This window comes from Sabethes cyaneus, chromosome 1, assembly GCF_943734655.1.
Source record: "Sabethes cyaneus chromosome 1, idSabCyanKW18_F2, whole genome shotgun sequence".
In the NCBI taxonomy this organism is placed as follows: Eukaryota; Metazoa; Arthropoda; class Insecta; order Diptera; family Culicidae; genus Sabethes; species Sabethes cyaneus.
This window is the reverse complement of record NC_071353.1, coordinates 49908102-50052280: the sequence shown is the minus strand read 5'-3', so window position 1 is coordinate 50052280 and position 144179 is coordinate 49908102. Positions and strand designations below refer to the sequence as shown.

The window sequence follows — 144179 nt, the reverse complement described above, 5'->3', positions numbered from 1 at the left end:
TCCTGGAGCTTTCTGTTCTGCTTACAAAGATATTTAGCTTGCGGCTCGTCATAAAGCAAAGTTATAAATGTATATAAAATGTATTTCAATGAGAAAGCGTGGTGCACATGAATGGAGTAAAAAAAACTAATAGCTGCTGTCTTGATTATTCAACAACCTCTTTGCAACTCCCCGAAAGGGTCATTAAACTTTTCTCGCCTGTATAGTTAGTTCGCTAATTGTGGTACAAGTTTCGCTTTTGTGTCAAATGCTACTGCTGCTTAAGATTTAGGCTCAATCTTATTTTCTACTTTAGCAACAACAGCTGCATAGATGGGAATCCTCGCTCTGAATGTCAACTTCCAACTTTCTCATATAATGGTTGATAATTTTGTGCTCGTATGAAGTATACGAAGAAGCATTTGTTGATGGAACTGGTAGAGCCATTTTTCGCCCTTTTACTGTTTTATTTGCCCACATTTTTGTGTAGTTAATACTAGTTCCGCTATTTAAAAAAATTTTCAAGGCACACGTCCATATGGGATGCACGAAATGTTGACGTAATATACATAATATATAGCTTTAGAGTAGTTTTCAGACTATTTTATCACTATATTAGAATTATTGATTCTACAATTATTGTTTGATTTAACACACCACGTGGGGTCATTTCTCCCCTTTCTAACTTTGTGTCATAGTTCATTAAGAATACTTTAGACTGTATGAATTATCTGAATTAGGGTGGCGCCAATCTTTTATGTTTTTAAAATGCGTAGCTTTTGAACTACTAAACCAATTTTAATGATTTTGATACCATGTTAAAGGTTATTTGTTATATTCATTATTTGTTAAGCGATAGGAATGCACTAACAAGTGTAAAGTGTCGTTAATAAAAAACAACAACAACAAATTATTCGTTCAGAATCTGTCAGTAGACGCGATTTGACTTTAACAATCAGCGTTGGATTATATTGCAAAAAGCTGTCAATTTCTATTTCAAGCAGCAAGTAAGAAAGGTATAAGCAAAGGTTTCTTTCACCACTAGGTGGATTAAAACGGGGTTTTAATCCAAAAACTGCAGACGAACATTCGAAACATCGCAACGGCCGGTGGAGCGAAATATAATATTAGTTTATCGGTTGGCTTTAGTGTTGTCTAACTAGCAATTTGCTAACTTAATTAATTTTTCTTCGCAATCGCTAATCAGCTTAACCGGTCGCACTCTCGTTTTGTGCTCGGCAATATAAAGGCCAGCCCAACAGAGCAATTATAGTTGCACTGCACCTATTATGCGTCAAACGTCAAAACATTAACTGTACCGGTTCTGCCACGGGGGACTCGTGGCAAGAAAGATCTTGATGTGTGTTATTTTCTTAGCGTAGGATGGCGTTGTGCCTGTAACGAAAGAATGGTATCTAGCATCAAAGTGTGAATTGATATCGGATACCTACAGCACATTAACTAATTACTAAGATAGTCTCCTCCAGGCACAAGCTTAGCACCTTTGACAGTCTGAAGGTGTGGCAGTTTACAGCTCACTGGCACGGTAATTACACGGTTTTTGACTTGCTATGATTTTAATAAAAGAATCATTAATATTAATCATAACGCAAAATGAATCTGCTGAGATGAAAGGGGGGTTTTGTTCTGACCGAGTGCTTTGTTCAGTGTTGTGAGTTTTAGTGCCATTTCCTCGGGACCTTTACGGGGATGAAAGCGCTTTATGACCGATGTAATGAATGGGTCTCTTAATGGCATTTTTTATTCACCGAAATCGGTATGATGGGAAAACATAATGACTTAGATGAATGGTAAATCCGGCGTAGCAATGTGTACTACGACGAGTAAGCGTTCGTCATGGTCTAAATATCCCTGCAAGCGGAACCGACTAGCCCTTGTGTATCTTCATCTTTCACACCTCGGAGATTGAATTCAAGTGTTGTTGGAAAATTTGATACCGTCATAGCAATGTAGGTAGAATGGAATAATATTGATACTGACAACTTCATAAATAAACAAAATTATTATTTGGATTGTCAACAAACAAATATTTATGAAAGTTTTATAGTTTTATACTTTATACTTTAAATATTTTACCAAATATTTTAGTCGAATTATAATACCCACTGAGGAAAAATGGATCTCTACACGCAGCAAACGGATACACAGTAGGGTGCCAATGAAAATGGTCATCTCGAATATTCAATTGGAACTTTCAGCAAAATGTTGATTTCTACGAAAAAATACTCTGTGCAAAATTTCAGCTTAATTGGATATAATTTGCCGCAAAGCCACAAAAGTTTGAGTTCCTGAAAATGGAAATACATATCATCAAAGGGGGGTTACGTGAAATCGGGGTTTTCGAAAACTTTTTTATGTCAAATGGCTAAAAATACGTAAAAAAGATCTGAAAAAGTAAACTTTTTCTACAATCAATTTCAACTAATAATTTTATTCACGACAGATACGTATTTCACCTACGACAGGTTGCAGGTTTCATTAGTGTCTGTGTCGTGTGTTCGAAAAGTTTTCTTTCATTTAAGTGATTGTGTTGCTGAACTCATGCATTGCTATAAGCCTAAACTTTATATCTTTGGAGCTGTCGTAAAAATACCACATTCCTAGCACGAACGTCATTCTCGTACATTTTTCTTGAAGCCGTTTGAGCCAAGCATGCTGGTTCGATTTTATGTCAAATTTGACAGCAGCCTCAAGAATTACGCAAATTTGTTGTATGTGGGATGTAGGGGACGGGAGGGTATTTTCAGCAGGTTTCTAAATTCAGCCATTTGCCTTTTCTTCGCCAATAAAAATACTTTGCCGATATACAATTTTAATATGCTATAACTATTTTCTCAAGAGTGTAACTAATCTACTATTTTTTATTCAAAGAACATCAAAATCACCTGTTGTTCCACTAGAACTAGGCTATAGGCCGAAGAAATAGATGCCATCGCTTGATGGGCTGAAAATACCCTCCCGTGCCCTACCAGCATAGTGAAATATTTTTGTTGTTTTTTCTGTTCTTATCGGCAACGGAAGATAGGAAAAATTTTGACTTTTGATACTCTTATTTTTTACGATAAACGAAAGAGGGGAAACGCACTACATTTGTCATACTGCGCAGCATCAAATGCTTTGTTTTAAAACTTGTTGTCAACCTCTATTACCGCCGCTATCGGAGGCGGCTTCAGTTGACAGCTGTCGTGAGAGAGATCTGAAAGTACATAGCAAAGGGATGAATAATACACTGCATATTTGTCTAATCTTTGCACACAATCCTGTACAACAAAGGATTCTGCTTTCAGTTCAGTCAGCCAATGTATATGACAAAACAAAACAGCAACATTGCAGCTGTTACACTTTCTCTTTCTCACTCACAGCATTCGCATTGTTGCAGTTTTTGTGCCAGTCGCTCTTTTAGACTGCGGTGTTCAGTAAGGTGCAAAATGCGGGATATGATAAAACTGATTTACCAATTTCAAGCTCTAGTACTGTTCTACAATTCGTTCTTCGACGTGAAACGTCTATGTCTTCTACTTTCGTTGCAATTTCATTTTAAGCGTATGGTTTTGGGTGTAGAATTAGTATCTGAAAACTGCACGAACTCATACATCACGCATAGCACACTAGATCAACGCGTGCGACGGACACGGTTAGACGCATATGGAAAACAGTTTTGGAACTGACTTCTCAGGTCTCTTTGGAACGTTTCTGAAAACAATTGCAGTATTCAAATGTATTCTCCGGAAGCAATCGCGAACATTCATTTTTGTTATGGCATCGCCAATTATGTAGCAACGACAGCCCAACAGGAGGATTTTATTTTCGTCGGCTACCTAATGCAAGTAAGTGAACACTAGGGCTGTCGGTATTGGGCCCTTTTGGTGAAAACCGGTATTTCGGTATTAGCGTAGGAAATACCGGTAGTACCGGTAAAATACCGGTATTGGCAGATTATTCGGAATCAATAGAAATGTTGATGTTTTTCAGTAAATATCTTTGTTTTTAAGCTTTTACTTCAGTATTGTTGCTTTGCAAAGTAGTATTAAGGCAGAAATAATACGCTTAGCGATTTGTTTTCTTTGGTAGAACGAATTTTATTGCCAACGCTTCTAACAATTGAAAAAACTTCCGCTTTCATCGAAGTCTGACGAACGGCTTTAAGCGCATCAGGAATTTTCCTTTCACTTTTCAAATTTACTGTAGCGAATCCCGCTTTTAACTATTTTTTAAAAAATCCAGTATTGCAGCTTCTAGCATAATGCATGCACTGGTCTCTTACAGTCTCTTCGCGAATTTTTCCTCTATCCCTAAACCGGACCCCTTGCATAGCATCCTTCTCTTCATCATCATGCACAGATATCTTCTCTGCTTTAATCCCACTGTTCATAGATAGTGGTTTGGAGATTTCATCTGCTTGTTTAATCTATACATCACACGAAAGACTTGAAAAATATTCCAAATTCTTTCCTGGTAAATCTTTTGATGCCAAGAATACTCAAAAAGCGCGAAGTTCCCCATATTCAAATCACGGCCCGGCATCGTCGAAACAAATAAATGAAGCTGACTTTCTCGTACCTTCGCTTCATACATGAAGTCACTTGTTTCATTTGTTGAACAGAACGTGTCAAGCAAACTTCAGCTGAAGTTAGTGACTGTATCAAATGACGACAACTGGCAATCAGGCACGATTTATCGATGTTTTTTTTTATTTTTTTAATGTGATTTTAACCAATTGGTCATTCACCACGCTTATCGATGTTGAGTAGGTTAATTATAATATGCGTTAAATTGTAAGAAATATTAGGGGATTGTTTCCTGTTGTGAAACGGCCCCGGTTGTGAAACATTCGTAGTTTTTAACGTTTTTATTATCCTAGTGCTGTCAAGTTACTACCAACGTCTAGTTTCGTAGTAACATAACTTTTAAGCAAACAACGGTCAAACTTCAACATTTACAATGCTTTGTAGGAAACTTCTTTGAAAAAACACCCAAAAAAACATACATATAGAAACATACAGAGACACCCAAAAAAGTTTTTTCGCATGTATTAAACCCAAATGGAATAAAAAAGGTCATAATTTTTTTGCAATATGGCCCCCGCCCCGATTATGAAACAGTCGAGTTCCCCAGTTGTGAAACATCTAGAAAATTATTTATTTTATACTTCACTGATCATATATTACTTTAATTGGGGCATTATTAGTCTTTATGGCAGTAGGATACATTAAGGTTTAGCCAAAACTCAATTCCTTATAACACATGTAACAGGCCAGTGCATTTTCAATGCGCCAATATGACTGCTTGCTTTTTTACATGCATTTTTGCGATTCAGATTTAAACGATTAAACGAAGAAATTGATCAATGGGTTTGAATTTTTATTACCTATTTTCCATGAATAAATGAATCTAATTTTTGATTTTCCTTCGATATTTCTATATTTTCTTTTGTGTTTTACACAAAACCCATATACTTTTTTTGGCAAAAAGATAGGTATATGTTCAAACTTTCCAATCCAATGATCAAACGCTACAATCAAAAAATAAAACCTGTTTCATAACCGGGGACATTCCCCTACTCAAATTCAATTCAATTGCATTCAAAGTTGTTGGCCTTCTAGTGAATATTTGATAGAAGAATACAAATGAAACTTTAAAACTGATCATCATGGTGAAGTGAAAATCGTTTCATGGTGCGTGATTGAAGCCACTTTTGAAACGAATCGGCGTTGCTGCAGTTGAAACTAAAGTTTCATTACTTCATTGTTGAGTGACTATTGTATTTACTACTGTAAGCGACGTTGCCGGGCCCTGATCTTGTTTCCTAAATTCATCATTTGAAAGCTTCAAATAATTTGGTGGCTTCTAAATATCAAGTTGTTCAAAAATAAATTGAAACGTGACGTCTGGCTTATACAATGAAACATGTGCATGAAACATACAGCAAAGATGCTGTACTGTGCCTTAAACGGGTTTAAGAGCTATAATTATTTGACCCACAGTTTCATCCTCTTCATTTCTAGTAGTCGAAGAATCTGGTCAGCATTAACACGAAGTTGTTTTTCTATGAGTTTTACAATTTTCTATCCAACTTCGTTCTTCTTTGAATAAGGCAACTAAAAAAAAGGATATTAGAAAATACCGGAAATACCGGTTTTTTGCCTTTCCAAAACCGGTATTTCGGTATCCAAAAATTGGCCGGTATTACCGGTTTCGGTACTACCGGTACTACCGGTTAGACAGCCCTAGTGAACACTAATCCAGAAGTGTTAGTTGTTGTTGCACAATGATTTTAATTCAGAAATGTCTATGACAACGCACCGTCGCTTCCGAGAAGGAACGTTGTTTTCAACGAGGCTTCGAGGAAAGTCTCAGCCTCATCAATAAGTGGCTTCAGCGATTAACCATAAAATTTTGCGAATCGTGGAAAATGATTTCAGGACAAGCACAAGGCAAATTGCGGCACAGTCCCTTGTCACCATGGGGGTGTGGAACGTGCTAAACCGGGTAAAAATGCATCCTTTCCGCACTACAGGTTCAAGAGTTGCTGCCAGCGAATAAACCTAAGCGACTTGAATTTTGCAAGGAAATGTCAAAGCGAACTCTCAACTTATGAAAAACATTGTTGTTGTTTTTCATACGTGTCAGACTGTGTTCATCGCACGTGGTAATCTAGTGTGCTATGCCTAATGTATGAATTGTAGAAGTTTTCAGATACTAATTCAACACCTAATACGATACGTTTAAAATGAAATTGCATCGAAACTAAAAATGATAGACCTTTTACGTCAATGAATGAATTGGAGAACGGTACCAGAGCTTTACATTGGTAAATAACAGCAACCAGTTTTATCACACATTTTTAGGAGAAATTCAATAAAACGCCTTGAGAAACACTTATTTCATAGCTTTTTACTTCTAAAAAGCTCAAATCTCATGAAGTAGAAGGTTTAGGACCAATTTCCGGTACAATATTTTCTCAGCTTTCGAATGAAAGTAACCGAATTCAGCTAGCTAGCATAGTTTTTGCACCAGAGCTAATTTAAGGTAAACAGAGCCCAAAACTAAAAACGTTTAATAACTCTGTAACAATTGAGATTTGATCATATGCGTAGAAGGATTTTTTTTCATCATATATGATCCTCTATCTCCCCCTGAAATATCTGCACTAAGCTACCTAACACCCTGTATATAGACCGGTGATCGAGTCCCATAACCTGCACACCGACACAAACGATAACGGCCATGCAACTTTGAAGCTTCCCGAGGCCTGGTGATCAAAAGCATTACCTTTACTCGCGAAGATATCCACAAAACCACCCGGAGATTACCGAATCAACGAACCATCAATCGACCGTATTCTCATCGAGGGACGGGGTTTTTCGAACATCACCAGCGTACGTTCCCTACAGACAGGGTGCTGATATCGACTCGGATCATTACCTAATTGCAGTACATGTGCGCTCAAAACTATCGACGGGTCATACCTCTTAACAAAGCCATCCTCCTCGGCAGAGGTGGCATAAACCGCAGCGCAAACCAAAAGACACACATTCTTAAACAACACAACACTCGCCATGCGGTGTGTGTTCGCCCACAAATTCCCTTCAGTGTCTCTTTTGCTAAACACGCTCTTTCGTGTTTTACGCGCACCAGGAAAAGGCAGTCGCAAACGCAGAGTGATAAATTTGCTGTGTGCTTTACCACACCAAGAGCCGCACTCTGCGCGGCTGGATTGTACACCCTGCGCTGGGTCAGTTGAAGTGGTGTGATTGAAAAAAACATTTTTTCTGTTGCGTCGCCTGATCCGTACGAACTTAGCATAGACCATATTAGTTGTTCAGTGCAGCGTGTATTTTCACTTTTAAAAGGGCAGAAAATTTGTAAATACAAAACAATTTTTTGCGTTAATTCCGCACGGAGTGTGGCAAAGGGCAGCACCAAGTGCTGTTTGGATGATCACTCACTGGGCGATTTTCACCGAGTGCTGTCGATCACTCCCACCCCGCTTTCGCTCGTACGCTGTGTGCATATTAGCTGTAGAGGTGTGTTGTCGAATCGCTCTGTGCGACAAGGCATAATATTGGAACATTGGGCGCATAGTGTGAGCGAATGACAGCCCTGCTCCTCGGTTAAATATTTGTCAATTAGACAATCCGCGAGTTGCCGAGAACTACGCGCACTTACTGGATGAAGCTTTTCCTTCCCCGTCGGCTATCAATGAGGCGGCAACCGCAGTGCTAGGTGAAGAAACCTTGAGCGCACGAAATGGTAGGTGGCCGTGGAGTTCCAACAAGCGATGGAAAGGAAGAAAAAGGATTGGAAAAATTAACTAAGCATTGTTACGAGGAAGAATTTAGTATCGACGACGACGAAAGGATGACGTAGGACTATATCAGATCATTAGATCAAAGACTAATGTAAACTGCATTTCTGGCATATGTATGTTTATAAGAATCTGTCAGTGCCATTGTTTAAGTGAATGTTTAAAAGAGAAGAGCGAAATATTCAGATTCAATTCTTCATTGAATGCAATGGTGGCTTTGAAAATACGTGGATGGGGGTTCATGAATACAACGCCTGCAACCATTGAGACATAGAGATTTCTTTTCAAATCACTTGTGTGCATCATATTGGTTGAAACAGTAATGAATGACCAGCCCACAAATTATTGTATTAAATATGATTATGCGTAGCTTGACATGTTTCAATAATCTTGCTTTAACTCGGCTGTGGCCTTTAAAAGGGCCATTGGTTACGAATAATATTAAAGCCAAAACACGTTCATTGCAAATATGACGTGCCATTCGAATGTCCTTTTCTTTTGACATGAAGGGCAACAGGTACGTAAGGTTGCGGCGTGGATTCACTTCTTTTGCTCCGAGCAGGTTTTACTAGTTTACTTTGACAGCTTACCGCTTGTTACATAGTAGAAAATACGGCACATACGCAAAAATTTCTGTTTCATTTGATGAGAGTCCTTATCTTCCTTCCACAGGGATGAGGGGTCTCAAACCATCATAAAATAAAATAATGCCTCTAAAAACAGCCACATACCAAAATTGGTTCCATTTGCTTAATTAGTTTTCGAGTTATGAAGAAAGCGTCAAGCGTAGTTACCAATATCCCCCCCCCCACCACTTTCCTTTCCGCTCTTCTTCTCCTTCACCAAAAAATTTTCATTTCTTTCCCCTACCGTCCCTTCATCAATTGTAGAACCATCGTTTCAAAAAATATTAAAAGGAGGAAAACCTGGCCACAAACAAGCGCAAAGTGGTTGACTGGTGGAATAAGTTCTTCGATGAGCATTTCAGAAGGAGACGCAACGGTTAATCAAGGAGTGCCTACAAACGGTAACATCGTACGGGCTCCCGATCTCGAAAAGATGCGACGAGAAATCGGGCAATTGTAGAATAATAGAGCCATTGGAAAGGACTAACTCCCTGCAGAACTCTACAAAAATGGCCAAGAACCGCTAGCAACGACACTCCACTTAATGATTTCAAAGATTTGCGAGTAGGATAAACTAACGGAGGAGGGGATGAAAGCTGTAGTTTGTCCCATCAGCAGAAAAGGGCGATCAACTAAATTGTTATAATTACGGCGGTATTACACTTGTCAACACCGCCTACAAGGTACTCTCCTAGATTTTATTACATCGTCTATCCCCAATAGCAAGAGAATTCATAGGGCAGTACCAGGCGAACTTTATGGGGGCCCGTGGTAAAGTTCGCCTGGTACACGGGCCCCCATAAAGTTCGCCTGGTACTGCCCTATGAATTCTCTTGCTATTGGGGATAGACGATGTAATCAAATCTAGGAGAGTACCTTGTAGGCGGTGTTGACAAGTATAATGCCACCGTAATTATAACAATTTAGTCGATCGCCCTTTTTTGCTGATGGGACAAACTACTGTGGATCAAATTTTTACACTCCGACAATTCCTCTAGAAACGTCGGGAGTACAACGTGCCCACGCACCACAGTTTCATGGGCTTCAGTTGCTATGGCAGTTAACGTACGAGTACGGTTATCCGGATAAACTGACGTGGCTGATCAAAGCTACCCTGGAGTTTCGGGTGCACTCTCGAGTCAATCGAATAGCGCAGGGGGTTGCGGCAAGTGGATGGACTATCCTGTATGTTATTCAACATTGCTATTAGAGGTGTGATCCAGCGAGCGGGCATCGAAACGAGTGGAACGATCTTCAGCAAAAGTAGCCAACTCCTAGCCTTCGCAGACGACCTCGACATCATTACTAGAAACCTTGGGACGGCGGAGGCAACCAACACCTACACTAAAAACGGACGTTATGCGTCGAAAACTGATTATATGGTAGGAAGAGGCTCCAGAGAAAACAATGTTCGCCTCCCACGGCCTGTGACTATTGACGGCGATGAACTGAAAGTGGGTGATGAGTTCGTATATTTGGGATCTCTGGTCATCGCCGGTAATATTACGAGTAAAGAGATTCAACTTCGTATTTAAGCTGGACGTCGAGTATACTTTTCCCTGCGCAAGACGCTTTGATCACAGAGCATACACTGCCGCACAAGGCTGACGATGTACAAAACGCTAATTAGACCGGTTTCCCGATCTGATGATTCTAACAAAAATATTACAGCTCAAGTTGATATTTCTATCAAACTTTATTATAAATGTGATAGAGAAACTTTTGACACACAAAATGTTCTACCAAGATTCTAGCACGTTCTGTTATTTATAACACGCTTTGTTATAATTTAGATATACAGCAGGACAGAATGCTGATTTTTGTAACTTATCTTGATATAAACTAGATCAAATTATATCATAATTTGATATAGGTATTTGTGATTTGCTTAGAGCAAATTTTGTTACAATTTTTGTTATTTTAACCAGGGTACGGGTGGGTATTTCCAGCCCATTACGCGGTAGCCTGAACAATATTCAGGAACTACGTTGAAACTATATTTATTCGAGACAAGATTTTTATACCGGTTGATAGAATAATATTTACTGAATATCGGCGTGTATTTTGGTCTTAATAAAACGCTACTGATTTTGAGTTATAGTCGCGAGAAATGATGCAGTCGCTGCGGTTAGATTGAGCCCATTTTCTATAGTGGTGTCTGTGTTTTTTAAATCCGACAGGCCGAAACAGCTAGCACAGCAATTAAATGCTTTTCAAAAACTGGTCAAAAGAGACAAGAAAAGAGAGACCGATGGATAACTTCTCGCTATTGCCTACATTCCGGGCTCATTGAAGATAATAAGTTTTGCAGTGACAACAGCTTGCTGCTGGCGCTAGTGTATCACTGAATCGTTCATATACACTAGCGCCAGCACATATTGGTGGTAGTGTAAATAACGCACCATACGCTGGAATTAAAAACAAAATGCTGCTAATGGCTAGTGAATGAAAATTGATTTATATTATATATAATATCAAAGGGGAATTTTTGTGTTCTTCCGTGATAAAAAGAAGTAGAATTGTTCTGTGATAGCATATTCACAGCTGTTTAGTTTCTAGAATAAGTAAACGTGATCATAATTGTGTGTTTTCCAAACCATCAAGAGCGGATACGCGTAAGCGATTGCTGTTAGATTTTTCAGCCTGGTTACGTGCTAGTGGAAAACAGTGGTTTTGATGTTTATTGAATAAAACTAAGCAAACTACTTACATTTTTATGAAAATAGTTATAAGACATTAAAGCCTATGAGTGCTACATTCGTTTCAGTATTGTTATACAGCGGCAAAGTTTTTATTTGGGAAAGTGCAGCCAAAAAAGGTAATGTATGCCGAAATTAGTAACGTGATGGGAAATACCCTCCCGTACCCTACTTACTAGACCAAGTTTATAACAAAACACAAACAAGATTTTGTTATAAAAACTTGTTATTTAGAACTCATCCGACTATAAATTCGATATTTTCATTTGATCGGGTAGTGAGATAGTGACATTGCTTACGGAAGACATACGTATTTGAACGAAAGGTGCTGCGGACTTTTTTGGCGGAGTACAATCAGGTAGCGGAGAGTGGCGTAGGCGTATGAACCACGAGTTGGTGGCACTACTTGAGGAGATTCCTATTGCAGACTTAGCGAAAGATGGGACACTATGGCCGGCCATGTCGCAAGGATGCTGGACGACTGTGTAGAAGAATCCGTTCGCTTCAAGAACTTCACCGGCATTAGGAATAAAGTGGCCCAACATACTAAAGAACTCGACCAGATAGAAACTGACTTGAACGTGTCAAGACGCTCAACGAATTGGCACTGAATTGTCCAGGACCGAGTGCAGTGGTGAGAAAAACATCTTAAAAACAAAACAGTGTACGTTTTTAAAATTTTGATATATTATGCAAAAAAATCTCAGCTTTCACGAAAAAATATTTCTACAAAACCACTTAAAACGATTATTTTTAATATTTTCTGTATCTCAGATATTCATTTCTTTAAATAATTGTATCTCAAAATCAAATTAGAATTTAATCAAATTACATTTCTAAATTTATGATATGTCATGCATTATTTTTTAGCTTTTTGAAAAGAGAAAAACTAAAACAAAAAAAACATGGTGTTCCCTTGGTCGATAACCTAAAACACACAAAAACAATTACTTTTTAAGTTTTCGCAATATTGAGATTCCTAACTTAGGAAAAAGCTCTAAGATAATAATTTTCTCTGAAAAGCTCATCAAAAATCAGAGGTTAGCAAAAGTGAGTTTTGAGGCCATCCTAATGCAGGAAGTAGCGCTTTAAGTCCCAAATGAAATAAAGTGATTCTAAAATTTTCCGAAAAAGAATAAGTACCTACGACGCCAAATTTAAACATAATCAGTAGGAGCACGTTTTAGTTTCGATAGAACTTTTTTCATGGAAATGCTGATAAAAATACATTGTTCCATATAATTTACTATGGATTCGAAAATGAGTCGTTTTATATAATACCATTGCGTTGGGAGATGTAGTTTTTTTTTGCAAAAAGAAAGCAGAAAGACAAGTAAGAAGCAGAATTTTTAATGTCAGAAGGTAAAGAAATCAAATCCTATACTCTCGTATATCTTCAAATTTAACATGTTTTCGACGTCCGTGCTGATAGGATGTGTTGTTACCGATTAAGTAAACACAGAACCTATTTATGGTTGCGCTGTAAATCCACTAAGTGAACATAAGTAAAGTTGTTACTGCAAAGTTCATCAGCCTGGAGCGAGTCGTTGTCGGTCCAACAGGTTTGCGTTAATCGTGCGCAATTGTCGGCAGACATTAAGGTATTAGTATTCCGTAGAAAGCACGGCTATCTAAAGCACGCCTGCGTTGCGATCATTTTATGCCACCCGGCTCGAAAAAAAAACGCAAGCGGAACTGTGCTCCAGGATGGTTGTACTCGTAGGACTGATGCTAGATGCGCCTCTCGACGATTATCCAGAACAGCGGTCAAGTGCGAGAAGATACCTATTATCCTGTCATTCAATTCAATAACCATCGCGATGGAAAGAGAAACATCCCGCAATGAGGCTCCATTCTGTATGTCTAGCTTCGTCAGCGAGTTGGAGAGCGCCGTGAAGAACAGATCCGCGACAGAACCTATTTTTTGATACCTTAATGTAGTTAGATATCGTTTTGAACCTATTATTCGACCACTCATATTTTGCGCATTTCTTTTAGCGTGTTCTGCTGGCAGTAATTGCACTAACTGTTAAAAGGGCTGAATGCTGAGTTCTACCGGTAAACGGAACCTATACGGTATACGATAAATGGTGTGTAGTGTTATGATATGTTGATCAGTGAAAAATATTTTCAACATATTCATCAGTCAACAATTGACGGAACGAAAGAAAAGAAACGTATACACGCGTGCCGTTGCTGATCATTTGAAAGAATGATATTTGAAATCCGTTTAGGAGACTCGAAATGGAACACCCAGTACGGCAAGAAAGTGTTTCCTTTGGCGCCATAATTACTAGTTCCAGTTTCTAATTTGATGTAATACCATCAAATTGGCAGAACCGCCGTCGTTTTATCTGCTCGATCTTATGGATGAGGAATTCAAAATACACTGCTGGAGAAACATTGATCCGCCCTAAATGCTATACAAAGTTCATCCGAGCCAAATGCTGCCGCATCGCATAAGATTTTTTATTAATTGAACAGCCGACAAAAACAAGGCACGAAGAATGAAATCAATTATGCAGCCTTTTAAGACCGGTTGCACGAAAATTTCTATTACTGGCTTGTGGCTAGCTGACTCCCAAAATGCCGTTGCACAAAATTGATTACCCTATGTTTTAAAATATTTAAAACCAATTCTGTTATTCCTATTGAAACTAATGAAGGAGATTCGAAAATGGGAGCAAGTGTTATACCCGCTGATAGCAAAAGATGAAACTCATCACAACGCGCATGCTGCACTGCGGCGTGCGGCCTCTCCTAATTGGTACTGACACAAAAGATTTAATCAACGTCTACACATTCGGAAAACACCACCCAACGAACATTTGTCAAAACTGTTATTCTTTTTCGAGTTCCTTCGTGCTGACTTGAATCCATAAAACAGTCTAACTTGATCGATTGTGCCGCGCTAGCAGTGACTTTTACGATGCGGTCATCAATCGCATGTCAATTCACTGAGCCGATGCGCGTCGATGGTATCGCGCTCGGCGTCAGAAATCATTCAACGATTGCATGGCGGGAGTTTAAATGGTCTAATGGCTTTCAGACGAGGCGCATGTCGAGCTTGATCCAGTGGGACGGTTATTTACTTTTGGTGCACATTTTTACCCCCTTTCGCTCGTCCCCACGCTCTTGCCGTCATGCTGGTGGCAATGAAAGTATGCAAAATTATTGACATTTTGCCGGATTCTATTGGTTTGGGTGGACGCTTACTTTCACAACTAGCTAATACTGACGAGTGATTGATTATTGGAATACTTTCGAATTTTGAAACAAAAAAAGTAATAGATTCAGCTCAACATATAATTGACTTTGACCATGACTATTCATGGATATCCCACAGCGGACTGGTGCCGGTTGGTTAGTTAATTCCCATGCTAACCAGCTAAAATTAGATATCGTCATGGGTGGTGAACTCTTGTCACATTTTGTCTATTTGATAATTTTTTTCCATCGAGCGGCTCGATTCGAGCCGTTACCGAGCAAATTTCATGCTACACTATGGAAAGCGGTCAAAAAAACTGGTTATTATTATTCTTTAATATTATATTGATCGTCTCATGATTCCTCCAATTAAGTTGTTGGTTGTAGTTCTACAATTCCTTAGACATCGTGTACTCGGCGCCAGATTTCGCTTCATCTGCCCTAACCATCCCGCTCGCTCGGTTCTTTGTTGTCTTACTCTTACCGGATGTGAAACAAACGCCATCTTTGAAGAGTAATTATTCGGCATTCTTGCAACATATCCTGCCTACCGTATCCATGCAGCTTTAGCCACCTTTTGAATACTGACTGAATTCACCGTAAAGGTGCCTTCCACTCTCATACTCAGCTCTCCTGTACGTCACGAAAATCGTTCTTAGCACTTTCAAAGACTCCGAGTACTCTCAAATGCTCCTTCGTGAGTATAACTTTTGTTTTATACCCGTAGAGGACAATCGATCTAATAAACATCTTGTAAAAGGTACACTTTATCTGTTCGACTGCGATTTCCGATTAAAATACGCCATTGAATCTCACAGCTGGTGCCATTGGCCGCCGTCACCAGTAAGCTAAGGTAGCGACATTCGTCAATCGTCACCTACCTCGAACTCATCGCAGTCAATCGTTACAGTACTGTCAAAGCAGTGCTGGTCGGCCTTTTCTGCTCCGCCGGACTTTACGTTTTATCTTTAACCAAATCTTCGCCGCTTTATTCTTTAGTCTGGTGATACTAGTCGGCCCCCAACACAGATGTTCGGACGGCAATGTCAGTTTGTACCCATGGCTTTGCTTTGGTTTGGTTTATGAACCTTGTTACTCTGATCGGCGACGCAAACCAGATCTCCCTAGGCTCTGTAGGCTCTTTTTGAAATACTGCAGTCTGCGGCCTTGCACACTTGCAGAGTGTGTTCCGAGGTTATATATCATCTTGTACGACACCGAGATTCCGAAGATAATATTTACTCGGACAATGTCCTGTTCCAAGACCGGTAAGCGTGCTGAGATCTCTCTTATTGCGACTCAGCAACTTTTGAGTAACCTTAACCCATTATGGCCTAGCGTATGATATTTCATACCCCGTCTTCAAAACCTGTTTACTGCTGAATTTTAACAGTTAGCATTGTTAATATAACACTACAAGAGAGATAAGACATCAATCTGATGTGTGTGTGTGTGTGTGTGTGTATATATGTGTGTGTGTGTGTGTGTGTGTGTGTGTGTGTGTGTGTGTGTGTGTGTGTGTGTGTGTGTGTGTGTGTGTATGTGTATGTGTATGTGTGTGTATGTGTGTGTGTATGTGTGTGTGTGCGTGTGTGCGTGTGTGTGTGTGTGTGTGTGTGTTAGAGAGAGAGAGAGATAATCTGTCAGTTTTTGTCATTTCATCTGTGTTTTCGACAGTGCAAAGTTATGATAAACGGTGGAAAAAAAATTGAAAAAATGGCCAAGAAAACTTTGTCTCCAAAACGCATGAAAAAGTCTACATTTTGTGACGAAACATTACTTGAAATGTAAAATGGTATTCATATGTAAAGTCTATCATAAAATTCGATAAGAAATATGTGAACAACTTTGTAATTTGTTTGTTTGAAACTGAGCGTATGAAATATAAAATTTGCCATATTTTGGCCTTGAAACCATTCCAAATGACGATTTTGAGTTTCCTGACACACTCGAGCCATAATATAATGGATTACACAGTGTCACTTCATTTGGTCCAAATTTAGGTATACCTGGGTCATAATGGGTTAATACTCGGCGTTATAATTTTTTTTTGATTGTTTGAGCGATTATACGGCCATCTGACTGTTGACTGAGACGGTCTCATGTCCCATGAGATCCAACTGTCATTTATACAAATTCTTATGCTTGAAGAGTGGATGTTGCAAAAACGTTATAATCGAAGAATCGAGGACTGCAGAATGTTGCAGAAGCTTCTGGACTTGTTCAGTGACTGGTGCGTAAGGAATCAATTGTTACTGAGTGTGGAGAAATGTTGCGTCATCAGTTTCCATCGCACTAGAAGCGCAATAGAGTTCGATTACGAAATTTCCGGATCAAAACTGAGTAGGGTAGAACAGGTGAAGGACCTTGGAGTATTACTTGACGAGAAACTCACCATGAACTCTCATATTTCTGCCATCGTTGACAAGTCCAATCGTAATCTTGGGTTCATATTTAAGATTGCTGGTGAATTCAATGACCCGATCTGCTTCAAAGGTCTCTATTGCTCTATTGTACGGTCAACGCTGGAATTTGCGAGCATCGTTTGGAACCCGCACGAGTCTGTCTGGTCCGCCAGACTGGAAAACGTACAGCGAAAATTTGTTCGATATGCACTTCGTCATCTTCCGTGGAGGGATCAGAAAAACTTAACACCGTACGAAGACCGTTGTCGTCTGTTGGGTTTAAGCGCGCTAAGTCGACGTAGACAGGTTTCGCAATCTGTGTTTGTCTGCAAGCTTTTAACTGGCGAATATGATGCACCGGACATCCTATCGCAAATCGGACTCTACTCACCTTCAAGAGTTTTACGACCCAGAATGATTCTACAGGAAGACTCCTATTCAACGCAATATGCTGCCAACTCTCCCATCGCTTCCATGACCAGACAATTCAACTGCTTTGCTGACCTTTTTAATTTTGACGAACCATCACGCATTTACCGCCAACGAATTCATGCACTTGACAATGTAAATACTAACAATTAAGTAACTTTTAAGTATTCATTTAGACCCAAATTGTCCGATGAATTATACGAATACATTATAAATTATAATTTTGCAGAACATTTCATGTTTACAGGACTTGAAATAAAAGAGTTATGTGAAAAAACCAACATTAAGGGGGTACCCGCAAGTTTTGCTCCAAAACTTTTTTTCCTTGAGAGATATTCGCCTTATTTTTACAGTGAAGTTGCTCAAAATAATACTATCTGCAAATTTTTCTTACCAATCGAAGATGTTAAGGTTGAAACTAAAGAGTTATTTTTTCTATCTATTGTGTTATCCCCTTAAACCCTAATTTTTCAATACTATCAGAAAGTTCTCATAAAGCGAAGAAACATCGCAGAAGGTTGATATCTTTAATAGTTTCGTCACAATTATCGATGTCCTTCTCTTTTGCGGCGCACAGTGGGACGGTTTCGAAAATAGCGAGACATAAGTCATAGCATCGAAACCTTAAAACATAGCATAATAGTTGCTTCAAAAAAGTTTCTTTATTCAAAAAGCACTTTCTTGTGGTGAAAAAATATTCGGACATTAGGGTGTCCCTACTCAGATACAAAAAATATTTTCTCTATTTTAACTCAAACTGATTGATACTCACAGAAAAGTTGTAGTTAAACTATTTTCGAGAAACTTTGTTGAATACTGAAGATTTCTATCTCTTACATGAAAGAAGTCATAGAGCCAAACTCTTAGGGACACCCGTAAAAACAGTTTTTTCGATCTAGCTCTTTAATAACGCTTCGTATGCTTTTCAAATGTTCTAAGAAATTATTAATCACATTAAATTGCTTATTTTCGGTGAAGACAGTAGACAGTCTTTTTCCCTTTAGAAGCTATCCCTGGTTTTTTAACTTGTACATGTCATCTGTAAGAAGGTGTATCTCGAGGGAGAGCAGCTATGAGCAGCTAATTTCACTTATTTTTTGTGAATCAATTTATGCTGTATCCCACAATGTACAACTTAGGGCGGAACACTGTGGAACATCTGGGAAAAGTTACCATGAGGGCAACCGTTTTTAAAGCTGAAAACTATGGAAACAGCGGCGTGTTGAGGATAGACAATGAACAGGACTGAACTTCTGTTCCAATTGCTTGGACACCGAGTACTCTCCACCAGATCTCGCTCCACCTGATCTAACCATCTTGCTCGCTACGCTCCTGGTCGTCTTGTCCCTACCGAATTCGAGGCGAACACCATCTTTGCAGGGTAGTTGTCTGGCATTCTTGCAACAGGCCCTACCCATCGTATCCGTCCAGCTTTAGCCACCCTTTGGATACTGGGTTCGCCCTAGAGCTGTGCGAGTTCAGGGTTCATCATCCGTCTCTATACTCCGTTCTCCTGTACGCCGCCGAAGATCGTCCTTGGTACTCGTCGTTCAAAAACTCCAAGCACTCTCGCAGGTCCTCTTCGAGCATTGCCTATGTTTCATGCCCGTAGAGGACAACCGGTTTAATAAGCGTTTTGTACAGGGTGCAGTTTATACGGGACCTTAGTCTGCTCGACCGCAATTGCTTGTGAAGCCCATATTTACGCTGATAATAGGCCTCCGAATCTCACGGCTGGTAACATTGTCCGATGTTACCATTGATCCAAGATAGACAAAATGTATTAATGCAGCAAGGACAAATTACTGTCGAGGGCGCCCTGGTATTTCACAGGCTCCGTTACGGCTGAGCATTTATAGAACCCCCTCCACAATTCATCCATCGACATGGGTCGCGTCACACCTTTATCCTTTCAGGTCTTTACGTATTAGCCATCCCAAGCAACAATGTGAGTTTTATTGTACTCTTATGACGGTTTTCAAGGCCAATTTTGGACTTGAATGCCATCATAAGAGTGTAATTAAACCCAAATTGTTACTTGGGATGGATAACAGCTATTAAAATTATTCTCCTTTCAGGGTCTTTGGACCCTCTGCTCTGGTTCTCAGTGTTAGCATCTTTGGCTCGGGCAGCACGTTCCTCACAATCAGGTGGAAGATTTGTGCCTCAAGGTTCTCAGTAGCTTCAGGTTCGTTTGAACACAGTTCCTCTACAGAGATCCGTCATTTGTAGGCAGAGTTGAAATCCGTATACAGCACCACGTACCATCCATCATGACATGGGAAAAGCTAGGAATAACCTTCCATTGGAAAACAAACTAAACAGTTCATCTTTCCAAATACTGCAGTAGCTAAAAAGAGGAATAGTCGAACCAAAAAGGCGAAAAATGGAACAGAAAAAAATGGAGGGAAATCAGGGCTGAAAATGGCAAAAAGTGGACAGGAAAAGAAGAGAAAGAAGAAACAGCAGATAGTGAAACGAGAGAGTAAAAAGCAGGGAAATCGAGATAAATAGAGGAAAGCTGGGACGGAAAAAGGAAAGAACGTGACAGAAAAGGTGGGAATTTGCGATAAAAGAGGAAAAACGAGACAAGAGCGAAACGGAAAACAGAACAAAAAAGAAAATGAAAAGGATAAAAAGAATAGAGAAAACCAGGAAAATGGGCCAAATGGGATATAAAAAGAAAAAGAAGGGATAAAATGGTAATGGTAAATGAGAATGGTATGGGGATATGGGACAGAAAAAAAACAGGAAAACGGACCAAAGAAAAGATTAAAACTATAGAGTGAAAGACGAAAGCAAGGGGATAAAAAAGAAAGCTGGAGAACAATGGGGAAAGTGAGCCAAAAACAGAATGAACGTTATAGAAAAAAAAACAAAAAACGAAGTGTCTCAAAGAGACACAGTGGTACAGACGAAAAACGAAAAACGAGAAGAAGGAGAATTAGAAAAAGATGAAAACGAAAAAAGGAAAGTAACCGACGGAACACGAAAAAGAAAATGCAAAAATAGAAGTGAAATAAGAGGAAAAAGTGGACTAAAAATAAAAAATGGGACAGGAATCGAAGAAAAATGGAACAATGAAACAATGAAACAGAAAACACCAGACAGAAAAAAGTAGAACGAGACAAAAGGGGTAAAACCGGAAGAAAAATAAGAACTAAAACCAATCAACATGGCACAGAAAAAAGATAAAGCAAAACAAAAATTTAAAAACCGGGCTAGTAAAGAGAAAAAAAAACGAACAGAAATGAGGTAAAACGTGTGAGATAAAACGAGATGTGTCAATTCTAATTTTAAGTATAATTTTGTCCATGTTGATGTCGAAATTCAAGTGTAAATCAATGTCCAGTGTCAAGGCCCAATTTACGTCCAGGTTTAATACTAATTTTAAATTCAATTTCGGGCATAATTTCAACTCCAATTTCAAGTCAAATTCAATTTCATTTTCAAGTTCATTTTCAAATAAAATCTTGAAATTGTCTTTGAAATCCGGTTTTATGTTTAACTTCAAGTAAAACTTCCTATCCAAATTTACGTCAAGCTCAAATTGATCCAAACTCAAATCTAATTAAATCCCCTATGCTAAGTCCGATTTCAAGTCCAATTTCAACTCTATTATCTAGTCCAATTTCAGTATTGATTTCAAGTCGAATTGCACCCAAATGTCCGGAATTTTCAAATTAATCGGCCTGTATTTTTGTGACAAGTAAAAGTATTTTTTTTTCCTACTGGCTTCGAAATACGACGCTGGTCTAACAAGCCAGTCGTCATATGTTCTAATCTCAGCTGGGAGAAGCTGTTAGAGTCGATAGGATCGTAAAACCTGAATGACCTAAAATGGTTAGAAGGTATAATATAAAGAAACAAACAAACAAACAATAGGATCGTAGCACTAGTCTCACAATAGGACACCGCTTCTAGTTTCTGATAATAAATAACAGAAGTTGGCGCAAGTGTTTCATCATGCGCCATGCGTGAGAGTATGCTTGAAACTATCAATGTTTCCCTGTTGAATACAACAGATATCGTTACTTCGTAACGCTTATTGTACATTTCGGAAACAGCTGAATTTTGCGCGACAATAAATTTACTGAACACAGCAACCTTACTCTCTCATGCATCTTAGTTTATTTTGTGTTTATCGCTTATCGCAATATAACGTTTGGCACCTGAACCAATAAATAGTTGGTAAACATTGTTTTATTTATCGCATTCATGTTGCGAAATTTAATTTTTTCGAATTGAAATGGCGCAAACATATTCAGCTTCTGGCTCTCGTACGGTATGAAATCACTTTTCAGGGCCCTCGGATGACTGGTAGTAAGATGCTATGGAAAGGTACAGGAAATGTTTGTTTTTTTATCAAAATTAGGCAGAAGTTATGAAAATTAAGTATAACAGAGTAACTGTACCACAAATAAAATATGATTAGTGATTGTTTTTCAGGTAGGTAAACATAAATAAGTGACAAATTTTGATTTTACTACCACAATAAAAGAGCCATCTCTTGAAAAGCAACGGTTCGAATGGTGTCCTATTAGGCCGTATGAATAAAACAGTTTGCTTTGCTTTTCCCGTTTAAATCGTATGGGAGCATTTGCTCTAACTGTTTTATTCATACGGCCTATTGTCATATGCTCTAACAGCTGGCTGCAAAGTCTGTCGATTAAAACAGAAAGTCAGGTTTCGAAAACGGCATGCACATTGGCGTAGCTAGGAAATTTCCCTGGAGGGGGCCTAGGGGGTGCCTTCCAAAAAAATTTTCATTCATCTTGTTACTCCGGCTGTCACCGATAGTACAACGTTTTGTTGGGAAATGCCAGGTGGGTTTCATGAGGGCCCGCGCAATTACGGACCAGATGTTTACCATCCCACAGATTTTGCAGAAATGTTGGGAGTACAACGTGTTCACGTATCACATCTTTATTGATTTTAAAGCAACATACGATACAGTCGATCGAGACCAGCTATGGCAGATAATGCACGAACACGATTTGCTACAATTGACCAGAGCTTTGGATCGAGTGATGTGTTTCGTGTGCATTTCGGCGATACTTTCGAGTTCCTTTGAGACACGGTGAAGGTTGAGACAATGTGACGGCATCCAACTAGAGAGGTGATCCTATGAAAGCGACGTCTAGGAGGAGTGGGTTAAACATAAATGCGGAGACGTATGAATCATGAGCTGCGAGCCCTGTTTGGAGAGATTGCCATTTTCAGGTGGTGAACGTCAGTAGGCTACAGTGCGACGAAAACAGTTCTCTTTAACAACTGCACCAGTATCAGGAACAGGGAGGCTCAAAGTGCAAGATGGGTCGACCAGGTCGAAAGTGATTTGCAACTTCTGAGACTGAGAAATTGGCGATGAGTGGTCCAAGATGGAGTTGAATGGAGACGACTGCTTGAAACAGCATGACCCGGGGTGGTTACTAGGCTAGGCTAGTGAAAAAGAAAATATCTACGCAGCGGGAACATGTACACTGAACTTTTTTCCGGTTTTAAAATTCCAATGGGAAAAATTTCTGGAGGGGGCCTACAGAATTCTGGAGGGGGCCTGGTACCCCAGGCACCCCCTCTAGCTACGCCAATGGGCATGCAGCTCCTAGGCTTTGCTTTGCTAATAATAAATTCACCATCCTGTAGAATTAGCCGATTTTCCAAGGCCAAAACATTCTTCTGAAAGGTCGGGTGCCCCACCTTTGGATTATGCTTGGGCTCACTAGTGTTGATAGGTCCCTATTATGTAGATCATGTCGAGTGTCACTTTGCTCGATTGGTCTACTTTTGTCGAGTAACTCGACTGATTGTAAGTCGACCGCTAGAATGCCAGTGCCTAAACTGTCAGCTAGACTGAGTCGGGTTGAGTTGGTCAACTTGGTAGTAGAAATAGCGCAGGCTGTTATATACTAATTTGTTACTTTTTGCCGACAAGCTTATTCCGCTACCGCTAATTAAACTGGCTTATAGCTCGAGCCCGTTAATAGCGGACACGAACTCAATGAACTCTAACAGAATAGAACTGACACAACGTAATCTAATCTAACCAACTTTCGTTTCACATCCAGCTTCCGTACTAGAAACGTGCATCTCAACATCGTGAATAAAAAAAAATCAGTCAAAAGTTATGAAAACTAAAAAAATGATAAGATCGCATTAGATTTGAAAATTGAATCATTTAAAGAGTTATGACCTATTTAAAATTGGTTAAAATGATAGATAGATAGATGATAGAAATAAAATTGTATTTATTATTCAACACTAAAATTTAATAAAGTAGCCGTCGAATTCATTCCCAATTCCTTCAGATAATTCCGAAATATAAAAAGTAGGCTAATTACTAGAGGGTCTGAGCACTCCAGTGAAAAATATTCCGTTAGCAGCAACGAAATTGATGACTCACCATCAATCGTCAACAGCAACCAGATCAAAACGTGAATGATTACAGTCACTTCTTTGATTCCACCAATAGACTGGAAACATTGTATTAGCTGCTTATCGTTCAATGCCGTGTAGGTTCAGCGCGAGATTAGCGCCAACATGTGGGTTTCGAGGAAATGCATCTTGCTGGCACGCGCCCAATGTGGGCACCTAGCTGTATGCCCTACGTGCGAATTGATTGAAATGAAGCAGGTGATAGCAGCACTTTTTGAAGAATCCTGCGGATGGCGCAGCTGACGCTCGGCGTCAATCAGCGGTCATTAGACATTGACGTACGAAGTGATACATTTCTTCATAGCGGTGCTGTCATCGGAATCAGTGATCGAAACAAATCACTGCTAGAGCTAAAGGTTCATCGCTTACGTAGTGCAACGTCTTGAAAGGGTTAAAACAAATGCAAAAGACACTCGGTTGTAATGATACAGGTTTGAGTCCGTTTGAAATGGAGCGATGACCAGAAGCGACACGCATCACGCATCTCAAGTAGTTATACAGTATGCGAAAGTCATTGTTGGCTATCAATCATTGCTTGGCTTGTGCACTAATGATGGATTATTGCATGCCGCCGGCGACATGCAAAGCTGAAACTAATGAGGGACGGTCGCTGATCGCCGATTCCCGCCCAGTTAGTCGAACAAGTTGCAGACTTGGCACGTGGGGACACCTGTTGAAAAAGAAAGAATCGCTTTATGATACGATAGCAGTACTTTTAGCAGTGAAACTTTCTTTTAGGACGTACTTATGATTAGTTAACAATTTGGATTAGAACAAGGAGTTAGAAAAGCAAATTAGATCCTTTAACTTAAATCTGATTTAGAGCATAGTAATGAACGATTTTATGCACATTTAATTTTATATAGTTTTTCACAACAGAATCAGGATATATATAGAATGCCAATGTCGCTGTAGTTTGTGGAGCAAACATCGACGAATATAAAAATTGCTAAAAAGAGAGCATATTTGCAAATAAGTCTGCAGATCTGGCATGCCATGTGATAACTGCAACGACTACTGCCGACAACTAAGGGTAAATCTGACAGTTTAGTTCCCGCAGCCAAGACATGAACCATCAACATGTTTACTGCAGTATCAAATCTTACGTGGAACACTAGAGAGGCTGGCATTATATTTCTATATGATTCTACTTTTTGCACCCATGACTGATTAGAACGGCCAGGTTTCTTTGAATATCATGTTTACATTAACGGCACGCAACGAGAAAATTCTGAATTATTATCTTCCAATTAAAAAACCTTGACCTACGAATAACCATATTCAAACCACAAAGAATTTGCATAATTAAATTCTTACATCTAAGTCGATCTATGGAGACTAGTTTTCCGTCTAGCGGGCTCCCAGTATTTGCCAGATCTTGCTCCATCTGATCTAGACCCCTCGTTCGTTACACCATTCATCGTCTTGTTCCAACCGGATTCGTGAAAAAGTAAAGGCCTGGGTATAACCGTCAGACAACAGACTTCACAACCGGTTATTAGAGTACAGAACAATTACCGGGTTAGTGCAACGATCCTACTGACTCTAGCAGCATCACCCAGCCTAGTTTCGAACATACGATGAATGTCTTGTTAGACTAGCACTATGTCTCAAAGCTAACTGTGCGGTCTCGGACACCGTTTTTGCTGGATAGTTGTCCGACATTCTACGAATATGTCTTGCCTAGTGTACTCGTCCAGCTTTGGCCACTTTCTAAAATTAAATTCGCGTAAAGCTGCACGAGTTCATAATTTTACCCTTTATCTCCATACTTCGCCCCACTGCACACTGTCAATGATGGTCCGCCGGAGCATCCGCCGTTCGTGAACTCCAAGTGCTCACTATCCTCGTCGAGCACATCTCATGCTCATAAAGGACAATCTGTCTAATTAGCGTATTTTCAACTTTGTGCGGAGGCTCGGATGATCCACTCCCCTCCCTCCCCTTTGACACCTTCGGATCTCACGGCTGGTTTCATTGCCTTCGGTTGCCATTGCCAGTAAACCAAGGTATATGCACACGTCGACTACGTCAAACTTATCCTCGTCGATTATCACAGTGCTGCCTAAGTACTGTTGTGCCAAAGGGCGGAAATGTTAGGATTAGAAAGACAATATTTTCATATTTTCAAAGGAAACGATCCAAGGAATTCGAAACTTTCGAATCAAAAGAGATGTTATTTTTGAGCACCACTGCTGCCAAATATTTTTTAACTCGATTAGAAAATTAATTTCACATTTTTCTCTCAATGACTACCATTAGATCTTAAAAACTACAACCCCATTGTGTACGCCAGATTTTCGATCGTAATCATAAATCGTAAATCGTAAATCGATCGTAAATTGAATGAAAGAAGCAAGAGCAACACAGAGACAGAATAATTATATTTAGTGCAACGTGAGCCACAGTTGCCAGTTACCAGCTTAATTTTTGTTATTTTCTTATTATATTTTGTTATAAAATAGAGATACTGTGTCGTTCCCGAGATACAGTGTTTTGAAGTAAGAAATCCCCTTTTTTTGCAAAACCAAGAGCAATATTACTTTTTCTTGAAGCAGTAATTCTCTATGCAATGGTAAAATAATTTGCCATGTCGAGGAATATAAAGGTTTCATGCGGTATATAATGAAGTTTATCTTGACAGTGTTGCCAACTTCGCAGTTTTTTGTTTGATATTTATTGAAAGAAAATATACCGTCATCCGGGGCGAGATTGTGCCAAAAAAGCATATGTTTTCTGTTTTTCTTTAGCTCAGTATACACACAATTTAGGAACTACGTTGATTTAAAACCTATCATTATATACTAAATTGTTCAATTAACTACTACTGTAGAGATGGTTTGATTACAATGAAACCTAATTTTAATGGAAGTGCATGAGCTTCTAGGTGGTGATATTGTGCCAAAAACATAAAGTTAAGGTGAATACCTAAACAGTGAACATTAGCATGTTTATAAACAATACACATAAATGTCAGTATAAAGTAGTTCATATGGGGCCGTCCATTAACTAATTGACTATTAGGGGCAGGGGGTAGGACAAAAACAACGCATCATACAAAAAGTATGAACGAAAATAACCCGGGGAGGTCTGAAAGAACTAAAAATGAGTGCGTAGTCAATGGACAGCCTTTATATAGCCAATAGCGTTTCTAGGGTTATCAAGGAGGAGATATAGGGAGGGCGACTACTACCAAAAAACTGATTGTTAATTCTACAAAAATTGTACCATTCTTTTGTGTTAATAGATAGACACATGGTTTCTTCGGCAAAGTTATAGAAAATATAAAGGCAAACAACTTTGCTAAAACAATTACATTTCTATCTCTGTCGAGTGCAGAGCGATAGCGTATTTTCATTAGAAATTCTTTAAAACCTAGTTTTTCATGTAATAGACTAATCTCAAGTTTTTTAGTCTTGACCTTGGAATGAGGTCATACATATATTAATATTTTTGAAACGATGGTTCTACAATTGATGAAGGGACGGTAGGGGAAAGAAATGGAAAATTTTTTTGGTGAAGGAGGAGGGGGAAGAGCGGAAAGGAAGGGGGGGGGGGGTATTGGTAGCTATGCTTGACAAGTAGTCATTTTGTCCAGCATTGGACAAAAGGTAGGAGTACAATTTCTTTCCCCTACCGTCCCTTCATCAATTGTAGAACCATCGTTTCAAAAAATACTAGTTTTTCATACATAGCTTATGTTGGTTGTATTTTACAAGAGTATACGGTTGTAGGCGATTATTAAAGGATTCAAAACACATGCTTTTGCAGAAGGTAGCAAATCTCTAGGACCTTTCCTTTCAGTAGCATTTAGTATTAACCGTTTTGTCAGGTTCAAACCCTTATGATCCAAAGCATTGTCTTTCGTTCCGAGCGATTTAGCCGTGTTACCCATGTTGATGGTTTACTTGGACTTACCGAAGATATTGACGCTTAGGATGCGCAAAACAAATAACTTCTTTTTGGACCTGACGGGTAGCATTTTACATGCGATTTTTCAGTTTTCATGCCGTTTTTCGTTTAGCGTATGAGAAACCCATTTTTCTATCTTCTGGATCTTTCCCATGGTCTTTAAATGTTGGAGTTGGGTTCTTGGGTCACAATCAATTACTTTCATTTTCGTCCAAAAGAACTTGCCGTTTGTTGTCCTCGATTTTTTTCGAAGATTTTCCACGCACTGCACATCGTCTGTCACGTCGAAATAAGTATTTTTAAATTTTTTTAACCTTTCAACCTGGTCACTTTAATATAGAGTTACCCAGTAAAGTTAATAAAGTGCGTCAAAAAGTCAATGTAACAATTGTATTAGGTACTTGGCAGTGTAGGACGGTGATTTTTTGTCCAAGCAGCTGATAAATGGCCTCCACAGTATTATTAATGTCCTTTCCATCGTTTTAGGTTCAATGTCTCTGTCATGAATCTTTCACATTAAACTAGATTTAAATGTCTTAATAAATAAGGCTATCGTGCTTCCTTCGTGTATACATACGAATACAATGTAGTCGCAATTGATTGCAGCTCTTTGCGATTTACGACTTCTGCTGTTGACGTTTTGACTAATACCAAGGCTTGTTTAATTTAATTACTACATCACCGTGTTAACGACTGATGGATCGAGCCCAAGACACCTTTTCTTGTAACTTTCATTTCAAGTCTTTATCGTGTAGTTAGTGTTTTATTTCTTTTCATTATAATAATACCCGTATGAACACAGTCAGCGCTAGCTCGCTTATACGAGCTTTGGTCGAAGGGAAGACATTCCGCCGCGGACATAATTTGCTTGGCTTTTGTTGAGAAAATAATAAAATTCTAGGGTGAATAGGTGTGATTAATACCTGCGCTTACCTTCGTTGTGGTGATGATTTATATTTTGATTTACGTGTAGAAGTTTCAAGACGTGTGCTGTTTACCACGGGTCTCATTACCACGGGTATATACGTGCGACCATTTCACAACTGACCTGCTCCTTAATTTAATCTCGTGTCCTGCCTGGATGGCATCATTTGATGGGTTTATTAAAACACATTTGAACAACCAGCTCGGTTCGGTCGGATATCTCCAGACGTTCCACGTCCGCGATAATCAGCGCTGGCAGTAAAAAGTGTGAATAAATGTTATTGGATAAATTGCACCATTTATTATGGTTGGTGGACAACAACGAACTGATTATAAGCAACGAGAGGTAATAAATGTAATAATAGAAAGATAACTAGATGCTCGAGTTCTTTCCGACTGAATATAGATATTATCTACATTCCTACAGCCGCTCAAATAAATTGAACAATTGGTTGGAGGAGACCAAACTCGAACACAAAGTTTGTGCATGTTTTTAAAATTCGTGTATGATGGATCGAATTCGTTTTCCAGTAGCAAAGAATAGCGGGTTATAATGGTCTGTGAATAGATTTTTTCAATAAAAGTAGTCACTACCTACGAGTGTGTGGAGGGGATTTTTTTTATATTACAGATACTGAAGAACTCTTAAATGCCTTGGACACTTACTGAAGAAGCATTTATTAAAAAAGAAGAAAAACTTACCGAAAATCTAACAAATACATATTATATTGAATGCTTCTTGACATGAAAAAGAATATCAGCGTTTTCCTGCTGAGTTTGAATATTCGAACATAAGGTTTAATATGAATTTAATTATATTGAGAACTATTCTACTGATGTCTACAAGCACCGTTGTTCGGGAAGTTAAGTTACATGATGACAGCACAGAATGGAACAGTATTGATATTGTTACGATACCGCATATATGGCAACACTGCAAACATATCGCGATTAATGTTAACGTTTTGGTTAAGTGTTTACACGTTGTTTACAGAAGAGAGTTAGTAGATTGTAGATAAACAATGAAAACGCTATTGTATAAAGTGTTTTAATAGCATTGCTGAAAGGATTTTTTCAAAAACTAGCGCTAATAATCGAAATTATTTGCTTCTTTAACGTGCGAAATTACACCAGGTTTGCGCAATACTCCCTGATAAGTGGTAGAAGATAGTTTTTCCCAGGGGGGATCTATCGGTAAGGAATTGTGAAACTCACATGTGAAGGGGTAGGCAGGTAACCATAATTTTCAATGCCGCTCTTGCTACTTTTTTCTTACCGATTTGCTGCTCTTGCCTGTCAATGTAGCTTCAGAAAAGTTTGTTAGTTTGTTTTATTTACGCTAAACAGCAGATAAAAGCAATATTCGGATCAAAACAATACAAACGACAATTGCGTTGCGTGTTTGGGTTTGAGTTTCTGTCAACTGCAGCAGACAAAAATAGAGTTGCGTGTCCCCTGGCTCGAAATCTATACCTATAAAGAAGGATTTCTGTCTGTCTGTCTGTCTGTCTGTCTGTCTGTCCTGTGTTCCTTATAGAATCAAAAACTACTGAACCAATCGGCGTGAAAATTTGCATGTAGAGGTTTTTGGGGCCAGGAAAGGTTTTAGTGATGGTTAGAGACCCCTCCCCCCACTAAGAGGGGGGGATCCCATACAAATGAAACACAAATTTCTGCATAACTCGAGAGCTAATCCAGCAAATAGAACCAAATTTGGCATGTAGGTGTTTTTGGAGGCAAGAATTTTTTCTATGATGAATAAGAACCTCTCCCCACTTTAGGAGGGGGGGGGGGCTCCTATACAAATGAAATACAAATTTCCTCATAACTCGAGAACTAATCAAGCAAATAGAACCAAATTTGACATGTGGGTGTTTTCGGCGACAAGAATTTATTCTATGGTAAATTGAGACCCCTCCCTCTTTATAAGGGGAATTGTAACTCCTCTCCCCTTTAAGAGAGGGGGCTTCCATACAAATTTCCTCATAACTCGAGAACTAATCAAGCAAATGGAACCAAATTTGGCATGTGAAGGTTTTCGAGGGCAGGAAAATTTTCTACGGTGAATTAGGACCCCTCCCCACTCTAAGAGGGGGGGCTCCTGTACAAATGAAATACAAATTTCCTCCTAACTCGAGAACTAATCAAGCAATTAGAACAAGATTTGGCATGTGGGTGTTTTTTTTGGTGACAAGAATTTATTCTATGGTGAATTGAGACCCCTCCCCTCTTTATAAGAGGAATTATAACTCCTCTCCCCTTTAAGAGGGGGGGCTTCCATACAAATTTCCTCATAACTCGAGAACTAATCAAGCAAATGCAACCAAATTTGGCATGTGAAGGTTTTCGAGAGCAAGAAAATTTTCTATGGTGAATTAGGACCCCTCCCCACTTTAAGAGGAGGGGCTCCTGTACAAATGAAATACAAATTTCCTCATAACTCGAGAACTAATCAAGCGAATTGAACCAAATTTGGCATATGTGTGTTTTTGGAGACAATTTTTTTTGCAATGATGAATTGGGACCCCTCCCCACTTTAGGAGGGGGGGGGGGTCCTATACAAGCGAAATACAAATTTCCTCATAACTCGAGAACTAATCCAGCAAATGGAACCAAATTTGGCGTGTAGGTGTTTTTGGAGGCAAGAATTTTTTCTGTGATGAATTAGGACCTCTTCCCACATTAGGAGGGGGGCTCCAATACAAATGAAATACAAATTTCCCCATAACTCGAGAACTAATCAAGCAAATAGAACCAAATTCGGCATGTGGAGGTTTTTGGAGGCAAAAATATTTTCTACGGTGAATTAGGATCCTTCCACACTTCAAGAGGGGGGGCTTCTACACAAATGAAATACAAATTTCCTCATAATTCGAGAACTAATCAAGCAAATGGAACCATATTTGGCATGTGGGTGTTTTTGGAGGCAACCATTTTTCCCATTATGAATTAGGACTTCTTACCTTTTTAGGAGGGGGGGGGGCTCCCATTCAAACGAAATACAAATTTGCTCATAACTTCAGAACTAATCAAGCAAATGGAACCAAATTTGGCATGTGAGAGTTTTAGATGGCAGAATTTTTTTTCTGTGGTGTATTACGACCCCTTTCCCTTTTAAGAGGGTGGGCTCCCATACAAATGAAATACAAATTTCCTTATAATTTGAGTACTAATCAAGCAAATGGAACCAAATTTAGCATGTAGGAGATTTTTGAGTCTTGAATTTATTTTATGATAGTTAGAGACCTCTCACCCCTGTGGTAGGGGGATATGGACTCTCATACAAATAAAACAGAAATTTTTGCGAAACTCAAAAACTAATCCAACTCGAGAAATTCGAGACTCTTCCATAAAACATTAATCAATAACAAGACCACAAAAAATATCTATAGAAACACTAGATCATTCAGGACGAGCCGGTCGCGAGTGTTGCCGGTGACCCGCCGTCGGAAGCGCCGCCCACTGGGGGGCTTGCAAAACTCGAGATAGTGACAAAGATCATCCGAGATTCATGATTTATGTACAACACAGGTTAATTTGTGGCAATACGAAGTTTGTCGGGTCAGCTAGTCAATCATAAAAGCCGTTTGGTCCATGACAGTACAAACGTCATGGACCAAACACCATCTGCGGTAACGCACACATGTAAGAAATTTGACAGCAATAAATCCCCCCTGGTTTTTCCCAATGGTGAGCTAGCAGATACTCAGTGAAAGTAATGTAAACAATAGCTGTTTATACTCCCAATTGGCTTCGAGGTATGACGCTGGCCTACACTCTTAAATGATTCTACCTGTAAATAGGTCGGATTTAGTTAAAGCTAGGTTGAAACTACTCAAAATACCCTTAAAGCGTACAAACTCAAACTTTGGGTAAAAATTTCAACCAATTTTGGCTACTTGCTACCAATAATTGAATTATTCTCTATGACAAATAACGCAATTTTAAGTTCCTACTACCAATTTTTTGGTTGAAAAACTACTCAAAATCTGAGTTTGTACACTTTAAGGGCATTTTGAGTAGTTTCAACCTAACTTTAACTAAATCCGACCAATTTACAGGTAGAATCATTTAAGAGTGTAATAAACCAGTCGTCGTATGTTCGAATCTCGGCTGGGAGGGGCTGTTAGACTCAATAGGATCGTAGCAACTGGCCCTGCAATTGTCCTGCACTCTAACAGCTGGCTGCGAAGTCTGTCGTGTAAAAACAGAAGGTCAAGTTTCGATAACGGAATGTAGCACCTAGGCTTTGCTTTGCTTAGCTGTTTATACTTACCTGCAGATACAGTAACCGTTGAAATCCACCAGCAAACTGGAATATAAACCAACCATAAGACCAACCAATAGCCCGAAACCAATCGAAAATATGTGAAATGATATGCTTAAGGGCCAAACAGTTCCGTCAGCGTCAATTTGACAGTAAACCCATTGGAAAACTGTCAGAATAACGTTGACGCAGCATTCTGTTTGGCCCTTTACTGGTTTGAATCGTTTGAAAACATTTGCAACCGCGGCAGTTACAAGCAGGGTAGCTCACCCCAAGTTGTCCTTAAACAAAACAGTATCTCAGTACTAACAGTAAGTTGAAATCAAATTTTAGATGGAACAATAAATAAAGAATATACAAACTTTAAATGTATCGATAGGTAAATTAAAACAACCGTAGGATAGAAAGAAGGTGTAAACCAAAACAGTGCAACCACCAATAATGCTATAGTTTGAGCATTACCGACAAAACATTGGTTCATATCCAAACAGGTATAAACAGCGTGGTCTTGTTGACTATAAATATGCAGTGTTCCAAGAAACATAGTGGCTCTACAACTACAGCACTTTATGCAAATATTTGGTTTTTCTGCATGCCATTTCTGAAGGGTGGTGATATATAGACCAAGATTATTTCGGCTGCTAGAAATGTCATCTCGGGGTAATTCATCCAAATTTATTACACCAGCTCACTTGCGTTGCTTACCCTATCAGATCAAAATCTTGAGAAAGACAACGGTTCTATGGACGGCTAGTTACTTACTTGTATGGTTAAAAAAATATACCGTGACTGTGACATATCTCCTGAGAAACAACACTTATTTCACTCCACCGAAAGCAGAGCGACGATCGGTTGTCGAGATAGGAAAGAAAGGAAAGCATGAACGGTCGGTATTTTCAAGTGTGTGGGACTATTTAGTCCATCACGGCAATTAGTTCTGAACTGAGTTACCATTTCTCCTGCCGTTCCGGGAGCTCTGCTTAACCCAGAAACATACATCGCTCTGTGCGGTTGTGCGTTCGATGGTTGGCTGGCTGGAAAGCAGAACTCCCGGGTAAAAACGAAAGGATTTTTTTCCGCACCAATCTCCCGGCTAATTTGCACCTTTTTGATACTTACAATGTTCGTGTTATTGAGTGGCTCTCGTTAGCCAGTCTGCCGACCAGTCCATCCCAGACCGGACGGTGTCTAAACGGTGGTCAGAACCTAAATAGAAAGCGTACGGTATTAACTTGAGTAATAACTTAATTCAAAGATGTAGGTGAATGAAAAGCGAGCATAATTTAAATTGTATATAACACAGATATACAGAAGCAATTAAAACGGTTTCCGTAAATTCTTTGCACTCGTCAAATTCGTTTTAAGAGGGATGATGCGAGTGGTTCTCTCGATCGAGTGCCGGGGGAAATCGAGCTGCACGAGAGCAACCCGGCGCAGAGGCAAGGAAAAATAACTTCCTCACGTGGGTTATGCATTGGTAGGTCTTTAGGGTTTCTTCGCAGGAAATTGGTACCTTTCAGCGTATGTTTGATCATCTGTTTCTAGGTAGATGCGTTGAAGTGCCATTAGTGAGTTGGTGAAAAACGAAATTGGGTTTGACACATTTATTATTATCACTGCATGGAAGCATGGACAATATGAAGACAAATTCATTTATTTTTATTGCGATGAGCTCAAAATTTGATATTTGTTTAACCATTCAAAGCGTTTTACGCGAATCAACTAGACAACTCGACCCTCGTTGATTTCTCTAATTATTTTTATGTTTATATGATTCTGATGAAAACTGTTAATTTTTCGAAAAGGGGCGCAATGGTTTAAAAGCATTTGCGAAATGCGACACGAATGCACTTTTAAGCAATCCTAGGAAAAATGAACCACCCCCCTACCACAGACAAACAGACGTAACTCTTGGAAGAAAAATCAACAAAAATTATCGTACCTTACATTTAGTCTGAACACTAGCACCATCTATGATCGACATTCCCAAATAACAAATAGCAACATGGGTATCCTTGGAAGTAGCAAGTATTTTTTATGGGGAATTCCCTTTCTCTCGTCAAAAAGCGCCACTTTGACCAAAACGGAGACATTCTCAATTAAGCCAAATTTGAAATGACGGTTTAATCGATACGAAGAATGAAAAACGAGTGTTATGTCTGTTTGTCTGAGCCCGTACTTTAGAAATAATAACTCAATTAGGCTATTACAAATATCTTATAAAGTTTTTTTTTCTTCTAGTTGTTGTAGTCGTTCTTGTTAATTACAAAAAAATCATGCGTTTTCTGCATTTCTATTTAAAGTTTAGTCATGAAACCCAAATCTGTTCTTACTTTTCACATATAACGGGTGGCAACTAAAATTTTGGATTTTTTTCGAGTGCCCTATGCCCAACAACAAACGAGCTCAGAGCAAAATGAGAATGCGTATGTGTTAGGTCTTTCTCTACACTTTTTGCCAGTATTTTTTGTTTTGTTTATGCTTGCCAAGTTTAGCTCAAAATGGCGTCAAAACAAGAACCATTTCGCGAGCGCGTTGTACGTTTCTACGAATTGCACACAGATCTCGGCAAAAAGTATGTGGTACAACATTTTAAAAGCGAAAATGTTGCGGTTTCGACTATTTACCATATCTCAAGATCCCCATCAATTACTTGCAAGCAAGGTTGTGGTAGACCCGTCAAAATTAAGGCACGAGAAAGAGCCTTTAACAGCAAGAATTACATGAGCCAATTGGATGCCGCAAAAAAGTTCAACTGGTCCCACCAGTGCATCTGCAAAACATTGAAAAGAGTCGGAATAAAGAGCCGAAAGAAGACAAAAGCCTCGGAATACACTGAGGGACAGATCTCGGCGCTAAATTACAATGGCGGCAGTTGATAAGAAAATATTCCGGAATTTGCTTTGTTTTGGACGACGATAGTTACTTCCCTCTTTCGAAGCCGCACATTCCCGGTAATGATCGACACTATTCCATGGGTAGTTCTGCTACATCTCCGAACATAAAATACAAGTTTAAACACAAGTTTGAACAGAAACTGATGCTGTACATTGCCATTTCCGAGAGAGGTATTTCTAAGCCATGATTCAAACCCTCTATTTGGCTACCAATCAATATGTGTACCAGGACGAATGTTTGAAGAAATTTCTGATCCCGTTTCTACAAAAACATCATGCAGATGGTCAATACTTGTTTTGGGCGGATAAAGTATCGTCACTGTACGCCAAAAACACAATCGTTCCTGAATACCCATTTGCACCCAAAAACCAAAACCCGAAAAATCTGCCTCAGTGTCGCCCAATCGAAGATTTCTTCGTGATTTTGAGTTCCTGGGTGTATAAAAATAACTGGAGAACCACGAAATGCAAAATGATTGATAGAATCAAGAAATGCATTCGCACAGTTGACATGACGACCGTACAACGCTTCTGTTCCAACATCAAACGGAAGGTTCGTCGAAGAGCCGATTACGGACCGTTTTCAAATGCTCACTAATTTTTTTTACAACAATGGAAAATATGTGATTAATTTCAATAAATAAGATCTTCTTCAAATAGCTTAGCTTATTCAGCCGAGAGCCGGGGTGGCTCTTGCCGTATCAAGAATTCCACTCCATTGTACTCGGTGCTGGGTTACACGCAAGTCGGCTTCAACCTGGTCGAGCCATCGTGCACGTTGGGCCCCTCTATTCCTGGTGCCGGTGGGGTTCTTGAAGATAACGGATTTCGCTGCACAGTCGTCCGGCATCCTTGCGGCGTGACCGGCCCACCGTAGTCTCTCAACTTTCGCCAGGTGTACGATAGGAATCTCTCCAAGTAGTGCCTGTAGCTCGTGATTCATACGATTCCACCACTCTCCGTTTTCGGCTTTCCGCAACACCTTTCGTTCAAATACGGCTAGTGCAGGTATATCTTCCGTAAGCAAAGTTACTGTGTCACGTCCGTAGAGGACTAACGGTTTGATTAGCGTTTTGTACGTCGTCAGCTTGGGGCGGTGGCGTATGCTCCTTGATCGAAGCGTCTTGCGGAGGGAAAAGTGAGCTCGATTTCCAGCTTTAATGCATTGTTGGATCTCCTTACTCGTATTATTGTCGGCGGTGACCAGAGATCCCGAATATACGAACTCATCAACCACTTCCACACTTCCAGTTTATCGCCGTCAATTGTCACTGACCGTGGAAGGCAAGCGCTGTTTTCTCTGGAGCCTCCTCGTACCATATATTTGGTTTCTGACGCATTTTGACGTTATTGTCTTCAAAATATGGATACGCCAGTTTATGCGGAAAAACAGACTGTTTATTCTCATAGCTTGGCGTAAAGCCCGTGAAAAGCAGCTTGCTATGCTAGACGATTATGCGGAGAGTTACATCAACTATGCAAAGTAGCTCTATTTATCCAAATTTCTCAAACATTTTCGAACAAACAAACGTTGTTTGAGCATTCGGCATGTATATTACATAGTTAAGAATCCGTAGGACCGAAAAATTACATTTTGGTCATTTTGGCTTTTACGTCAACTATGAATCCATGGGCAGTAACTGCTCTACAAATTCTCCTGCTATTGGGGATAGACGAAGCAACAAAATCTGGGAGAGCAGCTTGTAGGCGGCGTTGACCAACGTGATGCCACGGTAATTACAGCAATCTAACCGGTCGCCCTTTTTGTAGATGGGACTGACTACACCTCCCATTCACCCCTCCGGTAGTTTCTCCTCCTCCCAAATCCTAGAAATTATCCAGTAAAATACCATTGTCAGCGGTTCTTGGCCAGTTTTGTAGAGCTCTGCCGGGAGTCGGTCCTTTCCGGCGGCTCTATTATCCTTCAGCTGACGAATTTCTTGCCAGATCTCTTCGAGATCTGGAGCCGGCACGTTGTTGTCGTTTGTAGGCACTCCGAGGTTAACTTCCGTTGCGTCCCCTTCTGCTATACCGCCGTTTAGGTGCTCATCGAAATACTGGTTCCACCGGTCGACCACCTGGTATTCATTTGTGAGTAGATCCTCTGCCTCGTCCCTACACATGTCAGGTTTTGGTTCACCTTCTCATGTTCTCAGGTTTTGGTTCACCAGGAGTTTGGTTCACCTTCTCGTAAAACTTGCACGTGTTATTAGTCCGGAATAGTTGTTCCAGCTTCTCACGATCTCTGTCCTCTTTCTAACGAATCCAGATTCTGATTTCTAAAGACCGAAAAGCCGGACTAAAAGTGAAAATTAGCATCAGAAAGGCACCAATCGATAGAATACAATTTAATGCTAGTTAAATGACAAATGACTACTATCCACTTTTTTAAATCGATTTCTTTGTTTTAACCGTGTTGTTTTGAATCTAGTTTTATGCACTCTCCACTCTCCAAGACTACACAGGGTGGTGCTAGTGTTGGTGCGAGATTTATAATAATCATTTGAACGACGTTTTGCTAGAAAAAATGTTCGAAAAGTGACGTCTGGTAGTCTGTGACAATACTATATTGCTGTGCCGGGTTTCCACTAAGAACCAACAAAAACGAAATAAATAAATAAATAAATAAATAAATAAATAAATAAAATGAAAATAGAAGGTTGCAGAACAAAACCACAGACTGACATACGTAACACTTTGAACAATTTTTTTTAACAAAACGTCGTTCAAATGATTATTCTTAATCTCGCAAAAACACTAGTATCATCTGGTGCAGTCTTCGCGCCACGCAAAACGGCTTACTGTATTTTTAGCTACGCTATAACTTTACTCGTATTTTATCTGATAGCAGCGCCAGCGCAAGGTAACGACGTTTTCGCGCTGCGAATGTTGTTTGAGTCCTGGCTCCTAGTTTAAAACTACTCAAAATGCCCTTAAAGTGTACAAACTCAGATTTGGAGCAATTTTCCAACCAAAAAATTGGTAGTAGAAACTTAAAAGTGGGTTATTTGCCGTAGAGAATAATTCAATTATCGGTAGCAAGTAGCCAAAATTGGTTGATATTTTTACCCAAAGTTTGTGTTTGTACACTTTAAGGGTATTTTGAGTAGTTTCGACCCAGCTTTAACTAAATCCGACCTATTTGCAGGTAGAATCATTTAAGAATGTAGAGTGGAAATTCGAAATGATCGTTTTCATTGGCAAAGGAACTATACTCCAGTGTTACGTCTGTCAGTCTGTGCTACACCTCTGCTCCTGTATGCACACGCAAAATAATCCACATGTCCTATCCACGTGCAAAATCATTTAAATTTCTCTACAGGGAGTTACGTGACTTTCAGTTGAACATTATTGGAAAAAGCAAAAACATCTATCTGTTTTACACGTAAATGCAAGCATACTAATGCAAACTACGTTGAATTCACGTAAATAGCACAGGACAAGTTGGATAGAAAATATTCACATAACTTTTCCCGTAATTTCGACGTGAAAATTATTTTTAGTGTATGGGACTTCTTGAGAAATCTACCCTAGATTTTGCATTCAACGAGCTGAAATAGGTTATGTTAATTACAGTTGAATGGCACGTACGTAGGTACGTACTGGATCCTAAAATGATTACTGTACGCTTCTGCAGATCCTATTTTGCAATAATTTTTTTAGGTCTGTTTTGTTTATTAACACTAAACACCGGTTGTAGTTGACACTTATTCGGCAATTGAAATAATGAAACATTTGCGCTTTTTTCGAAGCATAATTTTTAAGCGTTTTTTCCACAATTCACGGCACGAACGGTATTTTAACGCGGTTGAACATAATTTTCGTGCAAAAAAAAAACTTTAATGCATAATTATTTAAATACACATAGCTAACAGTTTTACGGCCTCTTACAGACATGTTTATTACACTCGACATTCACTCACTAATTGGAATATGTTTACATTCTGATTGACGAAAGCCATTCGCTAATTGCTATCGTTTGACAGCTGTTAAAACCTCTCGAGGGAATTTAAAGACAAACGTTTATGTTCAAACACCACCTCACTCTCTGAAAAGCTTAATTGATAAATTACATTGCTCGTTTATTTTTCATGGGCTATGTTCTGTTATCTGACACAGACGATGCAATTAGCAAACTTTCAATTACAAGGTGTTGCATCTTAAGACGCAGTATCTTTTACACAACTTTCCGTTGTAAGGCTAGAAGGCTAAAATGTATTTCAAGAAACAAAACGCATTGAAATTAGTTAGGAAAATTTACTCAGAATATTTTCTCAAATAAGTTATTTATAAAATAGACATTAGTTCATATTAGGAAAAATGGAAAAAAATTTTTTTTTATTCCAAATGAAACAAACGTTAAATTGCCACCATCAATTGGAGCAAAGAAATATTCTGAGCAGTTACAGCTTTCGAGATCTGCATAGAGACGTAACGGAAAAGATGTTGGCGAGTTTAGGTGCGATCATGAGGTTTGTACCGGAATCACTGATTTTCTGCTGACCATCGGCATCGGCATGAGCCACACGAGCGTAAATTCCTGGTACCGGCCATCGGTGGTGGATTAGGTTGCTGTTCAGCCAACCGTTTGACACTGAAAGCGCATAGCGCTAGACCCCCAGTAGGTAGTGAAGCAGTCAACGAACGTAAAAAAAAAGAAAAAGAATGCTCGCTTTGCGGGAAAAGAGGGAAATGCTTGAGCTTAATTTATGATCTTCAGCATGAAAAACCGTCACAGTGACAGTTAGGTCCGCCCAACAGAAACATTAGTTAACAGTGAAAATGGTTAATTTGTTTAATTGCACTGTTTATGTTATAATCAACTTTTAACTCTTAATAAACATTAATTGACTATTACTTTTTCTAGCGATTCCATTCCGTAGCGCAGCGTGTTTCATTATAATTGTTCCACTTTTTGTGCTAAATCGTTTTAAATTCATTTTGCACGGTAGCTAAGCGCAAAAAAAAAGAAATCATTCGCACAAGAACTATTGCATCACTGCGGCTAATATTAATCCGCAGTTCGGCAGAATGAAAATCCTAGTTTTATATCTCCGGGCGGTGAAAAGAAACGATTAATTTTATGATCGTTCAATACAATAATGCAAGCAGCGCAATCTGGGAACGAATCAATTTTTATAACTGCCTCCTTATTTCCAACCAGGCGAAATCTATTTGCTTTGCCAGAAGTTTTGTAATTTGATAATAGTGCTAATCGAATGCTTTGTTGATTCAATTAGCCGATTTGTAATCCGGTACGGTTATATGATTTATTACCGTAATTATGTATGGCTAATTCTTTCGGCTGTGATTGCTCCGCTGTTCAAGCACGTGGGATGCCTGACGTGGAGTTCACCTGGGAATAGGTTTGCTGCGCAGTAAGTTAGCCTTGCGCAAGCTGGATTCTCGATATCCGTACCGATGACCTATTTCTGGCATATCGAGAGGTTGAGCAGTGCAAAACAAACGCACCAATTTTCGCAAAACCAGCGGAGATATAAGCACCATCTCGATTGGTGCGTAAGGTACAGTGCGAAATCAGCAACCAGCATCCATTTGAATTTCGTTAGGCAAAAAACGCAGAATCAGCTGCAATTTGAGTTAATAACATGAACGTGAAGTAACATTTGAGTATCACTTCACTGGAGATTAGCATCAGTGGACTGAAGTGAGTTTGTGTGTCATGCTCGAGTAGATAATTACAAACCTAAGTGGATTCTAAGCTGTCTGCAGTTGGCGACGTCTAAAAATTTGGCAAATCGCTACACTCAAACATGGCTAGTTGACTGTTTTGTAAATCTTTATCAGAGTATTGTTGAGCAGTGCTAGATTTTATCGTTATTTTCTCAAGTTTATGTAGACTTGGATGACTTTAAACCTTATAAGCATAAGCATAAGCATGGGATGCCGCCCGTGTGCTGCTATTTCGTTATTGCCCAGGACCGATGAAAATTGCGAAATAATGGCAGGAAAAACCATACGTGAGACAGCACGTTATTCCTTATTGTGCAACCTTACCAAATCCCTGCATGCTGATCAATACCGTCCGAATGCGGATCCTGGTGGGATGGGAAGGAACGTTTGTCCAATACTTGTTGCTACTGAAGATCAGGGAATCTACTGCATCTTCACAAGCATTTCAGGAACGGAATTGTTGTTAGTAGAAGGTGGAATAGATCAGGATTCATCTTTATGGGTGATGTGATTTATCGACGAAGGCTACGCGTGGATCCGGTGTGATTTCATTGAAACACGCAATGTTTTTTAACGATTACTTTAACAGAACGAAAAAATGAATCTCATATTCGACTTAAACTGAATTGCATATGGGTCATCCCACGCGAAGTGTCCGAGACCCGTGTAATCGACTTTCACGGATTTGAACCAAATTTTGCCAGATTGTTTGTTTTTGGTCAGAAAGCTAAAATCCGAAATTTGGTGCCGATCGGATATTTCCTCGATTAATGGAAGCACCTCCATTTTTACTGAAAATACCCGTTTTTGGTAAAACCTCTTACAATTTGTAACCAATGGCCCTCTTAAAGGCCACAAGCGAGTTAATATAAGATTATTGAAACATGCCAAGCTACGCATAATCATATTCAATACCTTTATGATGCACACATGTGATTTCTCTATGTCTCAATGGTTGCAGGCGTTATACTTATGAAACCCCGTTCACGTATTTTCAAAGCCACCATTGCATTTAATGAACAAGTGAATCTGAAGATTTCGCTCTTCTCTTTTCAACATTCACCTAAACAATGGCACTCACGGATTCTTATAAACATACATATGCCAGGAATGCAGTTTACATTAGTCTTTGATCTAATGATCTGATATAGTCCTACGTTACCATTTCGTACAACCCTTTGGGCTGTATACCTTGTAGTTTTTCTCTTAATGAAGACAATTTGAGCTCAAAAATTCCAACTTCATTGTGTTTCGCAGATTTTTTTACATAAGAATCACTTATCGCCCTGGGGTATTCTTTGTCGATCCCGAGATATAGTGTGGGGGGCTCCGTAGCCGTAAGGTTATCGAGTCTGCTTTGACAAGCGAATGGTCGTGAGTTCGAATCTTAGTAGAATCAAGCCATTCGATGTCAAGTGACTTTAGCATGGGTTTATTCTCAGGCCCCCCTCGCTTACCCTTTCTTCATGCTGAATTCTATATTTACCCTCTGAAGCCTCTTGACAGTGCAAATGTCCCTCCTATAGTTTAAGTAAGTGTACTGGTCAGAGGTACGAATGAGTCCTCGCCAGGGACGGCTATAATATGGGATAGTACTGGCAGCGAGGAATAAGTGGGTAAAGTAGATCAAGCTTTGAAGGAAGGGTAAACCCAATACACACAAGCACGCATAAAATTTAATAAGCATATCGCTCATTCAATAGCGATTATAGCAAAAAGAAATGCAGTGCAGGTCATACAGCAAACACTCGGGCGATATCACAATAGATCAACTATACTGGTCGCAGTGATGAGTCCACACATGAAAAAAAAAGTGTTTTAAAACAAGCAATCCCCCATTTTTATGTAAAACTAAGCGCAAAATAACTTTTTTTTGAAGCAGTGATTCTCTACGCAATGTAAAAATAATTTGGCATATCGGGAAAGCATTTGTACAGTATATAACAACGTTTTTCTTAGCAGTGTTGCCAGCTTTTTAGTTTTTCGTTTGAGTTATAGTGCTAGATGAGGCAATATTACTCCAAAAAGTCGTGAAATATACGTTAGTTTTTTGATCATAGCCTTGTAAACTGTTTTTCATCTCACTCTTACCTTCCTAGTTTATTGCGTTTATTGTTGCTAGGAGACTAATATTCCCTACATTAATGTATCTAATCATGCGGGTGTCTTTCTAAACCTAATATTTCCCGAGATATAAGCAAAAGAAAATAAAAGGTTTTGTCAAAAATGAGTATTATTAATCGAGGGAATGTCCGACCGGCACCAAATTTAGGATTTTTACTTTCTGACCGAAAACGAACAATCTGGCAAAATTTGGTTCAAATCCGAGAAGGTCGATTACACGTTTGAACTTTTTCTCTGTCACTTGATATAGGATAAATTAACTATTAGTGGACCATTTAGTGCTCGACTGGCTTTCTTCCATGAAATATTTTGAACTGGCAACGCCAAATACGCAACAGATGGCACTTACAATACGAGTAACTTTCGATTAAAATATCAATTTATGTTGAAAATCTCTATATTTTACACATTTTTTAAACAAATTAGAATGTCCGTTTTCCTTTTATGAACCTTTTGGTTTACAATAGGATAGCGACCGGGTCCATTATAGGAATTCTAGTGCATTTTGCATGAAGAGGGTCCACTAATAGCGCCATATTTTGCATTGTTAACCGTATAATGGACCCTCACTTGTTGAAAATGTCGATTTTAAGGTATTAATCATCAAATGCGGCTAAAATTAGTACATACTTCCGTTTCATTTCATATATCCTCGGAAATAAGAAGTATAAACTAATAAACCCCGAAACTGTACCTGAGGTCCACTATAGGTAAATGGTCCACTATAGGTTAACTTACCCTACAATCAGGGTTGCCCCATGTACAGATTATTCTGTGTTTAACAGATATTTGAAAAAAATCGCCTGTACAGAATCTGTATGCATAGAATACAGATTTTCACCAAATTACACAGATTAAACAGATTTTTGAGCTTTTACATGAGAGTGAAAGAGACGGAAATAGTCAGCAAAATGACTCTCTATATCTTTCACTTTCATTGTTTTGCATTGGACAGATTTTTGCACAGATATATTTCCACGGCGTACAGATTGTCAGATTTTTCCACCAAAAACCACAGAATTATATGTGGCATCCTTGCCTAGAATCCCATATAAAATAATTAACACGTATCAAAACTCACATAAATTTTTATCTTAAATAAAACGTAGATAGCGTAAAGCATTTTAGAAAATATATTTTTATACCAAGCCAAATGTAATAAATTAGCCTACAAGTATGCAATTTTTATGATTTTGTAACGGTAAATCGGAATATTGAAGCGAAACTCGTGACCCTTTAGTAGAGTTTGCTCAAACTGCAAATCATTAATTTTATTAATAACTAGCTAACCCGACAAACTTCGTATTGCCACAAATTAAACTGTGTTGTACATAAATCGTGAATCTCGGATGACCTTTATTGAGTTTTGTAAGTTTCTGAGGAGTTCATGGTAAACCACCCATACACAAATTTTCCTCACAGTAAAGTAGAAAACAACTTCCCCCATTGCTTAGTCTATTTTATTAGACTGAAGCGGCTAGCATTAAAAAATTCTTCATGATTATAAAACATTTCGCCGAATACCATTTTGCGGAACATCACTTCTCGGTTGACCAAAACGCGGAATATAGAGTTTCGGACCCAACTGAAGAAAAGTAATAGAGATCAGTAGACCAGGAAAATAAATAAACCTAGATAGAGATGATCTCTGCGGGGAGCTGCCTCCCCCCGCGCAGACCAGCGCCTCCGACGGCAGGTCGCCGGCAACACTCGCGGAGTTTTTGGTGGTCTTGTTATTGACTAATGTTTTATGGAAGAGTATAAAGTTTTTCGAGTTCGATTAGTTTTTGAGTTACGCAAATACTTCTATTTTATTTGTATGAGAGTCCTTATCCCTCTACCACAGGGGGAAGGGGTCTGAAACCATCATAAAAAAATCCTGCCTCCAAAACCTCCCAGTTGCCAAATTTGGTTTCATTTGCTTGATTAGTTCTCGAGTTATGAGAAAAGTTGTATTTCATTTGTATGTGAGCGTCCCCTCTTAGTGGGGGAGGGGTCTCTAACCATCATAAGAACCTTCCCCGGCCCCAAAAACCCCTACATGCAAATTTTCACGCCGATCGGTTCAGTAGTTTTCGATTCTATAAGGAATATACGGACAGACTGACAGACCGAAATCCATTTTTATAGATTCTGGCAGTTGAATCAATATATATAGAATGCCAGTGTCGCTGCAGTGCTCGTGGTAAACATCACACATTTGAAAATTACGTATTTACACTGTATGCGCATATGTGTGAGTGATCGATTCGAAACGGGAATCTGATTGTCAAACTAAAAAGGCAACCCAATAAAAAATCCTTCTGCTTTTCCGTAAATCACGTAGGATAAATCACCCGATTTGGTCGTTTTGGGGTATTTCGTCGGGAGGAAAATTTTCTACTGGGCAATTTGACAATGTAGTTCCCGTATCCAAGACACGAACCAGCAACACCAAAATATCCATGAAACACCAGCGACACTGGCATTCTATATATATTGATTATACTATTCTGGCTAATTTAAATTGTTCACTTACATTTCTAGTTCGTTTTAGTTCTTTAGCGTAACAAATTTATTTTGATGAAACCAATTCAAAGTTATAGAAAAAGAAATTTATAGTGTGAAAATGTTGGTCTATTACTGCGTTGTTTCCGCAATGGCAGCGTTGGGTAAAGTACCGGATCCAGTGATGACAATATCAGCTGTCAATCCAGCGTTACGCCTGGGGCGGCGATGTACATTCACAAATGATGAACTACTCGTAGGTTAGGATATGGAATAGATTTGCAATGTTCCATTTATGTGCATGTGAAAAGACGTAAATTTACAGGTGTTAGTGTATTGGATATTAGACTATTTTTACTCATAGGTACTACTGATATCACTACAATCTTTTATCGAAGCTACTGATATTGTGAACTATTTTGTCTATTAATTATTTACAATAGTTGTCTTTTACAATGGACGGAACGACGGTAGCCAGACTCTTCCAGAAACCATGTATATTGAGACCATTGAATGAATGCTACTACGCATTATCAACTTTGAAAATTATGTAATTACACTAAATTACGCACGCAGCCGTAATATCCGTAATAAGAAAAACGTTGTTGGTTAATTCTGTAAGGTGCTATCCTACTCCCTTACTATATCTTACGAAGTACCCTTACGAAGTAACCGAACATTCAGCCATTATGAGACAAACAGACTACATACTAGATGAAGCTCTAGCTTCTTCTGTAGATTTAGGTGTTTCGATCCGCGAAGACGGATGGAGTAGCAAATGCTCGGTCGTCAATGAGGCCGCAACCGCGGTGTTAGGTGAGGTAACCACGAGCGCGCGAAATGATTTAACAGGGAATGCCAATAAGCGATGGCGAGGAAAAAAGGAGCTTGAAAAATCTATCTAAGCATTGCCACGTGGGAGAATTTGGTCAAGTTTCAACGAGCGCAGAATGAGCTGATCATGATCCTGAAGAGGAAAGCAACGGCACTTTACTGGCATTGGGAGAAAGAGAAACCACCGGAGGAGTCTATGGAAGGTGTGATTTGGCCCATCTATAGAAATGGCAATTGGCTGTATTGCTGTAATTGCCGCGGCATTACGTTGGTCAACACGGTGCTCTCCCACAATTTGTTACGACATCTATCCCCAATAGTAGGAGCACAGACTAACAGACGTAACACTTCGAACAAATTTTCTAATAAAATATCGTTTCAATGACACGCCTGAAACTTGTAAAAAAAACACTAGCATCACCTGGTGTAGGCTTCGCGCTACGCGGAGCAGGTTGCTATAAATTTAGCAATGCTATAAATTTACAACAGCGCCAGCGCAGACGAGCGGCGTTCTCGCGCAGCGACTGTTGTTTGAGTCTAGGCTTAACGGGAAATTAGCAGTCATTAACTTTTCGTCGGAGAGCCCAATTTCGGAAGCAGTTTTTGGACCCAATAGCTGGGGTCTGGTTGTAAAAATGTAAATACTGCCTTCTTCTTGCCAATCTGAACACAGCGAATATATTTTCATGAACAGAATTTTTGTTTCAAACAAAAAAAACTGCTTCTGAAAATGGCAGAATCGATGACGACTAATTTCACCTTAAGTGAAAATTTGAAATGATCGTTTTTATTGGCGATGGAATGAGGCTTCAGTGTTACGTCTGGTAGTCTTTAGTAGGAGAATTCGTAAGATAGTACCAGGCGGGCTTTCACTCTCCGACAAATCTCCGAAATGTCGGGAGTATAACGTGTCCACGCATTATATTTTCGTGGATTTTAGGGCAGTATACGATACAGTCGAGTGTGAACAGCTGTGGCAGATAATGTACGAGAAAGATTTTCCGGACAAACTGACGTGCTTCTCGGGAGCGAGTGATGCGTTACGTGCGTGTTTCGGTGGCACACTCGAGGGCATCGGAACGAGAGGAACGATCTTCAGCAAGAGTGACCAACTCCTAGACATTGCAGATGACCTCGACATCATCTTGGGATGGCGGAGGCGACTTATGCCAGACTAAAAATGAAGGATATGCGTCGAAAACTAAATATATGGCAGGAAGAGGCTCCAGCGAAAGTAACGCCGATGTTTGCCTCCCACGGACAGTGACTATTGACGGCGATGTAACTGGAAGTGGTTGATGAGTTTGAGATCTCTGATATTTGATATTTGGGATCTTTGGTTATCGCCCACAATAATACGAGTAAGAAGATGCAACGACGCAGTTATCCTGGAAGCCGAGCCTGCTTTTCTTTCCGCAATACGCTTCAATAAAGGAGCGTACACCACTGCACAAAGCTGACGATGCGTTTTGTACGCTAATCAGACCGATAGACTTCTACGAATTTGAGACAGTAATTTTGTTTACGGAAGACATACGTCACTCTCCGTAGTTGAACGAAAGATGTTGCGGACTATTTTCGGCGGAGTACAAACCGATCGCGTAGAGTGGCGTAGCCATATGAACAATTTAGTTATGCTATAAATTGGTCGTTTTTTATCTGATAGCAGCGCCAGCGCCAGCGTAGGTGAACAATGTTCTCGTGCAGCGACTGTTGTTTGCGTACTGGATAAAGTGGAAATTTAATATGGTCATTTTTGTTGGCGATAGAACTATGCTTCAGTGTTACGTCTGTTAGCCTGTGGAAAAACATTCAAAATTCAATTATAAACCAAACTATGCTTAAAAATTTATAGACGCAATTATTTGCATTCCCTTACTAAAAACATCAAACTTTAAGTTGTACTCAAAAACTCAAAAACTGAAATCTTATGCAAAAGTTATGTTTAATTAACAATCAACATTTATGCTTTTAAATTCCAATTCAAAATATATCTTAATATGTTTTTCTTTTCCTTTCTTCAATTTCAGTCAGCAAAGATGAGCAGCCGAATTGTCATAACCACCCTGCTGATCCATTTGCTGTTACAAAGCGTTACGCCTGCACCTGTTGACCGTTCTCAGCTTCTTTCATCGATTCAGGAAATTCAACGAAAGTATGCAACGCTTGAAAATGAAGAGCTCGCATCCAAGGAAAAGAATACGGTGGAGCTAGAGAATGTAAACGACAGCAAACCGGAAGTGGACGTAGATAACATAGAAAATTTGGAATCGACTGGAGAAACTACGGAAGCTGATGCGTCCAAAGAAGCAACTCGGAAAGCTAAGCTCATGCAGCCAAAACTACCAGAAGACCTTAAAGCCCAAGCCACAAAGAGGAAAAACAAAATGTTTGGCTACTTTGGCTACTATCCGCAACCTACCTACCCACATCCTCTATCATATCCGTCATACTACCCTCTAGAATATTATGATGATTATGCTTCGCTAGAAAGTTTTCCTAACGTTAACCCACTAGCAAACTTACAGAACTACCAGCAAAATTTAGCAGCGCTACAGAGTATGGCAGCAATTCAGAACTTAAAACACTATCAGTTGCCAAACGTACCGTCGACCAGTATTCCAAATTTAGGCAATCTAGACAACAACCAGATCTCACAGGACTACCAGAACTATGGTGGATTTTCACCCGAAGATAGTTTACAAAATCTAGACGAGGAAGAAATATTATCCCGTACCAATCAAGGAGTTCGCCGAAGACCCAACCAAAAAAATTCTCCAATTTATTATATTCGTCTTCCACCAACTCCATACATGTTTGTTCCTGGAATCGGTTACATCTCGCAACCTCCAACTATCCAACCTATGGCGCCAGCTATCCCACAATATCCCCAGTTAGTTCCACCAGTAACAATGAGTCCATTTTACAACCTTCCTATAAATTTCGTCTCCAATGGCAAACCCTCTGGAATCTACCAGTGGAGCGGAGCGCCATCTCCAGCGCCAATACCTCAACCAGCGTTTGGTTTACCATATCCTGGTGCTCGTCCACTCCCTCACCGTCCTGCCTTTAGGCCAAATCCATTTGTGCAGGACTCCAAAATCACTCACTTGAAGGGTCCTTTCATTTTCAATGGCCGGCCGGAAGAAATTTTCCTACTGCAAAATTCCCTTAATCCATTCTTCCAGCCACCGATCAATCCAATTAACCCTTTCAATGGCTACTACTAGAAGGATTAGCAACTGGACAACTGTATCTAAGAAATCATCAAAAGCAGGCTAAACGATGTGCTCCATATATAATGATTTTGATAGACTTCAGGCAGAAATTGGATCGTTTATAAATTGCAAACTCTCGGAATCAACCCAACGTTGGACAATTTTAATAAGCTAAGTTAAGAGCTCAACATCTTCTACCGTCAAATAGGTTTGCGACGTTTACCCACATGTAACGAATTGCTTGTATAAACAAGCATACAGTGATTTCTGCTAAAATCAAACTGAAAATTCTCAGTAAAACATTTTGAAAACTTAATCTTAAAAAAGTGAAATGAATGAAATTCGCTTAATACGATGAAGTTGACTAATAATTGTATACACTCCTATTTTGGTGAGCTTATAAGAATGATGCAAATTATGAATTTATACATATCTTGTCAGCATTGTCAACCTTTAACACCACAGCCTTATTAGTCATTTCGAATATGGAAACACAATCGATCAAAGTGTCTTGCTTCAAAGTGCCTCATATTATATTAATTGTAAAGCTTGCGACATTAATTTATCCTATTCGGTAGTTCTAGTTTCCATGATCAATGATCAGAGAATTACATTTTCCGCTTAGCGAATAGCTTCGAAACGTATATTGTGTTCAAGTAAATCCACTTGAATACAACCTTGTATCCAGTGCACTATTCTAAGTCTCATGCAACTTGATGAAGTGTTTCACGCAAAAGCGACCTGCCGTCCGAGTGAAACATTTCATTGACTTGAATCAAACTAAATTTATAGCTAAATATATCTAAACTAAACTTGGTCTTAAGCTATTTATCTATACCCAAAATCGTTCTTTTTGGATTACTCATCAGAAACAACTTGAGCTGATTCGACGAACGATTTTATATGTTCTAAAGTATTAATATATGCTACGACCTAGAATGTCAACAAGTATGAAATAGAATTAAAATAGTAGAACAAATTCAATACGTGAGTAACAAATGAACTACACTAGTAATATACAATAGGCATTACATTTATAGTTTAAATAGATTTTAGGTGAGATATTTGCGCTTGTCAATTAGAGCAATCATCTGTTGATAGGGCAGCAAATGCATTATTACAATTATTAACTATTGATATTTTGGAAATGTTCAAAATTGTTTTTGAATCATCGTATCTTAGATTTATGTTAGTATGAAACATAGAAAGCTTCCGGTGTACGACGAAAAGAAAAAGTGCTAGTATTGTAATAATTAGAAAATAACAAATTGTACTGATTATGTGTAGAAATAAAAGATAGCTTTCGAACCGTAGGAGTACTGTTTATTTTACTAAAAAAAATTTAACTTATCACACTACACCATGATGACTTACACTTTTTAACCTTCTACCGCGGTTAACGTGTCCTAATATTAACGCCTATATACTGACGTAGTCTGCTGGACACCTTGGTAATCTTAAATAGGGTACGGGAGGATTTTTCGGCCTGTTTCTAAGTTCAGCCTACTTTCGTTTCTTTAGCTAAATAAGTACTTTGCCGATATACAACTTTAGCATATTACAACTATTTTCTGAAAATAAAAGTAATCTACTGTATGTATGTATTAAAAGAACATCAAAACCTTCTTTTATTAGAACAAGGGCAGGACCTTCTTTTATTAGAACAAGGTAGAAAAAATAGAATCAATTGCCTAAGGGGCTGAAAATACCCTCCCGCACCCTAATTATTTAAACTAAGATTTCAATAGGCGTTTTTGACAAGCTATCGCCGGCTTGGAGGCACTGCATAAAAAAAAGTTATGAGAAGTAAAATCGCTGTCAAACTCCACACATTTTTGAAAAATGTTGAAATGAAATACAGTTTTTGATAAACATTTTCAACTGTCAGGATTTTAGAGAGCGAAATATTGGAAGAAATTTGTTTATCTACGCTAAGGTACGTGAAAATATTCGAATAACTTCATGGCAGAAAAATGTTAATGTTTGATTTTGTTCCGGATGAAACAAAAGTACATAGAATCAGCTGTAAAGTTTACATTCCTGGATAGCAAATCACCAATTATTTTCAGTCTTCAATGTGCCGTGGACCCCCATTCGTTTGACCGTTTTTAATATGAACACGTTTTAATTTGAACCCCGTTGGTTTGCACCACGTGCAAATTAAAAATGGTTCAAATGTCATTCTCAATGTGACATCATTTGCTTATGCAAACAATGCACATAAACACGATTTGTTTGTATTGATCTAGCGTGTTTATTCTGTTTCACAATGCGTTTTCCCAACGATTATGGTAGACATCTGATCGGAGAATGAAATATTCGCTGCTTGCAACTGCCAACTGAATCAAACTACCAAAATAATAACAAAGAACAGGGCAGCCAGTTCACGCAAGCTCCAGCATATTTAAGGTTACCAGTTGTTCAAATGAAAAGCTAACTCCGTTAGTTTGCATGCGGAATCGTTCAAACGAACGGGGGTCCACTGTATTCCAATGTGTTTTCAAATGCTAACGGATTTATTTTCGTGATTAGCACACCTGCGCCAAGAACCAAACATATCGGCACCAACTTTTCCTATGCTAGTCCAGCAAAAAATAACCCTTACTCGGTTTGTTTACATTTTGCAGATTGGCCCTTTTGAAAAGTTGGTGCCGATATAACCTATCAGTTCGTAAACATAAATACACTTGCGAAACTCTAATAATCTCTCGAAACAGGAACAATACATATCAAATGAAAGGAAACGCTTCTTCTTACCTTTATTATCCATTTTCATCACTCCCGCTGTTGTTAATTCAATAAAATATTACTTTTAAAGTTGAGCTCCATATAGGTGCCAGCGAACATTTAGGGAATTGCACTTTTTTGCAGTTCCAATAATCACAACCAGGTAGCGAACGATTGTTATCACTATCCAGCTTTTTACGAGCTATAATGGCGGACGTGTTCGTAATACACTCAACCCCCACTAATATGAAAAGTATTACGTTCAGATCAGGCGAATTCATTTTTAATCTGAATATTTGATAACTCTATTCATTTTCACATTCGCGCAAGGCGGGCCCTCTATGAACTTGTAGTTTTGATTTGACGAAAACAAACGTTTTGAAAACATGTCGAATACGGGCGAATTCTTAACATCCAGATTGTAGAAAAGGAAATTGGCTCGACAGTTTTAACTAAAATGGTCTATTTAGAGTGCTGCAGAGAGATAAGTTGCGTATGAGCTATATTGCCGAAGTTGCGGAGCAAGAAGAAACGTAATAAGATTTTTTGCTAAACAGTCAACTGAGTATGATGCTTGATCAGTTTTTAATGTGAACGCATTCATACCAACGCGGTTCAGATTAAAAATGTTCAGATTAAGGAAGGTCATTCCAGCGGGGTCATTTTTGACATTTCACCATTTCAGTGATACATCACATGTTTTCTTTCCGCAAATTCCTTTAGTTTTGTCGTGAACGTGCGGAAACAAAATGTGCGATGTATTACTGAAATGTCAAAAATGTTGTTCAAATATTACGAACACGACCGCCATTTTTGGTACTTAAAAAGCTGGATGAATTTACTTATGTTTTATCTAGCAGCAGCGCTATCGCAGGCGAACGACGTTCTACCGCAGCTCGAGTGCTGAAAATTGAGTGAACTCGTGATTGGGACGGACAAGGTAAAATGTATTAAGTTTTCCTATCTAATTCGAGTGATGTATGCATTCGGGCATTTCGGCACCAACTTTTCAAAAGGGTCAATCTGCAAAATGTAAACAAACCGGGTGAGAGTTATTATCTGCTGGACTAGCATAGGGAAAGAAACCCTCACTCGGTTTTTTTACATTTTGTAGATTGGCCCTTTTGAAAAGTTGTTGCCGATTCGATTAATCATAATTATGGCGGTCAAACAGGCACACCAGTTGATCTAGATAGACAAATTATTTATTGGATGGTATGTTCATTTTTGTTTCACGCAAGTTTTTAGGCAACCAGATTGTGTGCAAGCCGAATCCACATATTGGATACAAGCTGATTACAGTGCTTATTGAGTGTAAAAGAACAGCTTTGCTTTTGTAATGCTCTTTTTATTAATCGAATAGAAATATTTTTCAAAATTTTGTTATGGACTAGACTGACCATTCGGTCGCGGTCCCGTTTTGCGGTACAGTCCAGGATTTTTACAAGTAGTTCCGGAAGAGCAAGTGTCTCGGAAAGTCACTCGCATTGATTGATTTTTTTTATTGTGCCAATTGATGTTCAAATTGATGTTCGGAGAATTGCTATAGAAGACAGAGAATTTTCTGAAATTGTCAAGGGTTTTTCAAAAAGATTTCTAGTAACGGAAAATTGGTAAAATGCATTCAGTTAAAGTACCTGTAACCTTGCATAACGCTGTCTTTAAATGAATTTGTTATGTACTACAGAACCAACTTTGCCTCCTTCATAATCCGGTCACTTAATTGTAAACAGAGCTTTTTATTTTTAAACCAAGACATATTTTGAAAATTAAAAAAAAAGAGATAAGAAAAAAAACTCTGGCTTAAACAGCTTTCTAAAACTAAGACTTGACGCTTATTTATCGACAGACTTCACAGCCGTCTATTAGAGTACAGGACAATTACGGGGCTAGTGCAACAATCCTGCTGACTCTATCTAGCAGCACCGCCTAACCGAGATTCGAACATACGACGACTGGCTTGTTAGACCAGCAGCGTACCTCGAATCTAACCAAGCGATCGGTTTGAAAAATCAAGTCTTCAGCAAATTATTGATCACGTTTTGTTTCATAATATGTAGTTAACACACAGACTAACAGACGTAACACTGAAGCCTCATTCCATCGCCAATAAAAACGATCATTTCAAATGTTCACTTAAGTCAAGGCTCAAACAAGAGTCGCTGCGCGAGAACACCACTCGCTTGCGTTGGCGCTGTTGTCAGATAATATACAAGTAAATTTATAGCATTGTTAAATTTATAGCGAGGTGCTCTGCGTAGCGCGAAGACTGCACCAGGTGATGCTAGTGTTTTCCCCAGTTTTAGGGGTGCCATTGAAACGATGTTTTGTTAGAAAATTTGTTCGAAGTGTTACGTCTGTTAGTCTGTGATCAACATACAATTCAACCCCAGACCCGTACAAAAAGGCTGAGGTGCGGTTTCTTCCTATTGATTTATCTGATGGTGATATAACTACTATACTGCCCATAAAAGCATAATTGTCCCATATAAGTTTTTATATATTTTTAAATAAGCTCGAAACTAGCTCATTTACATCTTAATTTATCTGAAAAAGTGTAAATTAGATGAACTTTGTTCGCAAAGTTTTCCAAAAAATATCAAACCGTATGGGAATTGTCCCATACGAAAAATAAAAGCATAACTGTCCCATATTGATATTGTTCTAATATAAATATTTTTATTGCAAGTTGAGATAACCGGTCGACATTAGGCCATTGCAAATCATTTTAAAAGTTTTTGTCTCCCCCCCCCCTTCCCCCTTGGAAATTGACTTGAAAAATCGGGGGCAAAAAAATAATTTGTAGGATATGAGTTAATTTTTTTTAGAAAATCAATTGTCTGTTGGCTCTACAGTCTAAAAAACCTGATAAATGAGTACGATTTGAGTTAACGCTTCTAGCATGAAATAGAAATGGAAATTCAAACAGCGGAATTTCCGAAAATCGGCCAAAAAAAATTTTTTTTCGTTTTTGTCGTTATTTCGTAGACTTTTGCATGGAAATTAACAACGTATATATTAAAAGCAAGAATAGATTTGGGTTTCACGTTTAAACTTAAAATGAAAATGCCTGAAATCCATATTTTCTTTTGCTCGATTGAAAAATTCTCTTTGTATTTTTTGCTCCCCCCTTCAGTGGGCCCCCCCAATACCGGAGGGACAAAAACAACTTTTTAAAATATTTTTAATGGCCTTATTAGACCATTACAAATATTTTATAAAGTTTTTGTCCTTCCGGTGTTCGGCCACTGAAGGGGTGGGGGGGGGGGGGGGTGGCGAAAAAAAACAAAGTGAATTTTTTAATCGAGCAATAAAAACATGGATTTTAAGAATTTTTATTTAAGGTTTAAACGTGAAAACCGAATCTATACTTGCTTATAATATATATGTTATTATTTTCTATGCAAAAATATGCGAAAAAAGACAAAAACGAAGGAAAATTTTTTTGGGCGATTTTCGGAAATTGCATTGCTGTTTCGTGCTAGAAGCGTTAATTCAACTCGGAGACTCATTTTTCGAGTTTTTTCAGACTGTAGAGCCCACAGACAATTGATTTTTTAAAAATAAATTTGACTCATATCCTACAAATTATTTGTTTGCCTCCCGATTTTTCAAGCCAATTTCCAAGGGGGGGGGGGGTGTTAACGTACTTTAAATATGATTTGCAATAGCCTTACTTAATAAAAACAATATTCTTTTAATTCCAGTCTTTATTAACCACAACAAGTTCATAAAAAACCTGCTTCCAATAATAAAGTGTGTTTTATTGGCAAAGCTTCCCAAAATGCACGTTTTTCTTCGGCAATTACTGGGAGCAGCGTATTTAGTAAAGCAGGTTTCCTTTCCGGTTCAATTCCTCGAAGCTCTTTACGGTGCTTTCTAATTCGTTCTACTGAAAACTTTTTATCACAAATTAGTTTGTGTTGTTTTTTCGAAAGCAGTGCACATGAATCTAAAGAACTTCCATCATCATCAACCTTTTTTTCCTGTGTGGACTCATCACTGCGCCCAGTATAGATAATCTATTGTGATATCGTCCGGGTGTTTGCTGTATAACCTGCACTGCATTTCTTTTTGCTATAATCGCTATTGAATGAGCGATATGCTTATTAAATTTGATGCGTGCTTGTGTGTATTGGGGTTTACCCTTCCTTCAAAGCTTGATCTACCTTACCCACCTATTCTTCACTGCCAGTACTATCCCATATTATAGCCGTACCTGGCGAGGACTCATTCGTTCCTCTGACCAGTACACTTAACTATAGGAGGGACTTTTGCATTGTCAAGAGGCTTCAGTGGGAAAATATAGAATTCAGCATGAAGAAAGGGTAAGCGAGGGGGGCCTGAGAATAAACCCATGATAAAGTCACTTGACATCGAATGGCTTGATTCTTCTAAGATTCGAACCCATGATCACTCGTTTGTCAAAGCAGACTCGGTAACCTTGCGGCTCCAGAGCCCCCCATCATCAAGCTATACTTCTGTATGTGAAAGCAAAGCTACCCTTTTTAAATATAATTCTTCGGATCGTGTACTGTGACTTCATTAGCGTTGGATCAAAAAAATCTGACGGTTGCATGTCCTTTATGCATGACATTATTTTTGCATTATTTAACCACGTGCTTGAAGTCTTCGAATGTTATAGCAGCGTTTCCGTGACGCATACGTTTTTCAACTGCGGCGTGGAAGCTGTCCGCTGCCATGTACGTATGGCCGGACTCAAAAAATTTGAGCGTAAGGACTTTGACTTGAATGTACCGGGAGTTGATTAGAACTGTGAGAAACAGGAAAAAGTTCCAGTTGTAATTTTGCGAAGCGCAGTTGTCCAACCATAACGTGATTTCCTTCATTCTAGTAAACCGTTGAATAACCTTGGCGAAGCAGCTCATGATTTCATTGGCTAATCGTCCAGCGATTGACTCCTCCCAAACGTAGGATACTCGCCAGCATGTTTTTCGACAGGGGCGAATGTTTCGAGAATGTTTTGAGACCTTCAAGTCTTGGAAGCTGTACCTGTAACCTGTAGTGATAATTTCTGTTAATAATTAAAATCTTTATAAGAAAATGAAGTTACTTTTTGTAGATCAACTGCAGACCTATTTGCCTTGGACGAATGGATTCTCCATCATTGCGATATTCAATGCGAGCATCCTGAGCTAACTTTAAATGCTTTGAATGATTGTTACAAGTCGTACAAACCATCGGTAACTCTTTCAAAGAATGTCCTGTCTGTCTTGAATGCTGTTCCGCCGAAATGCATGACTCGCATTGTTCGTGTCCTAGCTTCACTAGCGAGATGTTCATGCTTTTCATTACTCCACAATACAAGGCATAACTGACCTTAACCGAACTTGTTTCTATGAAGTTATCAAACATTGCCTTCTCCGTAAGGTCTGACGGTAGATAAAGCCTATTCGGGGCGTGCTCTCGTCGGCAGTGAGACATTGTGGGGCTTTACTTCAAGATATGAGCTTTTACTGCATCTCGTTTTGCAATACTACGACAATATTTTCCTTGCATTTTTCTTTTCGGCAATCCCTCGCAGTCGTTTTGCCAACAACGGTATATTATGTTGCTAAAAACATCAAATATAAATCGTTTCAGGATAATATTTCGAATAGCACAACTTACCCGCAATGTTCACCATAACCGAGAGTATTGAGGAAAAATTTGCGACAAACATTGACACAATTATCACTTCCGATCTGCAGTGTAAACTTGCAAGAATCATTCGTATGTTTTTGTACAATGGCTTGTTGTACTCGTTCACGAATGTATTGATACTGTTCGGTTTTCGGCAGACTCCAAAACGTTTCGTTGATAACAAGTCGATCATCTTTTGACACCGACTTGGAACAATTTCGATGGCACCCGCAAAACGCTTGCTTTACCAAATGAACCTGCTTAGGGTAGACGCACCAGTATTAGTGGTAGTACCAGCAGTGGTGGAAACTTGAATTATTCCATTATTTTTGAAAATTTTGGTACAAGTTTAATAAGTATCGAACTACCAGTAACAGTATTATTTGATAGGTATCAAACTTGTACCAAAGTCTGCAAAAATAATAGAATAATTCGAGTTTCCGCCACTACTGCTACCACCACCACTAATGGTGCGTCTACCCTACGCCTTTTCACTGCTTTTTTTCTGCCTTTTCGTTTTTGGTACGTTTCCGTGTTTTCTGATCGAAAGGAGCAAAAAAACTTCCACTTGAATACGTGATTTCACTATCGTCGGTAAATCGACGGCTTGATGGTAAACGATGGTCCGGAACTTAACGGGGCAAATGATTTCGCGAAGCCGAATACTTTTCAACGGTATCATCGCCATAACCGGTAAATTCTTCATCGGTATTAACACTACTAACTAAAGACGTTTCACTAAAATATTGTTGAATTAGCTCCATTTTCTATATAAAAAATCACATCCATTCGATACGTTAACTTTTTGCGGTTTGTTTACACTGATGCACCTGAGAATAATAAAGATACTTGCGCATCTCAGTTGTCAAAAAAAATGAGACAGACATGCGTTTGTTTTGTAAGTTGTGCTTGTGAATAAAAGCATCCCATCTTCGAAATTTTCAAAATTTTTCACATTTTCGTCTATTTTCACAACAGAATTAATGTTGGTAGTTTAATTACTAACGTAACCTAATGTTTTCTCCGAAATAAGTAAAATAATTCTTCGGACCGTTTCTTCAATTATAGCATCATTAACGTGCACTGCCCGCACGAAGGTAGACCCGACGATGAGAACGAAGCGTTCTACGCGAGGCTGGAGGCAACGTACGACAGCTGCTCGTCACGGAACATCAAAATCGTCATCGGGGATATGAACGCCCAGGTCGGTAGGGAAGAGATGTATAGAGCGGTGGTAGGACCCCATAGCCTGCACACCGACACAAACGATAACGGCCAACGATGTATAAACTTCGCAGCTTCCCGGGGCCTGGTGATCCGAAGCACCTTTTTCCGCGCAAGGATATCCACAAAGCCACCTGGAGATCGCCTGACCAACGTACAATGACCAAATTGACCACGTTCTAGAGGGCCGCTTTTTCTTTAACATCACGAACGTTCGCTCCCGTCGGGGTGCGGGTATTGATTCTGACCATTACCTAGTAGCAGTACATGTGCGCTCAAAGCTGTCCACCGTGTACTGGACACGTTAAAGCCGCCCTCCTCGGCTGAACATCAGGCAGCTAGATAACCCACAAGCTGCCGAGAACTACGCGCGAGTACTGAATGAGGCACTGCCTTCTTCCGAGGAGTTAGGTGCTTCAAACCTCGAAGACGGTTGGAGCAGAATACGCTAGGCCATCGGAAAGGCTGCTACCGCACTAGGTATTGAGCCTCAGAGTGCACAAAGTGATTGGTTTGATGAAGAATGCCAACAAGCGGTGGAGGGGAAAAACTGCTTGGAAAAATTATCTAAGTATTGCCACTAGAGAGAACCTGGCCAAATACCGACGAGCTAGGAACCAGTTGACCACGATCCTGAGGAGGAAAAAGCGCCAAAAGAAGGACAGAGATCGTGAAGAATTAGAGCAACTATTCCGAGCTAATAACACGCGAAAGTTTTATGCGAAGGTGAACCAAACTCGGAAGGGCTACATACCGAAACCAGATGTGTAGGGACGAGGGAGGGAATCTAATTACAAACGAGCGCGAGGTGGTCGACAGATGGAAGTAGTTCTTCGATTAACACCTCAATGGCGAAGTCGCAGAAGGAGGCGGAACGGAAATTAACCTAGGAGCGCCCATGGAAGATAGTAATGTCCTAGCGCCTGATCTCCAAGAAGTCAAACGAGAAATCGGGTTGCTGAAGACCAATAAAGCCGCTGGGAAGGACCGCCTACCGGCAGAGTTTTATAAACATGGCGGAGAAACGCTAGCAAAGGCTCTACACTGGGTTATTTCGAGGATTTGGGAGGAGGAAAAGCTACCGGAGGAATGGATGGAAGGAGTGGTTTGTCCCATCTACAAAAAGGGTGATCTGCTAGACTGCTGCAACTATCGTGGTATTACGCTGGTAAACGCCGCCTACAAGGTACTCTCCCAGATCCTGTTACGCCGGTTGTCACCGATAGCACAAGGTTTCGTAGGGAATTATCAGGCGGGTTTCATGGGGGCTCGCGCAACTACGGACCAAATTTTTACTATCCGACAGATCTTGCGGAAATTTCGGGAGTACAACGTGCCCGCGCATCACATCTTTATTGATTTCAAAGCAGCATAAGATACAGTCGATCGAGACAAGCTATGACCGGTAATGCACGAACACGGTTTTCCGGACAAACTGACGCGGCTACTGATCAGAGCTACATTGGATCGAGTGATGTGTTTCGTATGCATCTCTGGGACACTCTCGAGTCTCTTCGAAACGCGGCGAGGGTTGAGACAAGGTGACGGTTTATCCTGCAATGCTGTTCAACATCGCTCTTGAGGGGGTGATCCGACGAGCGGGCATCGAAACGAGAGGCACGATTTTTACCAAGGGTAGCCAACTTCTAGGCTTTGCAGATGACTTCGATATCATAGCCGGGAACCTTGCGACGGCAGAGGCAATCTACGCCAGACTGAAAGCAGAGTCTAGGAGAATTGGGCTAAAAATAAATGCGTCGCAGACCAAATACATGAAAGGAAGAGGCTCAAAGGAAACAAACGCGCGCCTCCCACGGAGGGTAACCGTTGACGGCAACGAACTAGAAGTGGTAGAGGAGTTCGTGTATTTGGGATCGCTGGTGACCGCGGACAACAACACTAGTAAGGAGATCCATCGGCGCATCCAAGCGGGAAATCGGGCCAACTTTGCCCTTCGTAAAAAGCTACGATCAGGAAGCGTACGCCGCCGCACGAAACTAACAATGTACAAAACTCTTAATAAACCGGTAGTTATTTTTGGACTTGAAGCCGTGACGCTGCTCACGGAGGACATACGCACCCTTGCCGTGTTCGAGCGGAAAGTGCTGCGGACGATATTTGGCGGAGAACAAACTGAAAGCGGAGAGTGGCGGAGGCGTAAGAATCACGAGCTACAGGCACTGCTTGGGGAGACTCCCATCGTACATCTAGCGAAAGTTAGCAGGCTACGGTGAGCCGGACACGTCGGAAGGATGCCGGACGACAGTGCGACGAAAATAGTCCTCTTCAACAACCCCACCGGCACCAGGAACAGAGGGGCCCAACGTGCACGATGGCTCGACCAGGTCGAGAGCGATTTGTGACTTCTGAGTCGACTAGGAAATTGGCGACGAGTGGCCCAAGACCGAGTTGAATGGAGTTGAGTGCTTGAAACAGCACGAGCCACCCCGGCTCTATGCTGCTGAAGAAGAAGAAAGCAGGCGCAGTACCACTTATCACGTTATTCAGGGGATTGTTGTATAAGTGTTATGGTTTGTGCCTTACTGACGCTTGGTTCGCTGCATTTTCTTCTGTCTGTGTTCTTCCGCGTTCTGATGTGTGGCACTCCGTATCTTGGCCGCCTGCGCAGCGTTCTCCTCATCAATCACCTTGCTTCATTCATCGTTAAAACAGTTGTTTTGCTGATTTTATGCCATGTACCCCACAAAGCTTTCCGCTACACTGCTAATACCTATTTTGATTGCGTTCCAACAGTCCTTGAGCTTCGTCCATCTCGTTCTCTTCGAGTGATTGCGCGTAGTACCCGGAGCGCGAAGTTTAACCGAGGCTAGCGTCGGTAACGAATGTTGTTTAAAACGAAAGGTTTTAGGTAAACATCACTAGGAAGTGGTCCACGGGAGCCAACATTAGCGTTTCGATAGGATCTGCCTTCAATCATATCCGATCAATTATGCGAAAAATGGACCAGTCAATGACATGATGCGCCTTTATAATCGAAATTGCGAAAGAATTGACATCATTATGTTTAGAATCCAAAATAAACTACGAAATGTATAGTATATAAGTAAACATTGTAATAATATAAGCAAACGAATTGATAAACTGTTTGGATAAAATCGGAAAAACTGGCAAAGTTACTCATGTTCGTACTGAGCCCAGCGTAAAAAATTTCAGGTCGAGGTTTTCTCGAGACCAGTTTTTTAAAGATAGTACCAGCAATATCAAGAACGATTCATACAATTTACATACTCCGGGGCAGCGATTCCCTTAAACAAAACAAGCAGCTGCTTGGAGCGCCTCTCAGAGGGGCGCTGTTTTGCCTACATTAAAAAAAACTGTAGCATTAAATAAATAAGTGGTTAATATAAAACTTTCTTGTTTCTCATTTAACAGCATAAAGCCGAGATGGCAAGTGGCGTATCTAGAGTTTCTTTCCGTTGTATTGGGTTCTGGGCTATTGGCCGTCAATTCGTTGAACATCTCGACACAAGCAAACCGGCTTCAACCTGGTCGAGCCATCTAGTAAGTTGGGTCTGTCTATTCCCAAATGCCTTCATACACGTACGAACATGTTGGCCGAAAATGTTGGTGAATTCAACACTCTCGCCTATGTATGAAGTGAATCACAGAAATTTATACGAGACAAAAGCGTCGGCGAGTCAATGTCACCATTCATCAGTTTCGCTTCGCAATAAACATAACCTGATGCAGTTTACGACGGCGCTCGAGCGTATCGATACCCAGACTGGGTATCCCAGTAGACGGCAACGGTCTGGATACGGTGGTAGGTTCACAGGATTAACAAGTTAATAAGAAAGCTCACGTAGCGCAAGTCGGACAAATCTTTTCTGGATATGTTCAATCCCCAAATTCCAAAACAACTAGTGAGGGAACCGAACCAAATTGCAGTTTTCAGTTTTTAATTGCAGAATTGGACGAATCAAAGAGCAATAAAGAGCTTTCAGGCAGTGTGGATCCTTAAAGTCACGGGGAATTTTTGAGATAAAACTATGTTGACGTGTGGCTTTCGATATCAGAGTGGCGTGAGAGCAAATAACTTCTCATCAGAAAAGATCACTTCGGAATCACCATGCCGACGGACGGAGCAGCAGTTTGCATCTTTCCTGCCGTTTTTGTTTTATTACTTCCGTTACTCCATGGATTTTACGGTTTCTGAATGCTTTCACATGCAGATCCGTTTTCAAAATTCGACGAAGAGATTCCCTGTATATATTCAGTTCAACTGCCATTTTCCGTGCGGACCGGTCGCAACTGCGACGAATTCGTTTTCGAACAACCTTTTCGGCCTGTACAGTTCTAACGCTTGGTTTTCTTCCAGTTTTTTTCACTGTTTTCAGCACGTCCCATCTCGACAAATCTTTTTACAGTATAGTATGTAAATCCTCTTTTTATGCCGAGATGTGTGAGGTCACGAAAATTAGTGCCGCATGTAGCACCGTTTCGGATTGTATTTATTATCAACGACCGTAACTCAAATTTTGGTACGTGCACACAGAACGAGACACAATACGAAAATGAAACTACGTCAAGTAATACTTAAGTCATGATGGCATACGCACATGGCCTTAGTTTGGTTGTATTAATTGTATATGCCGCTGCAAACATAAAATGATTTTTGTTCGAATATATGTGTCACACTGTATAGTGAGCTGGTCTGCGTAGCGCGAAGACTGCACCAGGTGATGCTAGTGTTTTTCACAGTTTTAGGGGTATCATTGAAACGATGTTTTGCTAGAAGATTTGTTCGAAGTGTTACGTCTGTTAGTCTGTGTTTTAACGTTATCAATTCTGAAAAAGTATAAACGCAACGTTAGAACAGAAAGTATAAAACACGAAACTCAACGAAAAATTCAAAATCATTGTGTCAGAAGATGAATTAGTTAAATACCAATCGGGCTTATCTTAATTAATGATCACGTCAAAATTCTCGAAGTTATTTTTTGCAGCTTGCAAACGACACACCCTAGCATGCGAATGCATCTATGCGGGCGGCGTTATTTGAGTCTGCGCATAACTATCGACGGTCTGTACGGAAAAAATATATCAACACACGCACGACGGTATGACATTAAATATCTGTCTTGCCTTGGTACTCTGTCACGATGTACATTTTGCATACGATGAGCAGTAGAGCGAGAACAGCGGAAGCGAACGTTTCTGGCTTATCATTTTGCGCTCTTAATCGGATATCGGTTCGTGGTGTAAGTAGTATAGGAGTACATAGTGACGCACTGCTATTATCACCTTGTAGTATACGCGTTTTCTGGCATGAGTGATCCACAAAATGTGCTCTTTAATGAGTAAGAAATACTGAAAGTCAAGCAAGTTTTGTATCCTTCACCGAGAAAACTCGAATGTGACGATTGGAAAAATGAGTAAAACGAAAGTGGGGTTATTATTTGTGCGAAGTTTGATGCGGCCTGGATGCTGGTGGTGAAATGGATGCGGGATGTTGTTGGCTGCAGTGACATAACACGTACAGTGCGATTCGATGCATTTTGCAGTAGTTGTGTTTGTTACAGCAGCTGTGTGTGAAATGCAGCAGAAACGGTGGATGCAGTTTCAGTGCACCCTTTTCCCTGCCGAAGGTCCCAGCATAACCATCGCATTTCGTCTAGGTGTGGGTTGCCAATAATGCTGCTAAGTCTAATGGAACCAATCTGTTCGACTACAGTCATCGAGTACTTGTTCTGTACCTGTAGTTGCTCTGTGCATGAAAGTGTAGGTTGGTTTTCTGAGTTCTATCCAGTCAGTGGCCATGGCTAGCAGCTGGTCCTCCATTGCATGTATTTGCGACCGCGTGGGTACTTGTTTATGTTATTGTCGTAGCGCATGTCGTCAGCAAATCAGTACTGAGAGCATCAGAAATATTCTGTGTACTGTGCAGGGATGAAGCCATTTCACAGCACCGTCTGGATGTTGGCCGAATAATCGAAACTGGTTAAAAATTTAGCCTGATCAACTTTAATAGACATAGAGAACACTGGTAAACTGTTTCAAGTATTTGTTTTAAGTATTTGTGTCCAAAATTTTAATTAGAAATACGTAAACAATTTAATTTAATCTGCGAAAGTCGATTGCAATTATCAAGGAAAAGTAGGGAAAAGATGCGATTAAAATGTTTAATTTCGTGGCCAATCTAAATATGTAGTCAAAAGACCAAATTACACTTCTGTTTGAAGTTCAGTTGTCTGGGTAGATAGATCCCCTTTCCAGTTAGCAGTTACTTGTTTTTCAAAGGATCCATATCAGTTTTCCCAGTTCATTAAATTTTCGTTCCTGTCAAAAACCAAGAAATAAATAATAATAACTTGACCAGTACAGGCGATAAAAGATGAAAAAGTTGCAAAACGAACCAGAAAAATTAAGCGCTTGAAGCTTGAACACAAGCAATGTTAAAATTATTTTATTATTTGTCCACGTCAAACAGCGTCAAAATATCTAGGGTAATTTGCCAATTATTGCACACTTCGTAGTGTTTGCACCTTTTCTCGACAGTTTATTATGTTAAATGCAATTTGATAACATCGGCTATACAATTTCATTATCCATCGAATGTTACGAATCAACGTGCTTTTTCAAGCGTAATAATGAATTTTCTTACATGTGTCCTAATTTCGCCTTCACCAAACAATTTTCTTCTCAAAAGTATTAAAAAAGTTGATTTACAAAATAAGCAAGATGCAAATAAACATGTTCTATGGGTTTCGTAGCATTGAAGGAAACTTACTATATTCAATAAGAGAATTAAATTGGGTCTTTATAATACAAATGGGCGATAAATTCGTAAGTTCAATAATTGGAACAACTTATGACACTACTTCCAATTTTATTGCCTACCTATTTTTCTTGTCTTAACTCCTGTAATTCTGCAACGCACATTTGACAGTTCACTTCTCTGCGGTGTTGCTTTTTGTTTATCAACGCAAGGGGTGCACCGTAGGTGGGAGCCGTTGTTTGCAGTATTACGATTTTTCCCATTTTCACCGTTTATTGCGAGGTTTCCAGGTCCATAACCCTAAAGTATGTATATGTAAATTGCTTTGTTCACAAATAAAACAACTTGACAATAATGCCAATGTAATAATGAGGAAAAGTCAAAACAAAAGCTGTGCAATAACTAGGCGTGAGTTGTACAATAATAAAACTTAAAGGTTATTTTAGTGTGCAATAATTGGGTGCAAATTTGCTATACAAAAGACGTATTCTGTATAATTTTTGTGAGGAATTCCACACGGATGGCTATGAGAACCTATTTTACATTAGTCTACCGGCATGGTAAGCGGTTTTTGCCAAAAAAAAATCAGCTTGCATTTGTTCAAAATAATCAAATTGCTGTAAACGAGTGCTAAGCTGTGCCACAATTGGGAATTTACCCTATGGGTTTTTATATTAAAAAATGCATAAATTTCAACATTTTCGTAAAACAGTGAATGAACCAATCACGTGTAAGCGCATATTTTGCTCCCCGGCCTAAGACAAACATACAGTATCTCTTTAGTGCGGTTCAGTCTACTTTCTAATCTAATCTAATATCACACTAACGCAGCCAATACTTGAAGGCATCCTGGAAAATGCCGATTGTCTGTCTGAATCGATCATTTTTCTTGTCAACGGCCAGGCAAACTGCGCAGCAGGTACCGCAAAGAGAATTTCAAAGAATCAAGTGGAATTATAAATGATACTTAACCCTCTAACGGGTAAGACCGTCTGTAGACGGCCTTCGCTTTTGGAGCTCCAGAGCCGCATATGAAATTTGTTTTTAATAGGCAATATGCAAAATGTGTTCAGGACAGATTTATTGACATTTTGATTCTAATATCATAACATTCTGACCATGCACTCAAAAGTTATCATCTTTCAAAAACAAAAATTTCGAAAAATTCCGAAAATAATTAATGCGCGAATATTTCCTTTTTTACTTTTGAAGGAAAAGGACATCTAGAACAAAATGATTGACCTAAAAAGTTTTTATATGAGTAAGTTTTATGCATTATTTTAATTTTGTAATATATTTGAATTGAAAAAATATCTGGGCAGAGCGTTAGACATGAAAAAAGAAAAAGAGAAATTGGACTTTTTCTTACATGGCGCTCCTCCAGATAATTATTTTTGCATGAAAATCAGAACTTATGGTATTTTTGTGTGTATTTTCATGATAAAATAGTCATTACCTTGATCACATCGTTTTTACGGTGTTGCCCGTTAGAGGGTTAATTCCATTCAACTCTTTGAAATCGAAGGGAAGGAAGGAAGCGTGGACGTCCCGTACCAAACGCTTCCCGTAAAGATATTGGTGTATTTACAGTTTACGTTATACTGTATACAGTCGTTGGGAGTATTTTTGCTAATAAAGGTTAAGTGATACTCCGGACCCTCGGGGATGAACTTGTGGTTTTTAGACTAAAAGCCAGGCAGCAAGAAGCCAAGGTTATAGCGCCTTATTTCGCTCTCTGAAAAGAGACAAAACAAAACAAACAAACAAGCAAACAAAACAACTGCAAAAATGGAACCGAAATATGAAGTACGATGAATTATTTGGTTAGCTACTTATTCTAACTCGTATATTGTATATTGAGCAGATTCAAAATAGCATCCGAATGTAGTGAAAATCTGCAAATGGAAAGCCATCACTATATACATACTGCCTTACAATCCGCGTTATACTCCACACTCCTGACTATACCAAAAGCCCTTCTATCAACCACTCACACTGCACACAACTTACTAACACCAAAATACGTCGAATTACACAAAATCCATGGTCAAACCAATTAACGTTACAGCAAAAATTTAACCGCACCTTAGTGCGGTTCAGTCTACTTTCATTAAAAAAAAAAGAAATGAGTCCCGCCGTCCCAATTTGTCAGTAGTTCTAAACTTCGCTGAAACTTAACGTTATCGCTACGACGTATATTCCTGGCTATCTTGCATTGTTTCTTTAGTTCCACGAGATGGGAGTTCTTAGAACACTTATGGTGTAATCATGGTGTTCGCGACTGCCGCATTTTCACCCCTCCAGCCATTCAATCATCGGCACGGAGGTACAGCTTTACTTAGGGATTCCTGATTTGCCGACTCTCATGGAAGGGTCAGGCCCCGTGACCCAATATTTGCCTAAGTTTACAATTGTTCATGTCCAGAATTGTTTCGAATCCAATATGATAGAGACGCTCCCAATTTGCCAGCCATTCTGCGGTCTCGTGAATAAGAATTAAGCCACGCAGTTAGGTCAGCTGAAATACCCAGCGTATCAAGCTTAGCCAGTAAAATTCCATGGTCGACGCGATCAAACGCGGCTTTTAAATCAGTATAAATGGTATCTACCTGATCACGCTGGATATTAGTTACTATGTTTGAGAAATTGTACCTCCTGAAACTAGGTTTGCTCCAAAATGATGCCTAAGCGTGAGTTTTTGAAAATTGGATTTTAAACATGAAAAAATAAGCACAAATACATAAACCAACGCCGTGAAAACATCATAGTTGCCCTGGCGAAAATGTGCATTTGGAAACAATTTAACAAAATCAAGAACAAAACTGCTGCCGTCCTGTTACCTTCCAGAAATCACGAGTTGTTTTTATTACCAACGCATTCCCGACGTTGAAGATATTTTACCAATTCAATCTCCTTTTATCAGTAGAACATCTTTGCCACCACAAAATATATTCTCTTTCACTACTCTTCCAATGAAATGGCAACATGCGCATATAAGTAGAATTATGTTACAACCGGATACTCCAGCTATAGCGCCCGTCATGCGTCAAACTGGCGTAGAACTTCTGTTTTACTTGTCTTAGACTCTGTCGCGGTCCAACGTAAATCATTTTTTGTTAAAGGCGGATCAGCGTATGGTGAGGAAGAATGGTAGACTGGCTGATGTTGCGAAACTTCGATGTGGGGCCAAAAATATATTGCGTAGTTTAATTACTGAATGGAACTCTAACCTACACTCTCTCGTTTTGCGCCCGAGTGTTTTGACAATCAAACTATCAGTACACGACACCCTATTACACGACACGACTATTAGATAATCTCACATCTAGTGTGTCATCTGTTGTGTGTGTACGAATGGTGAGACTGGAATGATCGAGCCTCCCAGTTGGCCTCGAGGTATGATGCTGGCCTAATAAGCCAGTCGTCGTATGTTCGAATCCCGATTGGGAGGGGCTGCTAGAGTTAATAGGATCGTAGCAACTGGCCCTGCAATAGATCTGCACTCTAACAGCTGGCTGCGAAGTCTGCCGTAAAAAACAGAAGGCCAAGTTTCGATATCGCATATCGCGATAACGCAATGCACGCGTTTTGCATTGCTTAGCTTTTACGAAGCGAGGATTTCCAGTAGGTCAATCCTACATTATTTTCAATTTTAAAATAGTGCAACCTTAAGAATCAATATTTTTCCTAATTTGGGTCGTTCCGATCGATTGATGCAAAAATATTCAAAATCGAGCAGGAAACCACTGAGTTATTCGCGGTCAAAACGTGACCACTTACCAGCTACCTTCCTGAAAGTCGTACGTCAATAAAAAATTTTTGGACGCATTTAAGAAAACAGAAATTTGTATTATTTTTATACCTATCCGATCAGGAGGCCGTAACAAGATTATATCTGTTTTACAACACATTTAGATATTTTTAACGTATTATATTACAAATCGAAAATAAACCAATTAGGAAGCAAATTCAAGTTTGTAACAGATTCAGATACAAGTAGCACATTGAGTTATGAATGAGCTATACAGATTCCACCACTAAGAATGAAACATTTCGCTTTAATAACAAAATATGTTACGTGCAAGTTACTTTTATAACAAAATATGTTACTTGCAAAACTTATTTTAATAACCATCATCACTTTAAAAGTATATTAAATACGTCACTTCACAGTTACTAATACTTGCAAATATATCTTTAAATGTTGACAATTAACCTTTAACACAATGTGTTACAATTAAGATAAAACCATTACAAGGTTTGTTATGAACCGCCCAGCTAGCTTCGAGGTACGATGCCTGGTCTAACAAGCCAGTCGTCGTATGTTCGAATCTCGGCTAGGCGGTGCTTGCTAGTTAGAGTCAGTAGGATTGTTGCACTGGCCCCGTAATTTTCCTGTACTCTAACAGTCGGCGGCGAAGTCTGTCGATAAAGAAGGGTAATGTCTAAAGACGGTATAAACCCATGGCTTTGTTTTTTGGTTTGTTATGAATCAGGTATCAATTAGAGCCAGTTTAGTTATAATTTTTGATATTTTAACCTTTTACGGAGGCTAATTTATACCAACGGTTATTATAATATGATCAAATATATCAAATTAATAACAACTGTGGTTAGAAAATAACAAGATCTGTTATAATTTTGTTAGGTTCTCCTGATCGGGTAGTTGGACTCTCGGTCATCCTAATAGTGTAAAAAGCTGCGCTATATTTTATTGATAGGGGAGAGTAGTTAACAGTAAGATAACAGGAACAGTGAGTCAACGGGAATAACTACGTAGTAAAACATTCAAGATCCATGATATTTTCATGGAAAGTAAAGCTTATGAACCTACATCGCATAATGAAGTTTGAGAAAAATTTGTTGATTTTTTCATGTATTTTTCAACAAAAATCAGTTTTGGAGGGGTCAAAGTAAATTTTTTTGCAATCATTTTCAAGTGATTCTCAGCAACAAAATACATATTAAATTTAAATTCAAATTGCTGCATGGCATCACATAACAATAAGAGCTAATACTTTAATAAATATGACAATCGAATTGTTTGCTAACTCCGCTAGTTCACTATTGTTCGTGAAACATTTCTATTGGCAACAGTGGGACTCAGAGACGTGGGCGACACTGAGACATAGCTTTCGCTATGCAAATTTTTTTGAATTTTTTTTGTGTTCAATTGCAAAGCAATCCATAGGGATTGACTGTAAATGAATTCTGAAGTGTAATTTAGAAGTCAGATGTCCAGGAATTATCCTTTATATGCGTATAAATATGTATTATGTGAAAATAATCGGAATTTTTTTTATCATACCCAACAATAATTTATCCTTTATAGAGACAATAAACAGCACGCCCTTTAAATTATTTCTTCGTTACCCAAAAATATGGTTTAAATTGATTCAAATAGGTGTCTCAGTATGCAATACTCATGGATTCACTCTTCCCACCTATTGGTTAACAGTGATACAAAATTCAACCTTCACATTTGTCGTAATAACTATTTTAGTTTATAACCAAAACGACTGAAACTTTTTTTCAAACAACTAGAACCACAGACTAACAGACGTAACACTTCGAACAAATTTTCTAGCAAAACATCGTTTCAATGATACCCCTAAACTTAAAACATACACCAGCATCGCCTGGTGTAGTCTTCGCGCTATCAATTTACTTGTATATTATCTGACAACAGCGTCAGCGCAGGCAAGCGGCGTACTCGCGCAGGGACTGTTGTTTGAGTCTTGGCTTAAGTGAAAATTTGAAACAATCGTTTTTGTTGACGATGGAATGAGGCTTCAGTGTTACGTCTGTTGGTCTGTGGATATACCTTTCAAATGGATTAAAGAGCTCGTTGGTAGCCATCATCAAAAATTTTTTAAAATGTTTGGAAAAAAGTGTCTCAATGTAGACGTCTCTCCCCTAAACTTCTCCAATCCAAACGCCCAAATTACGCAATAGCTAATGATTGCGCTTTTGCAAATTGGTACCACTATGCAATAGTTTGACACAACCTTTTTAGACAGGTAAAAAGAATAATCATGTGAATTTTTTACCGAATCGAAGAAGGTCGATTCGAAAATTTAGTTTTTTTCGTCAGCCGCAATGAAACGCCTCATAAAGGCACACGGCACTGCAAAATTTACAAACGGAAGCTAAAATTACCCTAAAAAACCACATTTACTTAGTCTAATATGAATCGCTATTTTCGGTTTCATATTAGCCTTTACGAGAACTATTGATTATGCAGTCGTTTGAAGAGGAAACAGAATCGATATAAATTTCAATCCATTCGCGAATGAAAATTTATGAATTTGACATTCAGAATTCCACGATTAAAATCTATTCTCACATGGTATGGCGTGACAAGAAACGTGACCCATGGTTAGTAGAAATCGAATCAAAGGCTACAATTTGGGCAAACGGCATTTGATTTATCTGGTGCGACTCGCATCAACCCCTTTCGGCTAAAACCCCGCAAACAGCCAGCCAGACTTCGGTTCACTTGCATTTATGAGCACGGTATGCTGCGATGTTATATGTATGGCAGGCCTTCTATCGCTTCCTCCCGCAATGATTCTCGTCGCCCCCGGGTCGCGAACACAGAGTCTAGGCATGTGTTTGTTTAAAGCCAGCGCGCGACCGGCTCATATATGCGCAAACAGTTCTATACAATTACATTCATTAAAATGTTTATTACTTTTTATATTTACGGATCTGCGGCACGAGTGAGCGAGTAAACTGAAACCACATTGAGCAGCGCCTCTACCGCCGAGCCGTGTGCCGTACGACGGTATGTACCTACCTACGTACTTTACCACAAGTGTAACGTCGTGTGTGCATGTAATGCGGGTACTCGACCAGATGCTGATTGCTGTATGTAGTTAAACCCGTAGAAAAGCTTCTGCATTCGTTTGAAAGTTCAGACCAAGCTTCTGCTCCTCACTTCGAGTTCTGACTTGTACATGATTGGAGTGCGCTCCTCGCTCCGTCGTCTCCGTCGTCGGCTGATCCTGTAAGGTTGAACCAGTTTATTTTATTCACTGCAGTGGGCCTTTCTTCAAGTGAGAGCAATATAATTTGCACAGATTTCCTAAAATCAAACTTTTAAATTGTGCTTTTTGTGGTGGAATCGGAGATACGTTCGTACGGTGTGTGCCTCTGTGTGATTGAATACAACGGTGATAATTACTGAACAGCAGGTTCTTAGCGATTTCCCTTGTACGTGTCGGTACTTCAAGGATAGTGCTCGGTTCTAATGTGCCTTCAAGCTCTTGTACTGTGCTGAGTGAGATGGAATGCCAAGGAAATAACTAGGTTCCATAGGATGTTTTCCGTCATTACTTAATTGGTACAACACAACTTTAACGCCCAATGGATTAGCCGTTTTCTCCGTCTTCATTTGGTAGCTGCACTGCACATTCGAGGTAAGTCGTAAAACCTATCGCTTTTCCGCAGCGTGTGAAAACTCGGCACCAGTCGAGTGTGCGAGCGTAAATGAGGATGTAATCGATGTGAAAAATTATAAGCTGCTCTAGCTTGGCTGTGTTTAAAATACTCTAGGCAGGCTTTCAAGCAAAACAAGTGCATCGAAATGTGAATTTAATGAGCGAACTAAGAAATCGGTTCGGAATGTTGATTTGTTACCAACCATCACAATTTACAGATTTTCATAGTACTTTTAATAATTCGTGAACTTGATTCCAGTTTTCGGTTCCTATGGGAAGATAATAAAACTTGGAAAGTGGACTTTTCAAGTGGTTGGTGATCTATGATAGGACTCGGATGTGATTCAGCTGAATGAAATGTTAGTCTGTATTTGAACGCACGTGTCTTACCAGATATGCCAATGTCTGTTCATAGGGATGGCAAAAAAGACGCAAAGTTGCTCCACATAATTCATTTTGATTTGGTAACGATGAGACTATCGCTCCGGAGATTTAAACGGTTGAACTTACACACATACATCGGTATACCGATACAATATTATGGCTGTAAATAAACCACTCGATTGTATTTTTATTCTCAATTCTCATCATCATGAATAATGAAATTCGCGTTTTAGATTACGCCGTACGCAACATTGTAAAAAGTGTATCTGGTCTATCAAGCGTGATTCTAAGTTTAGGTACACATCATAGAAGTAAACTGCTTGTATTGGAATATTTCAAACTGCGGAGACTGTAATCGAGATCAAATTTACGCCAACTGAACCTATTGAACCTATTTTAAAATAGGGTGGACTACTGTTTGGATTTAACTTTCGAACATTTTACAATAAAAGATTCTTGAATATTTTTAACTAGCTGAATACCCGATCGTGCTCTAGATTTAAAATTAGCATAAGTTTGTGTGTACTAAATGAAATTCTCCTTATTTGGGTTCCCCTACCTGTCACCCATCCAGTTGTACATCTGCTATCATTCTGGAAATTCACATCATGTAAAAAACAAAGTCCAAGTCCGCTATTCGTGTTGGAAACATCCACCCTTGTCAAGGGTTACCCCTTTTTGCTAATTTCCTTATGTGAAGGAACATACATGCCGAGTTCGATGAAGAACCGTCCAGGCGTTCCGGAGTTATGGCGATGCATACAAATATACATTGACTTTTATACAGATAGAGGATAAGGATAAAATTACGTGCCTGTTATACATCGTCAGGTTCGTTGGAATGTCCCTTATCCGGTGACATGACATTATTCTATACGGCTTCTTGGTTGTGAAAAAATGTGACTGTCTCAGATTTTCATTAGATTCATATACTCTTTGAGTTTTGAACGTTAAAGTTGCAGTTTTTTCTTTGATATTATTATTTTATCAATTATTTACACTAATAACAAACCACTTGCCATCGTTTATTTTTGTGATTACTAGAGCTGTGATTTATATTAAATGAATTTTAATGAAGACCATAAACAAAGTTTGAATACAAACCGAACCGAATATTTTATAAATATATTATGTTGAGATCGACTGAGGTACATATATTGTATTGTGGATTTTCGGTTTTCCAGTCAGTTTTATATCGAAAACGGCTTTTTTATACTGCCTGACGTTTCGGCCTTCGGTTTTGACCCTTTTCAAAGGTAATATGGTTACGTTTTTTATGTTTAGTCGTTGATTACCAATGGACGGAAGTTGCATGCATTAGTTTGGTGCTAAAATAATGTACACACCTAAACCTTTTCACCATAGCGCACAACTAGTCGTATCGTGAGTACTACTTGCGCTCGCATCACATCTTAATTGAATTCAAGGCAGCATACGATACAGTCGATCGAGATCAGCTATGGCAGATATAGCACGAACATGGTTTTCCGGATAAACTGACTTTATGAAAATTCCGGAAAAAAACTTTATGGGTTTTTACGTTGAAAGCTCTGTTCTTCTTTACAGAACCGGGCAATTTGTTAGTTTTTTCATGGCAAATTTAGGAAATACAGTGGGATTTCGAATTTGGCATAGTTCGATTTTGGCATGACTCGATTTTGGGAACAAAAGTATCCATTTTTGGCAACACAAAATATTTTACTTCCAAATACATACTTGAAATGACGAAAAATGGTGCCCTAAGTGTGTTCAGGAAAAAAAGTTTGCGTTTATAGAATGTTTCGAATAGTATTTTTATTGCCGTAGGACTACGTCCTACCGCAGGTCGCCAACAACTTACTTGCACCGCACGGATAGCTCTTGGCGGATTTTGTAAACATGAAAAGGTAGCAATCGTTGATTATTAATAACATTCAGTCAATTCCTAAAGCATTTACATTAAATTTTTTCATATTAAAAAAGCGTCTGGATTTGTCAAGGTTTCGATTTTGACAACATAGGCGACACGCATTTGTTGCCAAATTCAAAATCCTACTGTATCACATGATATAGGTGCAAAGTTTTGCTAAAATTTCAACTGTCAGGCCCCTTGGCAAACGAGGGGTCCACTGTTTCGAGATACTAAAAGTGTTTTTCTTATTTTTCAACCTTTTTCAACCAATTAAGTACAAAAGTTTCAATATTTGAAGACCTAGAAGTGGCCTCGTTTCAACTAGAATTACTCTGCTAATAATATGTGTAAGGAGATTCAACGACGCATTTAAGCTGGAAGTCGCACCTTCTTTTCCCTCAGCAGGACTTGTGACTGTAGCTTTGCCAGAATGTAGAGAATGGCGCAGACATATGAACCATGACCTATCACTACTTGAAGAGATTCCGACCGTACACCGACCGTAGGCCAGCCATGTCGCAAGAATGCATCACCGGTACTAAGAAAAGAGCGTCTCGGTACTTCTCTTGTCGCCATTGTGATTTTCGATGATAATAAAAACGACCGTTGGTTTTGTTATAGTATATTTATAAGTATAGTTATAAGAAAAGAGCGACCCTACGCGCTGCACATAGGAGTATTTGACCCGAAAAGTTGGTCAAAAGTATTGTTAATCATTTTCATTAGAGTAAACAAGCGGTAATGAGTGAAAAATAGTATAATTAGTTCTATGAAGTAATTTTCTATGGAATTATGTTTGTATCTACCTAGAAGTGTAGCACAACTTTTCTAATATTGCTTTTACAAGAATGGAAACTTTTTTAGAAATTGTGTGAATAAAGGGAGAGAGATATATGATAGAGAGATAAGACAGAGAGAGAGGTTGGAGGGAGAGAGGTGTGTATTATAGAGAGAGGTGTGTGGAGAAAGAGAGAGAGTGTGTGTGTAATAGAGAGAGAGAGAGAGAGAGAGAGAGAGAGAGAGAGAGAGAGAGAGAGAGAGAGAGAGAGAGAGAGAGGTGACATCTTAAACACTTTCCTTCGTTTTTCTGCGCATGCTTCTCTCTTGGTTCATTATTGAATCCCCTCGTTGGGTGACCCTTGGGAAATTATGACAGGAAAACCTAATGCAGATCCAGCATGTACTTATTCTTCGTACAAAACAAGCCTTTTGACTGATAATACGGTTATCGAATGAATTGCGTAATGAAGAGACTCAAAGCATGCACAAATGTGATAGAAATTAAAGAAATTTGGCGACTTTTTCTTTTAATACCTAAAATTTCTTTGTTCAATTACTTTTTAGAGCATTACTCTGGTGTCTCACAAGCACAATGACATAAAATTTATCTTTCAAATGCTTGAAATTTCATGATATTTGATAATTTATACTTATCATAAGAAAAATGCTGCGAAATTGAATATTTCATCATTTAGTAAAAAGTTTTTATTTCATAAAATTGCAAAAAGTTGCAAAAACTTCACTCACAATCTTCTTCTTGGGACTCTAAGCTATCAAATGGCATCAAAGATTGTGATGAGAAAAGGTGAGAACATAAACAAATGTCACTTGAAAGTAGCAACATATTTGGGCTAATTTGCTATAATAAATACTGCTCGATTGTCATCATTATATTCATTGAAATCTAAAGTCTATATCAACAAATAATTGTAAAATCTTTGAGTTTCAAAAGCCTTTTTACAGCTGGTCGATAGGATATATATAGCCTTAGAAATGTGAAAGGCAACATCCTTACCTACATGAGCGAAAAAATGTGGCCCATTTTTACTCGAAGTTTGACAGCTCTATGTAAATGTAAACAAAACAAATGGTTTCAAAATTAACGTTACATTGTGTGATAGGTATCTGGGAAGACGAGGTTTAATTGGAGGGGATTGAACGAGTTTTAATTTTCCTCATCTTGGCCAGCTTTTTGGTCCAAATACTCCTCCGTGCGCTGGTTTGCTTACCAAATTGAAACTAACTTGCAAGTGTTGAAATGCTCAACGAATTGCGGACCCATGACGAGTACAATGGAGCAACCCCCGCATGCCTTATTCGTTTTTTGTCTCCTTTATGATGTTTTTCTGGGCCTTACCAGATTACTTGACGACTTTTCCCCGCGAGTTTTCGGTATAATTTAGACGGTTGTTAGGTTTTGCTGGCTCACTGAAACTCAACTGAAACTACAACAGTGTTTAATTTGGCTAACTGTACGGTTGGAATGGTACTTATCGCGAACATCACATTTGTCTAGCATTGTGTGAAGTGTACCTTCTGCAGTATAAGCCCAAGGAGCAGGAAGTGTGGTTGGTCGATTTCTCGAATCAAAATCTTCATCGCCATGTTTGGTCAAAAAAATCCTGATTTTTAGTTGGACTGATATGGTCACCATAAGCCATATTTATAGATCAACATTTACAGCCTCTCAAGACAAATATTTCTTAGCAAACTTCGGCGGCTTCATTCGCTTGAACATGTCTGCCACCTATCCCCTTCCGGTTGCCGTATAAAAATCCTGCTTAGGAAACTGTTTGAATCGTGAAGCGAGCTTCGTCGTTCATCATCTCGGTACTTCGTCAGTTTGCGGGATGATGTTTGGTCGTTCTGCTTTGTTTATCGTCGTGATTTGGAGTCACTATTTTCCTATAAGTCGACAGTCCGGTTTGCTTCTAGTGCGATGCACGATTGAAGACGACACTCTCGACCTGTTCGCGACATCACGGGGACCGAGACGGTCGGTTTCTGCTTGAAAGCGCCTGGATCTCTGGGATTTGTTGTAGCTGCTGCTTCCGGCTTTTGATTTTCCTCGATCCAGGCTTCCTGGTTGTCGACAAACGTTTCCCGAACACCTTTGCTACGATGCTGATGGTTGATTTAATCTCTTTTATCAGTACAAGATGAGGGGGCTTCAGGTTGTTTTAATTGCTCGATTTAAAGAAATTCGTCAAGTATAACTTGCCCAAATTTGGATCGTAACGTGCTTAGTAGTATAACAAAAATTATTAAGTGAATAAAATCGTTTTACCTTTGTTATACTATAACAAAGGTTTAGGAATTGGTCGAAAAACACGAAATTGATCCGAGGCCCGGAGGGCCGAGCCACATATACCAATCGACAGGGTTCGACGAACTGAGCAATGTCTGTGTGTGTGTGTGTGTGTGTGTGTATGTGTGTATGTATGTGCGGAGCGCAACTTTTCTATCGCCTGTTTCTCGGAGATGGCTGAACCGATTTGTTCGCTATTACTTTTGTTTGAAAGGTATTATTGCCTAGTATATCACTATTGAATTGTTTCGAGGTCCGATATTTCGTTTAAAAGTTATAAGTAAAAAAGTAAAAATTACGTGACACGATTTTCTCCGTACCCAAATGACCGATTTCAACTATCTTGGTATCGAATGAAAGCTCTTGTTAACACTAAATTTTTCGGATAAATTTTATTGAAAACAAACAATCAGTTTAAAAGTTATGCTTAAAAAACCTGTTTTGACAAGGTAATAATTATCGCCTGTTTCTTAGAAATGACTAAAGCGATTTAGACGCTATTAGTCTCATTTGACAGGTAACATAACCTAATAGATCACTATTGATTTGTTTTTTGATTGGACGTTTAATTTGAGAGTTATGATCAATTGAATACAACACATTAAAATTTACAATAATTTATAACGATTTCATCTAAGATGATTTATCTAGTTTGAATTATTTTGGCATCAAATTAGAGATTTTAATGCTACAAATATATATGCAAAATTTCAGAAGAATCGGTTTTGCCGATCAAAAGATATTAACCCTCCAACACTCGCGCCGACTTTTGTAATTCGGTTACTCGTGCGCACAATGGTCCAAAGCCAAAAAGACATGCGCATTAGAATTTTGACTGGGAAAACTTGGTTTTAGGTTTATGGAACCTTCGGAAGAATTTCTTGAAATTGAAAGTTCTATCGTCTGGTGCAATTTAAATTTTGATTAATCCCCCTATAAGTGAAATAAAAAAAATATTTTTCTTCAGTTTCAATATAACACATTGATGTGTTCTGCAAAGTTTTAGAACATATTATTACAAGAAATTTTGTTGAATACAGTAACCTTCTATCTATTAAGCGAAGAGAGAAAAATCTTATTCATTGTATATGAATTTGTAAGATCAGTTTTTTCTATTTTAGCTCTTTTTGTAATTGTTGCATTCCTTTTTCATGTATTACAAAATTGTATAAATAGTAAAAATACACAACTTTGATTAATATAGTATACCTCTATGTTTGTTTGTTTAGGTACTGTAGAACTTTGATTAAAAAAAAGCCTTAATGTTGACCCCGAATGACTCGACTACCAACAGATACATTTTAAACATTTTATATTTGCTAATTATGTTGCTGCATACAGACACCATTTTTACATATGAAGAAACGAGAGAAACTTCCAGGGCCAATCGCGGTACAACTCACATGCTGATTGCTTCGTTTCTGTGATGTCAGTTTATGCTGATCTATTTGCCCAACAATTTAAAGTATTAATGCATAATTATGACATTTTGCTCATAACAAGGTAATTGAAGAACATACGTTAGTTAAGCAGAGATTTGTAACTTTATAACAATATGGCATTCAAAAACCTACACGTGTTGTACAAAATGCAACAGCGTGAGTAATCGAAGGTTAATAGATATTGATGAAATTTATTCAAGAAAACTTTATTGATGTCAATCAAAAATAATGACGTTACAGAAATTTATGCGTAGTTCAAAACCCTATGAACTAGACTTTTACTACGCAATGTATATGTTAAAGAATAATATTTCCTCTTATAACTTGCTTTTACTTGCACTTACTCAAATTAGAAACAACCAGCTTACCCTTACTCAGTAATTTCATGAAAAAAGGATCTATCAAAATTTATAGGTGCTGCTATTTTGTTCAAATTTTGTAAACTTATTAAATTTCCAAAAATTTAATGAAAACCAACGCACCACGCAACGATAACCAATAGATGAATTATGTTTCGAAGACGTGTCGATTTCTATCTCAAATAGCAAGTAAGACCGTATAACAAAGGTTCCTTTCACCACTAGGTGGATTAAATCGGGTTTTTTTTTAATAAAAGGGTTTAAATTTTTGATTTAACTACTTCAGCGAAGATCAAGTGAAGATTTTTTCGATAGATAAATTTACTTATTGTGAACCAATTTTGCCTTATAGCAACAATTTTGAAAACTAGGATGTAGTTTTAGCAAGCAGCCAGCATGTGTGCAAAGTTCCATTAAACTCGGAGGGCAGGGTTGGCCCGATAGTTTCGATTCTGCGTAAGATTGATTAGCAGCAAATAATACGATTAAGTAGGCACCTGTAGTCTTTAGTGTTCTTAACTAGTTAAGCCCTCGTTTGTATTTCATAATATGTAATAGAATATCATGACTATACTTAGTTTTCTAGCAACCCGTACTGCTTATGTATTTCTATATAAGCTGATTCTATTTGGATTACTAATCGTTGCTTCTAGCATTATTCTTATCAAGCTTCCCTTGACACGTTTGCGCTGAATTACCGTGAAACAATTGGGGTAAATCTCATCGCGTCGCATGGCGATGGCAGCATGCGAAACTTGTTTTGCTCTGTTGGTTGTCGCTGCTTTTTTTTGCTTTCGACTCTTGTTCATAGGAGGAAGCTTTCATTATGCGTTGTTGACGGTCCAAATTTCGTATTCATACACGAGATGTAAACGGTCACCAGTGGGTAATGACTTCAGCACTCTCAGCCAGGCACTGACTGTTGTACAACAAAATGTGTGTTTACGCGCAACAGCAGCGGAAGCGAGAAACTCGAGTCGAGTCGACTTCTTTCTTTATATAAAGAAAGAAATAACAGTACACTAGTGAGTGTTTGAAAAAAAACCGGAAGAAATTTTTGTAGAAAAAAATGGAACACATAAAATTTATTCTCGTATTCATGATGCAATGTTATATTTTTTCTATAATATTTCACAGTTAAAACTTGATCAATATTTTTACGCTTTTGTTATAACAATTTTCCAAAGTGTAACTCCTTCCGTAATGGCTTCAAATACTTAATTTAAAATCGAAAACAAACTTTAATTGCATCAATTACCAAATGAATCACGATGAAACGTTTTGCTTTTCGCTCAATGCCACGGTTGCCGAGAGCACAACAAAGATGAACACCTCGCTACATCCAATGGCAAACAAACGTAATTGGCTTCAGCTGAGAGCGCACAGCCGCTACTCACTCCGTAACAGGCAACTGAAGCTTGAGGTGACTAATGTATATAGAAATGTTCTTTATTTTGATTCGTTTGCTACATTGGTGATATATGAATCACCGTAAGCTGTTGTAAAAGAAAGAAAGGAGCAATAAAGGTGATTATTACGATAACTGAACTAACATACTTAAAGTTTCTCACAGTTGAATAATTTTATTTGTTTAATCGCTATTTGTTTATTTGCATACATTATCATCCCACACTGACAATCATATCGGCATCAAGGCCGTAGACAATGGAACAAGGCACTGCTGCTGCGTTCCCTACCGTTATAAGTTACATTTAAATAAAATATAAACCGGAAAAATGACGCTAACTTCAAGCTGTTGTTGCGAACAATTCTCAAGAGTGCCCATATGACAGAAAATGCTCCGTCTCTTGCAGTCACCAGGTCCGTATGAATGTCCGTGTTGTCTATTTTTACAAACAATACACTGCCTACTGACGGCGCAGATAAGCTTTCGCCTGTAGACAACAAAAGCGCACGGAACAAATAAATATAAGCTACCATTCGTTGAACTGATTAAGCAAAACTTAATCGTTATTATTTACTATGCTTGAATCGTATAAGAACAACATCGAGAAAGCGTCTTCACGTCAAGTACCGTATTTCGTCGTCAAACCAAAAAGTAATTGCTTGGGTTATGATAGGTCACAATGTTTTTTGACCAAACTCGTGTTTTTAGTCTTTGACCTTGAAATGCGGTCTGGCATTAATATTAATATTTTTTTGAAACGATGGTTTTACAATTGATGGAGGGATGGTAGGGGAAAGTAATAATTTTTTTTTTGAAAGGAGGGGAAAGAGTGGAAACGGAGGGGGGTAACAGGTAGCTACGCATAACAAGTTGTCGTTGTGACTCCTATCTTTTGTCCAATGCTGGAAGGTGCATGGGTCGAACCAAGCTATAATCAGAGATTATAACCGGATTTGAACCCACAAGACCTGCCAGGGCGTGTGGCTCGCTGGTACCCGTGTACCTTTGAACCACAGACAAAAAGACATAACTCTTGGAAGAAAAATCAACAAAAATTATCGTACCTCACATTTGAACACTAGCACCATCTATGATCGACATTCCCAAATATCAAATAGCAACATAGGTATCCCTCGAAGTAGTAAGTATTTTTTATGGGGAATTCCCCTTCTTTCGTCAAAAAGCGTCACTTTGACCAAAACGGAGACATTCGCAACTAAGCCCAAATTTGAAATGACGGTTTAATCGGTACGGTGAATGGAAAACGAGTGTTATGTCTGTTTGTCTGTGTTTGAACCATAGAGGCGCTGGCCAAAAGAAGACTGCGCAACCCCCCTTATTAATGTAGCGATGTATCTGGTTTTTGGGTTATTTTTAGACACACAGGTTGTGCCTCTTCTTCCGACAACTGTAGAAACCAACGATCGAGTTTTTGTTCTTTAGCTCAGTATATACACAATTTACGAACTAAGTTGATTTCAAACCTGTCAATATATACTAAACTGTTCAATTAACAACTACCGTAGAGATGGTTTAGTTACAATGAGATCTAATTTTACTGGAAGTGCATGAACTTTGGCACAATCTCACCCCTTCTAGGGGGTGACATCGTGCCAAAAGCATATAGTTAAGGTAAATACCTAAACAGTGAACATTAGCATGTTTATAAACAATACACATAAATATCAGTATAAAGTAGTTCACACGAGGCCGTCCATGATCTAAGTCGACTATTAGGCGCAGAGGGTCGGCCAAAAATAACGCATCATACAAAAAGTATGAACGAAAATGACCCGGGGAGGTCTGAAATAACAAAAAATGAGTTCGCAGTCAATAAACTGTCTTTATATAGCCAGTAGCGTTTCTACGGTTAACAAGGGGGAGATATATGAAGGGCGTGTATCTTAAGGGGTATACCAATTTGGTCATTTAACAAAAGTAACCATTACTTCGTTCGAGAACCCGCGGCCGCAGAACATGTAGCCCATCCCACCCCCCTCCCCCTCCTTAAAACTGGCAGGCAATTTCCAGAGAAACAGTAAACATTAGTTTAAATTATTTAGCAGACCTATGATGCTGTTTGCTCCAAAATGGATGATGCAATCTAATCTGTCAACATATTGTGCTCAATAGTAAAGAATGTGAGTGTACTGGTGTATACTGACGTATTTTTGTTGTGTATATGAAATCCACAAATTGAATCGATCATTATGGCTTGGCACAATCTCACCCCCGTGAAGCTCGAAAAGTATTATTTTCGTAATCAATCGCAATCGCATAATGACCTTTCAATACATTGTAAATGATTAGTTTATATACCTTCAAAATAGCAAGTTGATGCGATTTCTTGTTTGGGTTGGTTTATGCGGGATATTTTTTACAAGCGTTATTTGCGAGTATTTTTGATCGCGAACTTTGAAATCCTGTTTAGGCTATTAGCACAGACAAACAGACATAACTCTTGGAAGAAAAATCAACGAAAATTATCGTACCTCGCATTTAGCCTGAACACTAGCACCATCTATGATCGAAATTCCCAAATATCAAATAGCAACATGGGTATCCCTCGAAGTAGTAAGTATTTTTTATGGTGAATTCTCCTTCTTCGTCAAAAAACGCCACTTTGATCAAAACGGAAACATTCCCAACTAAGCCCAAATTTGAAATGACGGTTTAATCGGTACGAAGAATGGAAAACGAGTGTTATGTTTGTTTGTCTGTGCTATTAGTTTACTAATATTATCTGTGTTCCATTCTAAGTTGTGAATAAATATGTTAAGGTCATCATCATTCTGAATGTAGGTCACCAGTTTCTGTAGATATAATAAATTTTCACAAACAAAAATGTTTGGTTTTTGGCACAATCTCACCCCGGATGGCAGTACCTCTAAAAACGGATTTCTGTGTGTCTGTCCGTATGTTCCTTATAGAATCGAAAACTACTGAATCGATCGGCGTGAAAATTTGCATGTAAGGGATATTGGGGCCAGGAAAGGTTCTTATGATGGTTAGAGACCTCTCGCCCCACTAAGAGGGGGGGGGCTCCCATACAACAGAAACATAACTTTCTGCATAACTCGAGAACTAATCAAGCAAATGGAACAAAATTTGGCATGTGGGTGTTTTAGGAGAAAATTTTTTTTTCTATGGTGAATTAAGACGTCTCCCCTCTTTGGGAGGGGAATTATGACCCCTCCCTCCTGCAAGAAAGGGGGCTCTCATACAAATGAAATACAATAAATTTCCACATAATTCAAGATCTAATCAAGCAAATGGAACGAAATTTGGCATGTGGGGGTTTTGGAGGCAGGAATTTTTTTTATGATGGTTTTAGTCCCCTCACCCCTATGGTAGGGGCATAAGGACTCTCATACAAATAAAACAGAAATTTTTGCGTAACTTAAAAACTAATCGAACTCGAGAAATTTTAGAAAACTAATGCTAAAATATTAGTTAATAACAAGACCACCAAAAATTATCAATTGGGTTTATTTATTTTCCTAGGTCTACTGACCTCTATTACTTTCTGTCCGTTGGGTCCGAACGAGCGACAGCGAGTAAGGAGAGGATAACCCCTGCGAAATGGTACTTTCCACGAAAACATTTTCCGTGAAATGGTACATCCCGCGTAAGGTTTTTCGCGAAATGGTATTCCGCGTTATGGTCAACCGAGAAGTGATGTTCCGCAAAATGGTATTCGGCGTAATGTTAAATATACATGGCGAATATTTTAATGCTATCCGCGTTATTTTATCAGGCTAAGTAATGGTGGAATTTGTTTTCTACTTCACTGTGAGGAAAATTTGTATATTAAACCATCCATGAACTCCTCAGAAACTTGGAAAACTCGAGATAGTGACAAAGGTCATCCGAGATTCACGATTTATGTACAACACAGTTTAATTTGTGGCAATATGAAGTTTGTCGAGTCAGCTAGTATTAAATAAAAATTAACTATGCCCAAGTATACAATTTTATAAACTTATGGCGTCCTTGCCATTTTGTTCGACAATTTTGAAGACCCCACAAAATTCCATAAAAATGTTTCAGTCGCCAGCTGTTGCTAACGTGAGTTCACACACCCAGCTTCTCCAAGAAATGAACCACATATACCTATCTGCAAGCCCTAGCGTGAATGAATCAAGCGTAAGTTCACTTTCTTAGGCCCACCAGCAGAGACTTAATCCCCCCAGTCGTGTTTCGCATAAACTGTTTTTTGCTGTGTGAATCGTGTCCTCAAAAGAAACTTAAATTAAAGACACGACTGGTGGTTATTTATCATTCACTGAGGTAAATGGGCAAACAGACTTGGACACTTTCCTTTTCTTTTTGAGGGTCGTCAATCTCAACAACTCACAGCGAGCTTCATATGGCGGAAGATTCTGTGGGTGATTCCAGCGTAAATGTCTAGAGGCATACCAAACAAACTTGCATTGGATACCCTATATCCGATCGATCCAGTTTACACGATACGGTGACCACACAACTGAAGAATTTTCTAGGTGGGACCAGACGTGAGCGAAGGCAGAGTGAGTCGAAGAACTCATGGGTAATTTTGAACATGAATCCCACTTGTCAATGTGTTTTATCGATTCCCGAAAAGTTAACCTTGTATCGATCAAAACTCAAAGTGTTTGATGTACTCCACATGTTCAAGTATTAGATCATTTATACGATAATTGAATTCAAAAACTTCACGACTCTGTTTACGATGGAATGCAACCACGAGACATTTATCAATACTGAGCGTCATGTTATTTTCTATTTTTCTCAATTGAAAAATTCTTCAACAAATAGTGAAGAATGTAGCAGTCGGCCAAGCTTTTCACAGTGACGTATATTTTTAGGTCGTCGGCACATACCAGTTCACATCTACCGTTAAGTAGAGCTGCCACATTATTAAAAAACCCGATTTAATCCACCTAGTGGTGAAAGGAACCTTTGTTATACGGTCTTACTTGCTATTTGAGATAGAAATCGACATCTTCGGAACATAATTCATCTATTGGTTATCGTTGCGTAGTGCGTTGGTTTACATAAAATTTTTGAAAATTGAATAAGGGTACAAAATTTGAACAAAATAGGAACACTTTAAAATTTTGATAGATCCTTTTTTCATGAAATTGCTGAGTAAGGATAAGTAAGTTGTTATTAATCTGAGTAAGTGCAAATAAAAGCAAGTTTTAAGAGCAAATCTTATCCGTTAGCATATACATTGTCTAGGAAAGGTCTAGCTTATAGGTTTTTGAACTATGCATAGTTTTCTGTAATGCCATTCTATTTGAATCACATCAATAGAGTTTTCTTGAATAATTTTCATCAATTTTTATTAACCTTCGGTTACTCGCGCTGTTGTATTTTATACAACACGTGTAGGTTTTTCAACGCCATATTGTTATAAAGTTACAAATCGTTGTTTATCTAAAGTATATTCTTCAACAAACTGTTCACAATACAAAATATCATAATTATTCAATGCATTAATAACTTAAATTGTTGGGAAAATGTATGCAGCAAAACTATCAGCAAATGTAAAATGTTTAAAATGCATCCGTCTGCTGGTAGTCAAGTAATTCGGAGTCAAAATTAGGGTATTCTTTAGAATCGAAGTTCTACAGTTCCTAAACAAGCAAACATACAGGTATACTATTTTCAGCAAAGTTGTGTATTTTTACTATTTGTACAATTTTGTAGTACATGAAAAAGTCATACAACAATTACAAAAACAGCAAAAATAGAAAAACTGATTTTACAAATTCATATACAATAAATAAGATTTTTCTATCTTCGCTGCAAAGACAGAAAGTTACCGTCTTTAGCAAAATTTCTTGTAATAATATGCTCAATAACTTTGCAGAACACATCAATGTGTTATATTGACACTGAAGAAAAAAATTTTTTACTTTCACTTTTGGGGGGATTAATCAAAATTTAAATTTCACCAGACGATAGAGCTTTCAATTTCAAGAAACTCTTCCAAAGGTTCAATAAACCTAAAACCAAGTTTTCCCAGTCAACACTCTAGTGCACACGTTTTCTTTGGTTCGGGGCTATTTTGCGCGCGAGTAACTGCGTTACAAAAGTTGGCGCGAGTGTTCGAGGGTTAATATCTTTTGATCGGTAGAACCAATTCTTATGAAATTTTGCATATATATTCGTAGTGTGAAAACCTCTCGTTTGATATTAAAATAATTGAAATTAGATAAATTATCTTGGTTAAAATCATTATAAATTATTGTTAATTTTGGCGTGGTGTATACGGTTGCTCATAACTTTCAAATTGCACGTCCAATCAAAAAATCATTCAATAGTGATCTATTAGGATATATTATCTTTCAAATGAGACTAATAGCGCATAAATCGGTTTGGCCATCTCTAAGAAACAGGCGATAATTATTACCTTGTCAAAACAGGTTTTTTAAGCATAACTTTTAAACTACTTGTTTGTTTTCAATTAAAAATTCCTGAACAATTTAGCTTTAATAAGGGCTTTCATTTGATACTAAGATCGTTGAAATCGGTCATGTAGTTTCGGAGACACCCGTGTCACGTATTTTTCACATTTTTGTTTATAACTTTTAAACGAAACATCGTATCACGAAACAACTCAATAGTGATCTACTAGACAATAACACCTTTCAAACAAAAGTAATAGCGAACGATTCGGTTCAGCCATCTCTGAGAAACAGGCGATAGAAAAAATCATTACATACATACACACACACACACACACACAGACATTGCTCAAATCGTCGAACCCTATCGATTGGTATATGTGACTTGGCCCTCCGGGCCTCTGATCAATTTCGTGTTTTTCGACCAATTTTTAAACCTTTGTTATAGTATAACAAAGGTAAAAATAGTGAAAATAACAACGGGTCGAGATTACTACCTTGGGGAACTCCAGTCTCATTCACGAAAATATCAGACAGCGATGATACGATTTTAATCTGCAGCAGCTCCCTGTTTTTCAAGTATTCAAGTGCATTTGCATGAATTTGCAAGTTTGCGTGTAACTAACTATCCATCAGTTTAATGTTATTTGTAGTGTATTGACACTACAGAATAAAAAAAACTTATTACACACTCAGGGTCACAATAACTAGCCACGTGAGTTTGATGAATTGATTAAGTTGAATTGATTAAGTACCAACGTAGATTACCAGTTATTAAATCCTTTCATCAAATGAGCAAAATTATCTCATCTGGCATTTTCTATTCCAGGAAATGCTTCAAAGATAATACGTTCCAAATTAGTACTGTGTGCATTCGCTGAGTTTTACTATTTGTTTGACACCTGCCTCGGGGTCAGGTACGTGGACGAACATCAGACGGCAGTCTGTGGTTTAAGCAGCAGCAGTACGGCATCTAATTGAATCCGAGGTGACCGAGGTGCCAGCAGTTAAATTATTGTTCTGTTCGAAGCTCGCTTATTTGTCTCCGCTGCTGGTATAGAGTTGAAATGTGCGCAAGCAAGGTTTCATTTGCTCTAAGGCAATTACCGCGCAAGCAACTGACCATGAATGAAGTGGTGGTACTTTTGTCTGTTCCTCCTACCATTCTCGAAACCTAACGTTTGCTGCTGCGAGCGAGGAAAAAGGTGCGGCACCGGATTAGGAAGGAGTTCTTCTTGAGCAGACTGCTGAAAGTTGAAATTCGCAGAACAATGTTGTCACCACGATAAGGGCCAACTAAACATTTGGGGCTGGCCTTTACTTATTTGTTTGTCATGACTGTTATTAAATTCTGTTGAGATCAGGCATTGATGAAGCCTGCAAAATTGAAACGGATCTTATAAATGAATATATTCTAAAACTAATTAGAAGGAAAATTAGAAAAAAAAATTATTTTTAGCATGTTTTTAGCCCAAATGTTTTCATATTTAAAAAAATATTATACGATAGTTGTTTCAACAGATTATATGAGTTTGTGCAATTATTATTTCGTGCTTTAGCAAATTAGTATACTTAGCAACTTCACATGGCATGTGGATGTTTGCATGACGAACACGAAATAACTGTAACACAGTAAATTTACCTTTAATTTTGCTGTATTTATCGGATCAAAACCAAATTTGTAGTTTTATATAACAGTTTGCCGGTGTTCATCGCTGTTTGGGAAGTTTGAGCTTTTGGACGCAGCTTTGTGAAACGCCGACCTTCTTGGCAACATCACGTATTGAAATATTGGGATTCATTTTAGGTGAAATTAGCCTTGGCCTTTCTAAAGCTCTATAATATAAAGTATGGCAATGAGGTGTTTCGTGTACCAATCGAACTGTCAAAGTGCATACCATTGGTATAGATCTTTAAGTTCGCTTGATACACCAAGCGTCCTCATTGCCAAACTTTTATATATAGAGCTTTATTTCTTTCATCCTTTTGCAGGTTGCAACTGGTTTTCTTCCAGCTCATGGTTTATGATCTAATGTCAATCGATGCTTGAACTTTTTCAGCACTCTTGAGATGGTTGTCTAACAAGCCAGTCGTCGTATGTTCGAATCTCGGCTAGGCAGTGCTGCTAGATAGAGTCAGTAGGATTGTTGCACTAGCCCCGTAACTGCCTTGTACTGTACTAGTCGGCGGTAAAGTCTGTCGATAAAGAAGCGATAAAGAGGTGTCTCCGCTTGATTCAATTTTTTCTTGACCGAAACAAAATGCACTACTGCAAAATTATATGCGATTTAAACGATATAAGGAGAAACTATGCTAAGTTTAGTTAATTTCTTACCAGCGAACAAAGAGTTATGTCTAGTTGAAGGTGTTGCAATAATTTCGTGTTCACCATTTATTTTCTAAAATGTTTTTTTGTTGTGAAAAACAAGGTTTTTTTCTAAAGTGGAATATTTTACGCAATTTGCGAAGTGAGTTTCAAGCAGTTTGTTCAAATAAACTTTTCGTCTTTGAAATTTATCTCACGAATTGATGACTTCTTCAATCAGTTTTCAAATATTATCAATGGATTTAGCTGAAACATTACTCTATTTGCAAAAATTTAGTAGTTTGTCCAACGCGGGCGTCGTCCAACGGCGGGACAAAACTTTTTACCGATCGAGCCTCCACAGCAAGTACCTTCCACATTAAGCTACCAGAATCGTTACAGCATTGTTCAAAATCCTTGCATGTTTGAACTCGTTATGAGCAAACACTAAACGTTCGCGGGTTGTGAACGCTTGGCAGCACATAGCCGGCAGCATACGTATATACACAACCGCGGAGGTTTGGTCGCGGGTAACTGAATTGCATTAGCGAGGGTTTAATGAAATTTACAACTTTGCAGCCATAATTGCCTTCGGCGAGATTATTCACGGCAAGCGTCAAATGATGTCATGAGCATTGTTCTGCGGCAGTCATTGATGATGTGACATGCGTCTGCTGCACACCGGCTTTGATCTGGTTATACTCAACATCGTACAAACTTTATACTTACCAATTGTTTGTTTGCTCAATGCTTTGATAGGGATTAATGATCTTCTTTGAGGTTCAAGTTCGAAGTCGTCAACGTGGCGTTCCACGCGGATTTGAAAATCGACTTGGATTGACGTTCTTTAATTCGGAAAAAATTATATACGAATATTCTTCTTTATTATACTTATAAGCAAATTTCTAATCGCATTACCTAAAAGTAATATCGTGAAAATAACAAAAGTTTTTTTGTTAGAACAATACCACATTGCCTTTTGGCAGATAATGTTGTATTATTTGTTATATTCATTCATCGTTATCATCACACGTGCTTTGTTTTTACCTTTGTTCAGAGGTGGACACCACTAACCGAAATATTAGCTTCGCTAACAGCTAATCCGCTAATTAGAAACGTTAGCTTCGATAATCGCTAACCGCTAAATTAACCAAAAATTTAGCGGAAGCTAGTGCTAAAACCGCTAACCGCTACATTAGTTAGCAGCGCAAATTTGGTAATACTTTGATAAGCGCCACTTTTGACAAAAAAGAAATTCTGCATTGCAAAGGTTTTACTTACTTACTTATCCTGGTGTTATGTCCTTTAGGATCTCACCTACAGAATAATGTTCCGCCAACAAACGCGGGCCATGACTGTCCGTCCCCGATATCTCGAATGTCCCACTTCCCCGGTTTTGGTCCAAGCATCGAGCACGCTGCGCACTTCTGCGTCTGGTACCAATCGGGTTCGAGGCGAACACCATGTTTGCGGGATTGTTGTCTGGCAGTCTCGCAACATGCCGCGCACTTTGTACCCTTCCAGCTTTAGCAACTTTTCGGAAACTGGTTTCGCCATACAGTGTTCTCCCATAAATTGTCAAAGATGGTCCTAACCACACGACTTTCACAAGCGACCAATGCTTTCAAGTTCCTATCGAGCATTGTCCCCATTTCGTGCCCGTAGACGACTACTGGTCTTATTAGCGTTTTGTACGTATGGTACATTTGGTACGGGGATGAAGCTTGTCTTAGGAACCTTACGTTCTTGTGGAGTCCGCAGTAAGCACGACTTACAGCAAGAATACGTTTGCGTATTTCTCTGATGCAGTTGTCATCCGATGTCATCAACGACCCGAGGTATAAAAGTTCGTCCACCACTTCGAACTTGTCTCCGTCGACTGCCACACTATTGCCTATGCGAGCTAGATCGCGCTCGGTTCCTGCAGCTAATATGTGCTTGGCTTTAAACGTATTCACCACTAATCCAACCTTCACTGCGTTACGTTTCGGTTAGGTATCCTGCTCGGCATCCATCTGGAACGTCCTTCCGACAATGTCCACATCGTCAGCGAAACATATAAATTGGCTAGATTTATTGAAGATCGTGCTCCGCATCTTAAAATCTGCACGTTTCATAACACCTTCTAGCGCGATGTTGAACAGAAGATAGGAAATACCATCACCTTGTCGAAGTCCCCTGCGTGTTTCAAACGAGCATGATAACGCGCTTAATACCCTCACATAGTACCGTACACCATCCATCGTGGCCATAATCAGTCTTGTCTGCCGGGAAAGCCGTTTTCGTCCATAATTTTCCATAGCTCTTCACGGTCGATAGCATCGGAAGCAGCCTTAAAATCTATGAATAGGTGGTGCGTAGGGACTTGGTATCCGTGACACTTTAGCGGGATCTGTCACAGCACAAAGATTTGGTCTATTGTCGATCACCCGTCAACACAACCGCCTTAGTAACTTCCCACGAAGCTATTTGCTAGCGGCGATGGTGAAAGATGATCTGAGAAAGCACTTTATAAGCAGCGTTAAGAATAGTGATCGCTCGATGGTTCTCACATTCCAACTTGTTGCCCTTCTTGCATATTGGGCATATTACTTCCTCCTTCCACTCCTCCGGTAGCGTTCTAATTTAGCCGGTGCATGCAGGTATCCCACCTATCCGGGCCCATCTTGATAATCTTCGCTGCGATGTCATCTTTGCTAGCTGCCTTGTTGTTCTTGAGCTGCATGATGGCTGATCGAAGCCACCTATTGTTGGAGTCGACACATCATCATCATCCGCCGTACTGATGTAGTCATTCTCCCTGTTGTCCCTGCTCCCTGTGCTTGGTATTCCGTCTATGCTCATTCTAGCTCAGTCTAGTGCTGCTTTTGCCCATTGGCAACCATGTAGGAGGTTTGAGCTAGCATTTAAAAATTAGATCAATCGCTGTCAGATCAACCACCTAAGGCCACGTTGGTCATATCTCGAGAACTTCTCGTGAACCGCCAGGCAAATGACTAGTTTCGAACATTAACAAAAACTCATAATACGACACCTCAAATCAAACAAAAACTCTAAAAATAGGTACATGTAAGCCAAATTAAGTAACTGGGACCACATTGGCCAATTCCAGACGTGATTTTCTTATAAAAAAGTACACCATATTGTGTTATTGTACTTCCCTCGGGGTTACCGGAGTCTTCCGAACATGTCCAGATATGAGAAATGTGACCCTAGATAATTGCTTCAGTTTCTATTAGTTAAACTAGATTAATAGAAATTGTAGTGTGACTTGTAGTGTCTCACGTAAGTTTTAGTTCATGTTCCAAACTGACCACTTGCCTGAGGATTCCTAGGGCTCCCAAGCACATATCCAGATATGACCAATATGGCACGAGATAGCTGATTTAGATTCCATTGATCTTGTTTTTGAATTCTAGTGTGATTTGAGATCACGCATGATGTGTTTTAGTTCAGGTCGTAAAGTAGGTAGTCATTCCATCGATGGCAACTTAATCCGGAGCATTACCGGATAGTCCCAATACAGCTTAAAACTTTCAAGATGGTCACCAATAGGCATATGTTGCAAAAAAAAATCAGTACCGGCTGCGATTTTTGTTCATTGTGGAAGTGTTATTGATGATTTTTATTTACTTTATATGAGTAATTTGTCCTTTAAAACTTTAAAAAGACGTAACTCAAACGTATTTGTTCATTACCATTTTGAAGGTTTATTGTTTTTAATAACAGTCTGTAGAACACTGTGATGGCTACATACAGAAAATTATGCACACTTCAATATTACCAGAAAACTATAAACTAGACCAGCAGGCGATGTATATGTCAATGATCAATATTTCTTCCTACAACTTACTTTTTCTTGTACTTACTCAAATCAATTACAACTTACTTACATTTATTCAGCAATTTCATGAAAATAGGATGCATCAAAATTTAAAAGTGCTCCGGTTTTGTTAACATTGTGTAAATTTTTACGTTTTCAAACCAATTTTAGACTTATATTCCGGCCTTGTTCTGAGATAGGGTGGGCGAAAAAATCGTCGTTTTGCCAAACTCTTTCTTCTAAATAACTTTTGAACAACAAAACCGATTTTAATGACTTTAATACCAAAAAAAAAGGTTTAGTAATTCAATTCTTTATATTTATTAACTGTCAGTCGTGGTTACATGAACTAAATTGCGTTAACTAACAGTTGAATTATGTACCGAGGACGTGTCGATTTCTTCATCAAACTACAAGTTTGATGGTGTAACAAAGGTTCCTTTCACCACTAGGTGGATTAAATCGGGTTTTGTCTATGTGAATGACAGTTTCATTAACGGGTGACAACTAAAATTTTGGAATCTTTTTCTCAAGTTTTCAAAAAAAGACAAAGATACATGAAGAAGATCTGATTTATCGAAATTAAAGATACATTAACCCTTGTTGAAAAAAAATTGTGTACATTTGAAAACGGTCCGTAATCGGCTGTTCGGCGAAGCTTTCGTTTGACGTCAAAACAGGAGCGTTGTACGGCCATCATGTCAACTTTGCGAACGCATTTCTTGATTCTACCAATCACCGGTTTGCAATTCGTGGTTCTCCAGTTATTTTTGTACACCAAGGAACTCAAAATCCCGAAGAAATCGTCGATTGGGCGCACTGAGACAGATTTTTCGAGTCGTGGTTTTTGGCTAAAAATGGGATCGAATGGGTATTCATGAACGATTGTCTTTTTTGGCGTAATGCGATGATTCTCTATCCGGCCAAAACACGTTTTGTCCATCTGCAAGATGTTTTTGTAGAAACGGGATCAAAATTTTCTTCAAACATTCGTCTGGTGCATCTTAATTGATAGCCAAACCAGAGGGCTTGTTGCTTAAAAACGAGAAAGTGAACGATGTCCTTCTGCGTCCATAATTTTTGCTGGTCCTTGCTTGCGAATAGTTGTTGGGTATCTTAGGATATGGTAAACAGTCGAAGTCGCAACATATTCGCTTTTTAAAAGTTGTACCGTACAATTTTTGCCGAGATTTCTGTGGCAGTTCGCAGAAGTATACAACGCGTTCCCGAAATGCCTTTAGTTCCGACGTCATTTTAAGCAAAACTAGGCAAGCATAAACAAACCAAAAAATATTTCCAAAAAGAGGAGAAAGAGTGCTAACACATACATACTCTCATTTCTCTCTGAGTTGTCTCTTAGTTGTCACCCATTATACATTTTGCCCAGTCAACTGTCAATTATGTATGATGGTTGGTCACCTTTTAATGTTAACGCATTCATATTAGATGAGTTAAAGCTGAAAAAACTACAAGGTATACAGCCGTAAGGGTTGTACGAATGGGTGACGTAGGACTATATCAGATTATTAGATCAAAGACTAATGTAAACTGCATTTCTGGCATATGTATGTTTATAAGAATCTGTGAGGGCCATTGTTTAAGTGAATGTTGAAAAGAGAAAAGCGAAATATTCAGATTCAATTCTTCATTGAATGCAATGGTGGCTTTGAAAATACGTTGAGGGGGGGTTCATAACTACAACGCCTGCAACCATTGAGACATAAAAGATTTCTTTTAAAAATCACTTGTGTGCATCATAAAGATTGAAATAGTTATGAATGACCAGCCCACAGATTATTGTATTAAATATGATTATACGTTGCTTGACATGTTTCAATAATCTTGCTTTTACTCGCTTGTGACCTTTAAAAGGGCCATTGGTTACAAATAACATTAAAGCCAAAGCACGTTCATCGCAAATATGACGTCCCATTCGAATGTCCTTCTCTTTTGACATGAATGCAACAGGCACGTCGACGTTAACGGCGTCGATTCACTGTCTTTTGCTCCGAGAAGGTTTAACTGGTTTACTTTCACAGCTTACCGCTTGTTACATGGCAGAAAATATACCACATACGCAAAAATGTCTGTTTTATTTGTATGCGAGCCCTTATCTTCCGACTATAAAATAAATTAATGCCTTCTGAAACCTCCACATGCCAAATTTTGTTCCATTTGCTTGATTAGTTCTCGAGTTTTGAAGAAATTTGTGTTTCATTTGTATGGGAGCTCCCCCTCTTACGCCGTCCATAAAATTGCTCTCTTGCTGGTAATTTTATCTTTCCAACGACATATGAATTGTTCAGTTTCGTTCAGTAGTTTAGTACTTATTAGCATTTGAAATCTTTCATTCCAACGTTACACTTCCATTTTCGTTTTCACAAAGTGCTACCCAGTCTCAGATAGTAAACAAAGACGTAGTCCTACGTCAAAATCCGGTTTAAGATGTTCACATTAGTGGGGGTCCATGGTAGTACTGAACATTTCGATGTAACACGATATGGTGTCTAGAATATGTAGTGATATTTTTGGAATGATAAATGCAAGCTAAGAAGTTATAGTTCTCTTACTAGCAACAGTACAGCACGTTGTACTTATCAGTTGATAATAAATGGATTGCCATACTTGAAATTTCTTTATCTGTCATTATCACCATATCTTATTGAATCATCAGTTTGTTGTACCAGTAATCACGGTTGGTGATACTATGAGATTGAAAGCAAGCACCGAGGATTGAGCCCCAATCTTTCGTACAGACGTAACGCTCCAAATCTATGCGCACCCACAGCTCATTTGAGTTTAAATGCGACTATCTAATCTAAAAGCTCCCTGTAAATGCAAAGGTCAATCGCTTAAGAGGTCTATTTTGAAAACAAACAGCCAGCAACAGAAAACAGTTGACTCTTTGAAATTTTAATCTATTAATAGTGAACAGTTGAAGCACAGACTAACAAACGTAACGCTACGAACAAATTTTCTAATGAAACATCGTTTCGATGACACCCCTAAATCTTGGAGAGAACACTAGCATCACCTAGTCCAGTCTTCGCGCTACGCAGAGCGTGGCGCTATAAATTTACCAATGCTATAAATTTACTGGTATATTATCTGACAACAGCTCTAGCGCAGGCGAACGGGGTTCTCGCGCAGCGACTGTTGTTTTAGTCTCGGCTTGAGTGAACATTTGAAATGAACGTTTTTATTGGCGATGGAATGAGGCTTCATGAGGTGTTACGTCTGTCAGTCTGTGGTTGAAGTTGATGTTTCCCGTATCGATCGTAACAATCCATGGTTCCAATTTACATTATTTTCATATAGACATTCTCGCGCAGTAACTGTGTTTCGAACGCGATCGGAAGGAAGGAAAATATTGATTCTTGACGTTGCACTATTGAGAAACTGAAAATAATGGAGCACTGTCCAATTGGAAATCCTCGCTTCGTGATTAGTTGGAAAAGACAAAGTTGAAAGTTTTAACTTGTTTTTGGAAAAACAAGTGACAGAACCTCCTCGTCCCAACAGGTCAAAAACATTTTACGATGATTAACTCTAGACCAAGCAGAGACATCAACTGCTTGCGATGCACGCCAAAAAAAGAGACAAAACTTCCTCGTCACAACAGGTCGAAGATATTCACGTATGACTATTAAACATTTCAACCTGGTCGAGCCATCTAGCACGTTGGGCCCCTCTATTCCAGGTGCTGGTGGGGTTCTTGAAGAGAACGGATTTCACTGCACTGTCGCCCGGCATCCTTGCGACGTGGCCAACCCACCGTAGTCTCCCAATTTTTGCCAGGTGTACGATGAGAATTTCTCCAAGTAGTACCTGCAACTCGTGGTTCATACGCCTACGCCACTTTCCGCTATCCGTTTGTACTCCGCCAAAAATAGTCCGCAACACCTTTCGTTCAAATACAGCAAATGCACGAATATCTTCCATAAGCACGGTGTGGCGGTACCCAGAGATCCCAAGTCTTCGAACTCATCAACCACTTCCAGTTCATCGCAATCAATAGTATTGCCACTGGTGAGCAAGCGTCGTTTTCTCTGGTGTCATTTCCTACCATATATTTGGTTGTCGGCGCGTTGATTTGTAACCCATTTGATGCCCGACCGTACTCGTGCATTATCTGACACAGCTGTTTGCGCTCGATTGTATCGTATGCGTTCCTGAAATCCACGAAAATAGTATGCGTGGGCACGTTGACTCCCGATATTTCTGGAAGATTTATCGGAGAGTACAAATTTGATCCGTAGTAGCATGGGCCCCATAAAGCCCGCCTGGTACTGCCCTACGAATTCTCTTGCTATTAGGAATAGACAACGTAACAAAATCTGGACGAGCACCTTGTAGGTGGCGTTGACCAGTGTAACGCCACCGCGGTGATTACAGCTAGATCGGCTAGATGGCTCTTTTTTTAGTTCGGACAAACCATCAGTTTTTGGATATACTTTATCATCTTTAGGGTACCGGGAGAGGGTAAACGACTTGCGTCTTGCAGTTATATGCACAACTCTTTTTCGCCTGAAGCAGGGCTGCGTATTCAACCAAATTGCATGTAGGGGAAAAGTGTATAATGTGCCCCCCCTAAGAATAAATGGATATATCTCCGTTATACTTCCCCAAATTAACGTTACAACTACGTGTATATGTTGGTACTTAAGCTGACAACCAATTGCAATTGTTTATTTCATTTAGTATTGTGGAATAAACATGCTAGGAATTATTTAATAAAAGCACCTAAATGTTGTGTTTCTCGTCTGCGCGGGGTAAAATGCCCCACCTGCGGTATAATATGCCCAATGCGGTAATTTGAGTATTTCTACCAGTGACAGACCAACTCTATTTTGTAGAAAGTAAAACTATTTCCTTTGTTTTGCAAAATATCGTTATTTTATGTAAAATAAACCTAGTTTCGGCCTTCTGGTGCACTTTTTCTTTTCTGCATGGGGCACATTATACGCAGCTGTGGCGTTTTGTACCGGGTAGTTGAATTACCTAGAATTTGGACGTTGGTAATAAATTATTCCCACCACGGTTACTCTACAATACTAATTGAATTAAATAATGGCAATCGACTTCAACTTAGATCTGTTTACATAGTTTTAAAGCCACATTTGCAAGGGGGGCAAATTGCACCACCGCAAGTGGGGCATTTTGGCCTGCTTTTACTTATTTGAAAAAATATTAAATGTTAAAGCAAGTCAAGCGTTTCATACCGTTATTTTTAGCAGGGATGTCATTTTGAAGTTCACTTTACGCAATCGAATCGCAACAACCGGTTATTTACAGATTTTGACAAAAAAATAGCTTATGGAAATGACGCCAAAAGTTACATCGGAAGCTGCTCAAAAACAAATTTATTTTTGTTTTGTTTTTACAGCATGTGACAACTGTCATACTTGCATAGTAGGCTAGTTCCATCAAATACTATGGTTTCTGGGTGGTTTTGCATTTTAATTTCGCTTGTTTAGCGAAAAACGAAGGGGGGGCACATTGGCCACGGGGGGCACGTTATACATAATTCCCCTACTCTGTCAGCACACGCCCGTTGCCCTGCAGACAAGGCAAACTGCGACATGTCTGTGCCATCCCACAGAGGGGCCGGGCCGGACAAAACTGCCAAAATCGATTTTCGATTTTTATTGTTTTCATATTTTTTCTTAAATGTACTATCATTGAATATATATATGCCAAATTTTTAAGTAAAAAAGTATAACTAGCTCTACAAATGCCACATACATAACTTTTTCAGATTCTGCTTGATTGAGACGGTACTGTCAAATGAATGTGAATTGAATCAAAATGATTGTGCCATGCCTGATTTTTTTATTATTTCTTTATCATCTTAAATATCTGAAATCGAACGAAATCTTTCTCTGATTCATATGTCGCTTCCATATTAGGTCATTACTTTTGTTATCCATCAATATCTTTCAAATTGCTTCAAAATTTCAAGGATAGCAAGAAACACTATAGCCAAAAAAACAGTTTTAATCTATTTCAAAACATACGTGAATATGAAATAATACTTCAAATTTAAACACAGTTATGTATTGGAAACATGAGCTTGCCCAATTTATTTTAATTTTAGTAGTTCAGTTTGTTGCAAAACACTAAGAATACATAAAAGGTATTTGCAGAAAAATAAAGTGTATGATTTACAGCATTAATATTTTTTTAATCAACCATAGACGTTCATATGATAATTTTATAACATTTTAGATGCAAAAATCAGATTCAGCGACCCAAAATTACCCTTAGGTGGCATTTTCAGCATCTTTGGACAACTTTTTTATTTTTGTCCAGCTTTTGTATGGAGAGGATCCACTGTGCATCCGTGAGCGGCGCGTCGCAGCTTCATATGCATGAATAGATAAAACCATGCTGTATATTTTTGAGGCAAGTTTCGGTCAAACGGAGGGTGCTGTGCATCAGAGATTAAACAGAAAATGGAAAATTTAAGAATATTTTTCCAGAACTACTGGCAAATAGGAGGTATTACGATTTTGTTGGCTACTACTAGCTCATTTCATAAATTTAAACTTCAAACTTTTGCTACATGGAAATTGCACTAAATGCAATCTGTCACCTGATTAGACTAATAAAAAATTTATTCTGCATAATACTGTTACTCCATGATTGAATGTGAAGATATATTTAAATTTAATAAGTCTTTAAAAATCGTCAAACAGCGAACTTAGGACTTAAACCTGAATGCACACTGGTCAATGCATTCACCATATATGTCCGGCTGAGCAACAGTTTATCAAAAACACTTTCTTAGCATCTGTTACATAAATCAAATGTAACTGCTGACAATTTTCCACTATTACCTTATGAAGCTTTGCCGATCAAGCCATACGTGTGTTATTTTCGCAAATACAGCAGCACAGAATGCAACCAATTGATCCATTCATCTCTTTCATGAATGCACTCCGCGATGAATACAGTAGCGGTCAAACTTCATGGTCAGGTCTAAATTATTGTATGTTTCATCGGTTTCATTCTTCGATTTCAATTATGATGAAAATCCTTGTCAAATGTTTCTTTAAATGGTTTTACTGGTTAAAAAGAATTCTTTGAGACATAAATATTTGATTTTTGTATTATTACCCTACCGATTCTGTTTTGATCGAATTCCGTTCATCTATTAACGCGTTTAACTATGAGCTTTGAATTGATATACAAAGATAATTACATCAAAGAAGATAAGAATCAAAGAACATTTTTCTTATTATCAATAACATAGGACCGCAATTTATCAGATAGCATGTCGCTGATCGTTCGTCCCGTTATTTTCAAGTGCAAAATCGTGTGTCAATGCATTACCTGTAGATTTTACTATCGCAAAGCCAATCCAAAGTCCTTTTCACAGTTACCGCCTGTTTACGTCCGAAGTCAGTTATCTAATCTGGAAGCCCTCTGAACAAAATTCAATCGCTTGGGAAGATTAGGATATTTTTAGCAGAGCTCCTGGCTGTCTTCAGTTCTGGCCGTACTAGGAGTGTTTTTGTGCTTCGAGCGCACAGCGTTTCGTAGAATTGACCGTCTGTTACAAGCACAGCAAGGTACTAATTACCAATTAGAGTAACCATAGATTGCAGAAGGAGACAGGAGACAGGTACGTTGAAAAACAAAAAACGACTTAAAATGTATAGAGTATTAAAGGGTGTTACGATCAAAATTCGATCAAACAATAATGCATGTAAATTGAATAAATTTCCTATTAAAAATCATATTATTTTTCTTATGAAAGTTCAATTGCATAAAACACTGAAAAATATTCAGCTGAGCCAGTCGACCGAATCCGAATAATTAGGTATTCTGTTTAACTACCCAGGTAACCAATAAGCATTACCATAAGCAATAAATCAGCCGCTTATTAGCATATCTGGCATTGTATGCTGCACGTTGCTGTTTATTAGCTTTTTGGTTGCTTAACTGCATTAAATTGGCATCCAAAGTTTTATTTGAATTCTGCTTGGTAATCAGCTGCAAATGAGCATTGTCAGCACTATAAGAGGATTAGCAGTAAAGTAGCCGTGTATTTTGCCAAAGTGGTTTTTAAGTAGTACTTAAGTGCTTATTGGCTTGCATATGAATGGCATTGATAATGCTTATTGGTTACCTGGGTAGTGTCATCAGATTCTGTAGAGCCCTTTCATCCACTGCGTTTGCCGTAGGACGCCAGCTTAGCTTGAACTGCTTATCGCGTCCTATGGCTTTTCGGTTTTCTCTAGGTGGCCTGATATTTTTCGATTGGGCGGAGCTCTGGCATGTTGTAAGGGGGAGGTGTCATGGTCTTGAACGAGTTCACTTGCACGTTGACGTTTGTCTAAATACTCGCTCATGTAAATTACCATGTTGATGGTCCCGGTTGCAATGTATACGTTGGTATTCAAGCCACATGAAATTTCTCATGATTCTTGTACAAGCCACATGTTCTCAGACAATTTTAGTACCTTTCATGGTATCGAAGTAACGCCGAAAGTGACGTATAGTAATTTTGACTAAAACAACGCTTACGCTAAACAGAAATCTTATAAGCCAAAATTTACTGGTGAGTCCTCTTATTTTTACTCTCTAATATAGTATATCCTACCATGAAATTTCTTTCAGTGAAGCTCTAATAACATTCTGATTTTTCTTTTTTAAATTCTAAAGAGATGCTGTAGAAGGAACAAATCTGATTATTAAATTAGATTATTAAAGGAATTAGATTATTAAAGGAAGTAGATATGTCAGTTTCTAAAAGGTATGTCATCAGCACTATCAACTGGCAGTAGGGTTTACTAGACTATCATAGGTTTCGTATCGCCTTCTCATTTCACACAAGTGCTATTGATAGATGGTATAGTCTAACGTGTGTCTATGAGAGCGCTTTACGAACACTATGATTGGTTAGTAACCGCTCTTGCCGTCAGGAGCTACTTTACTGACGTCAATCGTCTACGAAGAGTGGTGTATCTCTGTTTTTAATAATCCAAGATTTGGGATAAGTCCATTTCTTTACACCAGAACAAGCGCGTAGTGAATTGATCCTACATGCACGCAGCCAAAATCTAGCACCATCCGCTCTTCAGTTAGCTGAATAGTGAAACATGACATAACTTTCACTGTTCCATTCTTCGCACACTGTTACAGTCATTTAGTCGTTTCGAGTTTGATTTTGATTGGGAATGTCTCCGCATTCGTTAATGTGGCGCTTTTTAACGAAAGGAGGGGAAGGTTATTTGCAAAACACTTGCTTAACGGAGTGATACTCCTGTTGCAAGTTAATACTTGGGAATGTCGATCATAAATTGTGCTAGTGTGCACCCAAAATGTGCATGACAATATATTTCGCAGGATTTTATTCAAAAAATTGTGTCTGTTTGTCTGTGAGATGGTAAATCCGGGAGTGGCAGAGAAATAAAGTTTATTTGCAAAACACTTGCTTAACGGAGTGATACTCCTGTTGCAAGTTAATACTTGGGAATGTCGATCATAAATTGTGCTAGTGTGCACCCAAAATGTGCATGACGATATATTTCGCAGGATTTTCTTCAAAAAATTGTGTCTGTTTGTCTGTGAGATGGTAAATCCGGGAGTGACAGAGAAATAAAGATTACAAAAAACAAAGAAGAGCGCTGATTTTGAAACTTTCAAGGTAAAAGCACAGAGAATAGATATTCAAACAACAGGTCTTCACTTAGATAGAATATATGTCAACTTAATTGGAAAACTATAAAGATGATGTAGCTACCCGGGTAGAAACCCGGGTAGAAATGTAAAACGAATATGAATGTAAAAACATTACGGTTACTATGAATTTTACTGTTTACAACACTTTATGCTGTAACTTCACTGTACCGTTCTTGGAAAATTTTTCATATAATGTATTCATATTAATGTAAAAACTTTACGATTACAATGAATTTTACTGTTTACACACTTTATGCTGTAACTTCACTGTACCGTTCTTGGAAAATTTTTCATATAATTCGACAACAATGCAAATTGTTTCGAAGCAGGAAATAATCTCTATTTAAGGTCCAATCCTTGGCAGGTTGAGTTATTTGTAGACACAAATTGTGTCTCTCCCTCCGTTTACTGTAGAAACCATCGATCGAGAAGTTTAATCTAATTCGTTTTACTGACGGGACGACGACACTTTGCAAGCGCTTGCGACTTACTTGTTCGTCTGTCAACATATTAGCCGCGATTCTTAACGCGGGTGTTCGGGGAAAGGCTCCGTTCCTATGGAATAGACCAACCTCGTTGTTTCTACGTCTTGGCATCGAATGAGGTATGCCTGACACTTAAGTAAAGTGTCGGTGTCAGTGATAATTAAGTTTTTATAACGGTAGATTTTACAATTGACAGAGGGAACGATAGAAGACAGTAATGAAATTACGAGTCGATAAGATCTAACAGATTGAGATAAGGCGTGAATGGGAAAGAGCGGAATTTGTTTATGTAGGTGTACTGACCTCTAATACTTTCCTAATATGAGCGATGAATGCGGCTCGAAAATCATAATAGTTCGAAGCCCATCAAATTCATTGTCATCATATCTTTTCAAAAACATGAAATACCGTAATTAATCAGCCGGTTTTATTTTGTCCTACTAATCCGAAAGCCTACAATTTTTTTTTCAGAACTCACCTTAAATTTCATTGTAACTTCGTTGTAAAACAGTGTAAAACTTATAGTGAATGTACCACAAATTTTACTGTTTTTGGTTTTTATTTGTATGGGAAAAAGCCGAAAAATTTAGTGTTACATCACTTAATCACCCCCTTATTCGCTGTAAAATTGGCGGTTTCCATTAAAATTTACTGTGAAAACAGCGGTATTCATGGTAACTTCAGTGTAACTTTTACAAAGATTTTCACTGTTTCAATGTGGTTTTTCGAAGTTTTTCAATGTTTGTAACAGTGAAATTTAATGTTTATTCGCTATACATTTTTATTCGGGAATGCATAACGAATATTAATGTAAAAACATTACGGTTACTATGAATTTTACTGTTTACAACACATTATGCTGTAACTTCACTGTACCGTTCTTAGAAAATTTTTCATATTAATGTAAAAACTTTACGATTACAATGAATTTTACTGTTTCCAACACTTTATGCTGTAACTTCACTGTACCGTTCTTGGAAAATTTTTCATATAATTCGGCAACAATGCAAATTGTTTCGAAGCAGGAAATAATCTCTCTAAGGTCCAATCCTTGGCAGGTTGAGTTATTTGTAGACACAAATTGTGTCTCTTCCTCCGTCTACTGTAGAAACCGACGAGCCAGAAGTTTAATCTAATTCGTTTTACTGACGGGACGACGACACTATGCAGGCGCTTGCGACATACTTGTTATCATATGCGGCTTTGAAATCAATGAACAGGTGATGCGTGGAAACTCGGAATTCGTGGAACTTCTAGAAGATCTGCCGCAAGGTCCGTTGTAGACCGACCCTTCATGAAGCCGACCTGATAACTTCCCACGAATGTATTGGCTATTAACGACAGTCGATGGAAGATGACTTGAGACAGCACTTTGTAGGCGGCATTCAGGAGAGTGATCGCATGGTAGTTCTCACAATCCTGCTTATCGTCTTTCTTGTAGATAGTTACTTGCTCTATCATCTTTCTACACCTCCGGAAGTCGATCCGTATCCCAAATCTTGATAATCAATTGATACAAACATACATTTAGTCTAGAAAAGAACAACTTACAATTAGTTGGGAAACTGTAATGGTAGTGACGCTAGTCTATGAGCATGCTGCTGAGTTTCCTGGTAGACTTCCCAATAAAGCAACATACTACTTTTAAACAACATAGGGTTTATTTCTAATTCCTGTCGTAGTAAGGAAAACCACTCTAATTTTCATCATTTCTTACGTGTATTTAATGAATACTCCAAAAGCTTTGCTACTGGTTTGACTCAAACACACTTACCTTACGATCCGTGCCCTTTGAATTCACTAAAAAGCGATTAATAAAGCATTTGATTGAAATTACGCAACTGACTTTATATCTTAAATTCGTCGTACCGTTTGAAAATCCGTCCATCAAAATTTTTCATCGTCCGAACTAAAAATCACAACAATGTTTACGAAGCTAGCGCGCATGTATTTGTGTAGGACAGCATGACAAATATTATTCTGCAAAATTTCTGAAGGTTATGCAAGTTTTCCCTGCTGCAGAATAACAACAATGCGTTGCGTGAGTTATTTTCATTTTATGAATGAAGGAAATTGAAACGATTAGTCGACATTTTCTTCATCGTCGCACGAAAAAACGTTGGAAATTTGGCTGCTTGGAATTCTTTAATGAAAAAAAGCATTTAAATAGATCTCAGCTCACTTTGATTGATTGAGTATGAGAGGCAACAAACTAAAATATTAGGGAATAACTAATTTTGCATTAAGTGTCATAAAAATCGCTGATATTTTTAATAATTTTTGTAGGATACGACTGGAATAGGCAATTACGCCGAAGCAGTCCTTGATCAAAAAGATAGGGTGATTTATGTATTATAGAAAGACGTTACGCGTACGCTATTTTGGTCATTTCCATTTGATTTTGCCCCTAAATGTCTAAAATAGAGTACGCGTATTGTCTGTTCAAAATAGATAAATCACCCTATAGCTGATTAATCAAATCAGTTGAGATTGAAAGAATGTGACAAATCTTTGGAAACAAGCCAAAATTAAATTTATTGTTGAAAATCATAAAAAAAACTATCGCTCAGCCACACAATCAAAAACTGAGCTAAATGATTGATTGTAAATCCGATTATTATGTACCATACTGTATGGGTACATACATTTCGACTGAAACTGCCCTAGTGAGTTGACGTTTCCTACATATCCGCGTGGCACATGTAGCCTCTAGCCTTCACTTTGCTTCGTCACACAGTGGCAATTGCATCACAGATCTGTGGCACAGTGACATACTAACATAGTAGAATGGTAGTCACGTAACAGTTGTCTGGAGATTTTCTTTGCGGAATTTGATATTTTCCAGGAAAATGTTGTTCATTGGCATATTGTTCTAACCAATTAATGTTTACTGCATGCTTTTAAAATGGTATATCTGTAATGATTGCAAGCTTACATTACAAATAGTGGGCAGTTAACTCTAACGGTATCACTTTGCATTTAGTTCTATAATTATAAGTAATATTAAACTGGAACTAGTAATGTTTTGAAATTCCTCATTGGTCAATTATTTTGGTTAGATGGGCATAAAAAGACTAGCACTGACAAGATTTTATAATTGCATTTTTTTATTTTCCCCAAGTTTAATGCCTTACTGAGTTTATTATTTGTAAGATGAACGATAAACTCGATTTGCTAAGTTTAGAAGGGCTCACAATTCTGGTTTGTTTATATTCTGATGTCAGGAACTTCTTTTAATTATTAGGTATATTGTTTTGTAGCACTGATGCGATTTCAATGAAATTTCGAAATGAAAATCTTAAAGTCGGTGTTTGGAGAGTTGAAAAACTATAGAGATAATATGTGGGGAACTGATACCACTCATAGTTTATCTGCTTTCGTTATAATCTATATTTTTCATGCGAATTAAATGTAGAAAAATTTAGTATCGTTAGATGCAAGAATTTTATTTTAATTTGTCAAAATATTCTATAATCGAAGAAAGTAAATCCCGAACTTGTGCATAAGGTAAAATAATGTATATAAGCAAAAATAAATTAAACTTTATGTATTCATTAATAAACAACATGTATTGATGGGCCATGGTTTAAAAAAGTCATTCATGCCAGGTACAGTTGGATTCACCTTACCCCACTGGCTGAGGCAGATTGCTCAGACGTTCACACGCAAGCCAATGATTTAAATACTCACTTGTTCACTTCCAGGTATGTTCGCCTTACTACAAAACTATAGCAAAACTATGCGCTTTGGCGTCTTCCTAAAGCCTCGACAATTCGATCACCGGTTCGCGATTGAAACCGCTCGTGGATCGCAGTCTGAATGCAAAAAACCGTCGACCGGATCTCATGGTCGCCAAGTGCCTTAGCTCTTCTGTCTAATTGCAGTAAACATACTCTAATAAGTAGTGCTCATACAAAAATGCGTCTGGCACCTTGAATGACCCATACAGAGTTTTGAGTCCTAAATAGAAGAGGTATGGTACGATCGAAGAATTGATTGAATCGTTGGTGATATAAATACCTACCAAATCGGTGCGCAATAAATGCAACCTATTATCAAATATAGTGTTATTTAATGCGTTTTGTATTTTACCCACAAGATTATTTCTTACAAACAGTCATAAAACGATGATGGTCAGTGTGTTCAAATAGCACTGGGTTCGTATATAATAAACGAAAACAAAAGATCTACACTGCCTGTTTTGGGTAAATTGAAGTAGTTTTGACAATGACCCGTCCGATGTGCGGCATTCGGTTGAAGTACGGCTACTCTTGAAATAAACACACTGATGTATGATGCCGCATGTAGAACTAAGTCAACTAATTTTTGTATTTCTTAGTGTGTACATAGAGACAAAACAAGAAAAGATGCGCTCAATCAAAGCTTCATCGCTGGTAATTATGCGAATAAATTATGTGGGAAAAGTACGTGTGTACATACAGGGTGATGAGTAATATCTCATATTTATATTCGAGTAACAGGCAGAATTGACTGGTTAAAAACCAACACAATCGAACACAAGAAAGGGCTTAATGCTACCAAAATCGGCAAGATGCCGTGTACTTGGCATGACACGTAAAATAATATAGGAAAGAAACCGGAAAGGTCAAGCGAATCGAACACATGGCTGATGGCAGCATGGAAGATGAGGAGTTTGCAGGGTGATCATGACCTTGTTACCGTACAGAAATCAGGTTCGCAGGTTTTTATGGCGGGTGCTTGCTTTTGAATAATACATACTTAGCATGGTAATAAAACCACAGTTGCTAGTTGTGACGTTGGCGGTATGAGCAAATTACGTTTTTTTTTGTTTTGTTTCATCCGGAGCCTACTTCGTATTCGTATTGTTACGCTCGCAGTCAGTGGAAGAGATATTTCCCATATCCAAGTGCACAGAATATGTGCTTCCTTGCCTTGGCACACTGTCCAACTCAATGGTTGTTCAATTGTGTTTTTGTTATTACTTTATTCTCAGTTTAGTAGAGTGGTTGCACCCTGTGGTTTACCCCAGACGTTGGTTGAAAATAATTCAGTAAAAAGAGAAATACGTACTTATTGGGCTTAAATTGAAGATTTTTTTTTTCAATTTTTTCAAATGCTAAAATATCAATGGATTAAAAAAAGTACTTGTAACATAATTACGTGTGCAGTTTTGGCATTGAATTAAAGATTGTTTGTTTGATTTGTGTTACGCTACCGCTTATTTGTATTTGTATTTTTGGTTGTTTCATCTGATAACTTTGATATTATCTACAAGAATAAGAATCTTGGATCTAGAACAAAACTATTGCAGCAACGTATGGCAGCACTGCAAACATATCGTGCAGGATGTTAATGTTTTGGCTGAGTGTTTACACAGTGTCAAAAGAAGATAGCCGGCAGATGAATAAAAATGCCATCGCAGAAAGTGGTCCAAAACGCAGAGTCGAAAGTGTTACAGAAGCTAATTTTAAGTAATCGAATCAAATTTACCTCTTTAACGCGTGAAATAACACTAGGAAAGGAAAAAAGCTTTAGCTAAGTGATAGAAGATTGTGATTGTGTGGTAAGAAAGAAGCTACCCAGTGAATTTAGTGTAAACCCAAATGTAAACAAGATTTATTTGTACTTACCTGCAGATGCAGACCCGGTTAAATCCACCAGTAGCCGGAAATACTTACCTGTTGGATAATAATAACCGTAACCTTGTTGTAAGTGATATAGAGGAGTCCTCAAACAATATACTGATAATCCTTTCATTTCTCAACTTATCTCCCAAGTAACAGTACATTTCAGTTTTTTGATATTCTCTATATTCTTGTTACGTCCATACTCTTGAACTTTCTTTTATGCCTCATAAACTTGAACGGCTGTAGCAAATTTTTGAAGAACATTGATTAGGATCATCCGTTAGATCCGAGTCATCCATCGGTTAGATTGGAGATATAAAACCATCTGTATGTGTCTGTAAAAAGCCTTATTATATTCTTAAAGGCGTTTAACTTTAAGCTTTTATATTTAGTACTAGCTGACCCGACAAACTTCGTATTGCCACAAATTAACCTGTGTTGTACATAAATCATGAATCTCGGATGATCTTTGTCACAATCTCGAGTTTTGCAAGCCCCCCAGTGGGCGGCGCTTCCGACGGCGGGTCACCGGCAACACTCGCGACCGTCTCGTCCTGAATGATCTAGTGTTACTATAGATAGTTTTTGTGGTCTTGTATTGACTAATGTTTTATGGAAGAGTCTCGAATTTCTCGAGTTCGATTAGTTTTTGAGTTTCGCAAAAATTTCTGTTTTATTTGTATGAGAGTCCATATCCCCCTACCACAGGAGTGAGAGGTCTCTAACTATCGTAAAATAAATTAAAGACTCCAAAATCTCCTATATGCCAAATTTGGTTCCATTTGCTTGATTAGTTCTCAAGTTATAAGGAAATTTGAATCTCATTTGTATGCGAGCTCCCCTCTTAAAAGGGGAAGGGGTCGTAATTCACCATAGAAAAAATTTCTGCCATCTAAAACTCCCACATGCCAAATTTGGTTCCATTTGATTGATTAGTTCTCGAGATAAGAGAAAATTTGCATTTCATTTATATGGAAGCCCACCCTCTTAAAGGGGAGATGGGCCATAACTCGCTTTCTAAAGAAGAGAGGGGTCTCAATTCACCATAGAAAAAAATCTTGCGTCCAAAACCACTTACATGTCAAATTTGGTTCCATTTGCTTGATTAGTTCTAGAGTTATGAGGAAATTTGTATTTCGTTTGTATGAGAGCCCCCCCTCTTAAAAAGGTAAGGGGTCCTAATTCATCATAGAAAAAATGGTTGCCTCCAAAAACACCCACATGCCAAATATGGTTCCATTTGCTTGATTAGTTCTCGAATTATGAGGAAATTTGTATTTCATTTGTGTAGAAGCACCCCCTCTTAAAGTTGGGAGGGGTCCTAATTCACCATAGAAAATATTTTTGCCTCCAGAAACCTCCACAAGCCAAATTTGGTTCTATTTGCTTGATTAGTTCTCGAGTTATGAGGAAATTTGAATTTCATTTGTATAGGAGCCCCCCCTCCTAAAGTAGGTAGGGGTCCCAATTCATCATAGAAAAAATTTTTGTCTCCAAAAATACCCACGTGCCAAATTTGGTTCCATTTGCTTGATTAGTTCTCGAGATATGAGGAAATTTGTATTTCATTTGTATAGGAGCCCCCCCCCCCTCCTAAAGTGAGGAGGGATCCCAGTTCATCATAGAAAAAATTTTTGTCTCCAAAAACACCCACGTGTCAAATTTGGTTCCATTTGCTTGATTAGTTCTCGAGTTATGAGGAAATTTGTATTTCATTTGTATAGGAGCCCCCCCTCTTAAAGTGGGGAGGGGTTCAAATTTACCATAGAAAATATTCATGCCCTAGAAAACTTTCACATGCCAAATTTTGTTCCATTTGCTTGATTAGTTCTTCAGTTATGAGGAAATTTGTATTTCATGTGTATAGAATCCCCCCTCCTAAAACAGGGAGGGGTCCCAATTCATCATAGAAAAAATTTTGTCTCCAAAAACACCCACATCCCAAATTTGGTTCCATTTGCTTAATTACTTCTCGAGTTATGAGGAAAATTGTGTTTCTTTGGTACAGGAGCCCCCCCTCTTAAAGTGGGGAGGGGTCCTAATTTACCATAGAAAATATTCTTGCCCTCGAAAACCTTCACATGCCAAATTTGGTTCCATTTATGTACTTGATTAGTTCTCGAGTTATGAGGAAATTTGTATGGAAGCCCCCCCTTTTAAAGCGGAGAGGAGTTATAATTCCCCTTATAAAGAGGGGAGGGGTCTCAATTTACCATAGAATAAATTCTTGTCACCGAAAACACCCACATGCCAAATTTTGTTCTATTTGCTTGATTAGTTGTCGAGTTATGCAGAAATTTGTGTTTCATTTGTATGGGAGCCCCCCTCTTAGTGGGGGGAGGGGTTTCTAACCATCACTAAAACCTTTCCTGGCCCCAAAAAACCTCTACATGCATATTTTCATGCCGATTGGTTCAGTAGTTTTCGATTCTATGAGGAACATACGGACAGACAGACAGACAGACAGACAGACAGACAGACAGACAGACAGACAGACAGACAGACAGACAGACAGACAGACAGACAGACAGACAGACAGACAGACAGACAGACAGACAGACAGACAGACAGACAGACAGACAGACAGACAGACAGACAGACAGACAGACAGACAGACAGACAGACAGACAGACAGACAGACAGACAGACAGACAGACAGACAGACAGACAGACAGACAGACAGACAGACAGACAGACAGACAGACAGACAGACAGACAGACAGACAGACAGACAGACAGACAGACAGACAGACAGACAGACAGACAGACAGACAGACAGACAGACAGACAGACAGACAGACAGACAGACAGACAGACAGACAGACAGACAGACAGACAGACAGACAGACAGACAGACAGACAGACAGACAGACAGACAGACAGACAGACAGACAGACAGACAGACAGACAGACAGACAGACAGACAGACAGACAGACAGACAGACAGACAGACAGACAGACAGACAGACAGACAGACAGACAGACAGACAGACAGACAGACAGACAGACAGACAGACAGACAGACAGACAGACAGACAGACAGACAGACAGACAGACAGACAGACAGACAGACAGACAGACAGACAGACAGACAGACAGACAGACAGACAGACAGACAGACAGACAGACAGACAGACAGACAGACAGACAGACAGACAGACAGACAGACAGACAGACAGACAGACAGACAGACAGACAGACAGACAGACAGACAGACAGACAGACAGACAGACAGACAGACAGACAGACAGACAGACAGACAGACAGACAGACAGACAGACAGACAGACAGACAGACAGACAGACAGACAGACAGACAGACAGACAGACAGACAGACAGACAGACAGACAGACAGACAGACAGACAGACAGACAGACAGACAGACAGACAGACAGACAGACAGACAGACAGACAGACAGACAGACAGACAGACAGACAGACAGACAGACAGACAGACAGACAGACAGACAGACAGACAGACAGACAGACAGACAGACAGACAGACAGACAGACAGACAGACAGACAGACAGACAGACAGACAGACAGACAGACAGACAGACAGACAGACAGACAGACAGACAGACAGACAGACAGACAGACAGACAGACAGACAGACAGACAGACAGACAGACAGACAGACAGACAGACAGACAGACAGACAGACAGACAGACAGACAGACAGACAGACAGACAGACAGACAGACAGACAGACAGACAGACAGACAGACAGACAGACAGACAGACAGACAGACAGACAGACAGACAGACAGACAGACAGACAGACAGACAGACAGACAGACAGACAGACAGACAGACAGACAGACAGACAGACAGACAGACAGACAGACAGACAGACAGACAGACAGACAGACAGACAGACAGACAGACAGACAGACAGACAGACAGACAGACAGACAGACAGACAGACAGACAGACAGACAGACAGACAGACAGACAGACAGACAGACAGACAGACAGACAGACAGACAGACAGACAGACAGACAGACAGACAGACAGACAGACAGACAGACAGACAGACAGACAGACAGACAGACAGACAGACAGACAGACAGACAGACAGACAGACAGACAGACAGACAGACAGACAGACAGACAGACAGACAGACAGACAGACAGACAGACAGACAGACAGACAGACAGACAGACAGACAGACAGACAGACAGACAGACAGACAGACAGACAGACAGACAGACAGACAGACAGACAGACAGACAGACAGACAGACAGACAGACAGACAGACAGACAGACAGACAGACAGACAGACAGACAGACAGACAGACAGACAGACAGACAGACAGACAGACAGACAGACAGACAGACAGACAGACAGACAGACAGACAGACAGACAGACAGACAGACAGACAGACAGACAGACAGACAGACAGACAGACAGACAGACAGACAGACAGACAGACAGACAGACAGACAGACAGACAGACAGACAGACAGACAGACAGACAGACAGACAGACAGACAGACAGACAGACAGACAGACAGACAGACAGACAGACAGACAGACAGACAGACAGACAGACAGACAGACAGACAGACAGACAGACAGACAGACAGACAGACAGACAGACAGACAGACAGACAGACAGACAGACAGACAGACAGACAGACAGACAGACAGACAGACAGACAGACAGACAGACAGACAGACAGACAGACAGACAGACAGACAGACAGACAGACAGACAGACAGACAGACAGACAGACAGACAGACAGACAGACAGACAGACAGACAGACAGACAGACAGACAGACAGACAGACAGACAGACAGACAGACAGACAGACAGACAGACAGACAGACAGACAGACAGACAGACAGACAGACAGACAGACAGACAGACAGACAGACAGACAGACAGACAGACAGACAGACAGACAGACAGACAGACAGACAGACAGACAGACAGACAGACAGACAGACAGACAGACAGACAGACAGACAGACAGACAGACAGACAGACAGACAGACAGACAGACAGACAGACAGACAGACAGACAGACAGACAGACAGACAGACAGACAGACAGACAGACAGACAGACAGACAGACAGACAGACAGACAGACAGACAGACAGACAGACAGACAGACAGACAGACAGACAGACAGACAGACAGACAGACAGACAGACAGACAGACAGACAGACAGACAGACAGACAGACAGACAGACAGACAGACAGACAGACAGACAGACAGACAGACAGACAGACAGACAGACAGACAGACAGACAGACAGACAGACAGACAGACAGACAGACAGACAGACAGACAGACAGACAGACAGACAGACAGACAGACAGACAGACAGACAGACAGACAGACAGACAGACAGACAGACAGACAGACAGACAGACAGACAGACAGACAGACAGACAGACAGACAGACAGACAGACAGACAGACAGACAGACAGACAGACAGACAGACAGACAGACAGACAGACAGACAGACAGACAGACAGACAGACAGACAGACAGACAGACAGACAGACAGACAGACAGACAGACAGACAGACAGACAGACAGACAGACAGACAGACAGACAGACAGACAGACAGACAGACAGACAGACAGACAGACAGACAGACAGACAGACAGACAGACAGACAGACAGACAGACAGACAGACAGACAGACAGACAGACAGACAGACAGACAGACAGACAGACAGACAGACAGACAGACAGACAGACAGACAGACAGACAGACAGACAGACAGACAGACAGACAGACAGACAGACAGACAGACAGACAGACAGACAGACAGACAGACAGACAGACAGACAGACAGACAGACAGACAGACAGACAGACAGACAGACAGACAGACAGACAGACAGACAGACAGACAGACAGACAGACAGACAGACAGACAGACAGACAGACAGACAGACAGACAGACAGACAGACAGACAGACAGACAGACAGACAGACAGACAGACAGACAGACAGACAGACAGACAGACAGACAGACAGACAGACAGACAGACAGACAGACAGACAGACAGACAGACAGACAGACAGACAGACAGACAGACAGACAGACAGACAGACAGACAGACAGACAGACAGACAGACAGACAGACAGACAGACAGACAGACAGACAGACAGACAGACAGACAGACAGACAGACAGACAGACAGACAGACAGACAGACAGACAGACAGACAGACAGACAGACAGACAGACAGACAGACAGACAGACAGACAGACAGACAGACAGACAGACAGACAGACAGACAGACAGACAGACAGACAGACAGACAGACAGACAGACAGACAGACAGACAGACAGACAGACAGACAGACAGACAGACAGACAGACAGACAGACAGACAGACAGACAGACAGACAGACAGACAGACAGACAGACAGACAGACAGACAGACAGACAGACAGACAGACAGACAGACAGACAGACAGACAGACAGACAGACAGACAGACAGACAGACAGACAGACAGACAGACAGACAGACAGACAGACAGACAGACAGACAGACAGACAGACAGACAGACAGACAGACAGACAGACAGACAGACAGACAGACAGACAGACAGACAGACAGACAGACAGACAGACAGACAGACAGACAGACAGACAGACAGACAGACAGACAGACAGACAGACAGACAGACAGACAGACAGACAGACAGACAGACAGACAGACAGACAGACAGACAGACAGACAGACAGACAGACAGACAGACAGACAGACAGACAGACAGACAGACAGACAGACAGACAGACAGACAGACAGACAGACAGACAGACAGACAGACAGACAGACAGACAGACAGACAGACAGACAGACAGACAGACAGACAGACAGACAGACAGACAGACAGACAGACAGACAGACAGACAGACAGACAGACAGACAGACAGACAGACAGACAGACAGACAGACAGACAGACAGACAGACAGACAGACAGACAGACAGACAGACAGACAGACAGACAGACAGACAGACAGACAGACAGACAGACAGACAGACAGACAGACAGACAGACAGACAGACAGACAGACAGACAGACAGACAGACAGACAGACAGACAGACAGACAGACAGACAGACAGACAGACAGACAGACAGACAGACAGACAGACAGACAGACAGACAGACAGACAGACAGACAGACAGACAGACAGACAGACAGACAGACAGACAGACAGACAGACAGACAGACAGACAGACAGACAGACAGACAGACAGACAGACAGACAGACAGACAGACAGACAGACAGACAGACAGACAGACAGACAGACAGACAGACAGACAGACAGACAGACAGACAGACAGACAGACAGACAGACAGACAGACAGACAGACAGACAGACAGACAGACAGACAGACAGACAGACAGACAGACAGACAGACAGACAGACAGACAGACAGACAGACAGACAGACAGACAGACAGACAGACAGACAGACAGACAGACAGACAGACAGACAGACAGACAGACAGACAGACAGACAGACAGACAGACAGACAGACAGACAGACAGACAGACAGACAGACAGACAGACAGACAGACAGACAGACAGACAGACAGACAGACAGACAGACAGACAGACAGACAGACAGACAGACAGACAGACAGACAGACAGACAGACAGACAGACAGACAGACAGACAGACAGACAGACAGACAGACAGACAGACAGACAGACAGACAGACAGACAGACAGACAGACAGACAGACAGACAGACAGACAGACAGACAGACAGACAGACAGACAGACAGACAGACAGACAGACAGACAGACAGACAGACAGACAGACAGACAGACAGACAGACAGACAGACAGACAGACAGACAGACAGACAGACAGACAGACAGACAGACAGACAGACAGACAGACAGACAGACAGACAGACAGACAGACAGACAGACAGACAGACAGACAGACAGACAGACAGACAGACAGACAGACAGACAGACAGACAGACAGACAGACAGACAGACAGACAGAAATCCTTCTTTATAGGTATAGATATGTAGTTACTTACAGATTTTGATCTTCCAATTACTGCTTTTTAAATCCCAGAAATCATTGACACGTGTTTGAATCTTAAGTAGAACAATGTTAGTTAGGAACAAATCTCGCGTAATTAATTTAGGTTTGATGTAATCATTTAAGAATTTTTTCAATTTCTTCTCACTCGCTGCTTATTGAAGAGTGTCGTTTTCTGAAAGTGCCCCATTCGTGACTACGGAATTGAAACAGATTTTAACTCTGTTCGCACTTACACGGAATCCCATGCAGAATTCTCAAAACTTTCTTCACGCAAGTTTAATCAAAAGCATAGATACCTACTTCCTTCTTTTTTTCTCACACAAAAACCAAACAAATATCAGCAGCTTCGCAGTCGCGGATACAGAAGTCATCTTGCACGTAATTTTGATGTCCACGGGTACTTATTTGAGCTTTACGAATGGCTAGATAATGGAATACAGCCACATAGTGATCCTTAGGCACTTATCCAGCAACTATTATCCCTGCCTCCTCGCGGTACTAGTCGAAATACGAGCGAGCAACTTTAGCGAAGGTCGAGTAACCAGCCCAGGTAGAAACTAAGGTCGTATACCAACAGGGAAGCAGGCACTGTGTCGTCTCGGCGAAATAAGAAGCCTCATCACGAGTTTTGGAAGCGAGGTCATAGTGAAGCAACCTTGCTAAACCCACCTTACTATTTTTTTCCATGTTGGGTATTTTTATCACTGCGACCATTGGTTTGATCTATTCTATTGTAATATATCCCCCGTTTTATTATAGCTATGTTATCAAGATGACGCACCACTATCAGACGTGATCGTTATTGTTTGACTAATAGCATTTGTCCAGCCCGGTGATGCACTTCGGATGAAGTGCACTACTGCGCTGGGAGTTGTTCTCCAAATATCCGAAAGTTCTAACAGCCCTCCTTCGAAGAACCTTAGCCTTTTATTGAGAATTGCCGGACATCGGCATAACAGGTGTTCCGAGTCTTCTTTTTCTATGCCACAGAAGCGGCATATATCAGTTTTCCCATTAGCTTCAGCTGATAGCAGCTCGGACAATGTCCTGTTAGAAGACAAGTATAAATGCTTAGATCTTTCTCCAGGATTTTGCGAGTCATTGAAACGTTTGGGGAGATAAACCGTGTTGACTGCCTAGCATTGAAAGTGTTATATCAATTTGATTCCAGTTCCGTACATTCCCATGCTTTTAGCTCCATTTTTAAAGCGGAAGCAGATAAGCCACAGAAGAGCTCAGGTCCTACAAATTTATGAGATGATCCGAATCTTGATAGCGCATCAGCTCTTTCATTTCCATTTATTCCACAGTGACCTGGGACCCAGTACAAGTTGACTTGGTTACGACAAGACAATTTTTGGAGTGATTGAATACATTCCCAGACAAGTTTTGATGTGCATGTCGCCGACTTTAGAGCGTTTAGAGCTACTTGGCTGTCGGACATAATGCATACATGTATTTGAATGTCTTTTTTTGTTTCTTGCAGTAACCAAATTTACAACTTCTGATGGAGGTCCTTCCCCCACATCTCCTGGAAAATATGCCGATGCTACGCCAATTTCAGTCTTTCCGTGGGTCGTTGGAACTTCCATCATTATTGCTGTGAGATCTTTTGTAATCAATTCTGTAATAGGAAATTTTTTTATGTTTTCACTTACCAAAATAGCAGCGTGAGCTCACCTTGCATGGTGAAGATTCACCTGGACAAATTTAATATTTTTTCTATGTAGTTTTATATGATTTGTGGTACGACCGGGCTGTTTTGGGTTTAGTCCTGCATCGTTGATACCACTGGGTCCTAGGATTTGACTGATTATATCAGCATCGCCAGTTTCCTCTTGGGTCTCATCGATGTCAGGGTCACTCCTGAGCGCTGAGTCTCCACTTGATTTGTTATTTATATTTAAATTAAAAGTTTCATTCATTGTTTCCATTTCAATGGCTTTAATTTGCTGGGAGAATGAATCAACTGTCCTTTACCAGCTTAGAACAGAGGGAGCAACTTACTGCACGGGGTGCCCTGGTACCGTGCAGGCTCCGTTCGACCTTGGGAGACTTAATTAGACTTCCCTATCGATTCGATCACTTCGACTCGATTTTGATTTAGTTGACAGTACCGTGTTATCCGAGCAAAATTTGACAAAGTTGTATATGGAACACTTGTAGAACTAGTTGTCATCTTCAATTTTGCTGATTAAAGTTTTGCTGTATCTGTTGTAGTTACGATGCTACAATGCTAGTACGTCATTAGTAACTAACTGAACATTCATTTAGTCACTAATGAGGTACTAGCATTGTAGCACTTATGTGTCCATGTCCGCCGGTCCGGCAGAACAAAGGGATGAAATCAGAGATCTCCACTGCTGACGGTTACTCGCCATGGCTTTTACCTGTCGCCAGGACAGGTTCTCGTCTACAGCCTGGATGTCGTTGGCTAAGCTCAGTCGCCATGAGCCGTAAATACGAAAGATACAGTAAAACTTTAGTCAGCAAAATTGTAGATAATAGCTGGTTCTACAAATGTCCTAAGCGTTACTTTGTCAAATTTTGCTCGGCTGAGACGGTACTGTCAAATGAATCAAAATTGAGTCAAAATGATCGAACCATCCCTGGGGTCCTCTTCTGCAATTTACTCAGAATGCAGCATGCTTCAGAGACTCGGTGTGCAGATCTAGATGGATCCATCACATGTTTGTCATGGAGCCATCCAGCGCTGCACACCGAAAGACAAATCTCAACACTCCTCCTTTATCCTGGCTTGTGACAGATAGTTCGGGTCCCGATCCAATTTCCCCATCACTTGTTCACTCTTTTTATGGAGTCACACGTGTTAGTTCATCAGCAAAGGTCCCTCACTATTTACAGACATTCAAGCTAATCCGGATCGGAATATTCGACATTGACCTAGACGAAGAAACAAGGACAACGAATAGATACTCGGTACTTGGAACTGCAGATCGCTAAATTTCACAGCTTGAACTCCGTAAACTCGGTATCGTAGCTCTGCAGGAGATCTGTCGTAAAGGAGAGAAGGTTTAGAAGATCTACGGCGGAAAGGTCCGGTTTTACCAGAGCGGTGGCATTACCAACGAACTGGGACGGGCTTTGTAGTGTTGGGCAGAATGTATGATCGCGTGATTGAATTGGAAGGCGATCAACGAAAGTATGTGTCTATTGAGGATAAAGGGCCGTTTCTTCAATTACAGCATCACCATCGTGCACTGCTCACATAAAAGTAGACCCGACGATGAGAAGGAAGCGTTCGTTCCCGAGGCCTAGTTATCCGAAGCACCTTTTTCCCGCCCAAAGATATCCATAAAGCCACTTGGAGATCACATGACCAACGTTCTTCTCTAACGTCACGAACATTCGTTTCCTACGGGGTGCGGATAGTGATTCTGACAATCACTCAGTAGCAGTATATGTGCGCTCAAAACTGTCAATCGTATACCAGACACGTCAAAGCCGTCCTTCTCGGCTGAACATCAAGCTGCTAAATAACCCGCAATCTGCCGAGAACTATACATGAATATTGAATGAAACTTTCGAGGAGTTAGGTGCTTTCAACTTCGAAGATGGTTGGGGCACTAGGTGAAGAGCCCCGAAGAATACAAAACATTGCTTAGAAAAGTTATCTGAGCAATAAACAATCTGACAATAAACATTGGCACTAGGAAGAACTTGGCCAAATACCGACAGGACAGGACAGAGATCGTGAAGAATAAGAACAACTGTTCGCGCAAGTTTTATAAGAAGGTGAACCAAGCCAAAGAAGACATCCTGGTCCTGAAACATCCTAAAACCTGACGAGGGAGGGAATCTAATCACAAACGAGCGCAAGGTGGTCAACAGTTGGACGCAGTTCTTCGATGAACACCCCAATTGCGAAGGTGCACAAGGAGGCGAAACAGGAGTTAACCTAGAAGTGTCCATGGAAAATAATAATGTCCCAACATCAGAAAATCGAGAAATCAAACGAGAAATCAGGTTGCTTAAGGAATCCGCTGGTAAGGACCGCCTACCGGCAGCGCTTTATAAACATGGTTGAGAAACGGCTAGCAAAGGCTCTACTCTGGGTAATTGCCAAGATTTGGGAGAAGGAGAACTATCGAGGCATAACGTTGGTAAATGCCGCCTGAAAAATTCTTTCCCAGATCTTGTTACGCCGGCTGTCACCGATAGCATAAGGTTTCAAAGGGAATTTTAAGACGCGCTTCACGGGGGCTCGCACCACTACGGACCAAATTTTCACCATCCGACCAATCTTGCAGAAATGCCCATGCTATGACAGATAGTGCTCGAACACGGTTCCGAATAAACTGACCCGATTGACCAGAGCTACACTGGATCGAGTGACATGTTACGTGCGCATCTCAGGGGCTTTCGAGTCCCTTTTAGAAGCTTTGAGCCCTTTGCAAGGTGACGGATTATCTTGCATGCTGTTTAACATTGCTCTTAACATCCGACGAGCGGGCATCGAAACGAGAGGCACGATTTTCACTAAGGGTAGTCAACTCCTAGGCTTTGCAGATGACTTTGATATTACAGCCAGGAACTTTGCGACTGTGGAGGCAATATACGCCAGACTAAAAGCGGAGTCTAGGAGTATAGGACTAAAAATAAATTAGTCGAAAACCAAATACATGAAAGGAAGAGGCTATATGTACCTAAGCCTGAATTTATTGCGTTAAATTCCGGTTTCAGCTGACTCGGATCAATTTTTTTTATTCTTTTTATTCAAAGCTTGCTTTTCACTTGGAATTGTTTCAACATCTATCGTATTGTTATTTTTTTGCCATTTTTTTTCGCCTGTTGTGCATCATCCTTATGAAAAAGCAATATATTTATTGGTTCTTTTTTTTATTCTATATTAGAGAGGTTTTCAGCCTGCGGCTTTTATTGGTTCTTTGTGAACAACACCCGATTTTTAATCTTTTAAGTATAAGTAACCCACAGGCGATTGTATTTTAAATTTAACACCAATCAAGAGAAAACAGCCAAATAAGGGCCATTTCCATTTCGTCTAATGTATTTAGACATCAAATTTGAAATATTTTGTGGAATATCAAGCAATTAGCTAATTTAATATTTTTTCTTCTTTATTACAGACTATGGAACAGAAGACTAGGATGGGTTAAATGAAACCAACTTTGTCACACTTTTTAGTTTGTTTTAGAAGATTAACGTAAGATAGCGGTGGTCAAATCCATTAAGGATGCCGACGGTTATTTCGAAATTTGCCAAACAATCCTTCGACAAGCTCGAGGAGCTGGGCTGCTCCCGAGAACTGGTCTCGAAAGGCTTGGTGACCACTGCACTTCTAGCATACTGTTTGAAAATTTCCTATCCTTACGTGAGACAACAGTTCGATAACAGCCAGAAGGTAGCGGTGGCAACGAGTGATAACGGTTTGAGTAGAAATGAAAACAATAACCTTACTAAAGTACAACCAGAAGATCCGGAAGAGAAGATCGAGAAGATAATTATCGAGAAGAAACGACGGCGGAAAAAGTTGCCTGGCCTTAACCTCGAGTTCATACTGCAGCTGAGAAAGCTTATTCAGATCATGATCCCGAGTGTACTCTGTGAGGAAACAGGTCTGCTGGCGGTGCATACTGTGTGCCTCGTATCGCGGACCTTCCTCAGCATTTACGTTGCTGCGATGGAGGGTGCCATAGTGAAATATATAGTGCGAAAGGATGTGAAAAATTTTGTACTGATGCTGCTGAAATGGTTCGGAATAGCGATACCGGCCACATTCGTGAACTCCATGATCCGGTATCTGGAGAACAAGTTGGCTGTGGCTTTCAGGTGAGTCCTTGATGCATTAAGCGTAGTAGGTTTGTCCGATGTCGTCATAGGTTCAATCTGGTGGCTATCAACAACCTCGAAACTATAGGACAAAATACTATACTTTGTTCATCACTATATACTTTTTTGCTCACGCAGTACAATTGTATATCAGCACGGTACTACAACACACATTGCCGTTATTTTAAATTGTGTTTATATTTGCGCTAAGGATTAGAAAAGCTGAATTGTAATATGCTTGCTATGTACACTCAAGTCTTTTTTTCCACGGTTTATTTTTACGATTTTTGAATTAACACGGATTTTTTATAAGACGATTTTTGAATTAACACGGTTTTTTATGACGATTTTTGAACAAACGCGATTTTTTACATCATTTTTCGAATTAACGCGGTTTTTCCAGCAATTTTTAAATTTGAGCGGTTTTTTGTGGTTTTGAATTAACGCTGGTTTTTTACGTCAATTTCTCGAATTACCGCGGTTTTTTTAAACGTTTTTATTTTACACGGCACGTATCCCCGTGTAAAAAAAGACTGTACATGCAATATTTACATGGTTGCTGGACGTAAAAATGATTATTTCTGCTCAGATAATACTCAAAACATTTTGCTTTATTAGCTAAGTAACAAGCAAGATAGCAATGTTTGTTTCGTGCAGGCCGCTTCAATAGATTTGATGGAGCGCGATCTCCGTCTTTAACATCAAGGTTTATCTCGATGTGTGTCGAAATCAATTCGAAAGCTCAGTCAGAATCAGAAGCTGGTTTTAAATTGATTGCTTTAGGCAAAACATAATTATAGTAAATTACAACTCTAATGCGCATTGGCTATCTGAGTCCGTCAACCCTCCGTTGGTCGTGCGGTATGCTCGTGAAGACATAAATAAAGAGCCCCAAATATGTAGTATACCGCCGTTCTAAGCCTGACACTCCTTGACATTCTTTTGCAACTCGTTTATCAGCCTTCTTTCCATATAGTAATTCTAACGAGTTGAGCAAATCGTGCACTTTTGGTATTGCAACATCGCCGCAAGAGACGTGTTCTAAAGTTCAGTAGTCGATGCTTAGCATTAGCAGCAGCAGCAGCAGCATTAGAACCAAAGCAGAATCGCATCGAAGGCCAAGCAACCTAGTTTGTAAAAGCAAAAGAACGCTAAGTCAACGTACGATAGAAGGAGTAGGTAGGTACTAGTTTTACAATGACAACCGTGATTCACAGTGCAGCTGGTGCTGCTCGAGATGTATACTCGTAACAGCAAACCAGTTTAGAAATTAAATGACTGAGTTTCTCACCACGACGTCACGGTGCTTCTCTATGTCTCTAAGTACTACTAGAAGTACCAAACTAAAGGCGTTCAATCATTCTGCCCTCAAGGCCTCACAGCATGTGGTTTGGGTAATCGAAAAGATCAATCGAGTACAAAACGGTTTAATCTTCAGGGTCCGATCAGTTTTACTGCACCGCTCCAAGTTGTTATTCTACGTAATAGGCAAGAAAAAAGGCAAACAACCGGCATGCAAATAATGGTTTTAGTTTGATATTAACGGTAATGCAAATTAATGTATTGGCCATAAGAACAGCACCGAAGCCAACCATGAGCTGCTGATTGGACTGGAAACTGGCGGGTTTTTGTGTCTCTTCACGATCATTGTAGAATAATTATAAAAATACTCAAATACAAGTAATTCTCTTCAAACGTAAAGAAATCAGAAGGGTTACGTTATACGATCAGGTCTCGTTTTACGTCCACTATTGAGGGGCCGTAAAAAATCGGTCGTAAAAAAAGAAGACGTTAATTCTAATTTTGGACGTAAAACGAGCGGACGTTAATTCAAATTTCGGACGTAAAAAAGTGGACGTAAAAAGAAATCACGTAAAATGCATGGACAAGAGATTCTAGTGTATAAGGGTTGTGTTACGTGCACGTGGTTGTGGCTGACGTTAGACTATAAAAACTTAGAATATTTATCAAATAGATCAAAGACTAATGAAAATTGCAGTTCTGGCCTATGCATGTTCATAAGAATATAATATAATATTCATATGCATATAATTTTCATGTGTACTTCTGGGCGGATTGTGTTTATATGTGACACATAATAATCATAAGGATTTTCATATGGAAATTTTCCATTAGTTATGTGCGGATTATTTTGAGTGTTTGTTTGCTGGGAATAATGGGTTTATATCTCAACATAATTGGCAATAAAATTTATTCATTTATTTTTCTTCAACTGATGTGTGATGAAATATTGTAAGTTAAACAATGTACAATTAGGTTTAACTCTAAGTCTAAGGCAAACTCTAAGTCCTAGACAATACATAATTTTGCTACATTTTTAATAAATAATCTGAAACAAAAGATGTACGGCCAATTAAAAATATGTTATAACTGTTCGATCCCGCTTCGGTGCATTCTACTCTTGTTTTGTTTTTTTTTTGAAGTTTTTTTCAATTTATGTGAAAAACATGTCTCTAGTTAAAGCCGTTTTAGTGATGAATCATCGAGTATGACAGTATATCAATTAGATAGACTGTATTTATTATGAAATTTGCATACCGCCTAGTGGTAAATCTTAAGAGAAAACCGTGATTTCTTACATGTGGAATGAGATCGCGGATAATCGCTTGATTTTATTGGATGTGGCTATATTTGATGCTTTTACATGCTACACAATTATGAATTAGCTTGTTTTACACCAAAATAAAATGCGCATTCATAATTTTACAAAATAGTTTCCGCGTTTTTAAACAATTAATAGCATGGGCCATTCTACCCCCCGGTGCGTTCTGGACAGTCTTCCCCTAATTTGTAATTTATAAAGTTTAAGCTTCTTCTCCCTTCCTTACGAGTCTCCGGTTCCCTGAACCCGTTCATTTAAAAAAATTGAAAAATGCGGCTTGGCAGTTTACCCATAATGGAAAATTCCAAAACGATGTGTTCCAAAAAGAAAAGTTTGTTAAGAGTTAAAATATGGGTTTTCCGGCATTTCTTTAGAATTCTCCACTGTCATGGAAAATTTTATGAAAAGCTTGTTGCAATTGATATTTTTTCTGTATTGTTGAGAAAATTTTATTGCATTTTTATATAAAAATTTGTCTTACGATGCTTGGTTTAAAAGCTATAAACTTTTAAAATAAGCGACGCCCGAGAAAATTGAAAAATTTCTTTTGAATTTTTCTGTGAAAAGAGGAAGACTCGATGTTTTAAATATTGTTTTTATTAATAAGTCCATACCTTATGCTCGTTGACAAAATTACATGAAATTTTGAGGCTCTTTGGCCCAAACCTATACGATAGTTTTGAAAAATCTAATCCAATGAGACTACAGTACCCGATCAGGAGGACCTAACAAAATTATAACACATCTTGTTATTTTGATATCAAATTTTCTAACACCAGTTGTTATTAATTAGATATATTATAACAACCGTTGCTATAAATTAGCCTCCGTAAGTGGTTAAAACATCCAAAATTATTACTAAACTGCTTCTAATTAATACTTGATTCATAACAAACCCTGTAATGATTTTATCTTAATTGTAATACATTGTGTTAAATGTTAATTGTCAACATTTCAAGATATTCCAAAAATAACACAGCAAATAAAGATATATTAGCAAGTATTAGTAACTGTGAAGTGACGTCTTTCATATACTTTTGAAATGATGATTGTAATTAAAATAATTTTTGCAAGTAACATATTTTGTTATAAAAGTAATTCGCAAGTAACATAATTTGTTATTAAAGCGAAATGTGTCATTCTTAGTGGTGGAATCTGAATAACTCATCCATAACACAATGTACTACTTGTATCTGAATGTGTTACAAACTTGACCTTCCCAATTATAGTTTATTTTCGATTTGTAACACAATATGTTAAAAATATCAAAATGTGAGATAAAACAGATATAATCTTGTTATGACCTCCTGATCGGGTAGGTATCTTTCAGATGGGACAATAAGCTTGAAAATCGGTTACGTAAGCTTACTTAATTTAGTCCTATAATTACATAACTTTTAGAGTGAGGTCTTTGAAATCAAATTAAGAGCGATCAACACGCTCCAGCCAATGCTGGGAAGCGTCTGGTTTCAAGTGGGATAGAGATACAGATATTTGCTAAATTTTCAAAACTAAATCGATTGGCTGGACTTGTTTGGGAGCTTTAAAAAATGCGAAATATTGAGTGAAATAATTGCCTATCCTCCAAAACGACCTCAGTATTAAAAGAAATTAGCTTCAATCATTTAAAGCAGAGTCGGCGTTTAGCCCGACAAACCCGTGCGGCAGGGATGGTTCGATCACCTTGGCTCAATTTTGATTCATTTGACAGTAGCGTCCTAACCGAGCAAAATCTGACAAATTGATGTATGGGACATTTGTAGATAATAACTAGATCTACAATTTTGCTAAATAAAGTGTTGCTGTATCTTTTGTAGTTACGGTGCTACAATGCTAGTACCTCTTTAGTAACTAAACGAACGTTCATTTAGTTACTAAAGAGGTACTAGCATTGTAGCGCCGTAACTACAAAAGTTACAGCAACACTATATTCTGCAAAATTGTAAATAATAACGAGTTCTACAAATGTCTCATGTATAACTTTGTCAAATTTTGCTCGGTTGAGACGGTAGTGTCAAATGAATCAAAATTGAGACAAGTGATCGAACCATCCCTGCCGTGCGATCGCACATAGCCTCGCTCTTCAGGGGGCCTCGCGGTTGGAGAAAAATGTTAAAAATATTAGTAGACAATACTTTATATTTTTAGTCACCGTAACGTTATTAATAACATGTGTCGTTGATTCTTCTCGGTGAAAAAAAGACTCTTTTCCTTTTCTGCGTAACGTTTCAGGCTAGTACGCTTCACCTATCGTCAGACGCCTAAAATAATTCGTTTATTGGTCAACTTTACAATATTCAATAACTACTATACAATTTTCATTAATATAAACTTCACATCATAAAAACATTGCTTACATTTTCAATTTAATTATTTTCTTCCCAACATCACTGACGCTGAGATCCACTCGCACGTTGATGAATGATCATCGCCTGCTTGTCGTTTTCATACTGTCGTAGCTTATTGACTAGTCCGTTGTACATTGCGTTGAACGTTCCGCATTCACGCTGTAGGTTGACCGTTTTTTCATCACCCATTATCTTGATATGGAACATCTCCGCGGTTTCTCTGCTGGTAGATTTTTCACCGAGAAGAATCAACGACACATGTTATTATTAGTAGACAATCCCTGGCTGCATACAACACAATTGGCTGTTCAGATTTTATTTAAATGCAGAGTGTAAAGTGTTTAGAATAAATCGGTGAAATTAGGCCTCGATGTTTTAGAAAGTGTCGTTACGTTACATAATTGTCAAACGATTCGACTCTGCTTGCACGCCGATTGTTCACGGAGTTTTCGATCGAATGGACACTCAACTTTTTTGTACCAATGAAATCACCAGATCTAACAGAAAATAGACAGCGTTATAATTTCCGAGCTTATTAATATTTTTCCCACCGGTTTCACTTTAAGATATATCCAAGAGAATTGTTGGAAAGCTGACAGATACCTAAATGCACACCTATGGCAGATAAGAAAGAGAAAATCATGCATAAGTCTTTCAGACCAATAAGTCTGACATCAACGCTTCAGTTAATACAGATAATCAGGGATTTTTAAAAAAGTCTCCGTTGCTTGGAAATCAACAGGTATACCAACACAGTAAATCTACAGAAACCGAATGCACTGCGTAGTGACGTTAATGGAGAAATTGCTCGAATACCTAGAGCCGGCATTTTTTGTTTTCCTTGATATTGAAGGCGCTTTTGATAACACGCTTTCCGCTTTAATTTTTACGGCTGCAGTGTAATCATTTGTGGCTTTCAAAAGGAAATCGACCACACTACAATGAGTTAGATTCAAGTAATGCTTTCGAGCAGAAAAATCACAGCATTATTGAGAGAGACTTCGCTCACAATTTTGGCGATAAGAGGAAGTCCACAAGGAGTTCTTTGTCCCTTGCTTTGATCACTGGTGGCCGATGCATTCCTTCACTAGCAATTGCAGCTTGATTATGAGCAACCGGGTGTCATCTATTGTCTAGAACTGTTAGATTTTTCGTTGGTTGCTGGTTGCACCACCGGCGACTTGAGAACAAAAACGTCGCGAGAAACACTTATTTCAATGCTTTTGACGTAGGACTACGTCTTACGGCAAGTTTTGAGATAGGGTGTCATTCCAAAAAATCGAAAAATGCGAGCGTCACGAAAAATGAAAGGTTTTGAGCGCTAATAGCTCAGCGGTTTTCCGATCGATTTTCAATATTCTTACACCAATCGATCGGAAAATCTTCTAAGAATTGACCCAAATGAAGAAAAGTATGGATTCTTGATGTTGAACTATTGAAAAATTGAAAATAATGAACCTACGTTTTACCAGAATTCTCGCTTCGTGATTGGTTGGAAGATTCTTTACGATGATCTAAACCTATACCAATTTGATATCTGTGCTTGGGAAGTAAGCCAAAACAAGTGACCAAGTTTTCTCACCGCGGTTCAACCTAGACCATTTTGATGTCCTTGCTTGGGAAGTACGCCAGAGAGAGTAACAAAGCCCCCTCGTGCCAACAGTTTTCTTACGAACGCGATTAAACCTAGTCCAATTTGATGTCTGTGTTAGGGAAGTATGCCAGAAAAAATGACACAAGTTCGTTGTTCCAACAGATCGCAAATTCTTTACTGCGAGACGATTAAGGCGAACTTGATATGTGTTGGAAAAATGTGCTACAGCTGTACTGTTCGGTTATAATATGACTGTATGAATACGCATGCTTGTCGTTTCATTAGAAGTGTAGTGAAAAGATGTGCTGTTGATAAAATAGGATTGAATTGGTAAAATCCCTTCGACGTGGGAAATCATGGATAACAAAAACAATCTTTAAGTTCTGTAAGGTAGCAGGAAAGCAATAGTTTGTGTTCTCGATTTCATTAAATTGTTTTCAAATGCACAATCTTTTGAGAATTGAACGTATGCAATGTTACTAGTTTGATAAATGTTACATACAACGCATGTAGCATGTATATATGTTGCATATAGCATGTATATATGAAGAATCGAATGATTACAAGCATGAATACATGCCACTATCACTACAAAAAGACTTACGTTGTCCTGCGTCACCTATATATGCGGTCGTGTCTTGTACACAACCCCTCTGATTTTTGCTTCTAAAAACTTACTAAATCTCATGAAGTAGGAGATCTAAAAGCAAGTTTTAGTACAAAATCTTCTCAGCTTTTGAATGAAAGTAACAGAATTAAGATAGCTAGCCTAGTTTTTAGACCAGAGTTAATTAAAGGTGAAATGAACCGAAAACTAAAAATGTTTCATAACCCTGTAACGTTTGAGATTTTGGTCCTCTATCACCCCCTGAAAGATCTGCACTAAGCTACCTAACACCCTGTATATAGAAGATTTCCATTCTAATCTAAATCCAATATATGTCCAATTTAAAATCTAATTCGAATTCCAGTTTTAAGCTTAATTTAAAATCAAATTTCAAGTTTAATTTAATTTCAAATTCAAGGCGAACAAAATTTTACTTTCAATTTTAAATAAAAAGTTCAAATTTTGTTTCGAGTTTTTTTTTAAATTTGACCATTTTTTGAAGCATAGAAGAAAATGCACCCTTTTCAAAAGTTAGTACAGACAAATTTTGTAAAAACTAAATATGCAAAGTTGCTTATTTACGTGAACTCTTTACACTTTACACACAAAGTTTCATTGAATTCTGAGAGGATCATGTCAACCTCTGGTCGAGTTGGCGTAAAATCCGTCATTTGTTACCTCACAAATTCCACAAATGAGGATAATTTTAGCCTTCTTAAGGACAATTTTTGTTGTCTAATAGCTTATCAAGCGCTAGTTCCACAGGTATTAGCTGTACAATAGTTGTATAAGCTATTCTTAAGCAAAAATGTTATTTTCTGATATAGATCGAGATTTATTTATTCTGTTATGCAAATAACTATCCACAGTAAAACAGCAAACATGATGTTTGGATTAGATTTTATCAATTCTCACTGTTTATAAGGCTCATTTAGCAAGTTCTGACTAATAGTAGGTTATGAATAATATATTTGTGTACATATGCTCAGGACCAATACTGGCTCTAGTGTCATTTCGACAAGAGTCAAGACAATCACATAAAATTATCTACAATAAGTAATTGATAAGAAGTACTAGAAGATGTTTACTTTCAATATGTGAGGCTAGTCAATATGATTTATATCACCGTGTTAGGCTTTCAAAATAAAAAAAATATTTGATTTCAAAGTACATTCTGTATTCGGTATTCAGTCCTAAGTTGTTTCAGGTACTTTATAAAGCAAATTTCTAAATACGGTTACGATAAAGAAGCTTAACACAATCATTGTGGTTAATTGAGAAAAAAAACCTCTTTGCAAATTAAAACTCGACAACCGATTGCGATTCTCAACAAACACAGAACATGGTTAGCAATTTAACCTTTGCTCCGAGCTTTTTTTGTTTGCATGGAAAATATTTAAGAATACAGAAAGCGAGCGCATTATTATCTAGTTCAAACTCAGCAGTCGCTCCCATTCGATTGAACGCTAGAATTCTCGCACACATCAGAGACTAATCCTTATCAGTTGTACTTATATAGCAATAAAATATAAAACTTTCCAGAGTAACAACCTTTGCTTTCTTTCTCCCATTTGTAGAACCCGCCTGGTCAATCACGCCTACAGTTTGTACTTTAAGAATCAGACGTACTACAAAGTGTCGAACCTGGACGGGCGCATCGAAAACGCCGATCACCGCCTAACCGACGACGTTTCGACCTTTTCGAGCTCGGTCGCTCACCTGTACAGCTCCCTGACGAAACCATGCTTCGATCTGATGTTGATTGGTATTGCAATGGCACGCTCGTCACGGAGAATGAAAGCGAACATCGTGATGGGTCCGGCACTGGTAATGAGTGTGATAGGCGCGACGGCGCACATTCTGCGGGTGGTGTCGCCCAAATTCGGACAGCTCGTATCGGAAGAGGCTAACCGCAATGGTTATCTACGCCACGTGCATTCGAAAATTATCACGAACGCCGAGGAGATCGCTTTTTACGGCGGACACAAGGTTCGCATCTAGCGTAGATTCTTTTTCTGTTGCAGCACTGTGAATAGCGATTAATTGTGTTTTGATGCTTTTCAGGTGGAACACGCACAACTTCGGGATGCGTATGCTCGTTTAGTAAATCAGATGAACACCATCTTCACCCAGAAGCTTTGGTTCATCATGTTAGAACAATTTTTTATGAAATACGTCTGGTCTGGCACCGGAATGGTGATGGTTTCATTACCAATTTTAACAACCAGTGGTCTTCCAAACGATACGTCAAAAAGTAGTGCAATTACCGCAAATTCAGAGCTCGGTGTTAGTGAGAGAACTCAATATTTTACGACTGCTAGGAATTTACTTTTAAGTGGAGCAGATGCAATCGAGCGTCTCATGTCCTCTTACAAAGAAATCGTTGCACTCGCAGGTTATACTAGTCGAGTTGCTGGAATGTTTGAAGTTTTTGACGAAGTTTCTCGAGGAATTTATCAGAAAACAATAGTTACACCGGACCGGAATATCGGTGGGATTCTGGAATTCAAGGATGGCCAACCCATAGCTAAAGGCAAAATTATTTGCAACGAACATGAGGGTGAAATGACGATATCGCTCGACAGTGTGCCTGTGGTGACACCAAACTGCGACATAGTGGTCTCTAGTTTAACGTTGACCATAATGCCGGGAATGCATTTACTGATCACGGGCCCCAACGGTTGCGGCAAATCCAGCTTATTCCGTATCCTGAGCGGCCTGTGGCCAATATACGCCGGAACGTTGCGTTTGCCCAAGCCTGCCAAAGGGAAACCTTGTATGTTCTATATTCCTCAGCGTCCCTACATGTCCTGCGGTAGCCTGCGGGATCAGATTATCTATCCGGATACGCGGAAAGAAATGTCCAAGAAAAACATCACGGAATATCAGCTAAGAGAGATAATGCGAATGGTCTCGCTAGAGCACATCATCGATCGGTAAGCATTCCGGACTGGTTTTATTTTCAAGCAAAATACAATTTAATTCATTTTCCATTTTAGGGACAGTTTTGACGAAATTCGTGACTGGAAGGATACTTTATCGGGAGGCGAGAAACAACGGATGGCAATGGCGAGGCTGTTCTATCACAAGTACGTTTTTGTTTTATACAAAATGAGTTTTCTAAAACGACTAGCCTACTTTAAAGCTGTTTAGTGCATTACAAGGGAAGCGAAGGAGGCGCTTTGTTGTAATTTCACGGCTGACCTTGAACAAGTTTTTAGATCTGGTCGACAAAGTCCAGACCATCATACGGAAAGTACCTAATTCGATCTCGATAAAGAGAAAGATGACTCATATTGAAGTATTCTAGTGTATGTTTTATGATAATACAACATGGATGATATCACGAATGTCAGGCGGTACAAAGATAACACAAGGTCACGGATTATTATTCATGATTTGGTGTGGCCTAATACGTCGGTTTAGTCATAGTTTTGTCGCATTTCAAAGAGTATAAATTCATGATTTTATTCATGGAATCGGAATCGGATTTTTTTTGCCGTGCAGGTATCAACATATGAGATCTGGCGATCTATTTCACTCAATTTTCTGAAAGACATGTTCGTTAGTTATTCAGTATTATTACAAAATCTTGTTTCGAATGCGTTGATATCTCCACTTTACGTATAATTAGGTCCTTTTCTCTGTCAAAGCTAATTAAAGTTTTGTATCCTGCTAAAGTAATGTTTTGCTAGCCAGTGCAGTGTCGGCGTTTCTTATGACGACAAAGTGCCTTTTGGGTCCTCTCAAACACCGGCTTGTTATTTGATTCGGACATCGGACTTAATTAGAAGTATATGATACTCTCTGGTATGCAAAATTGAGCAAGTCGTTAGTCTTTTTTAAAGATATAGATATAAATGTTCACTCGTTGGGTGTTGAAGTGCATGGTCCTCTCTGTGCGATATTTCAGAACGTTCGACAGTTGTATCAAGATTTTTTCAAGTAAATGTTGGATTTCCAAAAACCCTTACATCCGATCTAGAGTAGGAGTCTCCATTTAAACGTCTCCTGGTGTGCCGCCGGATGATTGGTAGGATTTGTAGATAATAGGCATTTTGGGATTTTCAATGTTCGACGAGTGAAAAAGCAATACCTTGGCTATAACCGTCTTTTAAGACATTATCCTTCTTTCTCGTCTGACTTCGCAGCTGGTTAATTAGAGTACAAGGCAATTACGAGACTAACGCAATGATTCTACTGACTCTAGCAGCACCGTGTTTGACCAGCATCGTACCTCGAAGCTAACTGCACGGGCTAATTCGACGAGTGAAGGCTATGTTACAACATGCCCTACTCATCGTATCCGTCCAGCTTCAGCCACCCCTTGAATAGTGGATTCAGTTACAGTTGTGCGAGGACATGATTCACTTTCCGCTTCCATATTCCGTTATTCTGTAAGCCGCCGAATATCGTTCTTAACACACGTCTCTCGAAAGCTCCGAGCATTCGTAGGTTTTACTCGAGCATTGCGAACGTTACATGGCCGTAGAGAACAACCGGTCTAATGAGCGACTTGTACAGGCTATACTTTGTACGTAGGCTTGTTGTGTTCGACCCCAATTGCTTGTGACGCCCATAATAAACACAACTTCTACTGATAATTCGACTCGAATTTCATGGTTCGAGTTATGGTCCGCCATTACCAGTGAGTTAAGGTAGACTATTTTGTCAACTGCCTTGCACTACCGCTGAAATGACGTCGACCGGCCTCGATTTCACCGAGCAATCTTTTCTGCACAATGTATTCTGGTGTACTGTTCAGCCACCGCAACAGTTTTCGGCAGTCATGCCAGCGGCAATGCAGAATAATTGACTAGATTTGTTGCAGATCGAGCTCTACCTGTTGATATCCGTTCGGTTCATAACATCTTGTAGCACTATGTTGAACAGCAGGCATAAGAGACCATCACCGTGCCGTGCCCTCTGCGTGATTCGAATGAATGCCAAGATCAATCTACCCGAAATCCGAATATGGCACTGTGTAGCACCTATCGTAGATGTAAACAGTTTGTTTAAAGCCATGGACAACCATCCTCGTCAGTGATTTTCCGTAGCTCTTTTCGGTTAATGGTATCATATGCAGCTTTGAAGTCATTGGACAAATGGCGCTTGGGAACACTTTGTTCCCGGCCTTTTTGGAGGATCTGCGTTCTTGTTGATCAGCCAGATAACCTCATCTTCTCACTCCCCCGGTAGCTATTCTGTATCGACAATTCTAACAATTATCCGGTGCTGACAAGTGACTACCCGAGCTGGAACGAAGAGCAAAATAATATGAAAACAATATCAAACTGTGTTATAATCACAGAACAGAAGTGGAAGTCCGAACGATTCGGCGATCAAAACTAGTAACCGAGACATTTTTGTTTTTCTTTTTCTTTGGGAAGGTTTTCGCATAGAAGCGATATAAGCAGAACGCTCGCTCCCAATCGCATAGCAGCTTTCACATGCTTTCGTGTGCATTCGTATGCGTTCGTGTGTTTTCGTGGAAAAAAGTGATTCGCTACCGCCAGGTTCGCTAGTATCTGTAGAAACCAGCATGTACGTGTTTGGATTTCTACTTCCATTTCTGTTCTGTGTTATAATGCTATATTTTGTTATTGAATAGATATGGAGATTCATTGATAACACATTTTGTTATTGAGTAGATATTTAAAACAGTGGTTGTAAGATGAGTTTAATAACTGATTTTATGGGCTGGTACTAAATGGCCGAAACACAAATGCCCGAATCACGAATGGCCGAAATCAAAATGGCCGAATTTCAACAACAGTCACAGAAGGCCGAATCACGAATGGCCGAATCACGAAAGGCCGAATTTTTTGGTGATCTCTAAATAACTATTCAATAAAAAACTTGAATTGACTAGTAGTTAATAAATAACTTTAATCAAACAAAAAACAAAATAAGTAACACAACTATTTACTATAGAGTATAGATGATTGGTAGTTCTTTGTTCCCCTGAACGCAAATGAACTTCGTTCATAATAAGGGGCGGGACCTATTTACCTTGTCAATTGTTTCCTAGATGATTCAGGGAGAGAAGGGCGTAGGCCGCGAGTATGCACCAGTGACCCGCCGTCGGAAGCGTCGGCCACTGAGGGGGGGTGGGGGGGTAGCCTCCCTGCAGAAACCACTTCTATTTAGGTGCATGCATTTTCATAGGTTAGGTTTGCTGACTAGTAGAGATTATCCCTTAGTTAAGTCCGAACGAGCGACAGCGAGTAAGGACAGCATGTAACCAACGTTTTTGCAGGGTGAAGGCCGAATATAACATTCGGCCATTTGTGTTTCGGCCTTTTGTGATTCGGTCATTTCCATTCGTGATTCGGCCATTAGATATATTATGCCATTTGTAATTTCGGCCATTTGTGTTTCGGCCATTCGTAGGTAATCCGATTTTATTATTATATCTCATTATGACCTTAAAATGACATTCGATAGATTTCATAATTTATTTTTTTATTAATTAAAGATTAAAGAATTAAAGATTCTAAGTATTTTATAACACGATTTTTTAATATGTCATATGCTACTGCATTTGTTATTCAATACCTTAATAATACTAAGATGTGTTATTCCAAACTTTGAATACAGTCATGTTGTTGCTTTGCTATTCAAATAACACAAGCAGTTATTCTTTTGGACTTAAAGGAGCATAATTTTGATATTATTTTTTGTTATTTAACCAACTATGTCAGCCAAGATAAGACCAAATTTTGATATGAGTTATTCGTTTTCCATATCACATTTTGATATTATTTTGCCTTTTGCGTCTGCTCGGGTAACTTTTCTTATCCCATTTTAATATGCTCCGCTCCGAAGCCGTCTTTCCCAGTCGATTTATTGTTCTTTGGCTGATTGATGGTCTCTTTGACTTCGCCTATCGTACTTCTACTATTAGCCCCAAGGTACTAGACCTATGGTCTAGTACATCCGTCAAAATACTGCCATTCTTATCCCGGCACATTTCAGCTCAAGGCACAAAGTCTCTGTGGGATGAGTTTCTGGTAGAATTTTCGCGTTTCCTCAAAACGACGCAGCTGCTCCAAGTTCGCATACTCATGCTCTTCAAGGCAACATTTTTGCTCCCAGAAGATTTGGCTTTGCTGCATTTCCTTCTATTTTATCTTTCCACGTTCTAATGTGCGGCTTTGTGCAGCTTTGCCGCCCGTGGAGCGTTCTCCTCATCCATCACTCTAGTACTTTTATCGTCATACCTGTCGTATCGCTGATTCTGTGCTACGTGTTTGATGAAGCTCTCTGACGAAACTACACTGCTAATGGGTATTTTGATGGTATTCCAAATGTCCTCCAGAGGGACTTCGTTCAGCTCGTCCTCTTCGGGTAGCGCAGCGGTTCACAACCGAAAGTGTTGGGCACATCTTAACGATCACCCAGTGGCCTGAGTCAACGTTAGTGCTTCGATAGAATCTGACGAAATTGGTGTCTGAGAAGTACCGGCAGTCAATCTATGTTTCTGTCTGTTTTGGGGACCTCCAGGTGTACATGATATGGTGCTTGTGCCATGACTTGTGACTGATTGTAATTACATCAATATAATTTGCTCAAATAGAAATTGCATTGTTCATTACACTAATCGCAACATTAACATATCTGTTTCTACTTCATTTCTTGCAACTAGGCCCCAATATGCCCTACTGGATGAATGCACCAGCGCTGTATCGATCGATGTTGAAAGTTCAATTTACGAAACTGCAAAATCCATGGGAATCACACTGTTAACCATAACCCATAGGCCAACATTATGGTAGGATTTTCAATTTCAGTATCTATTGGAGCATTACTAAAACCAAATTATTTCTTATTATTATTCACAGGAAATTTCACACTCACATCCTGGAATTTGACGGCCAAGGCGGGTGGGTGTTCGAGCAGCTTGCCAAGGATGCTCAGCAGCTGGTTCCTAACTCTAGACAAAAAAGCGTGTTTCAAAACCACAAACCCTTCACGGAGACGACGGAAATGGTGAGCACGACAGCTTCGGCGTGATTTGGATGATCACAACACGCACTCCCGCGCACCCCGTGCGCTCTGTTACGGTCCATCACAAAACATCGAGATTATCCAAAACAATACCCAATCTGTGACAATTTTAGCAAAATTTCCTAGCCTTATAGAGTACTTTAGTGCAACGCAGGTGACATAATAGCTTAATCTAGGGTACGTGCAGAGTTATTGCGATATTAAATTTTAACTATAACAAAAGTAATTCGTCGTACGTTGGTGGTCGCTGGCATTCTGCACGCACGTGGCGGGGACAAGAAGTTCGTAGCTTTTAAGGAATAATCTAATTGGAAAAAGGAAAGATTTGTAGATTGGAGTGTTTTTAATAGGGTAGAACCCTTTGCTCCAGTTATTCCTTTATACTGTTGACAGAAGATAGTCTTGCCTGAGTCGATTAACCCACTTACTGTAAAGCTTTATAACTGTGTAAGGTTAATAAAATTGTTTCCGAATGCTTATTATCAAGATTTTTTTATCGGCGATTAAAATGCTTCAACTGAAATAGATTCTAAACTGAACATTAGGAAACATTTTGTTAAATATAGCCTGCGAACTCTTTGTCCACACTGCGTATCGTATATTGTGTATAAATATGAGACAGCAAAGGTTGGATCAGTAGAATCAATATATACTGATTATACTGTTGGATCGCAATTTAGATTGAATTTGAATGATCGGTTCAGTGGTGGAGGACATGCTTCATTTAATAGCGTGAATACACGAATTTAAACTTTTAGTCCTGTCAACAGATAACAACAATGCAGAAATACTGCAGAGAAATGTTTTGCATAACATATTTCAGTTGTTGTTTGAATGTAAATGATTTGTAAAGTTATTGTAAAGTAGAATTTTTACAAAATGATTTCAAAATAAAGTCAGTAATCAAAATTACTTCGGTTTTAGTTACCTAAGCTTTAATTGCAACTTCGACAGAGTCCAATAGTAATGAGTATGACACCCATTTTATTTCCTCATTTCTTCATTTTCTGCACCATTTCCAGAGACCTCGTTATTTTCTACCAGCAAAAAGCCGGGGTAGCTTTTGCCGTATGAAGAATTTCTCTTCACTGTACTCGGTCCTGGGTTACTCATCGTCAATTCGTTGAGCGTCTCGACCCACGCAAGTCGGCTTCAACCTGGCTGCGACGTAGCCGGCCCTCCGTAGTCTCTCAACTTTCGCCAGGTATATGATGGGAATCTCTCCAAGTAGTGCCTACAAATCGTGGTTCATACGCCTACGCCACTCTTCACTATCTGCTTGTATTCCGCCAAAAATAATCCGCAACACCTTTCGTTCAAATGAGGCCAGTGCACTATGTCTTCGGTAAACAAAATTACAGTCTACAGTCCGTTAGCGTGTTATCATCGTCAGCTTTGTGCGGCGGCCTATGCTCTTTGATCGAAGCAGAGGGAAAAGTAGGCTCGACTTCCAACTTAAATGCGTCGTTAAATCTCCTTACTCGTATTGTCGAAGGTGACCAGGGCTTCAACCGATCCTTTTTTTCTACCGCATTCACACTGTAACCGTTCGTAGACTAACCTTTAAGAAATTTCTACTTTAAACTTGGTGGCTTATGCGCCACTCCCGGTAACCCGAGAGACCACCAGTCGTGTTAGGTTTGCCCGACTAATGTTTAGCACGAGATGTTTCTCAGGGGTCGGCTAGAACGGTACATGGGTTACGCAACTGAAAACAGATACCAAGAGAACCGCTTCGCACCGCCGTGCGATAGAACCGCTAAAAACAGGTATGCTATTAGATCCAAGCCCGCGAACGTTACGACCCGGAACGAAGCTGAAATACCAAAGTGAAGGCAACGAAAGGAAGAGTGAGTGATCCTTAGAATGGACTCTGCTCAAACGTACGAATGAAAAACGTAAAATATCTTGAACTTTGTATTCAGTAACCGTATAACGTTCGGGCTGGACAATTGTTTTGTAGGTTTTCTAGCACTGTGTTTATGGCCATAAACGTATCACATACCTGCGCAGGGTTTTTGACGATGCTCGACGATGGCTAGCGTTGTCCTGGTCGACGGCGAAGATGGCGACGTCACTGTCGATGGCGGTTGACTCGTCGCCGGATGTTCGTGTGTGTATTGGCCGAAACTAAAGGTGCGGAGGGTGGTTCGGCTGGACGGAAGGCTTCCGATTTTACTATTCACGAGAGCGACGCAATGACTAGGGTCATGCGTACCCGGGTTTTGTCCTTGGCAGGGACCAACGTGCCCGGAAGACCCCACGTGCTACGTTTCCGTGATAGATCTCCCGAAACGGAATGAAACCCCTACCTTAGACTCGACAAAAGGCACGCAATTGACGACGTGTCCTGATTGTCGGCTCTCGGACTTCGGCCACGGAGTGAAACGTTACAAAGGGCCGGTAAAACACGCGCGGCAATTGACGACCGCCGTGTACACTTTCGCAACGCAAACTTAGCGAAAAACACCACACGCCCCCGTTTAACTGCCACGAAGGCGGGCCTTAATTGCACACACGAACGGAACGGAAAGTGGACCGTAGCACTCCAGAATCCAGCGAAAAAGAATTCCGTCCACTGTCCAATTCGAACGAAAATACGTGAATTACTACACCAACATTTAAACAAGAATTCAAAATTTACCTTTGTACGATTTATACCACGGTACACTTGAACAGAGTTCTTCTTTGAAGGGTTTATTTCAACCACGCGATCAAATAATAACTTTATACTGGAAGATAAATAAATTTCTTAAAAAACTCACTCACTTTCAATGGTAATAGTTTTGTACCTTTATAAAAGAATTTAAATAGCACAATTAACCCCTTGGTTAATCTTCAATATAAGAACACAATGCTCGTAAAAACTGTATTCAGTTCGATAACACTTTTAGGAACTTCTGTTCACCAGCCGATGCGTAAGCGAAATGGACGAGTAGCTTTAATATTCTAATAAAGAAACCTCGGTTCCTTTATTTAAATTTTGGCGGTTTCTAGACAGCATGGCTGGCGCAGCCTAAACTAAACTAAACTAAAACTAAACGGATAAACTAATTTAAGTATGGCGAAATGAGTACCTTATTTTCTCTTGCACACCTTTAGCAGCATAATACTAAAGTGACATCTAGTGGTCGTTACCGATTTATGTTTTATCGAGCTTTACTTTCATGATACGAAATATTTCACGCATGCAATTAGAATAAATCATCGCACGTGACTTATACAGTACGAGCGTTGCCTATATTCCGGCGATACCCGAAATATTACGTTCGCGAAACTTTTCTCATATGAGCATACCTTTTAGTCGAGCTGAGCAAACATTAAAAATCTGATGCAGAAAAAATTTATTATCTAAATTTCGGCGTAAAATCCACAACATGTTACACCACCGCGCATTCAAATTCACACCGTCTGTTTAGTGGTGGAATACAGTGGGGAATGTCATTCCCGTCGTAATAAGCAAGGTGAGTTAAAATAGGTGATCTAGTTTTCACAGTTTGTAGAACAGAAGCGCGCGGAACGATTGGTTAGCAACCATCGACGTTGTTTAAACATTCAATAGTTTCCGCTTTGGAAATTTCGGTGATCGTCAAGGGTAACCCAGCGGGGGTGAAAAACAAATTTGAACATCAGAAAACCTCTCTTGACTAACCTTGGTAATAAGTAAATCCATTCTAATTTTCATCATTTGCTGGATGGATTTAATGAATACTCCAAAAGTTCTTGTGCTGATTTGACTAAAACACACTTACCTTCCGATCCGTGAACTTTGAAATCACTGAAAAGCGACTTTATTTCTAAAATTCGTCGCACCGTTTTAAAATCCGTCCATTAAGGGGAAACCGAAAGTGGCTCAAAGATGGCTGGATAAATGGCTACCATTCGAAGCATGTATTGTTTTGCGCCTTAAAAATGCATCTGTATTGGCAGAGCACGCTTTCGCCACGTAATCAGTGCTTCCAGCGCTGTTATAATGTCCTAAAACTTGTAATTCAATTTATCGAT

At 39.3% G+C, this 144179-nt stretch overlaps 2 protein-coding genes across 2 annotated transcripts; both read left to right on the top strand.

The window, feature by feature from the left end:
* Nucleotides 1–49287: 49287 nt before the first annotated feature.
* On the top strand, nucleotides 49288–50478 carry LOC128732741 (uncharacterized). Its single transcript, XM_053826072.1, has one exon. It carries the CDS (start codon nucleotides 49288–49290, stop codon nucleotides 50476–50478), a length of 1191 nt encoding a protein of 396 aa, XP_053682047.1.
* A 23282-nt stretch (nucleotides 50479–73760) lies between these two features.
* On the top strand, nucleotides 73761–141069 carry LOC128732956 (ATP-binding cassette sub-family D member 1). Its single transcript, XM_053826438.1, has 7 exons — nucleotides 73761–74220; nucleotides 124290–124992; nucleotides 133742–134153; nucleotides 134229–135100; nucleotides 135164–135253; nucleotides 139813–139938; nucleotides 140009–141069. Exons 2-7 carry the CDS (start codon nucleotides 124397–124399, stop codon nucleotides 140178–140180), a joined length of 2268 nt encoding a protein of 755 aa, XP_053682413.1. The 5' UTR covers nucleotides 73761–74220; nucleotides 124290–124396; the 3' UTR covers nucleotides 140181–141069.
* The last annotated feature ends 3110 nt before the right edge of the window (nucleotides 141070–144179 follow it).

Excerpts from the sequence above, each read along its gene's own strand:
- LOC128732741 (XM_053826072.1), top strand. The coding sequence starts at position 49,288 with ATGAGCAGCCGAATTGTCATAACCACCCTGCTGATCCATTTGCTGTTA.
- LOC128732956 (XM_053826438.1), top strand. The coding sequence starts at position 124,397 with ATGCCGACGGTTATTTCGAAATTTGCCAAACAATCCTTCGACAAGCTC. Across the intron at positions 134,154-134,228 it reads CTTTTTACGGCGGACACAAG|GTGGAACACGCACAACTTCG; the intron begins GTTCGCATCTAG and ends GATGCTTTTCAG. Across the intron at positions 139,939-140,008 it reads ACCCATAGGCCAACATTATG|GAAATTTCACACTCACATCC; the intron begins GTAGGATTTTCA and ends TATTATTCACAG.